This window comes from Trichomycterus rosablanca, chromosome 27 (assembly GCF_030014385.1).
Source record: "Trichomycterus rosablanca isolate fTriRos1 chromosome 27, fTriRos1.hap1, whole genome shotgun sequence".
Lineage (NCBI taxonomy): Eukaryota > Metazoa > Chordata > Actinopteri > Siluriformes > Trichomycteridae > Trichomycterus > Trichomycterus rosablanca.
Window position 1 is genome coordinate 7470690 of NC_086014.1, and position 144179 is coordinate 7614868.

The 144179-nt window shown below is 39.2% G+C and overlaps 4 long non-coding RNA genes across 5 annotated transcripts in view; 3 read left to right on the forward strand and 1 right to left on the reverse strand.

Moving 5' to 3' along the window:
- Positions 1–29943: 29943 nt before the first annotated feature.
- Positions 29944–34727, forward strand: LOC134304203 (uncharacterized). Its single transcript, XR_010007782.1, has 2 exons — positions 29944–30063; positions 32436–34727. It is a non-coding gene; the product is annotated as an uncharacterized LOC134304203 (long non-coding RNA).
- Positions 34728–54646: 19919 nt separating this feature from the next.
- On the forward strand, positions 54647–55498 carry LOC134304226 (uncharacterized). The gene is made up of 3 exons (XR_010007787.1): positions 54647–54841; positions 54962–55123; positions 55240–55498. It is a non-coding gene; the product is annotated as an uncharacterized LOC134304226 (long non-coding RNA).
- A 5259-nt stretch (positions 55499–60757) lies between these two features.
- Positions 60758–96703, forward strand: LOC134304323 (uncharacterized). Of its 2 annotated transcripts, XR_010007816.1 has the most exons (4): positions 60758–61001; positions 95292–95427; positions 95683–95797; positions 95895–96703. It is a non-coding gene; the product is annotated as an uncharacterized LOC134304323 (long non-coding RNA). The 2 variants fall into 2 exon arrangements; XR_010007815.1 differs by lacking the exon at positions 60758–61001 and having other exon boundaries at positions 93143–95427.
- A 46690-nt stretch (positions 96704–143393) lies between these two features.
- The window catches only part of LOC134304253 (uncharacterized), a 3229-nt gene continuing 2443 nt past the window's right edge, over positions 143394–144179 (reverse strand). Inside the window, exon 2 of the long non-coding RNA XR_010007792.1 lies at positions 143394–143868. This is a non-coding gene — a long non-coding RNA (uncharacterized LOC134304253). The remainder of the gene's footprint in view (positions 143869–144179) is intronic.

Genomic DNA, 144179 nt, shown 5'->3' on the forward strand with positions numbered 1-144179 from the left:
TTGCTTATTTTGTTTACTATTATATATACACTACTCACAAAAAGTGTTTTGGCTTTTGAGTGAAGTTTCAGGAAAAGCCTAAAATGTACTCTGACCTTTACAGGTGAACTTAATGTGACCTTCTTTAAACTTTTGAATGCACATGTCCAACTGTTCAATGTTTCAGTACTTTTTGCACAACTTGCTGTTCTCTAACAAGGAGCTTAACGGCAAAATTCACAACAGGTGTTTGATCCATGAATTGACCAATAAATTTCCTGGTTTAATTAGAATTGGTATTTAAACAGTCCCCCTTATCATGCTGTTCACATTTTGACATCATGAGACCAAGACGACACCTAACAATTGATCAACAGTACCTCGCCATTGCGAGGCTTCAAACAGGATGTTCTCAGACGGAAGTGGCCACTGAGCTTAGAGTGTCATCAGCAGCAGAGTTGCAACAGAGATACAGAGAGACTGGAAGAGTCACAAAAAGGCATAAAAGTAGATGTCCTTTTGGCCACATCCCACACTGATGACTGCTTCATTGTGAACAGTGCCCTGCAGAACCGGAGGATGAATACCACACTCCAGGCACATTTAAGGGAGGTAAGAGGCACCCAAGTGTCACGTCAGACCATTCAAAACCGTTTACATCAACGTGGTCTGCATGCTAGATGACCTGCAAGGGTACCTGACCACACCACCAGTCACAGGCGTCATTTACGGGAGCATTTACGCTGGACGAGGGACCAGTGGGCCTCAGTGCTGTTCACTGATGAAAGTCAATTTAAGCTGAGCAGATGTTGGAGATGTCAAGGAGAGCACTATGCATCAGTCACTGTTATCACCAGACAAGCCTTTGGTGGTGGCGGTGTTACAGTGTGGGCAGGTGTGTCTAGTCAATACAGAACTGCCCTACACTTTGTGACAAGCTCATACTACTTGAATAACATCATTAATCCAGTCATTGTGCCTCTGCATGAACAACACAGGCCTAATTTCATCTTCATGGACGACAATGCTCCAGCTCATTGAGGTCGCATCATTAGGGAATGGCTGCTGGAGACTCTGTACCCCAGAACCTCAATGACCTGAGGGCCGCTTTAAGAAGAGTGGGATGCCATGCCTCAGCAGACAATAAGTCGACTTGTGAACAGCATGAGACATTGTTGTCAGCCTGTAATTGAATTGAAGTTTTTGAGACTTTGACATTTTTTCTTGGGGTTTACCCACCACTGTTGTTGGCTTTTGTTTCAATGAACTGTTTGAGATGAGGAAATCACCATTGCATGCTTCTACTTAAATGCCCTACTTTCATGATATAATATCACTGTAGCGTGAACTTTTTACGTTTTCCATAAATTTTACTCGAAAGCCAAATATCCCTAACTTTTTGTTAGTGTATATATTTGTTTACCATTCTTTGTACCATATATGTTTAGATAAAAGCCATCAAAAAGTATTTTCTGCCATTAAGGGGTTATCTTTTCCCAGGGTTTCCATTGTTATTTCAACAACACAACGCAAGGGCTCTTTTTTTTTTTTTGCACTAGTCTGGCTTTGTGGCACAGAGTGCATGTGCTTGACTGGGCTGCCGGCAGTCCAGATCTGTCGTCTATAGAAATGTATGGACCAAAATAACAAAAGAAATTAGACAATGGTGAACACAGCTGGTTGAGCAGCTGAGGTCTTGTAGTTTTTCAAGTGGATTTTTTGCCTTTTCTTGCTTGAACAATTTGTATCCTCAGTAACCAAAAAATTCAAAGGATTACTAAGAATGGTGATGTAACAGTGTTAAACATGCCTCTAAAATTCTATATATAAAATAATATAATAGTCAAACTATTTTTTATAAACATATATTAATGTCCCTAGCATCCTACAAACATTGTTTTATACAGTAGATACTGCTTTTATATTAATTTTAATTCAATTTATAGTTAAGATCAACACATCCATAATAAGTGTATATAAAAGATAAATCTACTAAACTCTTATATGATTTTATATAATAAAATCAAACTTTTTATAAACACATATTAATGTCTCTTACTTCCTACAACAATTGTTTGAAAAGTCATACATTTTTTACAACCCCAAATCAGAAAAACAGTATTACAGTATGAAAACAGGGACATTGTGAAAAATGCAAAAAATAAAATAAAAATGCAGTGTCCCTTACATGTACTTTGACTTTTATTTGATATCAGACAGGGTTAACCTGAGATATTTAATGTTTTATCTGCTCAAATTCATTTTATTTATTAATAAACATCCATTCCTGCATTTCAGGCCTGCAACACATTTAAAAAAAAAAAGTTGTGACAGGGGCAATTTTGGGATGGTAAGGAGGTAAAACAAATGCCCACAAATGTGTGAGAAAATTATTGAAATGTTTAACAACAATGAATTTCAAAGAAAGATTGGAAGGAATTTGCATATTTCTTATTAGGGTTCCTGCAGTGGCTGGTGAACTTACCTCCGGTTCCCGGCGTCGCAGGAATTACAGAATGCCACAAACAAAGGCCTCTAATAGGAGGCCTGTTAATTAGGGCTGACAACCTGCAGCTGCTCCTCGTCTATTTAAGCAGGCATTGCGCAGATGCAGGTTGTCGACCTTTTGTTTGTTTTGCTGTGTGTGTTGTGTGAGTGCTCACCTTTTTCAGAGAAAGAAGGTACCCCGGGCATCAATAGGATGGTCAGGCTCGTAGGCTGAAAGGCCAAGGTAGAAAGGGACCTTTTTATTTCCCCTCATTTTTAGTGCATAAAGGCCAAGGGCACAAGCTTAAACTGAATGCCTGTGATCTTTGATCCCATAGACAACACTATCAAGAACTGCCACTCAACAATATCTGATGTAACCACATGGGTGAGGGATTTCTTTGGCAAACCTTTGTCAAGTTGTACAATAAGGAAGTTACTGCACAAATGATACCTAAAATTTTACTGTGCAAAAAAGAAGCCTTTATGTTAACCATGTCCAGAAGCGGCGTTGACTTCTCTGGGCTTGGAGGCAGAAAAATACGAAAAAGGACCATCCAGACTGTTATCAGCAACAAGTCCAAAAGCCAGGGTCTGTCATGTACATTGAGATCATAGAGCAACATGTGCTGCCTTTAAGATGTCATCTTTTCCAGGGAGGTCCAGCATTTTTCAACAAGACATTTACATTTTACATTTTCAGCATTTAGCAGACGCTTTTATCCAAAGCGACTTACACAATGAGCAATTGAGGGTTAAGGGCCTTGCTCAGGGACCCAACAGTGGCAACTTGGTGGTGGCGAGGCTTGAACCGGCAACCTTCTGTTTACTAGTCCAGTACCTTAACCACTGAGCTATCACTGGCCGATGCAAAACCACATGCTGCACACATTACAAAGGCATAGCTGCAAAAGAAAACTGTTGCACATTTAAGACGTGTTTGCAAGAAGAATGAGACAAAAAAAAGCTGAAACACTAAATCACTTGGTATCCTCAGTGCCAAAACCTCTTAAGTGATGAAACAAAATGGCAACATTACAAAGTGGTAAATGCTTTACAGTCCCAACTTTTTTTTTAAATGTGTTGCAGGCCTGAAATGAGGGAATGGATGTTTATTAATAAATGAAATGAAGTTGAGCAGATAAAACAGGAAATAATACTAAAAGTATCGTTAGTAAGTAAATGTAAGACACACTGTGTTTTTATTTTATTTGCATTTTCCATGCTGTCACTTATCATACTGTCATACTATTTTTTTGATTTGGGGTTGTAAAAAATATATGATCTTTTTTAAACAAGAGTTTAATAAATTAATAAATGTATCCCCAATATTATTAAATTTATCCCCAATATAAAACTATGATGCATTTACTGATCTTACCTATAAATTACAATAAAAAAATTATTAAAGCAGTATCTATAAAACAAGGTTTGTAGGATGTGAAGGACAAAGTATGTGTATATAGAAATAGTTTGACTTTATTATATTAAATCATATCAGAGTTTAATAGCATTATCTCCAATATAAAATTGGAGATATGCATTTATTAATTTTAACTATAAATTACAACCCCAATTCCAATGAAGTTGGGACGTTGTGTAAAACATAAATAAAAACAGAATACGATGATTTGCAACTCCTTTTTAACCCATATTCAATTGAATACACTACAAAGACAAGATATTTAATGTTCAAACGGATAAACTTTGTTGGGACGTTGGGAAGTTGGGACAGGGGCATGATTACCACTGTGTTACATCACCTTTCCTTTTAACAACACTCAATAAGCGTTTGGGAACTAAGGACACTAATTGTTGAAGCTTTGTAGGTGGAATTCCTTCCCATTCTTGCTTGATGTACAACTTCAGCTGCTCAACAGTCCGGGGCCACACATTTTCAATGAGAGACAGGTCTGGACTGCAGGCAGGCCAGTCTAGTACCCGCACTCTTTTACTACGAAGCCACACTGTTGTAACACGTGCAGAATGTGGCTTGGCATGGTCTTGCTGAAATAAGCAGGGACGTCCCTGAAAAAGACGTTGCTTGGATGGCAGCATATGTTGCTCCAAAACCTGTATGTACCTTTCAGCATTAATGGTGCCTTTACAGATGTGCAAGTTACCCATGCCATGGGCACTAACACACCCCCATACCATCAGTGGTGAACCTTGCTTGTGAACGACTGAGCCTTTCGGGGATGCTCCCTTTATACCCAATCATGACATTTACCTGTTTCCAATTAACCTTGTTACCTGTGGAATGTTCCAAACAGGTGTTTTTTTAGCATTCCTCAACTTTCCCAGTCTTTTGTTGCCCCTGTCCCAACTTCTTTGGAACGTGTTGCAGGCAAGTTTATCCGTTTGAACATTAAATATTTTGTCTTTGTAGTGTATTCAATTAAATATGGGTTGAAAAGGATTTGCAAATCATCGTATTCTGTTTTTATTCATGTTTTACACAAAGTCCCAACTTCACTGGAATTGGGGTTGTAAAATAAAATAATTATAAAAGCAGTATCTGTAAAACAAGGGTTGTAGGAAGTGAAGGACAATAATATGTGAACATAAAAATAGTTTTACTTTATTATATTAAATCATATCAGAGTTTAATAGATTTATTCACCTCCAAATTAAAGTTAAATAAAAACAAAAGCCATTTCCAAAAAAACAAAATTTGTAGGATTTAATGTGTTTATAAAAAATTGTTTGACTTTATTATATTAAATAATATCAGAGTCTAATAGATTTATTCATCTCCAATATAAAACTATTATGCATTGACTGATCTTAAATTAAAATAAAATAAATATTAAAGCAGTATCTATAAAACAAGGTTTGTAGGATATGAGGGACATTGAAGTTGCCATGGTGATGGTGGACGCTGGCGCATTTGGCTGCCACTATCGTTACCGTATTTTATCATATTTTATTGTATTTTATTGTATTTTTCTTTTCATTTTTCTCTTTTTACACACTCCTGTTATCACTATTGCTCCTGTTGCTCTATTTCTTTTTCATCTGATAATCTCAGCGCCTGTTGTATATTAAATGACTATGGAGTGTGTTGGATCATTTTAAAAGATGCGGACGCTGGGACGTTTTCTTCACATCCTGAAATGGTGATGTTTGGATTACAATTTACAGCTATGTGGCGAACGCTGGGTGAGTTTTCCTGGGATCAGCACAATGTTGAACAGCTATTCCTATTGACTATTCCGTTGACCAGCTGATGAAGTGCAACAATTACACTACTCCATCGTGTATTCTAGTCATCAAACAGCTTGGACTCCTTTGCCGGCCTCGTTATATTCACCGGGGCTCCCGGAGAAACTTGTCCTAGTGAGATGAAGTAAAGAGTGGAACGGAAATGGAAAAAGGACAGACTGCAAGTAAGTTTGGATATTTTTAAAGGTTGCCTGGAAGACTATCAGCTAGCTGTTAAGTCTGCTAGATAGGCATACTTTTCAAGCATCATTGCCAAAAAATTACATTTACATTTTCAGCAGACACTTTTATCCAAAGCGACTTACACAGTGAGCGGAACACAATGAGCAATTGAGGGTTAAGGGCCTTGCTCAGGGACCCAACAGTGGCAACTTGGTAGTGGCGGGGCTTGAACCAGCAACCTTCTGTTTACTAGTCCAGTGCCTTAACCACTGAGCTATCACTGGCCCCCAGATTACAACAGACAAAAAGTACTGTTCAGTACAATAAATTATTTACTTAAATCATGACCTGAAGTTGGAAATGTTCCTTCTCCTAGAGTATGTGAAGAGTTTTTAAATTTTGTGACATTACTTACTTGGGTATAGATTCTCCACTTCCACTGCAGTGCCCAGGTGTGTTTAAAGAGTTTGAAGCTGTTTCAATCTTTGAATTAACAGATTTGGTGCTGAAAATAAAGCCAACAACCTCCCCACTTGATGTGATGCCACCACAGATATTTAGGGAGACATTTGATATGTTAGGACCTTTTGTCCTGGATATCATTAATACTTCCCTAGTCACTGGTACTGTTCCAGGATGCTTTAAACATGCTGTAGTTACACCTCTGCTCAAAAAGCATAATCTTGGTGCAACAGTGGTTAGGAACTATAGGCCGATTTCTAAATTACCATTCTTGGCTAAATTGCTGGAAAAGGTTGTATATTCTCACCTTTTACCATTTTTAAGTAATAATGGCTTTTTTGAGATTTTTCAATCTGGTTTTAAGTCTATGGACAGCACTGAATCTGCTCTTCTGAAGGTGACAAATGACTTACTACTTACTGTTGATAAGGGAAATTGTGCCATCCTCTTTTTATTGGACCTTAGTTCTGCTTTTGAACCTTTTCAGTGAATATTAGCAGCTATTTCTCTTCTTCTGCCGATGTCTCTTGTGGTGTTCCACAAGGGTCCATACTAGGGCCCCTCCTTTATTCTCTATATATGCTGCCATTAGGTCAAATAATTAGGAAGCACAATCTCAGCTTTCACCTGTATGCTGATGACATATCGCTTTATCTTCCCATTAGACCGAATGGCAATGACTCGTTAACGTCTCTTACCAGTTGTCTTGAGGCTATGGAACACTCTACCTCCTAACTACTCGACAAGCACCTTCAGCTGCTGTTTTTAAATCACTCCTAAAAACACATCTTTATAAGCTGGCATTTGAACAGTGAGGAGCCGTGGTAATTATAATTGTTTAGTCTATTTTTATCTGTTTTATTTTCTCTCTTACTCTGTTTTTATTTGGTTTTACTTTTTAACATGATGTTGTCTTATGTATACTTGTTTGATGTACAGCACTTTGGTCAACGTTAGTTGTTTTAAGAGTGCTTTAGAAATAAAGTTTACTTACTTACTTATTAATATGTGTTCATAAAAATAGTGTGAATTTATTATATTAAATCATTTCAGATTTTAATTGATTTAACCCCAATTTAAAACTATGATGCATTTACTGATCTTAACTATAAATTAATATAAAATAAATATAAAAGCAGTATATTAAAAACAAGGGATGTAGGATATGAGGGACATTAAAATGTGTTTATAAAAATAGTTTGATTTTATTATATTAAATCATATCAGAGTTTAATAGATTTATTCATCTCCAACATAAAACTATGATGCATTTATTGATCTTAACTATAAATTAAAATAAATATAAAAGGAGTATCTATTGAATTAGATTAGATTAGATTCAACTATAGTTTAATTTATTGTCATTGTGCATAGTACAAGTGCAAAGCCAACGAAATGCAGGAGCATCTAACCAGAAGTGCAAAATAGAGATTATTTACATATAATACAGTAAAAAGTGCAGTAGTGACCAGATAAGTAAAAAATGAAGGTGCATATATTGAAAACAGTAAACAGGTAATGGTTGTGTAGTGTATAGACTACTATATAATTACAAGGTGACTACAGTGACTACAGTGGCTAAATCAATTAACTACAGAGGCTAAATAAATGATAATAAATAGAAGAGAGTATATAAGTATAATGGATAATATACAATATATACATACTATTGTTGTTGTACTGGTGTGATTTGTGCAGTAGTGCCACAAAACAAGGTTTGTAGGATGTGAGGGACATTAATATGCAATCTTGGTGTTCTGTTTGACCCTCTGCTTTCATTCGGTCCTCATGTGAAATCACTATCCAAATCAGCCTTTCTTCAGCTTCGCAATATTACTCGTCTCCGTCCCTATCTTTCATTTGAGGTGGCGGAAACACTGATACACGCTTTTGTCACCAGCCGTTTGGACTACTGCAATTCCTTATTGCACGGACTTCCCGCCAAAACCCTCCATCCCCTGCAAACTATACAAAATGCAGCTGCTCGGGTCCTGACATTTACCCGAAAGTTTGACCACATCACCCCTGTTTTGGAAGAACTACATTGGCTGCCAATTTCCATGCGCATTAAATATAAAATTCTGGTCTTGACTTTTAAAGCACTTCATGGTCTTGCTCCCGCCTATCTTACTAAACTCCTCACACATCACACACCATCACGCAAACTAAGGTCGTCAGACACGAATCAACTATCTGTTCCTAGATTTAGGATGTCCACTATGGGCGGCAGATCCTTCAGCGTTGCCGCCCCAACACTCTGGAACTCTCTGCCCTCGACTCTTCGCTCTATTTCTTCTCTTTCTGCTTTCAAGGTGTCTCTAAAAACCCATCTCTTCTCACAACATTTTCATTCTACTTCTTGAACTTATATCTCTAACCTATCCTTACTCACTGTCGGTTTGTTTTTGTTTTGTTTTTGTTTTGTTTTGCCTTGTCTTGTTTTGCGTGTTGTCGTTTGTTTTCACTTTTTATTACTGTACAGCGACCTTGAGCTTGGTGAAAGGCGCTATATAAGTTGAACTTATTATTATTATTATTATAATGAAATAGTTTAACTTAATTATAAGAAATCATATCAAAGTTTAATAGATGTATCTCCAATATAAAACTATGCATTGATTGATCTTAAATTTAAAGTAAACTAAAATAATTATAAAAGCAGTATCTATAAAACATGTTTTGTAGGATGTAAAGGACATTAATATGTGTATATAAAAATTGTTTGACTTTATTATATGAAATCATACCAGAGTTTAATATATTTATCCCCAATATAAAACTATTATGCATTTATTGATCTTAACTATAAATTAAAATAAAATAATTATAAAAGCAGTATCTAGAAAACAAGGGTTGAAGGAGGTAAAGGACAATAATTTGTGTATATAAAAATAGTTTTACTTCAATATATTAAATCATATTGGAGTTTAATAGATGTATTCATATCCAATATAAAACTATGATGCATTTATTGATCTTAACTATAAATTAAAATAAAATAATTTTAAAAGCAGTTTGATTTTATTATATAGTTTGACTTTATTATATTAAATCATATCAGATATATATATAGTACGTACATTTTATTTATAAAGCACTCTTAAAACAACTAACGTTGACGTTCACTGTGTTTGGTATTTGCTTAGTATAAGCGATTTTGCACATCAAACGTCAAAGAATGCTTTAAAAACAACATTGCGTGACTATAAAGCTGATTTGTCGGTTAGCTGTGTAGTTCTTAGTAAGACTAATGATAAAAAAACTTACTCACCACCGTGACAAATTTAAGTTTACTGTCTCCAGTAGAACATTTAAAAGCACATAGCAGAATAAAGAACAAATACGCAGTCATTCTTGAGTACAAACAAACACAACTTAAACACGAATAACAGCAAAAATTTTAACAAAAATTTAAAATGTGCAATTTAATTATAAGTTAACCAAAATGCAACAGTTAGGTCACACTGCAAAGCCTGCTCTTCATCACTGTGGACAAGTTTTTATAGACTGGTGCTTTATTTCTCCACCAATCTGTAGGGTCAGCCATACAGGGTACAAGCAGCTCTGCCAAACACCCTTTCGTTTCCAACATAGCCTCAGTGTGAGGGGTTTTGAATCCCTGGTCGATTGAATTAAACAGGTAAATAGCTAAACAGTTGTAAAACAGTGAGAATCCTGCTTATTTCTTCCTGCAATGTCTCGACTTTGCTTCTGTCTACATTAAGTAAATAATTTGTCAAATTGGCAGCACTTCAGCAGCAAACTATGGTCAGAGTTTAATCAGAAAGTGGTACTTCATGGCTGCTGCTCAGTTCATTTGACAATGAAACCTACAAAACTACTGTAAGCTCTGTAAGAGCAGAAAACCTTGATTTGGTAACCAGGTATCAACTGACACAAGACACACACAGACTGAGGTGGTATAAGTGGTATTAGAAATGTTTTTTAGTTTAAAAGTTTGAATATGGTTGTCATTTGGAGACATAAAATTAAAAACAATCCAAAAGAGTTCATCAAACTTTGTTTCATTAATCTAATTTCTTCCTCGATGTCTCGACTTTGCTTCTGTCTACATCAGGTAAATAATTTGTCAAATTCGCAGCACTTCGGCAGCAAACTATGGTCAGAGTTCAATCAGAAAGTGGTAAGAATCAATCGTCAAAGTGGTAAATGTGCATGGTGCTCAAGGTAACACAGCAGGCAAGTACTGTAAGTGTCTCACACATGGCTAATCCCATCCTTAGCGTGAAACATGGTAGTGGTAGCTTTATGTTATGGGGAGCTTCTCAGTAGAAAGGACAGGAAGACTGTTAAAAAAAAGGGGAACAAATGTAGCAATATACATGAATGTCCTTGAACCTCTGAGGTGCAAGCAATTACAGACGTGGCTTCCAAAAACAGATGGACAAAGATTTTAGAAATGCATCTAAGAAGACCGTCAGCTGTAATTGGAGCTTTAACAGAAACTAAATAAAGTGGTTTGCAAAATAAAGTTATACATTTTTGATTTGTAGTAAATATTTAAAACGGTCGAAATAATGATATTTAATATATATTTAATATGATATTTAATTATATTTAAAAATCAAATCCACAACATCATATATTAGGATTTCTTTTACAGTAGTTGCTTCTCCATGTAAAGACCCAAGTACAAAGTACACCTGTACACACACATCAATCTTCTGAAGTTGGTTGTGCTAATTGTGATAATTTAAAGCTTAATTATTAATAAAGTGGATAAATAATTAATAATACAATGACATAAAACTGTGTAAGTCCCTAAAATGAGGTACAGTAAAAGTCCTGATTTGTACAATTAGCAGCACTGGAAAAGTCTAACCTGAGGTAACTTGATATGCAAAACAGATTGAAACACCATAGAAAATTTGTACTGAAATTGGACTGAATGATATTTGTTATTTGTAATATGTGTATATGTATTACTATTTACATATCCTGACATTTATCCTGACTGACGTAGATAATAGGCATCCGTCAGTCTCAGGAGACTATGGAGTTGTGCACTGTTAAATTTTTGGAGCATCGGTTGTGGCTTGTCAGGCCTATACGGGATCTCTTCCACATCTTGCGCAGATGAAGCTTGATGCTGGTCTCTCAGCTGCACTTAGCGCTTTACTCTTCTGCCGTTTTACCTTTGTCTGTTGAGCTAGTTTCTCTTCAAACTTGAAGAGACCCTTCTGCACTGTATACTTCCAGGATGATCGCTCGGTGGCCAGGGCTTCCCACGTGAAGGTCTGTTTTACAGACATCCTTATAGCGTAGCTGAGGCCTGCCTGTGGGACGCTTTCCTTCGGTCAGCTCTCCGTGCAAGAAGTCTCTAGGAATGCGCCCCTCATCCATCCTGACAACATGTCCAAGCCAGCGCAGCCGCCATTGCTTCAGTAAAGGAAAAAAGGAAGTCACGCAGGCATTTCAATTGCACCTTAGGCAACACCTTCAGTCTGGAGAGCTTGAACAGCTTTCCATCTGCTCTGGTGCGAAGGTAGATGCCTTCAGTGGAGGACCTGAAGGCGTGTTTTAGCAGGATGGAAAAGAAGATTCCGAATAGGGAGGGGGCGAGGACACACCCCTGCTTCAATCCACTTCGGATGTCAAATGCTCTTTAGGTGGAACCGTTATAGACCACTGTGCCCTTCATGTTTTTGTGGAAGGACCTTATGATGCTGTGGAGCCTTGGAGGACATCCAATCTTTGGGAGGATTTTGAAGAGATCGTGTCTGCTGACATGGTCGAAAGCCTTTGTGAGGTCAATGAAAGCTATGTAGAGGGGCTGTCTTTGTTCCCTGCATTTCTTCTGTAGCTGTCTCAAGGAGAAGACCATATCAGTGGTGGACCTGTTCTCACGGAACCCGCACTGCGATTCTGGATAGATTCTCTCTGCGAGGACTTGTAGTCTTTTAAGTGCAACTCTGGCAAAAAGCTTCCCGACAGTGCTGAGGAGTGAGATACCGCGGTAGTTATTGCGGTCACTTCTGTCTCCTTTGTTCTTGTACAAGGTGACAGTAGTTCAGTTTTAGTTATTAATGAGTTTGATGGCATTTGGAAAAAAACTGTTAGAGTGTCTGTTTGATTTTGTGTGCAGGACTCTGTAGCGCCTGCCAGAGGGTAGTAGGGTAAAAAGTTCGTGACCAGGGTGGGAGAAGTCTGTGATAATTTTTTCTGCCCGGTTTCTGATCCTTGTTTTGTATAAGTCCTGGAGGGTGGGCAAAGGAGCACCGATGATTTTTGCTGCTCTATCCACCACTCTTTGCAATCTGCATCTTTCCTGTTTTGTGGCTGAACCAAACCACTCTGTGATGGATGTTCACAGGACAGATTCAATGACTGCAGTGTAGAACTGTTTCAACAGCTCCTGTGGCAGACCGTGTTTTTTCAGTTGACGCAGAAAGTACATCCTTTGCTGGGCCTTTTTGAGGATGGAGTTGGTGTTGGCCTCCCACTTTAGGTTATTGGAAATAGTAGTTTCCCAAGAACCTGAGGGTCTCCATGGTAGACACAGTGCTGTTAAATATGGTGATGGGGAGCAGTGTCGAAAGTTTTCTTTTAAAATCCACTGTCATCTCTACAGTCTTTAGTGTGTTCAGCTCTAGGTTGTTCTGACTGCACCAGAGCACCAGCCGATCAATCTCCTGCCGATATGCAGACTCATCTCCATCCTGGATTAGTCCAATGATCGTAGTGTCATCTGCAAACTTTAGAAGTTTCACTGTTGGGTCTGTAGAGGTACAGTCATTAAAGTAGAGAGAGAATAGCAGTGGAGAGAGGACACAGCCCTGTGGTGCACCAGTGCTGACTTTTTTTGTGGTAGATATGATATCTCCCAGCCTCACCTGTTGTGTTCGGTCTGTCAGAAAGCTGGTGATCCACTGACAGATGGCGGGGGACACACTGAGCTGAGACAGTTTGAGGTGGATGAGTTCTGGTATGATGGTGTTAAACGCTGAGGTAAAATCCACAAAAAGGATTCTTACATAAGTCCGTGGGCTGTCCAGATGTTCTAAGATGTAGTGCAATCCCATGTTGACTGCATCGTCCACCGACCTGTTTGCCCGGTAGGCAAACTGCAGAGGGTCCAGCAGGGGGCCAGTGATGTTCTTCAGATGTGTCATAACCAGTCGTTCGAAGGATTTCATGACCACAAATGTTAAAGCAACGGGTCTGTAGTCATTAAGTCCTGTGATGGAGGGTTTCTTGAGGATTGGGATGATGGTGGAGCGTTTGAAGCAGGATGGGACTTCACATATCTCCAGTGACTCGTTGAAGATCTTTGTAAAAATAGGAGCCAGTTGGTCCGCACAGGCTTTGAGACATGACGGTGAGACTCCATCTAGGCCTGGTGCCTTCCTGGTTTTTTGTCTTTGGAAGAGTTGTCTCACGTCCATCTCACCTATTTGTAATGCAGATTGTGTATCCATGGGGGAATGTGTGGTGATAGCTGATGGTGTGATATGGTCTGTTGATGTGCAGGGGTGGAGGGTGGGTCTGTGAATGTGTCCTTCTCAAACCTACAATAGAAAACATTAAGGTCGTCAGCCAGGTCTTTGTTTGCCTCAATGGAGTTGGGTGATCTCCTCTAGTTGGTTATCTCTTGCAGGACTCTCCATACTGATGTAGAGTCGTTGGCTGAAAACCTGTTTTTCAGCTTTTGAGTGTAGCTGTTTTTGGCGACTCTGATCTTTTTGTTCAGCATGTTTCTGGCCTGTGTGTACAGCAGTGATGGCATAGTTACCTTGAAAAAGTAATCTGATTACTGATTACTCCTTTAAAAAGTAACTTAGTTACTTTATGGATTACTTGATTTTAAAAGTAACTAAGTTAGATTACAAGTTACTTTATTAGTTATATAATGCGGAATATTTCAAAGATATTCCTTTGCAATACTTTATCATTTGGCTGCCAACTTGTGTGTACTGATGAGACTCAATTGAATCCCAGAACATGCCAGTGTGAATGCATGGAAAACAAATTTTAATTTTCTTTCAAGAATATGATACAGACTGACCAACACTATTACGCTAAATCAGCATTGAAAATTGACTTTACTTTTAATAGGCTTCTACAATTATGTACCTTCTATTAAATTGTTTTCCAACAAAATCCGCCCAATTTGGCGGATAATCGCCCAATCTGGCAACACTGGAATGCGCAGAGCCAGCTGGCGCTTTTACTCGTAGCGCGCCACGAATACTACTAAATAGTACTACTTCTGTAATGGTGTTGGTGGTTGACATTTATGTTGAGTGTATTACTGCACTGTTTTGGTGAAGAACTACTCATCTGAGGTGCGCTGCTCCTGCGTGCAGAAATGCTTCCGCAAAAAAATTGCCGGCAAAGCGGTGGTGGGGGGGCCAGAGGGGTGGCCGGAGATTACTTTATGGTGGCCATGGCAACCACTGGCCACCCCCTGGCTCCGCCCCTGCCAAGAAGAAAGCAAAAATATCTTTTCACTAAGGAAAATGACAAAAATAGTAACGCACAGTAACTTGGATAAGTAACTTTAATCTGATTACTGGATTGGAAATAGTAACGCGTTAGATTACTCGTTACTGAAAAATTTGGGCAGATTAGAGTAACGCGTTACTAAGTAACGTGTTACAGACCATCAGTGGTGTACAGGGATCTGTCCCCACTTCTGTAGGCATCCTCCTTTGCTTGATGAAGTTTTCTTAATTTGGCTGTAAACCATGGTTTGTCGTTGTTGTATTTGCAGAAGGTTTTGGTGGGCACACAAACGTCCTCGCAAAAGCTAATGTACGATGTCACAGTGTCAGTGAGTTCATCCAAACTGTCGGTTGCAGTCTCAAAAACACTTCAATCAGTACAGTCAAAACAGTTCTGTAGTTCCTGCTTTGCCTGCTGGTCCACTTCTTCACAGTTTTAACCACAGGCTTAGCTGATTTTAGTTTCTGTCTGTATGTCGGAACAAGATAAACCAAGCAGTGATCAGAATGTCCCAGAGCTGCACGGGGCACAGAGCAGTACGCATCTTTAATTACAGTATAGCAGTGGTCCAATGTATTATTGGCCATGGTGGGACAATTGATGTGTTGTCTGTATTTTGGAAGTTCGTGGTTCAGTTTTGCCCTGTTAAAGTCCCCAAGTATGATAAAAAGTGAATCCACATATTTCTGCTCCAGACAGATTATCTGGTCAGCCAGGCTCTTCTGTGCAGCATCCACATTAGCCTGAGGTGGGATGTAAACACCGACCAAGATAAAGGAGGAGAACTCCCACGGTGAATAAAACGACTTGCAGTTAATAAACAATGTTTCTAAATCCAGGCTGCAGTGTTTGTTTAATACTGTGACATCTGTGCACCAGTTTTCATTGATGTAAAAGCATATTCCACCGCCTTTAGTTTTACCTGAGAGTCCCGTTACGTGATCCGCTCGGTGTTGACGAAAGCCCGGCAGAAGTATTCCACTGTCAGGAACTGATTCGCTGAGCCAAGTTTCAGTAAAACAAAGTGCAGCGGAATGTACAAAGTTTTGTACATTCTTTTAATTTTGTTCAGGAGAAGCAGCTCATCCATTTTGTTGTTTAGAGAGCGGAGGTTCGCCAAGTGAATCGATGGAAGCGCAGTTCGAAATCCTCGTTGTCTAAGTTTTACTAGCGCACCCTAGCAAGCTGTTTCTGACAGCAAACCCTACTCCATGTTCTCTGGACATTTCCAGCGATTTTCCTTTCCAGAAAAATGAGAAATCTCTTTTCCTCACAGATCCTGATCCTGGAAGTGTGGTCTCTTGAAGAGCAACTATGTCCATCTGTTCAGTTCCTTGTCTATGACCGCTGTCCTACGAGCATCGTTAACTGCTTCCAAGTCATCAGAGTAGCCTGGTGTCATTGTTCTAATGTTCCATGTGCCCAGCTTTAAAGCTGAGGATTTGTGCTGTTTCTTTTTCCTGTCAAAAGGTGCAAAGCTGTCAAACCGCTTGTCGGATTTTGCCCTACACCCCACGCACCCTGTGAGGTAAGCGGACCGTGGCAGGGCAGCAACTTATTGACTGGGGGCTGCCCAGCTTGAGGCGGGCGGTAGCTGCCCAATGAGATGCGATGATCTCTCCCACCGTCGAAAGTAGCCCGCCATGGGCTAAAGGGCAAAATCCGACAAGCGGTTTGACAGCTTTGCACTCAGGTTACACTCAATCTGTCAAAAGTGTTTGTAGACACAACACGGAAGGAAGCAGTTATAAGTCAAGTGCTTGATTGGCGTAGAGCTGGACGCCATGTGGGTGGGTAGGTAGGTAGGTAGGTAGGTAGGTAGGTAGGTAGGTAGGTAGGTAGGTACTTTATTGATCCCGAAGGAAATTAGAGTCCCAGTGGCATTGTCCATCAAATCAAATACACACTATAAAGAAAAAAATTACAACAATATAAATTCGAGAAAGTACAAACACTTTTGACAGATTGAGTGTAACCTGAGTTGTATATATATTGCATAGCTACAGAGCAGTTATTAATGATGAGGATGGATTGAGTGTAAATAAACAAAATAACCAAATGAAATGGAATTAAAAGTGCAGGAAGGTGCAGTTCCAAGTATACAGTACACGGTCCAGATTAAATATAGATTAAATATTAAATATAAAGTGATAAGTGACAAGTATTGCTTATTGGATTGGGCCAATATAGCCATAACTATATATACATTAGCATACATATGCATTTGTATGAATATACTTAGGTACACATATATACATGTATATACGTTCAGTCCTTAGTGATCACCGTTGTCCACGAATGCTGGAGTTATAGAGCCTTATGGCTCTGGGGACGAATGACCTTTTTAATCTGTCCGTGGAGCAGCTCAGTGACAGCAGTCTGTCACTGAACATACTCCTCTGTTTTACAACAACAGTGTGCAGGGGGTGGTTCACATTGTCCATGATGGAGTGAAGTTTGCTTAGTGTCCTTCTTTCAGCCACAGTCACCAGAGATTCCAGTTCAATGCCGACCACTGATCAGTTTGTCCAGCCGTGCTTCGTCCTTCTTCTTAATACTGCCACCACAGCACAGCATAGAAAAGGATACTGGCAACCACAGATTGATAAAACATGTGGCAGTGTGGGGCAGTGATAGCTCAGTGGTTAAGGTACTGGACTAGTAAACAGAAGGTTGCCGCCACTGTTGGGTCCCTGAGCAAGGCCCTTAACCCTCAACTGCTCATCGTGTTCAGATCATTGTGTAAGTCGCTTTGGATAAAAGCGTCTGCTAAATGCTGAAAATGTAAATGAAAATGTAAATGTGGAGAAGTTTCCTGCAAATGTTAAAGGACCTCAGCCTTCTTAGGAAGTAGAGCCGGCTCTGTCCTTTCCTGTACAAGATTTTCCTGTACAAGGGTATTAAGAAATGAGAGACAAACTGTTACCCATGCAGTAGGTCCCCCCTCTCCACGGCACTGAAATGGTCCACTGGAAAGGCAGTGCCAGTACACGTGGTTCCAGATCCATCGCAGGAGTTGCCAGAATGTTGTTGTAACAACCTCGAACTGCCTTAGGGACTCCAGCTCTGGATTTTTCCTCAAGGTTTACTCCTGAAGCCTTTCCTGAAGATAGGTATAGCCACAAGGCAGCGGAGGTTTAAGTTTTCCTTCTTTCTTTTTACGGGGTAAGGTTACTGGCCAGACACCCAACCCTCCTCCTTTTACATCCGGGCTTGGGGCCGGCATTGGCGGAGTATATTATAATAAAACAACTCTAAATAAACATTTTAAACCCTGGTATACACTACTATAAAACCCTACATAAACATTTTAAACCCTAGTATACACTACTATAAAACTCTAAATAAACATTTAAACCCTGGTATACACTACATTACTATAACAACCCTAAATAAACATTTAAACCCTGATCTACACTACATTACTATAACAACCCTAAATAAACATTTTAATCCCTGATCTGCACTACATTACTGTAGTGCAGGGGTGCCCAAATAATTCCTCAAAGGTTATGTTATTTTAATTAGAATGGGCGATATTGCAAAAAAAAAAAATGTTTTGCATTTTAATTTAAAAGACTACAGAAGTGTAAAATAGTAACAGCACCACCTATAATTATCTTTTCAAGGGACTCAAACTTTATAACAATAACAATATAACAACAATTAACAATAATTAAAACAAAACTTAATTAGCTATAGCCTTTTTAGGAACAGGTCACAAACAACTCACTTTAAATAATGTGCAGCAGAACCTCCTTACATTAGAAAAAGTGCAAAACCACAAAAAGTTCTTTACAGGTTTCTTAAAAGGAACACGAGCCTGTTTGCTGTTTCCACCAATAAAGTGAGTCTGTATCAGTATCTACACTGGGGGGACATGAAGTAAACACTCTGCCTCGTGACATGTTGGTATTTTAATTAAAATATAAAGTATGTAAACAATCGCGATTGTCACATTTCTACTTTATATTTTAATTAAAATACCAACATGTCACGAGGCAGAGTGTCAAAACGTTCATTCGAATTAACCTAATTAATCGTGAAAATCGCCCAGCCCTAATTTTAATATTGCATTAAAATAAAATATAACGTTTTTTATTGTTAAATAAAAAACTACTGTCTATTCTAATTAACAGTGATTTTATCCCAATTAACAGTGCTTTTATTGATTTTTAACGGATGGTAGAGAATGTTTCTTTTTAGGGGCAAAAACATTTAAACAAATGTAAATTAATGAAGAAAAACATGCAGAGGAAAATATTTGTTGGGATATTCGCCATCCCTGCACAGCAGCACTCGCGTTTTACTTAGAGTACACAGTAAACAACTTTATCGACTAGTTAAGATAAAACACTCGACAACCTTCTTCACTTTGGCTGGCGCAACTTCAACTGCACGAGTCAGCCGTTTATTATCCAGAAGAAAACAAAACATGGTGATAGTGCGGATATATATCTGGGCACTGACGTCATCACGTCATACATACTTGATTGGATGCTGATCAACATGGCTTTATCCTGCTAACAGATATGCTTAACACTCCCACTCAAAGACATGTTTACAGCTCTCTCGTTCTACTGTATGGCGGAAAACAAAACAAACAAAAAAAGATACATAACTCATTTTGTACTGTACTCAATTTACAGTATAACTCAAAACAAAAACATTTTACATACTGGCAGTTATAAACAAAACAAAAAAAATTAAATAAAAGTAAAATACCTTCTTTACTTCAATTCTTCATTACATTTAATTTTACCTGCCAGCTTTCATTACTCTCCAAACAAATAACCTATGAATTTCTCAAATTTGACCTTTGACACTGGTTTGGTAAGTACATCAGCTACCATGTCTGCAGTAGGACAGTAAACAACATTAATTTTCCCTTCTGTGTGTGCAGACCGTACAAAGTGATATTTTATATCCACATGCTTGCTTCTCTGCCTACATACTGGGTTTTTGGATAACAATATCGCCCCCTGGTTGTCCTCATAGATTTTGACCGGTAAATACTGATTACTACCATCCATCCCTTTCAGTAGTTGAACAAGGTACATGCTCTCCTGAGTTGCGGCTGCTAGAGCCATGTACTCTGCTTCACAGCTAGATAGCGCCACTGTTGGCTGCTTCCTGCTCTTCCATGATATTACTGCACCAGTCTCAGTTAAACTGAAACAATATCCAGTGGTGCTTCTCCTGTCATTTTTGTCAGCTGCCCAATCAGCGTCACTATATCCCTCAAGCTGTAAGCTTTTCACACATTTCTGGTAACTTAGTTCCTGATCCATAGTACCTTTTAAGTACCTCAGTAAGTGTTTCGCAGCCGTCCAATGCTGTTGCTTTGGTTCTGCCAAGTGTTGTGATAGCTTACTAACTATCCAACTCAAATCGGGTCTAGTACATGTCATGATGTATATCAAGCTACCCACTATCTCTCTGTAACCTGTCGGATCAATTACATCACCATCATTATCAAAATGTAATTTCTGCTCAGATGGGGTGGATCTCGGTTTGCATTCAGACATTCCAAATCTGGCTAACATTTTCTCCATATGTCTCTTTTGTGTAATTTTTATTTCTCCATCACTGTAGTTAAAATCAATACCTAGGAAGTGTTTAAGTGGACCCATATCTTTCATCTTAAACCTTCTCTTCAACATTTCTTTCACACCCCTTAGTATGGTGTTGTCACTAGCCGCTATGATTAAATCATCAACCCACACTAATAGTATGACTTTCTCGTTCCCAGATTCTCTGGTGTAAACACAGTGGTCAGCATCATTTTGCACAAAACCATTCCCTGTAAGGTGATCATGCAATAACATATTCCAGTTGCGACCGGACTGTTTTAACCCATACAATGACTTGTTGAGTTTACACACAAGATGTTCACCTGTTTTTGACATAACTTCAAAACCTTCCGGTTGCTCCATATATACCTCACAGTCCATGGGAGCATGCAAGTAAGCAGTCTTTACATCCATTTGGTGAAGGATAAGATCCTCTTGCACAGCTACCTGCATCAATGTTCGGACAGAGGTCATGTTGGCAGTGGGTGAAAATGTCTCTTTATAGTCAATCCCTTCCACCTGACCGTACCCCTTTGCCACATATCTGGCTTTACAAGTCTCAGATCCATCTGGGCTTTCTTTCACTGCATATACCCAGCGACCTCCCACTGCTTGTTTGCCCCGTGGCAGTGGTGTCAGAGTGAAAGTTTCATTCTCAGTTAAGGATTGCATCTCTTCTTTCATCGCATTATACCATAATTTGGATTTCTCTGAATTCTTTGCCTCACTAAACGTTTTAGGTACACCATAGGTCACTCTGTAGAAATAATCCACATTTTCTGTTTCATCATCACAATCTACTTTGCATTGGTACTCTTTCAGGTATTCTGGGGCCTTTCTCTCCCTCACAGGATATCTCTGTTCTACCTGCTCTTTCCCTGTACCATCTACCTGGGTTGGACCTGCCTCAGTCGTCTCCACACTAGGCTCTCTAGTCTCTTCAGACTGTCCCTGACCCTTGCTCACTACCTTTGGTGTTGCATCTCCATAGCTCTCTGCGTCATCCTCCATGTCATAACTGGTCTGCGTCTGGCTATCTGCGCTGCCTTTAGTAGTTGTTTTCACAAGCCTATGTTTTAAGACTTTCCCTGTCTCTGGGTAGTAGATGTTGTAAGCTGGGCTATACTTATCATAGCCGACAAAGATCCCTTTGTCACACCTAGCATCCAGCTTCTTTTTGTCCTGCTTATATGCATAACATTCAGATCCGAATACCTTCATGTTAGACAGGTTGGGTGTTTTCCCTGTGAAAACACAGTAAGGTGTCTGCTCTAGACGTTTACTATAACACCTGTTGCGAATCTGAGCTGCTGTTTGCACTGCATATGTCCACAACTGCTTTGGGAGGTTACTTCCCAACAGCATGCATCGTGCCATCTCAAATAATGTTCTCCATCCCCTTTCGGCAGTTCCGTTCTGATGAGGTGAGTAGGGTGCACTTGTCTCGTGCCTTATCCCATTACTCCTAAGTAAGGATTGGAACTCCTGTCCGGTAAATTCTGTACCGTTGTCAGACCTTATACACTTAATTTTCCCATAGGGAGCTACATCTGCTATAAATTTTTCTGTAGCTTGTGCTGCATAGCTTTTTGCCTTAAGAAAGTATGGAAAAATCATCCCGCTGTAATCATCAGTAAATGCTATTGCATACTTGTACCCATCTTTATCTGGTGGTTCTATGGGGCCGCATAAGTCTGTGTGCACTAGCTCAAGTATGGATATAGCTTTTACATCTGCCTGTCTGTTCCTGCTTTGTGTGAATTTTCCCTGAGTGCATATTTCACAGTTTTGGTTTAACTTATCATTTTTGCCCTTAATAGACATCCCTTCAACAACATTCTCCAGCTTTGCAATGTCATCAAAGTTACAATGGCCTAGTATTCTGTGCCACGTTTGCATATCATGACAACCATACACTTCATCAATATTTTCACTCTCAACTGTGCTAAGGTAATACAGCTTACCATACACACCCATTTTGAATTTTGTACCGTCTCTGTTGACTAACCAGTCGTCACCGTCTTTGAAAAGGACCTCTGCACCGTTACCTGTTGCTGCCTTGACAGAAAAGATGTTCTGTGGGAACGATGGGATGTAGAGCGCCTGCTTGAGTCTTGTTCTCACTCGTCGTCCCTCACTGTCCAGTAAGTGGACTTCGGCGTCTCCTCTCATCTTCGCCATTCCGCTCACCTTGGTTCCGTCGGCCAGCTCGATCATGTGGTCCTCGGGTCTGAAGCTCTTGTCTACCGTTTTGAACTTGGTGGCATCATTGATCATGTGCGATGTGGCGCCGCAGTCAACCATGAGCCCTTTCTTGTTTTCTTGTTTCCACGGCCGCGCCCTCTTCCTCGCTGTGGCGTGTCCCATGCTCGATCATCTCTCCTCTGTTGCACGTTGTTGTGGCATGATCGGGCCATGTGTCCTCTTCTCCCGCACGCGTAGCACTCTATATCAGCCAAGTCCACTTTCTTTCCTCGGCCTCTCCCGCGCGCTTTCGTCGCCCCGCTTGTTCTCATCACGTTGTCCTCGGTCACGTCTCTTCTCCCATATTTCTCTGTACTCTCATAGCTGCGCAGTTTACTTTTAAACTCGCCAAACGTCACGACTTCATTTGTCTGTGTAACGTGCACAACGAACGGTTTGTAGGACTCGGGTAGCCCTTTCACTACCATTGCAATCATAAGTCCATCACTGATTTGTTCGTCCGCTCTCCTTAATGACGTGAAAATAGTCTCTGCTCGAATTATGTACTCAGTAATTGTCTCATCGCTAGTTTTACAGAGTGAGGACAGTTCACAGTACAGACTCACGACTCGTGGCTTGTCCTTTCCGACGTAATGTTTTCGAAGAATCGCCAATGCCTTTCTTCCGTTTCGTTCCGCTTCTCTCATTATTAACGATAAACTTTTGTTGTCCAAAACTTGCACAAGTTCCGCATACGCCTCACCATTTTTTGCTTCCTCTTCGGCGAAAGCTCCTTCATCCTCCTCGTCGATATCTGGCGTCTCCGTGATGGTCTCCCTTAGACTACGGAGTTCCATGTGAGCGAGGAACCTTGTTTCCCAAAGTTCATAATTTTTCTCTTCGCCGTCGAATAAAAGCCTGCTCCACCTGTGGCCTAAGTGACTGGGCCCATAACCTGTTGGGATATTCGCCATCCCTGCACAGCAGCACTCGCGTTTTACTTAGGGTACACAGTAAACAACTTTATCGACTAGTTAAGATAAAACACTCGACAACCTTCTTCACTTTGGCTGGCGCAACTTCAACTGCACGAGTCAGCCGTTTATTATCCAGAAGAAAACAAAACATGGTGATAGTGCGGATATACAGTGTATCACAAAAGTGAGTACACCCCTCACATTTCTGCAAATATTTCATTATATCTTTTCATGGGACAACACTATAGACATGAAACTTGGATATAACTTAGAGTAGTCAGTGTACAGCTTGTATAGCAGTGTAGATTTACTGTCTTCTGAAAATAACTCAACACACAGCCATTAATGTCTAAATAGCTGGCAACATAAGTGAGTACACCCCACAGTGAACATGTCCAAATTGTGCCCAAATGTGTCGTTGTCCCTCCCTGGTGTCATGTGTCAAGGTCCCAGGTGTAAATGGGGAGCAGGGCTGTTAAATTTGGTGTTTTGGGTACAATTCTCTCATACTGGCCACTGGATATTCAACATGGCACCTCATGGCAAAGAACTCTCTGAGGATGTGAGAAATAGAATTGTTGCTCTCCACAAAGATGGCCTGGGCTATAAGAAGATTGCTAACACCCTGAAACTGAGCTACAGCATGGTGGCCAAGGTCATACAGCGGTTTTCCAGGACAGGTTCCACTCGGAACAGGCTTCGCCAGGGTCGACCAAAGAAGTTGAGTCCACGTGTTCGGCGTCATATCCAGAGGTTGGCTTTAAAAAATAGACACATGTGTGCTGCCAGCATTGCTGCAGAGGTTGAAGACGTGGGAGGTCAGCCTGTCAGTGCTCAGACCATACGCCACACACTGCATCAACTCGGTCTGCATGGTCGTCATCCCAGAAGGAAGCTGACGCACAAGAAAGCCAGCAAACAGTTTGCTGAAGACAAGCAGTCCAAGAACATGGATTACTGGAATGCCCTGTGGTCTGACGAGACCAAGATGAACTTGTTTGGCTCAGATGGTGTCCAGCATGTGTGGCGGCGCCCTGCGGAGAAGTACCAAGACAACTGTATCTTGCCTACAGTCAAGCATGGTGGTGGTAGCATCATGGTCTTGGGCTGCATGAGTGTTGCTGGCACTCAGGAACTGCAGTTCATTGAGGGAAACATGAATTCCAACATGTACTGTGACATTCTGAAACAGAGCATGATCCCCTCCCTTCGAAAACTGGGCCTCATGGCAGTTTTCCAACAGGATAACGACCCCAAACACAACCTCCAAGATGACAACTGCCTTGCTGAGGAAGCTGAAGGTAAAGGTGATGGACTAAACCCAATTGAGCACCTGTGGCGCATCCTCAATTGGAAGGTGGAGGAATTCAAGGTGTCTAACATCCACCAGCTCCGTGATGTCATCATGGAGGAGTGGAAGATGATTCCAGTAGCAACCTGTGCAGCTCTGGTGAATTCCATGCCCAGGAGGGTTAAGGCAGTGCTGGATAATAATAGTGGTCACACAAAATATTGACACTTTGGGCACAATTTGGACATGTTCACTGTGGGGTGTACTCACTTATGTTGCCAGCCATTTAGACATTAATGGCTGTGTGTTGAGTTATTTTCAGAAGACAGTAAATCTACACTGCTAAACAAGTTGTACACTGACTACTCTAAGTTATATCCAAGTTTCATGTCTATAGTGTTGTCCCATGAAAAGATATAATGAAATATTTGCAGAAATGTGAGGGGTGTACTCACTTTTGTGATACACTGTATATCTGGGCACTGACGTCATCACGTCATACATACTTGATTGGATGCTGATCAACATGGCTTTATCCTGCTAACAGATATGCTTAACAATATTATTCTTCACCTTTCTCTCCTCGCCACTGTACTTTGAGAACAGGTGTGCATGTTTGTTTCGTAATGCTGACGGATGTTGTACTCCTTTAGTACAGCCACTCTCTATCTGCAGATGAGGCAAACTGCAGTTGAATCTATTTCGGTGAAAAAATATTCATGCTGCTAACTGTTTTTAAATTTTCGTTTATCCATATGCCACTGCCTCATACGCTCCATGATTAACAGCCTCACTCGTGTCATCATAGATTACTTGATGTCTGCCCCAAATTGGGCAGCCCGGCTGTAGTGTATACCAGGGTTTAAAATGTTTATTTAGCGTTGTTTTATTATAATACTGTATACTCCGCCAATGCCGGTCCCAACCCTAAATAAACATTTAAACCCTGATCAACACTACATTACTATAACAGCCCTAAAAGAGAGTAAGATAAGAGTTACAGAAAAAAAACATAATGTAAGCACTTAACCTGTTATTGTTTGACTTGTTTGTAAATCTTGTCCTGTAACTCAGGCAAAAATAGTATACTGTAGTTCAAGTTTGTACCAGTGTCATTGCTTTAAAAAATCAGACAGTTATATAATTTGTAATTGAATTTCGTCTATAGGCACTGTAAAAAAAATAACATAACAAATATGCCTGGGAATATAAATTCTGAATCTGAAGTATAACAAATGCTTAAAGACATCAATTTATACAGGCATGCTCTCCTAATACAAGTGGCTAAGCCTGTGTCATCAAACTGCTGCTCATTGGGTTCAACAGATCTTTAAGTAAATTATTTACAAAATTATAATGGGCTAGGCAATAACAAAAAAACGAATACAAAAAATTTCACATATACTGACATAACTTAAACAATTTTGTGGCTAATTATGTGGAGTTTAATTCACTACATTCATGTGCAAGTAAAAATGGAAAACTATGAACCATTATCAGAGGTGGATATCTTGGACAGGAGTATTAACATAGTTATATAGTTAACATAGTAAAAACAATAAAATAAACAAAAATAGTAGGGCTGTAACGCGATTAAAATTTTAATTAACTGCAATTAATCGCAAACTAATAACTAAGCAAAATTTGAACAGTTATGCACATTTTTTATTGCAAGAACATGTTTACCAATAAAAACATTCATAAGAGTATGATAAAATTATTCAATCTAAATTATTTTTAGAAAGCCAGCCAATGCCTATATAGAGTTGTTAACAGCTACCCATCTTTCAGCCAGATATTTTTTTAAAAGTCTGTTCACATTATCTGACAAAAGTGAGGATCTTTTTCATAACCCTGCCACTCAAATACAAGAAAAGGGGTCGTTTTTCGTTTCAAAAACCAATATTGAAAAACAGGAAAACTGGGCATTATTTGTTTTTCATTTCAAAATCAAATAACAAACAAGCAGAAATTGAAAAACGGCTCATATTTTAATTTTTTTAAATCAACATTTTTTATCAGTTCAACCGGAAATAAACACAAGCGTGTGCACGTGCTAACGTGTATATTATTTGCTTCATATGCTTCATGTAAATCATTGACAAGTGTTGAGAAGACAAAGCAAAAAGTAATAATGACTTTTGTGTCTGCTGTAGTTTTTCATGCCCTTGTAATTCACACAAGAAATATTTTGCTTCAAAAAAAGACTATTCTAAAAAAAGAATGTTGTTTTATAATGTCTCACCTCGCCATGTAATGTGAATTACAAATATATTGTCTGGCCCTTTAAGAATGTTAAGTGTGATTTGCTAGAGCATAGGGAGCAAGTGTGTAGGGAAGATACCAGAAATGACTGTCTCCGGCTGTGCTTATTTTGTTCTGTTAATCAGCGTTCTGCTTTATGCAATTTTAAGGAACGCAAATTACCACAGAGACACATATTAACATGGCACAAACATAGCCCAATAAAAATAGTTTGATTCAAATTTTGATTCAAAAGACAAAAATGTTAATGCATTAATCGCGTTAATTAACGCAATTAACGACAGCTCTAATAAAAAGTAAAAATCAATAAATAAAATTCAAATGGCATGCACCACTTGCCTATGTGACCTAGTAAAATTTGAATTCGCCTTTACTTAAATACATATAATAAAATCTAACCTGTGCCTATTAAGAGCAGTACAACGCACACTAACACACCACCACCATGTCATTGTCACTGCAGTGCTAAAATAATACATGCTCTGTGGTGGTCCTGTGGGGGTCCTGATCGATGAAGAACAGGGTGAAAACAGGTTTAAAAAAGTATGTGTACACATGCGCGCGCGTGCACACACACACACACACACACACACACACACACACATAAATAGGTGATTTGAGTTGGTAGAGCGGAAGGATCGGAATGAGGTTTGAGTGGTGAGCAGTTCTTTCAAATAGATCGGAGCATATCCATAAATACATTGGTGAGTGAGGAGGGAGACCTTGTATACAATCCTAACAGATATGAGAAGCCAGTGAAGAGAACGTAGAATCAGGGTGATATGCTTATATTTTCGCACTCTCCTCAGGATCCTAGCGGCGCTGTTCTGAATGCTCTGTAATCTATGAATACTTTTGCTAGAAATCCCAATGAGAAGTGCATTGCAATAATGCAGTCTGGAGGAGACAAAAGTGTGCATCAGTTTTTCAGCATCTGATAGAATGATAGTGGGACGAAGTTTAGCAATATTACTCAGATGATAAAAAGAGATCTTGCAGAGGTGTTTAATATGGGTATCGAAAGTGAGATGTGAGTATATATATATATATAATAATAATATATAATAATATAGATATACACACTGTATATGGGTGAAAGACGAATAGGGTGTTCCAAGTACCAAAAAAATAAAATGGTTAAATTGTATAATTTTTTCATTTAATATTGTGCACAAATGTGTCACCTATGTAAATATGTATTTTTTTTTCTCAGCATTTTGCTTATTTAATAATTTTAGTGTTGTTGACACACAACAAGGGCACAAAAATGTCATTCAGTGCAACGACTAATTTATGACAAAATACACACACAAGGAACAAACTTAGCCATTTCAAATTTATAAGTTTAGTATATCTCTTACAAAAGATTTAAAACCTCAGAAGAAACTGTACTTACTCTGTTTTGAATTTTCTGTGCATTGTTTGTACTCTAATGCGTCTTGGGATTTTGTTTATTTGTATACAAGATGTTTTTGCTACACATTCTATTCTATTTGAAACCCAATCAAACTCTGTTTTCTATGAAGCAGGCCTGGATTCTCTTGCATTCACATGAAAAAAATATATAACAATTACTTATTACAGTTATTTTAAGCAAATGTTTTTGTTGCACTGTTTGATGATTTTATGTTGCACTGAATGACATACTCCAAATTATCCTGTTACATCAGAATATTCATGACTTAATTTGTTTTTAAGTTCTTTATTGATTAAAGTAGCAGTAGTAGAATGAAAATATGCCACACCAGTGGCAAGTATGTGTTATAATATTACTACATCATGAAAAAAGTAAGGCAATGAAAAACATAGCTAATGAAGCCATCATAACAACTTGTAAGGCACCAGAACAGTGTGGAAGTGTGGAATTTGTGTCATAACACGTGAAAAAGTTGCTGCAGTAAATCTAAATTCATTCAGCCGTGAAAACCATTTGAAGTCGCATTTTATTTCATGAACTGAACAAATGTTTTCCAGTCTTTTGTTGTTAACCTTGAGGTTCTTGCTGTACATGGCTTTGGTTCTGCGATTATGATTTTGACATCAGACTTAAGGTAGTAAATTTCATCAGGTGGATTTGGCCACACAAAGGAATTTCTGTTTCAATTTTGTAGCATGCAGCTAACTTGCACCTCATCTCCTACAGACAGCAGTACCTGCCCAACGAATGGCAGGTCATCGTACTTGACAATAACAAAATCTCAGGGACCGCTGCATCATACTTCATCAAAAACATAATTATTAATATTCATTGTAATTACTGCTCTTATTAAGGAAGACTAGAATGGAAAAAAGTGGTTTTAATATTTAAAAATAATTTTAAAACATTATAAAGTCAATATAACAATATCATTGTCAATTTAGTGCAACAGTGAAATTCTGTTGCACTGAATGACTGTTGTTGTACTGAATGACAGAAATTTTACTTTAGCACATTTTACAGTTATCCCAGTGGTTAGCAAAAGCTAACATTGACCTTAGCTCAAAGACATTTCTACACATATTCACATTTAAATGTTAATAACCTTGTTTGTTTACAAGATTAACCATAATATTACGTTTTCTGTGTTGTACTGAATGACACTCAGTTTTGTTCTTTAATGTACTGTGTCAGTAAAAAGACATTTTTATCAAATAATGTTAAAATGCATTGACCTCGTGTGTGTGCTGAAGGGTCCCCAGGAGTCTTCTTTTGTTGTTACAATTGGTCACATGACTGCAGTAGCTTGATTGCATATTAAAATAAGGCTTTTTATTAACGTTGTACTGAATGACAACTGAAGATTGGGAAAATGGGGACTGAAAGTATCCTGAATATTATTAATATTAAAAAACACATCCGATTTAATATTATTTAATATGTCACACAAGACAAAAGCGTGCATCAGTTTTTCAGCATCTGATAGAATGAGAGTGGGACGAAGATTAGCAATATTACTCAGATGATAAAAAGAGATCTTGCAGAGGTGTTTAATATGGGTATCGAAAGTGAGATGTGAGTATATATATATATATAATAATAATATATAATAATATAGATATACACACTGTATATGGGTGAAAGACGAATAGGGTGTTCCAAGTACCAAAAAAATAAAATGGTTAAATTGTATAATTTTTTCATTTAATATTGTGCACAAATGTGTCACCTATGTAAATATGTATTTTTTTTCTCAGCATTTTGCTTATTTGATAATTTTAGTGTTGTTGACACACAACAAGGGCACAAAAATGTCATTTAGTGCAACGACTAATTTATGACAAAATACACACACAAGGAACAATCTTAGCCATTTCAAATTTATAAGTTTAGTATATCTCTTACAAAAGATTTAAAACCTCAGAAGAAACTGTACTTACTCTGTTTTGAATTTTCTGTGCATTGTTTGTACTCTAATGCGTCTTGGGATTTTGTTTATTTGTATACAAGATGTTTTTGCTACACATTCTATTCTATTTGAAACCTAATCAAACTCTGTTTTCTATGAAGCAGGCCTGGATTCTCTTGCATTCACATGAAAAAAATATATAACAATTACTTATTACAGTTATTTTAAGCAAATGTTTTTGTTGCACTGTATGATGATTTTATGTTGCACTGAATGACATACTCCAAATTATCCTGTTACATCAGAATATTCATGACTTAATTTGTTTTTAAGTTCTTTATTGATTAAAGTAGCAGTAGTAGAATGAAAATATGCCACACCAGTGGCAAGTATGTGTTATAATATTACTTCATCATGAAAAAAGTAAGGCAATGAAAAACATAGCTAATGAAGCCATCATAACAACTTGTAAGGCACCAGAACAGTGTGGAAGTGTGGAATTTGTGTCATAACACGTGAAAAAGTTGCTGCAGTAAATCTAAATTCATTCAGCCATGAAAACCATTTGAAGTCGCATTTTATTTCATGAACTGAACAAATGTTTTCCAGTCTTTTGTTGTTAACCTTGAGGTTCTTGCTGTACATGGCTTTGGTTCTGCGATTATGATTTTGACATCAGACTTAAGGTAGTAAATTTCATCAGGTGGATTTGGCCACACAAAGGAATTTCTGTTTCAATTTTGTAGCATGCAGCTAACTTGCACCTCATCTCCTACAGACAGCAGTACTTGCCCAATGAATGGCAGGTCATCGTACTTGACAATAACAAAATCTCAGGGACCACTTCATCAAAAACATAATTATTAATATTCATTGTAATTACTGCTCTTATTAAGGAAGACTAGAATGGAAAAAAGTGGTTTTAATATTTAAAAATAATTTTAAAACATTATAAAGTCAGTATAACAATGTCATTGTCAATTTAGTGCAACAGTGAAATTCTGTTGCACTGAATGACTGTTGTTGTACTGAATGACAGAAATTTTACTTTAGCACATTTTACAGTTATCCCAGTGGTTAGCAAAAGCTAACATTGACCTTAGCTCAAAGACATTTCTACACATATTCACATTTAAATGTTAATAACCTTGTTTGTTTACAAGATTAACCATAATATTACGTTTTCTGTGTTGTACTGAATGACACTCAGTTTTGTTCTTTAATGTACTGTGTCAGTAAAAAGACATTTTTATCAAATAATGTTAAAATGCATTGACCTCGTGTATGTGCTGAAGGGTCCCCAGGAGTCTTCTTTTGTTGTTATAATTGGTCACATGACTGCAGTAACTTGATCGCATATTAAAATAAGGCTTTTTATTAACGTTGTACTGAATGACAACTGAAGATTGGGAAAATGGGGACTGAAAGTATCCTGAATATTAGTAATATTAAAAAACACATCAAATTTAATATTATTTAATATGTCACACATGACATTTGTACAATTATGCCAAAGCAGTAAATTTTAAGTTTTACTTAAGATTATTTAGTTTTTTCTTAATGTTATTTTACTTAAAGAGGTAGGGGGACCGTTGCACTGAATGACATTTTGGTTTTTTTTTTCAAAAATCATACATTTTCCGTAAAAATTACTTTAGGTTTCAGTAAAGATGTACAAATGGAGTAGATTGAAGGTATATCCACTTATATTAATATAATTGTATATTATTTATCAAGTGGGGACACTAAAAAGTTATGTCTCGTCTTTGACCCATATACACGTTAGGTATTAACATCTGTTACGAGTTTCTCAAAGTAAAAGTATTAATGCCTTAGTTTATTGAAAGAAAAAAGAGTTTATATAAAGACCAGAAAAGTGTGTGTGTGAGAGAGTGTGTGTAAATGTGTGTGTGTGTGAAAAAGTAAAAACCAATCCAAAAAAGTTCATCAAACTTTGTTTCATTAATCTAAGGATGAATTCAATCATATATATATATTTTTTTCTTCATGCATTTTCTCCCTTTTTCTCCTTTTTTAGCACGTCCAACTGCCCCATTGCATCATGCTTTTTCTCCACCAATGCCTGACCTCTGCTCTGATTAAGGTTGGTTACCCACGCCCCCCTCCGACACGTGGACAGCAGCCGTATGCATTATATCACTTGCACTTTGACGAGTGCAGTGCAGCCCAGCTGCGTGTATGGAGAGACACACCCTAAGAGCACTCTTTTCCCATCTCTGTGCAGGCGCCATCAGTCTAAGCTCAGTCTAAGCCAGCAAGGCAGAGCTGCTGTTCCAGCTCTGTTTCCAGCATGTATTTTTACCACTACGCCACCTGAGTGGCAAATTCAATTATACTGAACAGCTACAATGCCAAAACTAGCTATTCCAGAATTAGGAACAGTTAAACAGCTAAACAGTTGTAAAACAGTGAGAATCCTGCTTATTTCTTCCTGCAATGTCTCGACTTTGCTTCTGTCTACATCAGATTTATTATCTAAATAATTTGTCAAATTGGCAGCACTTCAGCAGCAAACTATGGTCAGAGTTTAATCAGAAAGTGGTACTTCATGGCTGCTGCTCGTTTCATATGACAATGAAACCTGCAAAACTTCTGTAAGTTCTGTAAGAGTCCAGTCAAGTCAACTTTATTTATATAGCGCTTTTTACAATAGACATTGTCTCAAAGCAACTTTACAAAATCCAGGACCAACCTTGGAAGAAACCTTGAGAGGAACCAGTTGTAGTGATTAATAAGTTCATTTAGATACTGTGGAGCATCCAGTTAGAAGAGCATTACAATAATCTAACCGAGAAGTTATAAACGCATGGATCAGTTTTTCGGCATCATTAACAGATAGTATTATTTCTTATTTTAGAAATATTACACAGATGATAGAAAGCAACTCTAGTAATATTATTGACGTGTGTATCAAAGGAGAAATCTGAATCTAGTGTGACACCCAAGTTTTTTACATCTGAGCTGGGAGTAACAGAGAAAGTGTTTAGGTTTAGTACCATGTTAGACAACTTGTCTCTTGCAGCTTTAGAACCAACAAGCAAAACCTCTGTTTTATCTGAATTAAGTAAAAGAAAATGACATGACATCCAGTTTTTTATGTCGTTTACACAATCTTCTATCTTACTGATTGTGTCAGTATCATTTGGTTTGTGTCGTTGGCTGTGTGTCATCTGCATAGCAGTAAAATTTAAGCCATGTTTATGAATAATTTCTCCTAGTGGAAGCATATAGAGGTGGCTTTCCCTTCCAAAAACCTGTTTGACACGTGCAACTGAGATGGCTGGTGCTTTGCCCTATGACTATGCCACCTAGTCGCCCCGCTGTGAGGGCTCTAATGCCGGAGTCTGGGGTTCTACACCTGAGCTACTGGCATTCGGGACTGCTACAGCTAAATCTAAGCACTCACTAGTAGTAGTCTGTTCTAAAGCCCAAATGCGCCCCTCTAACACTGAAATCTTCTCCGTCAGACTAACAACTAATCTACACTTATCACATATAAAGTTATCAGTAACGACAGAGAAAGAATAACTGAACGTTGCACACTCAGCACAAGGATAAAGAGCTCCTGCTGGGGCCATTATAGTAGAGAAATGTACTTAGCTTTAGAAGAAGTGTTTAAGTGCTGTTTAAGTTGGATTCACGAGCGCTTCTGCTGGTAGTCACAGAAAAACTTTAAAAGCTTTAATTCTGGATGAAACAGGCATTGATAAGCTGGAATACAAAAACAAACAAACTTTTAGTTTAAAAGTTTGGATATGGTTGTCATTTGGAGACATAAAAAAAATAAAAAATAAAGAAAAATAAAAACCAAAAATTCAAAATCCAAAAGAGTTCATCAAACTTTGTTTCATTAATCTCATTTCTTCCTGCAATGTCTCGACTTTGCTTCTGTCTACATCAGGTAAATAATTTGTCAAATTGGCAGCACTTCAGCAGCAAACTATGGTCAGAGTTCAATCAAAAAGTGGTAAGAACCAATCGTCAAAGTGGTAAATGTGCATGGTGCTTAAGGTAAAACGGCGGCAAGTAAGTGTCTCACACACGGCTAATCCCATCCTTAGCGTGAAACATGGTAGTGGTAGCTTTACGTTATTGGAAGCTTCTCAGTAGAAAGCGCAGGAAGACTGTTGAAAATTAGGGGAACAAATGCAGCAATATACATGAATGTCCTTGAACCTCTGAGGTGCAAGCAAATACAGATGTGGCTTCCAAAAACAGATGGACAAAGATTTTAGAAATGCATCTAAGAAGACCGTCAGCTGTAATTGGAGCTTTAACAGAAACTAAATAAAGTGGTTTGTGAAATAAAGTTATACATTTTTGATTTGTAGTCAATATTTAAAACGGTTGAAATAATGATATTTAATTATAGTTAATTATATTTAAAAATCTACAACATCAAATAGTAGGATTTATTTTACAGTAGTTGCTTCTCCATGTAAAGACCCAAGTAAAAAGTACACCTGTACGCACACATCAATCTTCTGAAGTTGGTTGTGCTAATTGTGATAATTAAGAGCTCAATTATTAATAAAGTGGATAAATAATTAATAATACAATTACATAAAACTGTGTAAGTCCCTAAAATGAGGTACAGTAAAAGTCCTGATTTGCACAATTAGCAGCACTGGACAAGTCTAACCTGAGGTAACTTGATATGCAATGCAGATTGAAACACCATAGAAAATTGTACTAAATGATATTTGTTATTTGTAATATGTATATATGTATTACTATTTACATATCCTGACATTTAGTAGTTAAGAGTTACAGAAAAAACATAAGTTAAGCACTTAACCTGTTATTGTTTGACTTGTTTGTAAATCTTGTCCTGTAACTCAGGCAAAAATAGTATTGTTCAAGTTTGTACCAGTAAAGAAAGAAAGAAAAAAACCCTTATGTGTCTTTGCTTTAAAAAGTCAGACAGTTATATAATTTGTAACTGTCTATAATTACCTATAGGGTAATTTATAAACATACTCTCCTAGTACAAGTAGCTAAGCCTGTGTCATCAAATACTGCTGCTCATTGGATTCAGCAGATCTTTAAGTACATTATTTATAAAATGATAAAGGGCTAGGCAATAACAAAAAAAAAAACTAATACAAAAAATGTGACATACTGACATAACTTAAACAATATCGTGGCTAGTTATGTGGAGTTAAATGACGTTTACAATATAAATCAGTTTTGACATTTTATTCATGAATGTTCAGCTGTACACCAATGGAATTGGTTTGGTTTTCTGATGTACAGTGCCTACAGAGAATTATTATACCCTATCGAAATTCTCGCCTTTTGCCACAACATACCATGAAAATAAAACTATTTTTTCAAGTTGTATTTAGACATTATAGCCCTCATCATCAAAGTTAATACACACTATGATAAACGACAGCAATTTAAATAGTGAAACACCACTAGATTGTATTAGTGGATTAGTAACCACTTATGTTTGGATAAGAACGACTGCCCCACACCTGAAATCAATTGTGATTTTGATTACTTCAAAATAAAGATGTTTCTTTAGGATTCCACTACTAGTAGTACATGGCTACACAAAAATTCACTGTGGTTGGGAAAAAAAACATTCAGAGGCTTAAACTATCCCTCAGAGTACCAAAAGCTACAGGGAAACTACCAAGAGACCAAAGGCAACTTTGTTGTACATTTACAGACCAATCAATTTCACTCATACAGACGTGTCGGTCCGTTCTGGCCTGTAAAGCAAGAAAGAAGCTAATCTTCCTGAAAAGGTGCTATGCTGACTCCCATTTGTGATTTGCCAACTGAAATAGTGTAATGCTATGTGGCAAAAGAAGAGCCCAAGACTGAACTTTTTGGACTGAACTCCAACTGGTATGTTTGGTAAAAACTACCATAAAGCACAGGTGGTGGCAACATTAGGTTATGGGAATGTTTCTCTTCAGCCGACACTGGGCAATTGGTCAGGACTGAAAGGAAATGGATGCTGATAAGTGCATCCAAATTCTTAAAAAAACATGTGGCCCTCTGCTAGACAGCTAAACACACCACCACAAAAAAGCAATGGCTTAAAGATAGAAAGGTGAATAGCCCTGACCTAAATGTAATGAAACAGTGAATTGCCATGCAAAACAAAAATTTAAAAGGGATATAAATATTTTCTATTGGCACTGTACCTACACAGTATGTTGATTTATCAGCCTTTATTTTTTTTTTTTTTACACATCCTGCATTTAACAGATAGTTAATTTAATTGAATCCAGAATAATAGTACAAAAAAGAAAATGGATGGTAAATAAAGAATAATGTTTAAATGTTTAAATTCAGCTTATTTTTAAGAATGTATATAAGATGCAATATGTTGCTGTTGATAGACGTATTTGTAGTTTGGTTTTTAACTGTTTTAACATCAAAGTGCTATTCTCAGTGGTTTCAATCAAAATCTCAGTTTCAGTGTTTTATTATCTATACATAATACATTCATATACAGTGGTGTTTAAAAAAATAGCAGTCCTACATCATTAACCTGATAAATCTCTGTTTTTAGTAGAAATGCTATTTCTACATAGCAAAACATTCTGAGTAATCGAAGCATTGATTGAAATGGGGTTGTTCAAAATAATAGCAGTGAGGAGTTCAGTTGGTGAAGTCATTCATTCTGCAGAAGAACGTGTGTCAATTTTGGCCCTTATATAAGGTATGAGGGTGGCAAATGTTGCACAGTTTGGTAATTTCCTTCTGAAATACTGGGTAAAATAGGTTGTTCCAGACATTGTTCTGATAAACAGCGTACTTTGATTAAAAAGTTGATTGTAGAGGGAAAAACATACAGAGAAGTGCAGCAAATTAAAGGCTGCTCAGCTAAAATGATCTCAAATGCCTTGAAGTGACAACCAAAACCTGAAAGACGCGTCTTTCAGGTTTTGGTTGTCACTTCAAGGCATTTGAGATCATGCCTACTGTTCGATTGGATTGAAGAGTAGCCAGAATGGCAAAGGCTCAGCCAATAATCACCTTCAGAAAGATCAAGGAACATCTGAAGTTAGCAGTGAGTACAGAAGATGATTAAGTGAAGCGAATTTACCAGCAAGAACTCCTTGTAAAGTCCTGTTGTTAAGAAAAATACTTAAATTTTAACCCATTCAGGACATGTCTTTTTCTTAACAACGAGACTTTACAAGGAGTAGCCATTTGGTCAATACTGGTCCAAAGAGAAATGGCTTGGTGAAAGCAAAATTGTTCATTGAGCACTGAATTCAAGCCAAAGTTCACTGTGAAGACAGTAAAGCATGGTGGTACAAAATGATGATATGGGGATGTTTTTCATACCATGGTGTTATGCCTATTTATGGCATACGAGGGAATTAGTTTAAATTAGGGCTTGTGCCACATACATGTGTGTCTCTGTGGTAATTAACTGTATTTCAGATGAATTAGGATGTAAAGCGCATGAACTGTCCGATGATAAACTACTTTTAGCGGCCAGTGATAGCTCAGTGGTTAAGGTACTGGACTAGTAAACAGAAGGTTGCCGGTTCAAGCCCCGCCACCACCAAGTTGCCACTGTTGGGTCCCTGAGTAAGGCCATTAACCCTCAATTGCTCATCGTGTTCAGCTCATTGTGTAAGTCGCTTTGGATAAAAGCGTCTGCTAAATGCTGTAAATGTAAATGTTTTCACTTTTTTTACGTGTTGATGAAAAGATGAATGAAATCACGCAAGCGTAACGAGTATCTCCATTGGCTGCTAGAGCTGTCCATCCGTGTAGCTCCGCCTCCTCCCCCTCCGGTAAAAAGTGAAACTCTGTGTGATGTTTCATCTCTACAGTTTATTTAGGTTATTCTATCACATGGTTATATACATAATTTATATTTGTGATGTTTGTAGTTTTCTAAAAACACATTCGTATCTGATATTTATATGGACTAAGCGTTTACATGGACTGTTTTAATTAACACTTTTTTTATATTGCTACAGTCAATTACTTATAGATAATGTCTGCTAACTTGACTGTTTCAGGTATTTATAGATGTTTAAATGGTAATTTAGAACAGTATTTCCCAGTATTCTTTCTGCACAAACACAGTATTAAAGGGTTTTCTTAATAGATCTATGAAATAATCATATCTGTGTTTTGATGCTTTGTTGATGCCTTATATTAGATCAAAACATTATGGTTGGTGCACCTGTTTTCAGTGTCAGGGTCATGAACAGGAAAAGATCCTCACTTTTGTCAGATAATGTGCTTTCTACAATGAATTTAGATTTAATAATTTTATCATATTTTATGAATGTTTTATTGGTAAACACGTTCTTGCAATAACAATGTGCATAACTGTTCAAATTTTGCTTACTTATTAGTTTGCGATTAATTGAGATGAATACATATATATTAGGGCTGTCACACGATTAAAGATTTTAATCGAGATTAATCGAGATTAATTTTGTTCTTTAATCGCGATTAATCTTGATTAAAATTTTTAATCGTGTGACAGCCCTAGTTTAAATATATCAGAATACTTGACGAGATCATGTTGCCCTATGTCAAAGAAGAAATGTCCTTAAAATGGGTGTTTCAACATGACAATGACCCAAAACATCTTGGTTACAGACAAACAAGATCAAGGTAATAGAGTGGCCAGCCCAATCCCCTGACCTCAATCCCATAGAGAACTTGTGGACTGATATCTGAAACACTTTTTTTGAACACTACTGTAATTAATGGCTCAGCTAAACATCAACTATAACCAAGATCAAACAGCTTAAATACAATATATGACCAGAAGTATCTGGGCACCTGACCATGAGCTTGTTGGACATCCAATTTATCCAATTAAATAAATTACAAATAATATTAAAATACAGTGACCTGTATGTGATCTTTTCAACTAAAACATTTTTTGAGAAGACTTCTCTAAAGTATGTCTGTGGGAATTTGTGCCCATTCAGTCGAAATGGCACTTGGATAGCTGTGCACTGATTTTGGCCAAAAAGCCTCAATTGATGGTCCAGTTTATCCCAAAGCTGTTCAGTGAGGTCAGAGCCCTTTGCATACCAGTTTTCAGTTTCTTTAAAGTTTCAATTTTTTTAAGTTTATTTGTACAGTTTATTTTGTGCACAGTGCAAAGTTGGAAGCATATAATTTCCTTTTTATAATTAATTTATTGCACCTGTTAGCAATTGTTGTGGCTAAAACAATTAAAAGTGGTGTCCCAATACTTTTGTTCATATAGTGCACATTACCTCCCAGCTTATATACTGTATAAGGAATTGGTACATGCATCTATCATCTCTTTCTGATGACAGATGCATGTACCTTGACATCAACAGTGGCAAATCCTAGCTGTAGGTCCCTTGATGACATTGTAAAATTATTGGAGACTTCTTGGGCTCTTGGGCTGAAGTTGCTAGGATGACCATGTTGACAGTTGCTTTAAATGTTCTCCACTTGTAAATTATTTTCCAAACAGTGGAATGGCTGATTTCTAATTGTTTGGAGATCTTTTTAAATCCTTCCCAAACTCATAAGGTTTTCTTTCTGAAGGCCTCAGAGAGCTCTTTAGATCTCAACATGGTGATAACACTCACTTCAACAATCAAGAACAAACCAAACTAATGTTTGAGGTTTAAATAAAACTCCAATGTCCTCCAACAATGGTATAATCATTGCAGCTGATGTGGTGCACCTGATTCTAATTTTAGACCTTTTAAGTAGTAATAAATGTGGGGGTGTCCTAACTTTTTCCTCACAATAAATTTCAATTTTTGTACATTAAATTTGTGTTTAAAAGAATATTTCTTTTTTTTTCTGTTTAGTTATATAAGCTTTATCTCTCAGCGCTGTTCAAATGAAGCTCAAATGTTCATAGGTTTAAATATGTTAACAAAGGTTTTCACGGGATGTCCTAACTTTTTCACATGACTGTATATATACACAGATCCACTCATACCAGCACAACGCACACTAACACACCACCACCGTGTCATTGTCACTGCAGTGCTGAACAATACATGCTCTGTGGGGGTCCTGATATATATATAAAGTATTAACATCTGTTAGGAGTTTCTCAAAGTCACTCAAAGTCCTGTCCCTTAAACTAGACTACAACTTAACCAGGAGAAAGATCTCGTGCACGAGGAAAGCACCCAGAACAGACATCAAGTCAAAGTATGAATGCCTTAGTTTGTTGAAAGAAAACAGAGACCAGAAAAGTGTGTGTGTGTGTGTGTGTGTGTGTGTGTGTGAGAGAGAGAGAGAGAGAGAGAGAGAGAGGGAGAGAGAGAGGGAGAGAGAGATTCCAGTTCGAATCTGGCTTAAAATTTTTGAATCAATAATTGAACCGATTGCTATATGGCAGTGAAGTTTGGGGTTCACTTACACACCATCAATTCCGTAATTGGGACAAACATCCATTAGAGACCCTGCACACAGAGTTCTGTAAAAGCATCCTAAAGGTGCACAGACACACCACGAACAATGCGTGCAGGGCAGAATTAGGCCGATTTCCTCTAATTATCAAGAGAAGAGCAATCAACTTCTGGAACCATCTAAATGAGAGCGACCCCCAATCTTATCATTATAAAGCCCTGAAACACCAAGAGCTGAGCAAACATACCAGTCCCCTCATCCAACTGGTCCTGAGTCACTGCACCCATACACCACTAACACACACCGACACACTAATAACACACACAGACACTCTAACACACACAGATACACCACTAACACACACAGACACCCTAATAACACACACAAACACATTACTAACACACGCCGACACACCACTAACACACACTAACACAATAAAGACTCAAGAACAGGAGAAATCTGCAAACCCAATTAGAATAAACCAAATTACACAAAAACTCAGAACTAAATATCTGAATTATTGGGAAACTGAAACCAAAACTCAAAGTAAAATGCAGTGTTATTTGGCCCTAAACAGACACTACAGTGCAGCAGATTATCTGAGCACAGTATCCGACCCTAAATTAAGAAACACCCTGACGAGGTACAGACTGAGCGCACACGACCTGGCCGTGGAGACGGGGCGACACACCTGGTCCTGGCTGCCCCGGGAGGAGAGGTTGTGTCAGCACTGCACTCTCAGTACAGTAGAGACGGAGCTGCACTTCCTCACCCGGTGTACCAAGTACCACCACATCCGCTCCCAATTCTTCCCTAAATTTAATAACATCATCCCCAACTTTACCTCCCTCCCAGACCCCGACAAACTGCCCCACCTACTGGGGGAGCACAGAGAGAGCTGCACACTGGCAGCACTCTATACACACACCTGTCACCAGGTGAGGGACAGTGGGTGACCATGTCTCATACACACACACACACACGCACAAACTGATTGTTTTTCTACCTCATTAATGTAAATATTATACTTTTTATTGTTATTATTTTGCACTGTTTTTATTAATATTTTATTCTATTCTATATTTTTTGCACATGTAACTGTTCTGTATATTTTTGTTCTTTCTTATTTTTATTGTTAATATTTCTCTGTAACTTGCTTTGGCAATACGAATGTCCTTATTTGTCATGCCAATAAAGCTTCTTTTGAGTTTGAGAGTGTGTAAATGTGTGTGTGTTTGCAAAGCTGTTAATCTGGGGACATGGACCAGTTTACACACCAATAAAGTGTGGCTGTGTTCAAATGGTTTAAATATACCAATCATGTTCATGTTAAATAGTAGTTTCTGAGACATTTGACACATTGAAGTAATTTAATTTACTAATTAAGACTAAGATGTTTGTATGTACACTCATCTCAACAATCTGATGAAAATCTCTGTTTACACGTAGCTACAAGTAATCCGATTCAAACGCATGTGTAAAATACCAACTGCTATGAAAACAAGCATCACATGAGTCCAGTTAGAATAAGAAAAGCAGCAGTATGTTGCCCTAGTTTTCAGTTGGTGGTGTTTATTCTTAAAAATGATAGAATCAGGAAAATGTACTTCACGGGTGTGTTCGAAAACCTAGGGAGCTGCCTTGCTGTCTTACTGTCTACATAGGCAGCTGCCTTAGTAGAGAGGATTCTAATAAGTCAGTGACTTATAAGGCAGGTTATACAAACGCACTACTTAGATAGCGATTCCATCGGGTTTCGCATTTCGCGTTTAGCATCTTGCCATTAAAACCAATAAACTGAGGTAGCACAGCACGCTAACGTCAATATAACATCTTCCTTCATGTACCGATAACAGTTAAATTTCCTGACAAGCCCAAACTTGCAAATAAAAACACTCGGTACAAGTTTATACAAGTTAAAAATCAGTAATATTTTATTTACGTTTGAAAATAACTTAAAAGCCATGTTTATTTTTCTATGAGAGAAGAGCACCCGACTCGCAATGAATTCTGGGATTGCCTTGATCACGAAGGCAGCGTCGGATGCTCACTCGTTCTTGAGCCAAAATAACATTGAAATATTAAGATGCCTCAGAAGTGAAAATTTTAAGGCATCTAGGATTTCGAACAGCCGCATTCTCGGGAGCGTGCACAGGATGACGTAAAATGCTGTCTATGTAGACAGCTCCCTTGCTTTTCGAACACACCCCACATTTTGTAAGCTTTCACTATTACGCAAATGTGCAGAACGTACTGGCAAGTAAAACAACCAAGACCAACTACATTTCAGCAAAAACCTACATCAAGTCTGCCAAAGGCATGTGGTCACAACACATTTTCCCACATGCCTTTGGCAGACTTGATGTAGGTCTAATGAGACCAAGGTTGAATTTTTTGGACATAATTCCAAAATCAACAAAAAATGGCTTTATCGGAGGAAGATCAAAGTTTTGAAATGGCCAAAGCCCAGACCTGAATCCAATTGAAAATCTGCAGGGTGACTTCAAAGGTGATGTGTACATGAGATGCCTAGTCAAAAAGACAATGTTGTCATAAAATCAAAAGGTGCTTCAACAAAGTATTAGTTTAAGGATGTGCATATTTATCAAATAATTGTATGGGTTTTTTTTATCCCCTCTTCCATTTCAATTAAACTGTGTGGATTATATGTCACATTAAAAGTGGAAAGAGTTTTAAAATGATTAATCTTGGTTTCATTCTTAATTTTTTTTAAACATGGGTGTGTAGACTTTATATCCACAGTATGCATGTATATATGTATATTTTTATAAAGTGTGTATTTTCAGATTTCCTTGCTTTTGGTAAAACTGAAAAATGTAATAAGGAATCCTGTCAAAAAGACAAAATGTGCTACAATACCAAAAGTTGTCATCTTAATTTCAAAAATATTTATATATTTACTTACATAAGACATTTACAATAATGCTAAAAACCTAAATTAAACAACCACTACAAGCATCTGCAAGATACCCCACCACCATTATATGCCACTTTGAATATTCAGTGATCAGTGTGTGAATATTAATGGGACAGTGATGTCAATAAGCTTTAAAAATCATTACATGCTACATGGTCTTTGGAATCAATGACAAAAAAGACCTACAGATAAAGCTTAGAAAGACAGCAAAGAGGTGATAGGAGTTCCACTTGCATGTGGAGGTTGTCAAGATTTACAAGGATGTTGAGGTATTTTATGTTGTTAGAATATTTAAACTTAAGATAATTACACTAAAACATAACACACAGACATGGAAACAAAATACTGAGTCGTTTTTATCGGACCAAAATTTAAACTGCTTTGGAATTAAGACATTTTTGCTCCCCAGCAGCTGGTACTTTATTTTACAATCTTTGCTGTATATAAAGCACTGAAAGAAGTCAACTTTATTTATATAGCGCTTTTTACAATAGACATTGTCTTAAAGCAACTTTACAAAATCCAGGACCAACAGATACAAAAACCCCTGTTGAGCAAGCCGAGGGCGACTGTGGCAATGAAAAACTCCCTGAAAATTACAGGAAGAAACCTTGAGAGGAACCAGACTCAGCAGGGCCCATCCTTCTTGGGTGGCCTGGAGGAAACTTTAAATAAATAGGATTTACACAAATCATACAAACAGAATAAAATGAACTAAAAGTTATAACTGGCAATAAATAAATAAATAATAATAATAGAGTTATTATTCGGTCTAGTCTTCAATAAAGTCTGTAGTCAGTTCTTGTCATACTTGGTGCAATTACTCCAGACCCGTGACATCCTGCAGGAGCAGCATCGTTGGCACTGCAGTCTCGACTTCAATCCTTAACCTTGGCGGGTAAACAGGTTTCCATCAGAATGCCCTCGGGGAAAAACAACAGAGAATGTAGTTAATAATGTACAATGCTAGTTGAGTAAAACAGTTTCACAGAGAGTTTTAGACTTCGGCAGCCCTAATTATTACAGCATAAGTAAAAGGGAGAGCGAGCAGGTAACAAGGTCATGAAGGCTTTCATAGGACATCAGCGCCCACCTCCTCTACCCAAACCTAAGTGATTGGACAAGAAAGGCAGAACGACAGCAACCCAACATCCCTGATCACCACAAGTTTCTATGACCAAGAACCCCCAAGCTCTGCGCCTTTGTCTATATTAATCAAAAGCCTGAGAAAATAAATATGTTTTCAGTCTAGACTTAAACATTGAGACTGTGTCCGAATCCCTAACAAAGGCAGGAAGATTATTCCAAAGTTGTGGAGCTTTGTAAGAAAATGCTCTTCCATCAGCCGTGATCTTTTTAATTCTAGGAACTATAAGTAACCCTGCATCTTGTGAGCGAAGTGGACACGCTGGGTTGTAGTGATTAATAAGTTTACTCAGATACTGTGGAGCCAGACCGTGTAGCGCTTTATAGGTTAGTAAAAGTATTTTGTAATCAATGCGGAATTTAACTGACAGCCAGTGAAGTGATGATAGAACAGGACTGATATGATCAAACTTTCTAGTTCTAGTTAGCACTCGAGCTGCTGCATTTTTAACTAACTGAAGTTTGTGTATAGATCTACCAGAGCATCCAGTTAGAAGAGCATTACAATAATCTAACCGAGAAGTTATAAATGCATGGATTAGTTTTTCTGCATCATTAACAGATAGAATATTTCTTATTTTAGAAATATTACGCAAATGATAGAAAGCAACTCTAGTAATATTATTGACGTGTGTATCAAAGGAAAGATCTGAATCTATTGTGACACCTAAGTTTTTTACATCTGGGCTGGGAGTAACAGAGAAAGTGTTTAGGTTTAGCACCAGGTTAGACAACTCGTCTCTTGCAGCTTTAGAGCCAACAAGTAAAACCTCTGTTTTATCTGAATTAAGTAAAAGAAAATTACACGACATCCAGTTTTTTATGTCGTTTACACAATCTTCTATCTTACTGATTGTGTCAGTATCATTTGGTTTGGCTGATATATAAAGCTGTGTGTCATCTGCATAGCAGTGAAAATGTATGCCATGTTTATGAATAAATTCTCCTAGTGGAAGCATATAGAGTGTAAATAATAGCGGTCCCAGTACCAACCCCTGTGGAACACCACACTTTACTTTTGTAGTTTCCGAGCATTTATTATTTACATAAACAAATTGAGAGCGGTCAGTCAAATATGATTTGAACCAAGAGAGACACATCCATTATCAGAAGACATTAACAACTCGTTAATTACTCTAATTAATGCGGTTTCAGTACTATGGATGGGTCCAAATCCAGATTGAAATTTTTCATGAATACAATTTTCATTCAAATAAGAACATAACTGTTTGGAAACTACTTTTTCTAATATCTTAGAGACAAAAGAAAGGTTTGGCCTATAATTAGATAGAATAGATATGTGGATCAAGATTAGGTTTTTTAATCAGGGGTTTAATAACAGCACTTTTAAACAATTTAGGTACGTACCCACGGCTAAGGGATGCATTGATTAATTTAAGCAGGGGCTCTACAATAGCTGGGAGTATATCTTTAAGTAAACGAGTTGGAACAGGATCGAGTATACACAATGATGACTTTGATGATTTAATCAACGCAGTTAGTTAACTTTGGGAGATTAGATTAAAGGAATTTAGTTGAATTACCTTGTTACTATTATAATCACAATTATCACCAATGCTGCTCAGAGTGAGTTCATACTTAACATTGGCAAGTGACGTACTCTGACTCTGAAGTTGTATTTTTTCTATCTTATCATTAAAGAATTTTAAAAAATCATTGCTGGTACAGTCGGGTGGTATATTAGATTCAGTTTCATTGACGTTTTTAGTTAATTTGGATACTGTCTCGAAAAGGAAACTAGGATTGTCCTTATTTTTCTCTATTAGGGACAAATAATATAAAGATTTAGCTTTTAAAGCTAAAGAAGTGTATTTGGTGGTTTTGTTTGTAATCCACTAAAGTCTTATTAAATTATGATGTATTTAATTATGTCTATCTGGGAGCATCAGGTGTCTTTGGTGAATAATATTTGAAATAGTACAACCCCAATTCCAATGAAGTTGGGACGTTGTGTAAAACATAAATAAAAACAGAATACGATGATTTGCAAATCGTTTTCAACCCATATTCAATTGAATACACTACAAAGACAAAATATTTAATGTTCAAACGGATAAACTTTATTGTTTTTTTGCAAATATTCACTCATTTTGAATTTGATGCCTGCAACACGTTCCAAAGAAGTTGGGACAGGGGCAACAAAAGACTGGGAAAGTTGAGGAATGCTCAAAAAACACCTGTTTGGAACATTCCACAGGTGAACAGGTTAATTTGAAACAGGTAAATGTCATGATTGGGTATAAAGGGAGCATCCCCAAAAGGCTCAGTCGTTCACAAGCAAGGTTCACCACTTTGTGAACAACTGCATGAGCAAATAGTCCAACAGTTTAAGAACAACGTTTCTCAATGTGCAATTGCAAGGAATTTAGGGATTTCATCATCTACAGTCCATAATATCATCAAAAGATTCAGAGAATCTGGAAAAGCCACATTCTGCACGTGTTACAACAGCGTGGCTTCGTAGTAAAAGAGTGCGGGTACTAGACTGGCCTGCCTGCAGTCCATACCTGTCTCCCATTGAAAATGTGTGGCGCATTATGAAGCGCAAAATTGTTGATCAACTGAAGTTGTACATCAAGCAAGAATGGGAAAGAATTCCACCTACAAAGCTTCAACAATTAGTGTCCTCAGTTCCCAAACGCTTATTGAGTGTTGTTAAAAGGAAAGGTGATATAACACAATGGTAAACATGCCCTTGTCCCAACTTCTTTGGAACATGTTGCAGGCATCAAATTCAAAATGAGTGAATATTTGCAAAACACAATAAAGTTTATCCGTTTGAACATTAAATATCTTGTCTTTGTAGTGTATTCAATTGAATATGGGTTTAAAAGGATTTGCAAATCATCGTATTCTGTTTTTATTTATGTTTTACACAACGTCCCAACTTGGAATTGGGGTTGTACAAAAATGGTACATGTATTTTTGAGCAGACAGCTAATACATCTAGATAACCATGTAAACTTAATATGAAATCAAACATTACAGTAAAATTATAAATACAGTTAATCTAAACATACCACAGTTTACAAGTCGCTATGCTTTATTTTTTTCATAGTAGATTTAGGATTGAATTAAACAGTTAAACAGCTAAACAGTTGTAACACAGTGAGAATCCTGTTTATTTCTTTCTGCAATGTCTCGACTTTGCTTCTGTCTACATCAAGTAAATAATCTGTCAAATTGGCAGCACTTCAGCAGCAAACTATGGTCAGAGTTCAATCAGAAAGAACCAATCGTGCATGATGCTCAAGGTAACACAGCGGCAAGTAAGTGGCAATGCCTCACACATTACTAATCCCATCCTTAGCGTAAAACATGGTAGTGGTAGCTTTACGTTATGGGGGAGCTTCTCAGTGGAAAGCACAGAAAGACTGTTAAAAATAAAGGGGTATGAATGCAGCAATATACATGAATGTCCTTGAACCTCTGAGGTGCAAGCAAATACAGACATGGCTTCAAGGCAAGACTTGAATGTCGTTGAGTAGCTCAGCCAAAGCTCAGACTTATAAACCACTTTTTAACATTTGTGGTGAAACATGAAAGAATATCTGACAAAACTTGAGGGGATCTGACTTGAAGAATTGAATAAACTGCCCAAAGACAGATGGACAAAGATTTTAGAAATACATCCAAAAAGACTGTCAGCTGTAATTGGAGCTTTAACAGAAACTAAATAAATTTGTAAAATAAAGTTATACATTTGTGATTTTTAGTCAATATTTAAAAAGGTCAAAATAATTATATTTAATTATAGTTAATTATATTTAAAATCAAATCCACAACTCAAAAAAGAGTGTAAAAAGTCGAGTTGACTGAACACTTTATAAATAAACAATAAACAACTGAATAAATTACTTTATTTAAACATAATAAATGACAGAACTCTTTTCCTGCCAATAATTATGTTGTTTAATCTGAATTCATTTCAGTAGATAAATACTTTGTAAATCATCTTGGTTTCCTTTATGTATAGTTTTTATGGTTTATAAAAACAGCTAATAAACAAAAAAGGCTTGGTTCTTATTAACTCGTTTCTATTGTATTCCAGAGGTGCATATAATTATAAGTAATTATAAGTGTTATTATAAATAATACATACTTTGTTAAAAAAAACTGAAACTAAAATATTAACCTAAGTGCATAGATCAAGCATGTCACCCAATTTAAAACTACTGCAACTAGGATCTGAGCTTCATTTACTTCATCTAAAAATAGCTAAATCATCCAATATTAGGATTTCTTTTACAGTAGTTGCTTCATGTAAAGACCCAAGTACAAAGTACACCTGTACACACACATCAATCTTCTGAAGTTGGTTGTGCTAATTGTGATCATTAAAAGCTCAATTATTAATAAAGTGGATAAATAATTAATAATACAATGACATAATACTGTGTAATTCCTTAAAATGAGGTACAGTAAAAGTCCTGATTTGTACAATTAGCAGCACTGGAAAAGTCTAACCTGAGGTAACTTGATATGCAATGCAGAGTGAAACACCATTTTTACTGAAATTGGACTGAATTATATTTGTTATTTGTAATATGTATATATGTATTACTATTTACTATTTACTATTACTGTAATAGAATAATTTGTAATAGAATTTCATCTTCAGGCACTGTAAAAAAAAAAAAAAAAAAAAAAATATGCATGGTAATATAAATTCTGAATCTGAAGTACAGCAAATGCTTAAAGACAGCAAATTATTTAGACATACTCTCCTAGTACAAGTAGCTAAGCCTGTGTCATCAAATACTGCTGCTCACTGGGTTCAACAGATCTTTAAGCACATTTTATGAAATTATAAACAAAAAAACAATACAAAAAATTCCACATACACTGACATAACTTGAACAATTTCATGGCTAATTATGTGGAGTTTAATCCACTACATTCATGTGCAAGTAAAGATGGAACCGAGGTGGATATCAGAGGTGGATATCTTGGACAGGAGTATTTAACATAGTAATATAGTTAACAACAATAAAATAAACAAATAAATAAAAATTAAAAATCAACAAATAAAATACAAATGGCATGCACCACATGCTTATATGACTAGTACATTTTGAATTCACCTTTACTTAAATACATATAATAAAATCTAACCTTTATAGTAAGCTTTCTGTTTATTTGTTTAACACAATTTCCACTCATGAACACCTTATCTTATCAAGTGCCGTTTACAATATGAATCAGTTTTGACATTTTATCCATGAATATTGAGCTGTACACCAATGGAATTGGTTTGGTTTTCCGATATACAGTGCCTACAGAGAATTATTATACCCTATCGAAATCCTCACCTTTTGCCACATACCATGAAAATAAAACTAAATTAAGTCTATTTTTCAAGTTGTATTTACACATTATAGCCCTCATCATCAAAGTTAGCACCCTGTGATAAATGACAGCAATTTAAATAGTGAAACACCACTAGATTGGATTAGTGGATTAGTAACCACTTATGTTTGGATAAGAACAACTGCCCCACACCTGAAATCAATTGTAGTGGTTTTGATTACTTCAGAATAAAGATGTTCCTTTAGGATTCCACTACTAGTAGTGCATGGCTACACAAAAAAATCACTGTGGTTGGGGAAAAAACATTCAGAGGCTTAACCTATCCCTCAGAGTACCAAAAAGCTGCTAAATGACTGGTGCCAAAAGCTACAGGGAAACTAACAAGAGGCCAATGGCAACTTTGTTGTACATTTACAGACCAATCAATTTCACTCATACAGACTTGTAAGTCCGTTCTGGCCTGTAAAGCAAGAAAGAAGCTAATCTTCCTGAAAATGTGCTATGCTGACTCCCATTTGTGATTTGCCAACTGAAATAGTGTAATGCTATGTGACAAAATGTGGCAAAAGAAGAGAACAAGACTGAACTTTTTGGACTGAACTCCAACTGGTATGTTTGGTAAAAACTACCATAAAGCACAGGTGGTGGCAACATTAGGTTATGGGAATGTTTCTCTTTAGCAGACACTGGGCAACTGGTCAGGACATTCCCATAACCAATTGGTCAGGACTGAATGGAAATGGATGCTGACAAGTGCATCCAAATTCTTGAAAAAACATGTGGCCCTCTGCTAGACAGCTAAACACACCACCACAAAAAAGCAATGGCTTAAAGATAGGAAGGTGAATGGCCCTGACCTAAATGTAATGAAACAGTGAATTGCCATGTAAAACAAAAATTTTAAAGGGATATAAGTAAATGGAAATGGAAGTTAAATAAAGAATAATGTTTAAATGTTTAAATTCAGCTTATTTTTAAAAATGCATATAAGCTACAATATGTTGCTGTTGATAGACTAACTTTTTAGGTTGGTTTTTAACTGTTTTAACATCAAAGTGCTATTTTCAGTGGTTTCAGTCAAAATCTTTAAGTAATCTGGGGTTTCAGTGTTTTATTATCTATACTGTGTATTATTATCTGGCATTCATATAATTAATGGCTCAGCTAAACATCAACTATAATCAAGATCAAACAGCTTAAATACAATATATGACCAGAAGTATTAGGGCACATGACAATGAGCTTGTTGGACATCCAATTTATCCAATTAAATAAAACAAAAATAATATTAAAATATAGTGACCTGTATGTGAACTTTTCAACTAAAACAACTTTCTGCCACTTTTCTGAGAAGACTTCTCTAAAGTATGTCTGTGGGAATTTGTTGAATAAAAAATGCATTTGACTTGAACATATGTATTATTTAACCTGCTGTAAAGGATAAAAGTGAATTAAGGTCATATGAACATCACACCTGACTGAATGGTCTATTCCAGCTTATTATGTAAAATAAATAAATTAAATATTAATCCAATTCATTTGCATGAATAATTTTTTTTATAATAATAATAATAATAATAATAAAGACATTCACATGTTTATGTAACCTTTATGATTTAACCTGCTGTAAAGGACAAAAGTGAATAAACAAATTCCTTATGAACATCACACCTGAATGAACAGTCGATTCCAGCCTATTATGCGTGATTTTTCATTTGCTAAACAGTCCATTCCAGCATATTGCGCTCATCTGATCACTTGTAAATTGCTGGCACATACTCATCTATAGATATTAGCATACATATGGATGGCTGCCTTAAGCTCTTCACTGTAACGGGGATTATGTTTCTTGTGGGGCATTTAATTTCCACAAAGCTTTATTATATTGTAGTCTGACTTTTGAAGTAAAACAACCATCTCTTAGGCAAACCAGATATCCCTGCCAAGTCTCGAACTTGGAGCTTTCACTCAGAGAGGGAATGTGTTCACCAATTACACCACAGGGATTTGGTTTTCGTTTGCCATTGAGCAGTTGCTTTATTTTGGGAAAAAAAAACATTTTATAGATAGTTGTTTAAAACCTTAAAACAGTTATTGCAAATGCATAAAATTTGGGGACAAACCTTAACATTTAGAAAAATGACAATTTCAAAAACACTATAATTCCAATTTAAATATTATAAATAATATATATTTATAAAAAATGTATACATAAAATAAGTAATTCAAATAGAAAAAACAAACATTTCAGTTTGTTTAAAATGACTGTGTATGTGTACAAAATTCTTACCATATAATACTTACTGTATATGAATGTGTTGTGTTTAGATGTATAATGAATAAAATGAAATAAAACAATCAGTAAATAAAACCTACAACAGAAAAAATATGTAATTGTGTGTGTAAGTTCCAAAGACTAGTGAAGTCAGCTTGACGCTTTACGTACCCTTATCAAAGTTCTAATACCATGTCCAAAAATTAATAAATCCATGAAGAGCGATGACTTGCATTTAAAACTCTTTTACTGAGTACTTCAGAGCACAAAACAAAGGGTACAAAAGGTATCACAGGTAAATACTTGAGAGCACGGCAAGGTGAAAAAACTGTGCGACTCCACTCCAGTTGCACACTCCCATGGTGCACCACACCTGACTGTTATATACCGTAGCGCACTTTGACCTTTCCTCTGTTACACAAAAAAATAACATAAATAACCAAAGAATATAAATCAAAGATCATCATATAATGCTAAATTTAGAAATAAACAATTAATATGAAAGTACGCTTAGGCTCCTACATTACCGGCCCCTAATTGTTATCGAATTTATTGAAACTATTATTCAAAAGGATTAATTAAAGGGAGCCTACACATTTTCAACATAGTGCAGGTTACAATTTACAGGAGTGTATACATGAAACTCTTACCTCAAATCTTCAAGTTTCTTCCTCAGCTTTCTGAAGAAGACACAGCTTTGTCACTGGCCAACAAAGTACTGTAGTTTTGGTCTTGACCTTTACTTGCTGGACAAGTCCTCTTTTGTCAGGAAAAGTCTCTACCACTTTTCTATGTGGCCAGGAATTTCTAGGGGATGTCTCATCCACTATCAACACCACATCACCAACACTGAAGTTTCTTCCATCTGTGGACCACCTCTGGCGTTCTTGTAGCTGTGTGAGGTATTCTTTACACCAACGCTTCCATAAGATGTCTGCCAGGTACTGGACTTGCTTCCATCTTCTCTTGGCATACTGGTCCTCTTTGTTAAACACACCAGAAGGTAATGCTGATTTAACTTTAAGCAGAAGCAGGTGATTGGGTGTTAACGCCTCCAAGTCATTCAGGTCTGATGATGCTCTTGTGATGGGAATGCTGTTAATGACATAGCAGCATGTGCAGGCCTTCTTCATCCAAAACCTGCTCTCGTAAGGTCACACTGAATATTTTTTTCACAGAGCGGATCAGCCTCTTCCAGCTTCCACCATGATGCGAGCCTGCTGGAGGATTAAAATGCCATGCAATGCCTCTTTGCTGGAGATGTTTTGCAATGTTTTCCACTGCTGGATAGATTGTTTCAACTCTGTGTCAGCTGCTTTAAGGTTGGTGCCATTATCAGAATATTTCTCTTTTACCTGTCCTCTTCTTGCCATAAATCTTCTTATTGCATTGAGGCATGCATCTGTATCCAGAGAAGATGCAACTTCAAGATGGATGGCTCTTACAGCGAGGCAAGTAAAAATGACTCCATATCTTTTTACTTCTCCTCTTCCTCTTCTTACTAGAAAAGGACCGAAGTAATCCATGCCAATTCTGGTTAAAGGTGGATCAACAGGGAGGACTCTGCATGCAGGTAAGTCAGCCATTAGTTGTTTCCCAGCCACTCCATGTAGCCTTCTGCAGGTTATGCACTTTGACAGCAGCCTTCTGATGGCACCACTGGCTCCAGGGATCCAAAACCTTTCTCTTAGTTTAGACAGCATGTGGTTTCTGCCTGCATGAGCCGTGACTTCATGTATGTTTCTCAGTACAAGAGTGGTGATGTGAGACTGTTTAGGCAGTATAACTTGCTGCTTGGATTCAACTGGCATGGCTGATTGACTTAACCTTCCACCCACTCTCATCACACCATCGTGAAGCACTGGGTTTAGTTTGTGTAGTGGGCTACTCCTCTTAACTCTGTGCTGCTCCTTTAACATCATCATGTCCTCTTTGAGACTTTGGTGTTGGCTGTACTTCACAAGCTGTGTCTCTGCATCAGCCAAATCAGCACAGGTTAAGTCTGCTCCTTTTATTGTCCTTTTGAAATTCTCCATATTAATTTCATCACCTGATATCCGCATTTCCTCTCTTTTTGTTTTCAGCTCCATCAGCAGCCTTTTCAGCTTGAGAAACCAAGCAATAGCTCGCTTCAATTTAGTCCAGGATGAGAAATGATACATTAACTGGTCTGTTGCATTGTGGAGCCTCTGTGACTGGATAACGTGTGTTTGAGCAACTCCTTTTACTTCCAAGTCTTCACAACTCAAAACTGTGTGGTCCGGATTTGCAGGCCACTGCTCTGGAGACTGGAGGATGAAGTCTGGTCCTGACAGCCAACTTTCACATCTCAGGAAAGCCTCTGCAGTTAGTCCTCTTGAGACATAATTAGCATATGGATGTGAGTGTTGCAGGATAGTTGTCACTTGGTTTGCCACAAAAGTTTTGAATCTTGTTGTTTCACTGTTTTTAAATACTTAATAACTGCTGTACTGTCTGTCCCCAAAACTGAATCTTGCAGGTCCAGCTCCAGCTCCTTTCGCAGTAACTTGTCCATTTTGACAGCAACTGTAGCAGCAGTTAACTCCAGCCGTGGGATAGTTGGAGTTTTCAATGGTGCAACTCTGGCTCTAGCCATCATTAGAGTGGATTCTATATCACCTCTGGAGTTGTGTAGCACCAGGTAGCTTGCTGTCTCATACGCATCTTCACTCGCATCAGCAAAAGGTGAAGCTGTGCAAAGACTGGTGAGCCAAAGTGCTTGGTTTTAATGCATCTGTCCACTCTAAAATTTTTCAGATGTTTGAGTCCTGACATCCATTTTTCCAGCCTTTGATGATGTTGTCGGGCAACTCTTCATCCCAGGCATACTTCAGGCGACATAACTCTTGGAGAAGTCTTTTAGCTTGCAAAATTACTGGAACAAGGAATCCCAAAGGGTCAAAGATAGAGCTCACAAGAGACAGCAGTCCTTTTCTGGTGTGTGGGCGCTCTTTGAGACTAATTTTGAACTTAAACTGATCACTTTAAGCACACCACTGGATTCCCAGGGCTCTCTCCATCGGTAAGTAATCTTGGTCCAAATCCAAATCTTGGAATCCTTGTGCTCATTCACTTTCTGGAATCAGGTTGAGCAATCTCCGGCTGTTACTTGACCACTTTGTCAGCCTGAAGCCTCCTTTAGCCAGCTTTCGTGTTAAGGCAGCTGCCAGTGAAATAGCACTGTCCTCATCCACTGTTGACTTGATGCAGTCATCCACATAAAAATGTCTTTTGACAGTTTTAGCTGCTTCCTGGCCGAACTCTTCTCCAAAGTCTGAAGCACATTTCTGCATGGCAAATGTTGCTACACTGGGTGATGAAGTAGCTCCAAAAATGTGGACTAGCATTTTATGCTCCACCAGCTCTTGATTGTAGTCACCTTGAGGCCACCAGAGGAATCTGAGTAGGTCTGTGGGTGTGTTCGAAAACCTAGGAAGCTCTCTACATAGGCAGCATTTTACGTCATCTTGTGCGCGCTCCCGAGAATGAGGCTGTTCGAAATCCTAGATGCCTTAAAATGCGCACTGAGGAAGAACCAGGGCCATCTTCTGCTGTGACTTCCCAGCTGTCTGAGGAGAGAGGAAGGAAGAGGCAGGGAAGTTTGTTAGAACTCCTTAGAGAGGACATGGAGAGGGAGAGGGAGAGAGAGAGAGAAGACAGGCTAGAACAGGCAGAACAGGAGCGGTCTGAATGCTTGTTCAGTCTTCTTGAAAGACTTGTTAATAAAATAAATTAGATTTGTTATTTAAATAAAGGTTTTTTAAAAGTAAAACTGTACTCTGGTTTTGTTTACAGAAAATGCTTGTTATCTTAAATTCAATCTATGCAATAGTTCAGTTTTCTAGTTTTAAATAGCTATATGACATTTTCTTTGATAAAAGTCACTGTTGTCTTTAAAATAATTTTATTAAGTTTTGGAATATCACAACGACAGAACAAAACTTAAATAATTTTAATAGCAGAACTACACAACTGCATTAGTATATACAACATATTCAATATATACAATTTGTTTTATATTTACAATTTATTTAGGTTCCTGGACCATCAGCAATGGTGGCACAAAGTTGCTCCCTTAACTGACGACCACTTGTTGCTTCTGTGCTGTCTTCATCCTGAGCATCCTCTTCCTCTTCAGCATCTCCTTCCCCATCAGGCTGAACAATATCCCCTGCTCCCATACAGATGTTGTGCAGAGTAACGCAGGCAGCAATCACCTCTGGCACAAAACTTGGGTGGACTTCGAGAGCATGTAGAAAGATGGACCTCCACCTGGTCTTCAGCATCCCAAAAGCACGTTCAATTACAGAGCGTGCTTTTGCATGATGCCTGTTGAAGGCTACATGCTCCTTAATTCTTACAGGCTTTTTAAAGGGTGTTATAAGGGCAATGGGGTGTGTGATACAGGGGTATCCACCATCACCAAGGATCATGTAGCCTCTTGGTGGGAATATGGCCTGCTGGTAAAGAGTGCTTTGTCGAATCATGCACTGACCCAGGAAAACCAATAAAAACATCTAAAAACTTGCCTTGGTGGTCACACACAGATTGCAGGTGTATTGATGTATAGAGCTTCCGGTTCCTGCAGCACTGTGCATATGGTTCTCCTGGAGCTTTGATTCTAATGTGGCACCCATCTATGGCACCAACTACAGATCGAAAAGCTACATGATTTGCCAGTTTTACAAATCCCTCGGCGATTCTCTGCAAGTCCTCTTGTTTTGGGTGGCAAACGATTTGGGGAAGAATTCGCCTTATTTCTCTGGCCACCCGGTGAATCACATCATGGACTGTAGTACGGGGCATGGAAAATGCACGGGAAACAACACGATATGATGTGCCACATGCCAGCCAAAATAAAAAAACCAAAACTTCAATGGTTTTCCCCCAGCCATGAGTGCTCTCATTATGGACCAGCTGGAAAAGCACTTTCAGGGAGGCAAGTTTACAGCCAGAGGGCAGTATTTAGTTGGCCTTTCTAAAGCAGTATAAATTAATTACATGTATGTAAATAATTGTATATAAGTAAATGTAAATAAATGTATAATAGTTTACTGGATGCCATTTGTAATTATTTAAATTATTTGTCAATACTTATAGTGTGAATGTTATAACTCTATAACTCTATAAACTCTATAGTGTTTAGAGTTTGTTGAGGAATAAATCTTATTTGAATTGACTGTGGTTGTTTTATTAAGGTTATCTTTAAGTGTGTATGGGTTTTATAATACTGAATCATTTGTATGAATAGTTTGTGTAACATCTTTCATTCATAAATCTGTAAAATAAAATTACTAAGAAATTATTATTAATTACTTCTCAAACTTTAAACTATTTGAAGTTATGTAGAAAGTGTTTACGGTTTGTAACTTTTAAATTTTTTCCCCTCAGAGGGTTTAGGGGGAAGTTTCCCCTCAGAAAATCTGTGTGGAAATCTTACCCGTTCAAGATCAGCAATCAGAGCCCATCTTCTTAAATTTCTTCGTCTGACAGCAGCACGTCGGAAAATTCGTTTTCTACGCTGTTCTTTCAAAGCTAGTATTATTAAAACAGCTACAAAAGCGGTAAGTGCAGCATCCATGGTAAAATAACAGTATAAGCGTTCAAGAAACTAAAGCCGAGGACTCGCTGAGATAAAGCTACACCGGTGGGCGGGGACGGTCGATGACGTAATCGCTGTCTAAGTAGCGCGTTCGAATAACCTGACTTATAAGTCATTGACTTATTACAGGGGTGTCCAAACTTTGATAATGTGAAAGTGCCCGAGGGCCAATAGTCCCTGATGACATTATTTTAAACAATAAAATATGCAGGCCGCTCAGGTGGCGCAGCGGTAAAGTACGCAAGCTTACCCAGGGCTCTAGAGTGCGACCAATTTGGTCGCACATGCGACCTAATTTCTCAATGGTGCGACTAAAAAAAATCTCAGGTCGCACCGGTGTGACCAGGCGTCCGAGGGAAAAAAAAAACGACACACATTAGGCCAATATCATGGTCTAAACCAATCAGAGATAGTGAAGGGCGGGACAATATTGTAGCGGTGATGTGAGCGACATTCAGCTCAGCCAATCAGAATGCAGCACCACGTGCGTTCGGACGTTCTGCCGTAAGTTTAGTTTTGTATATGAGACTCGCCGGATGTCCCCAGAATGAAAGTTCGGGTTCTGGAGCTCGGCGGTGTAAAGTGCTGTAACGCTCACTTAAGTCCTGACTAAACAGTTAAAGTGACTCTACCCTGTCGTGTGCCTTTATTCCCACACCTCCACCACCGCACAGCAAAAGACCCGCAGCATCCCCACCGGACAGCGGCTAGGTGAGCCGACCCTCTACGGTAGCAAGGGGCTAATGCTAGCGGTAAAGTGCCGCGATAGTGAAAGTAAAAACACGACAATATTTTCGTTAAGTAAAATATAAAAATAACTAAAAGACCAAAATATATTACAATACATGTAGTCAAAATACGCAGTGAGTGCACCGCAAGCGATTTTGGGAATCTGTGTAAAAGATTCAGTAAAGCCGATAATATAATGCACTGCATTTAAGATTACACTAACACACACACAAACATATACATATAATTTTAAATATACACACACATATAAATAGATATACACACATACATACACATTTACTCTATTATTTTTATAATTTTTATAAGTGTGCTATAATTAGTCTGTAATACTATAATTAACTGTAAAGAAGACAGTGGCCGGCAATAGTATATTTGTGACTGGTTCTAATACATTTCGAATTGAAAGGCTGAAAAAGCCCAATGCATCTATAAAACACATTACATGCCGCGATAAATGCACTGCCCAAGTGTCCCCTCTCCCCACTGCCCTTCATTGTCAGGCAGCAGCAAACAGATCATCAGACGAGGCCATGTTGACCAGATTGTTAGTTATTTCCAAGTCAATATTGCCTGTATGGACAGTGATTAAAAAAAAAAAAAAAAAAAAAAAAAAAAAAGTGAACCTGTAAAACTGCGGTGTTAAATGCGATGCGGTCGAAAATTTGGGTGCACCTAACTTTTGTGCTGGTGCACCTAAGAAAAAAAGTTAGGTGCACCAGTGCAACCAGTGCAAAACGTTAGTCTAGAGCCCTGTTACCAGAGTTGGGGCTTCAAATACATCATATCGAATCTCAGCTCTGCCTTTCCAACTTGGCTGGGTGGCAGTATGAACAACAATTGGCCGTTGTTCAGGGTTAGAAGGTAAGAAAGTCGGATCATAGGTCCTCATAACTGCCTAGCTGACTGATGGCACCTGCACAGGGCTGAGGAATAATGCTGATGGGGGTGTGGCCCTCCATACACAGTGCCCGTCAAGTATATGAACTCGACTTGTGCAGGTGCACTATCTGTACTGACTGTATGTGCCGGAGGCCCCCTGTGTAAGTCAGTTGAGAGGCGTCCCTAGTCAGCGGTGAAGGGTCGTCAGGGTAATTGGACACAACTAGACTGGGGGATAAAAATGGGGGGAAAAGAGGGGAAAACATTAAAATAATAAAATATGCATATAATGCGCTGTTATTTAATCATTTTATTTTCACACCGCGAACAACAACCAAATGTAAGCATTCAGGTGCCAAACATGGTTTGGGTTTAAACTATAACAATGCATGGCTACCCTTGGAGTATTTCCTGGCATACATAACCATAAGACAAAAGAGAAAAAAAGATGTTCATATTGAACAATCCTTGACAATGTGCTTAAGTTATCTGGCTAACTCAGAAATCATGCTTTTCAGAATATTGTGCATCAATAAAGCATAAAAACACACGATTATTTTATAGATCTATTAAGAAAACCTTTTAATACTGTAATGTGCAGAAACAAGACTGGGAAATACTGCTCTAAATTACCATTTAAAAACCTATAAATACCTGAAACAATCAAGTTACCAGACAATAAATGTACTTTATAAATCATGTTATTTACTGCTATAAAAAAGTTCAATTGTGTTAAAAAAAAATACAGTCCGTGTAAACACTTAGTCCATATAAATATTAGATACAAATGTGTTTTTAAAACACTACAAACATCACAAATATAAATCATGTTTACAACCATGTGATTGAATAACCTGAATAAACTGCAGAGATAAACACTGCAAACGAGTTTCGCTTCTTTCTCAAACAGTACCGAGGGGAAGGAGGCGGGGATAAGCGGTTTTGATAGACAGGTCTAGCAGCCAATGGAGATACTCGTTAAAGAGATGTGTGATTTCATTCATCTTTTTATTGGTCATTTTGATATTCGCTGCTATGGACAGACGGAGATTTATACCCACAATCAACACATGTAAAAAAGTAAACACCGCTAAAAGTCTTTTTAATCAGACAGCGACGATAATTTATTTTTTCTGTTCGACTGTGCTGGTAATTTAAGACAGAAGACGATTGGCCCGCGGGCCGGACTTTGGACATGCCTGCTCTTGGTGGTGGCATTACTGGTGGTATTTGAAGATTGTCCCTGTGGCTGTGTGCAAGCGAAACATGCTGTGATGATGACTGAAAGGTAGGTGGCACTGCAATATTAATCTCAGGTACAGCAGGTTTGGGTATTTGTTCAGCCATTGGATTAAACGTTTCAAGTTATTCCTCTTCATCACTGAAGTCCATATGTCCATATTGTGAGCTGGCATATTTCTGCAAAGCTTCTATTTTAGCATCCGATTCAGCCAAAGCATGTCCGCCTTCATTCATAATGAGGATGGTGATACTATGCTTCCATATTGTGATCCAGATCTGCGTGAATGTCTGCTGGTTTTAGAACAGGTAGATTTCACCTCCACCTGTGCTGTGTGCCCTGCGTCCTCCGCGCACACATGCACTGGTTCCACTGCCACCTCTCAGCCTTGCTCAGCCTTTGCCAAAACATTTTTCATCCAGTCCTCACATTTCCAAAAGAAGTCGTTAATGCATTTATTGTTAGGCTCAAACCATGTTTTTTGATCCTCCACATACTCCGACATAAACTTCCTCATTCCCTTTTGCAGGTCAATGAATTCTTGTTGCAAATTATTAAAATCCACACACAGTTTATTTCTAACAACATCCACATTAGAATCATTTTCATTAATTCTTTAAGTTGTTTTATCATACCTGATATTTGAGACTACTTGTATTTGCGTGCGTTGATTTGTTTTTTGTTTCAGTTCCTCCATAGCCTTTTCTGTCACTTTTACAATCCGTTTTTCGGAATTTTTTTTTTTTTACAATATTTTTCCAAAATATTAATCCACATTAACGAAAATATCCACAGGATCCAGTGAAATGTACCAAAAAACTGTGCGACTCCACTCCAGTTCCACACTCCCATGGTGCACCACTGCACCACACCTGACTGTTAAATACCACAGCACACTTTGACCTTTCCTCTGTTACACAAAAAATAACACAAATAACCAAAGAATATAAATCAAAGATCATCAACAAAATCATATAATGCTAAATTTAGAAATAAACAGTTAATATGAAAGTACACTATGAAAAGTAAGTACACTATGAAAAGTAAACAGTTAATATGAAAGAGTGTCTTTCTTCTTACCATAGCCATGTGCAGACAATGTGGCCTTCCATTCAGCCAGTGACACCGTGGCTGTTTCCTCACAGTACCAGTTCCCATAGTACTGGTGATGTGTAGGTGGTTTCCTCTCTTTCTGGCATTTTTTGCACCTGATAATGTCAGTGTGGCGAACATACTTATGGGTGTGTATGCCAGTCTTCTCCCTCTGCAGCTTCCTTTTGCGGTACCACTGTGTATTGTAAGGAACATCTGGCACCGGTGTTGCTGATGACATGACCTGAGAGGGTCCAGCTGTAGCAGCAGGCAGAATATGCTGCAGGCAGAATATGCTGTAGTCTAGATAGAGCAGCTGGTCCATGGCTGTCCGGACATGGTCTAGGTAAAAGATAAACCTGGCCTTGAGGTGGCAACAGTGGAAGAGAACGATGTTTGTGGAGACTGGTGAGCCCTGGAGAGTTGGAGGAAAGAGTTTCTGAGGAGGGGTAGACGATGGTACACTCTAAAAAATAATATACTGGATCTACTTAAAAAAATTATGGTAACAATTTGCATGCATTTTTCTATGTAATCTCAACTCGAATGTTTTAAGTAAATGCAACAAGCCTCTCGCTGTTAAACTGACTTAACTAAATTAGGTAATATCAACATGAAAATCTTTAAAACCATCACGCAAAATTAATCTGAACCTACTTAATTTTAATTTCATTGTTTTGTTCCACAGACCCAAATAAATTAGGTTCCGCTGATATGAATATGCTGAATATTATTGTAATGTTGACACGATAGGAATCAGCTCTTTTACTGAATCATTGGACAGACACTTGTTCATACACATATACATTCATACCACAAATTCACATGCTGATGCATTTCTCATCTTATCATCAAAGTTTAATCAGTTTATCTGGACACAAGGTTGTTGTAGAGAACAACACACTCTACAACATACTTGTATCCAGATAAACTAACTCAACTTTGTGAATTTGTGTACCCAAATTATTGAGCATGCATCAAAGCATTATTCAGCATAGCCACACTGTTCCCAACGCTGGGCTGCACGGTCACGGTAGGTCTGGATACCACTGCCGCAAGTCCTTCTGGGTAAAGCTCCGCCCCTTCCCAGTATTTAAACATAATACATTCAGGCAACTCAGATATTTTAGTTGGCTCAACTCAAAATTGGTATGATGTTGTACTAAAGCAAAATAATGCGTTGAAAAAGGTTAAAATTTTGAGTTTGTCTAAAATAATGTCTTTTTAAATTGCCCGAACTTAAAATTTTTAACAAATGTAACAAACTTATTTTTTTATGTTGAACTGACTTGTTATATTACGTTTAATTTACTAATGTGCTGAATAATTTTTTAGAGTGTAGGCTGGAGTCAAAGTTTAATCGCTTTTTGGTCTTTGCCATCCCAGCAGTGTCTGGAGGGAGAACAAAGACATGAGGGTTACTCGTTGACTCTGAGGTGGTGAGACTCTCCTGGAGCATGGCGTGCTGAGTCACAGGACCAGACACTGATGCTCCTGAGAGCGGCTGCGCCGACAGTACCTGCAAAGTCATGCAAACACATCAGTTAGAATTTAAATAAAGTAGTTCCAACAATTCATTACAGTTGATAATCGCTTGACTCACCACTCTGACAATGTGGCCGTATTAACTTCAGGCAGCTGGATGGTGGTCTCCTGCATCACATGCGCATTACTAACAATGCACTCTCTCTAATGTGCTTGTAAGCACGAGTGATGAGGGTCCATCTTCCAAGCCTCACCCCCTCGACACGCTTCGGGTGTGGAAAATCCATGCAAAGCTTTACAAAAATGGCTTCCACAACCCTGTTGCAGTCTGGCCACTGTGCTGGACTGTTTGATCTGAGAAAACACCTACAGAGAGAGAAAAAAAAAAAAATATATATATATATATATATATATATATATATATACAGTGTATCACAAAAGTGAGTACACCCCTCACATTTCTGCAGATATTTAAGTATATCTTTTCATGGGACAACACCGACAAAATGACACTTTGACACAATGAAAAGTAGTCTGTGTGCAGCTTATATAACAGTGTAAATTTATTCTTCCCTCAAAATAACTCAATATACAGCCATTAATGTCTAAACCACCGGCAACAAAAGTGAGTACACCCCTTAGTGAAAGTTCCTGAAGTGTCAATATTTTGTGTGGCCACCATTATTTCCCAGAACTGCCTTAACTCTCCTGGGCATGGAGTTTACCAGAGCTTCACAGGTTGCCACTGGAATGCTTTTCCACTCCTCCATGACGTCATCACGGAGCTGGCGGATATTCGAGACTTTGCGCTCCTCCACCTTCCGCTTGAGGATGCCATAAAGATGTTCTATTGGGTTTAGGTCTGGAGACATGCTTGGCCAGTCCATCACCTTTACCCTCAGCCTCTTCAATGAAGCAGTGGTCGTCTTAGAGGTGTGTTTGGGGTCATTATCATGCTGGAACACTGCCCTGCGACCCAGTTTCCGGAGGGAGGAGATCATGCTCTGCTTCAGTATTTCACAGTACATATTGGAGTTCATGTGTCCCTCAATGAAATGTAACTCCCCAACACCTGCTGCACTCATGCAGCCCCAGACCATGGCATTCCCACCACCATGCTTGACTGTAGGCATGACACACTTATCTTTGTACTCCTCACCTGATTGCCGCCACACATGCTTGAGACCATCTGAACCAAACAAATTAATCTTGGTCTCATCAGACCATAGGACATGGTTCCAGTAATCCATGTCCTTTGTTGACATGTCTTCAGCAAACTGTTTGTGGGCTTTCTTGTGTAGAGACTTCAGAAGAGGCTTCCTTCTGGGGTGACAGCCATGCAGACCAATTTGATGTAGTGTGCGGCGTATGGTCTGAGCACTGACAGGCTGACCCCCCACCTTTTCAATCTCTGCAGCAATGCTGACAGCACTCCTGCGCCTATCTTTCAAAGACAGCAGTTGGATGTGACGCTGAGCACGTGCACTCAGCTTCTTTGGACGACCAACGCGAGGTCTGTTCTGAGTGGACCCTACTCTTTAAAAACGCTGGATGATCTTGGCCACTGTGCTGCAGCTCAGTTTCAGGGTGTTGGCAATCATTTTGTAGCCTTGGCCATTTTCATGTAGCGCAACAATTCGTCTTTTAAGATCCTCAGAGAGTTCTTTGCCATGAGGTGCCATGTTGGAACTTTCAGTGACCAGTATGAGAGAGTGTGAGAGCTGTACTACTAAATTGAACACACCTGCTCCCTATGCACACCTGAGACCTAGTAACACTAACAAATCACATGACATTTTGGAGGGAAAATGACAAGCAGTGCTCAATTTGGACATTTAGGGGTGTAGTCTCTTAGGGGTGTACTCACTTTTGTTGCCGGTGGTTTAGACATTAATGGCTGTATTTTGAGTTATTTTGAGGGAAGAATAAATTTACACTGTTATATAAGCTGCACACAGACTACTTTTCATTGTGTCAAAGTGTCATTTTGTCGGTGTTGTCCCATGAACAGATATACTTAAATATCTGCAGAAATGTGAGGGGTGTACTCACTTTTGTGATACACTGTATATATATACTGTATATATACAGTGTATCACAAAAGTGAGTACACCCCTCACATTTCTGCAGATATTTAAGTATATCTTTTCATGGGACAACACTGACAAAATGACACTTTGACAATGAAAAGTAGTCTGTGTGCAGCTTATATAACAGTGTAAATTTATTCTTCCCTCAAAATAACTCAATATACAGCCATTAATGTCTAAACCACCGGCAACAAAAGTGAGTACACCCCTTAGTGAAAGTTCCTGAAGTGTCAATATTTTGTGTGGCCACCATTATTTCCCAGAACTGCCTTAACTCTCCTGGGCATGGAGTTTACCAGAGCTTCACAGGTTGCCACTGGAATGCTTTTCCACTCCTCCATGACATCACGGAGCTGGCGGATATTCGAGACTTTGCGCTCCTCCACCTTCCGCTTGAGGATGCCCCAAAGATGTTCTATTGGGTTTAGGTCTGGAGACATGCTTGGCCAGTCCATCACCTTTACCCTCAGCCTCTTCAATAAAGCAGTGGTCGTCTTAGAGGTGTGTTTGGGGTCATTATCATGCTGGAACACTGCCCTGCGACCCAGTTTCCGGAGGGAGGGGATCATGCTCTGCTTCAGTATTTCACAGTACATATTGGAGTTCATGTGTCCCTCAATGAAATGTAACTCCCCAACACCTGCTGCACTCATGCAGCCCCAGACCATGGCATTCCCATCACCATGCTTGACTGTAGGCATGACACACTTATCTTTGTACTCCTCACCTGATTGCCCCAAAGATGTTCTATTGGGTCTGATCTTGTCTGGAGACATGCTTGGCCAGTCCATCACCTTTACCCTCAGCCTCTTCAATAAAGCAGTGGTCGTCTTAGAGGTGTGTTTGGGGTCATTATCATGCTGGAACACTGCCCTGCGACCCAGTTTCCGGAGGGAGGGGATCATGCTCTGCTTCAGTATTTCACAGTACATATTGGAGTTCATGTGTCCCTCAATGAAATGTAACTCCCCAACACCTGCTTGAGACCATCTGAACCAAACAAATTAATCTTGGTCTCATCAGACCATAGGACATGGTTCCAGTAATCCATGTCCTTTGTTGACATGTCTTCAGCAAACTGTTTGCGGGCTTTCTTGTGTAGAGACTTCAGAAGAGGCTTCCTTCTGGGGTGACAGCCATGCAGACCAATTTGATGTAGTGTGCGGCGTAAGGTCTGAGCACTGACAGGCTGACCCCCCATCTTTTCAATCTCTGCAGCAATGCTGACAGCACTCTTGCGCCTATCTTTCAAAGACAACAGTTGGATGTGACGCTGAGCACGTGCACTCAGCTTCTTTGGACGACCAACGCGAGGTCTGTTCTGAGTGGACCCTGCTCTTTTAAAACGCTGGATGATCTTGGCCACTGTGCTGCAGCTCAGTTTCAGGGTGTTGGCAATCTTCTTGTAGCCTTTGCCATCTTCATGTAGCGCAACAATTCGTCTTTTAAGATCCTCAGAGAGTTATTTGCCATGAGGTGCCATGTTGGAACTTTCAGTGACCAGTATGAGAGAGTGTGAGAGCTGTACTACTAAATTGAACACACCTGCTCCCTATGCACACCTGAGACCTAGTAACACTAACGAGTCACATGACATTTTGGAGGGAAAATGACAAGCAGTGCTCAATTTGGACATTTAGGGGTGTAGTCTCTTAGGGGTGTACTCACTTTTGTTGCCGGTGGTTTAGACATTAATGGCTGTATATTGAGTTATTTTGAGGGAAGAATAAATTTACACTGTTATATAAGCTGCACACAGACTACTTTTCATTGTGTCAAAGTGTCATTTTGTCAGTGTTGTCCCATGAAAAGATATACTTAAATATCTGCAGAAATGTGAGGGGTGTACTCACTTTTGTGATACACTGTATATATATATTAGGGCTGTCAAACGATTAAAATTTTTAATCGCGATTAATCTCAGAATTTCATATAGTTAATCGCGATTAATCGCATTAAAAAAAAATCTGTGTAAATGTTATAGAAAACAAGGATTTTTAAGTGAAATGTTACAATTAAAATGGTGAACACATTTTATGCTAAATGTACTTATGTTAAAAACTGCTGGGACAAGAGAAAACTGTAAGGGAGTTTATTCACTCACATACTAGGCAGTAAATGTCAGATTGTAGGTTAGAATTTCTCCATCAGCAAACATTGTAGATCAGCGGTGCTTTAGGTGGGATAAGGCGTAGTTATTGTATCAGACTTGTCTGTGGTTGTATCGTGACGATGGTTTGATGGACGTTTCTACACGAAGTGAGTGTGTTTTGACCCTTTGGGGCTTCCATAGTTCATGAACTAACGTGCTCGACTCAGCTTTCCGGTATTCGGTACAGAAGAAGAAGTTAATTAAGTGTAATAAAGTGTTCTGCTCCCGACAACTTGTGAATATAGCGTGTATTTATTTCTTTATTATGCAAGTGCATCACTACCACGATCGGTTACATTATGTTAACAAACCGCAAATGAAAAACGGTGGCAAGTCCGACATTAAAACGTTTGTTCTACCAGTCAAGTGTCAACATGAACTAGAATTTGCGTTAATGGCACTAATTTTTTTAATCGCGTTAAATTGAGGTCGCGTTAATGCGTTATTATCGCGTTAACTTCGACAGCCCTAATATATATATATATATATATATATATAGATATATATATATATATATATATATATATATATATATATATATATAGATATAGATATAGATATATACAAATATATACACAGTATATAAATATAAATATATACAGTTGTGCATATAAACTTACCGTCTTGTTGACTCTACACCTGAAGCTACAATTTTCTTGGTCGCTCTGAAATGCCCCTTGTTCAATGTGACATGATGACGTGGAGAATACACTGTGCGACCCTTGTCATAGTCACCCAGAGCCTGCCAAAGGGTGATGAGATGGTCTGACTTCCCGTGACAATGCAAGGCTGTGGTCTTTCAAGTTGACTAAATAGTCTGCCAGCTCTTGAACTGCCACATACCCCACAACGTGATCTGGCCCAACAGAGTCCTGAATGAATAAACACAAGTAGTTAGACAATAACAGAAGAATTGCTACAAAGTGCACCTTTTTGAAGCTTGAGATCATTGACAAGCTCCTCCCGTGTAATTCTGGGCTGACCTCACCTTTCTCAGAATCATTCTTACCCCACGAGGTGAGATCTTGCATGGAGCTCCAGAGCGAGGGTGATTGACTGTGATCTTGTATTTCTTCCATTTTCTAATTATCGTGCCAACAGTGTCTTGCTGATGGTCTTGTAGCCCATTCCAGCCTTGTGCAGGTCTACAATCTTGTCCCTGACGTCCTTTGATAGCTCTTTGGTCTTGCCCATGGTGGTCGAGAGATTTGAACAGAAGAAACTGATTCTGTGACAGGAGTCTTTTATACAGGGACAGGACTAATTTGTGTGCGTCATGGGCACATAACCGGTCTGTGGGGGTCAGAATTCTTGCTGGTTGGTAGGGGATCAAATACTTATTTCCCTTAATTAAATACAAATTAATTTATAACTTTTATTTAATGTTTTTATTCTGGATTTTTTGTTGATATTCTGTCTCTCTCTGTTCAAATAAACCTTCCATAAAACTTATAGACTGTTCAAGTCTTTGTAAAGGGGTAAACTTACAAAATCAGCAGGGGATCAAATACTTATTCTCCCCACTGTACATCTATAAGTTCTTAACAGGTGTCAAACCTAAAAGATCTTGTATTCACATGAATATATTTAATCCAGGCCAACCAGTATATTTCTTTGGCACTGTATAATCTACCAGGTTCCTCCCCAGCACCTCCTGAGCCAATTGGTTAGCTGCATGTCGAACAAGACCACTGTAGGAGTGTAGCCCCCCACTTTCTGCTGCTGCCATGCTCCTGTCTTCATTCCACCGGGCGAGGCCATCCAACAGATACGCCTGGAAAAAGGTGTCACTTGCCAGGGTTACCGAAACATATAACGCATACTAATTGTGATTCTGGTATTAATTGTTTAAGAAAACCGAAGACCTGTCTCAAACAAATTATGCATGAATTTATAAATTCATACTTACCAGGAATGAACCTGTTCATGTGCAGATGAAAGGACTCCAGTGAAGTAGATCCTCTCACACACCTGTAGGTTGGCAGCCTGTGCCCACCCTTCACTATGGTTCCGGTCTGCATGTACAGCTGTACACCTGGAGGGTCCTGGATGCAGGCGATGTGCTTTCCCTGTGACTTCCAGATCTCAGCCATTCTTGCAGTGTTGATGAGAGGCACGCCAAGGGTGTTGTGTCCCTTCTCACCATCATAGGCCTGAATCAACTCCGTTATGAGTGCCTCAACCTCCCTGCAACTCCGGGTGGCCCTCTTGCAGTGCAGTGCCATTTCAGCCTTGGTGACGCATGACGTCCAGTACCTTAACCACTAGGCTATTGCTTGCCCTTGAGTTCAGAGCGCTTGGCTTCTTTGAGAGCTTGCAGATCACTCTCATCCCACACAAAAATGCAGTGGCTCAGACGGCTCATGAAGCCAGCATAGAGGGTATGCGAATCGGTGGTGCAGCCAACAGCAATTCTCCTCATAAAGTGCCAGACGTCAAGACGGATCTCCATGTCCCGCCATGCCCAAAACATGTTCCGGAGATGACTTGACCCACAGCAGTCTTGGTTGACGTACAAAACCTCAGGGGGCGACACGCCAGCATCCTGGTAGCGCTTGACGATGCCTTCAATCATCCTGCTCTAGCCATAGCCCTCGGATGCTGTGAGCACAGACATAATGATCTGACCATGCTCATTTCCGACATTAGTGGCCCAGGATGCTGTGGAGCGACTCTGTCCTGCCATCTTCCTCACAATCTTTTTGGTGGAGTCCATTTTCAGAACTCTGCCAAAGTGGGAGGTGATGGAGGCCTTTATTTCCTTCAATCTTCTCAGGACATCTTGAGCGTAGACCTGCATCAGCCAGCGATGCTTTGGGACTGAAAGCAAGCCTGGTAGCTCTCCCACAGCAACAGGCGTGATCAGTCCAGATGATGCAGCCCTCGTGAATGCTCTGCAGTCAGTGAGAAACTGGATCTGTTTCTGCAGCCAGGCCTCCGAGTGCTGCTCCTCCAGCTGCTCCTGGATCTGACTGCTGCTGTTCCCCAAACCCCTCTGCCGCATCTGGCGCACTACCTGGATGTCGCATCCCAGTCTGGAGGTAAGGAGACAGGGAAACTGGACGCGATGACCAATGTCTAGCAGAGAGACGATGTTGTGGCTCCAGCTGATGACCTTCCTCTTGCAGCTCTTGCAGGCAAGATATTCTGCTGCCATAAAATATGAGCTGCAGACACCAACCACCTGCCTGATGTGAGCTCCTCCTTGCCACAGTCTGGATGAGGACAAAACAGCTGCAAATGCCAAAGCTTCCTCGGCATCCAGCAGCGAACGCAAGGAGGAAACAGGAGAAGGCCTGGAAGTTGTGGAGGGCTGGGCGGTGGCTTGAGAGCTGATGGAGAGCTGGGCGGTAGCTTGGTAGCTGGTGGAGGGCTGGGCAGCGGGTTCTCCAGCTTGATTCGAACAGCATATCGGCCCTCAAGAAAAGTGCTCTATATAGGTCCGGAAAGCCCTTTTGTTTTCGGTATGGTTTCTGGAATCATGATTTCCACCAGAAGATTCCTTCGTCATGACAGCAACAAGGTATCCAGCATAGCCAAGAGCATTTTCCGCCACCCACTTGAAGGTCTGTCCACGGAAAACCAAACTGTAGCTCATGCTGACCCAAAACATGGATATCGTTCCCTGTATCTCCACCTGACCGCAAGACTGCCTCTTTAGCAGAGTCCCGGACACTCTGAGGTGAAATGGCCCTTTTTAAAAAAGCCCCAAGCAGCACAATAAGATCAATTGTAACATCTTAAACTGCAGTAATAAAGCCCTGAAACAAGCTAACAAACCTGAAAATTAACTATGGTATTTTATCATACAATAACAGAAATGCGTCTTTAAAAATAATTTTTTTAACTTGATGTGAAGGAGCTTTTAGAGGAATTACATTACAGAATGTGGACAATACTGTAATTTCCTCTAGAACAAGGCATTAAACCACTCGAAATAACTTTTCTACGGCCTTGTTTTGTTCACATATCTTCAGTTAATTGTGCACCTAGCAAGCAAGCTTATTTCATTCATTCTCCTATAAAACATCGAGAAGCAAAAGAAAATTCAAAAACAGTAATTAGTAAATATTGTTAGAAAGTAAGTTTAGGCTGACACGGGGTTACATTTTAAGGAATACACATAAACTGACCTAGCAAATAAACGTTAGCATCACCTTATTAACTCGAATGAACTTTAAAATATGAAATAAATATAAACTTACCGAAGAAGATCATATCCTTGCAAGGAAAAGTGTGAGGAAAAGTGTTTTATTCTCGTAATATTGCACAAGAAAAGCGTTAGATATCGCACCAAAAGACACAAATCTAATACTACAGCTGCAGCAATGCGCGTCGCTATTTATCATGGAAACCGTGACGTCAGCAAAATCTGTGATAGGCGCAGAAAACAAACGTCACGACGTCACGCCTCCTTCGATTGTTGGGGGAGAAGATGAGATGTGATTGGCCGGTTGTTGGCATTCTTGGGGGAACGCTGAAACGCGATTGGACCAAGAATAGCGAGACTCACAGCCGGCACTGAGCGCCAGCTACCTAGTAGCGAGTTCAAAACAGAGCCCTCGCTCTTAAACCAGCACTGAGGCAAAAGATCACCGGAGTCCAAGCCGAGAAAGCGACCCCGAAACCGCTAGCGGTCTCTGGAAAAACCGGATCGGCGTTGTCACCAGCTTTGCACTCCAGCCGCTGAGAAAAATACAGAACAGTGTTAGTTCAGTGTGCAGAATCGAACCGGCGTTGTGGGTGTGCAAAGCGGATGCTTAACCCACTAAACCAAGCTGGCGATCTGCCTACTATAGCCTATAAGCGCCCGCCGATTTGGCTGCTATGCTATCGCTAGCCTTCTGAAACAAAAGACAAAGGTGCGACGCCTGCAGCCAGGCGACGCCCGCTTAAATAAGCAGAGCACAGCTGCAGGTCATACGCACTAATCAGCTGGCCTCCTATTAGAAGCCATGCTGTTTGGCGTTCTGTAACGCCTGCAATGCTGGGAACTGGTGGTACGTTCACCAGACGCCGCAGGCACCCTAACATTTCGAACTGTTGCTGCAAAGTTGGAAGCCTTTATATAATTAATTTATTACACCTGTTAGCAATTGTTGTGGCTAAAACAATTAAAAATGGTGTCCCAATACTTTTGTTCATATAGTGCACATTACCTTCCAGCTTATATACTGTATAAGTAGTTGGGGCCCACAGTCTGACACCACTATTAAACAAACTTAATACAGTGTTTTTTTATTGCAAATCATATAACATTCATAAAAATGAATGAAATAAATCTTTGAAAATATATACATTTCAGAATTTCTTAGTATTTGGTAAGAGTAAACAGCAAATAAGCACACTTGTGTAATTAACCATATCAATTTTTCCACTCAAAAGTCTTATTTTCTTAAATCATATCCTTTCCAATGAACACATGTTCAGACAAATAAGCACATGTTTTTGACCTACCTACACTATGCTTGTTAAGGTTTGATACATTTTTAACACTACATTTGATCAGTGCTGTACAATGACTGACCCAGTGTTCTGCTTTTAAATAAGCTGGGATATGTGATATAAAGCATTTCACTGAACTGTACATTTGTATATATTTATATGACAAATAAAGGCATTCCATCTACCCTAAATTATTATTAAATTTATAATTACTATTAATCATTATTAGTAGCAGTAGTGGCAGCAGCAGTAGTACTAGTATTGGCCATACCAAATACAGAGAAAGTCTGAAATACATGTACTTTTTTAATTAGTTTTTGACTCAGAGTTTTATGCTGATTAATTAATTTGAAGTAAACAACGTTAAAAAAACAAGAAAAATTCAATAGTGGTCTTACACTGTGTGTATGTGTGTATTCAAGCTCTCTACAACTTAAAACAAGATGATCTTATTGAAAACAATATGTCCTGAACTATTAAGTGTGTAATGCAAAAACAACTGAGGTAATAAGTTCAAATTACTATAGTTAGGGTCTGGAAAGCACCAGACTAAAAAATAGTGCAAAAAGGTTATTTAAAAAATTAATAAATAAAAATTTAAAAATTACCTTTTTAGTCCCTAAAATCATTAATCCCTGAATTATTATTTATTATTCTGAATGAACAAAAAGATAGATATAGATATATAGAAAGACAGACCAGATCAATACACTGCAAAAATAAAGCATGTCAAAAAAAAAAAAAATTAAATACAGCCAAATCTATTACTATTTCTTATAATGAGAGTTATACAAAATTTTATTATTAATACAAAATAGTTTAAGGTAATTCCACCTGTAAGAACATTTTAATTTTGTATGTTTAACTAATTAAAAGTAATCAAATTTTACTGACAGATATTGACAGAAATAAACTTTCAAAAAACTGAATTATCTGACAGTACAGTATGTTTTTTTTGCAGTGTAGCCAGCCAAATATATGGATAACAGTTAGTATGATGTCCACTGTTAAAAATGTTTTTTTTTTTACCAAATTATATTTAAAACTCTGCCACATGAGAGAGGGGGTCATGATTATTAGGAAATGATTTACATTGATTTCTAATCTCATTTCTTCTCTTCTATTTATCTAATGCAACTTATTTTTATCCCAAATATGTATTTTAAGAAAAACAATTCTATGTTAAGGAAGCATGCTTTTCTTTTTAAAGTAGATTGTATAGTTTTCACTCATTTATGGCTTTAATATATTTAGTTAATAAGATAAAGATTAATAAGATACTTAAAATTTAAGATAAGCCAACATTTTGATGTCTTAGATCAGGGTTTTTCAAACTTTTTTTTCAAGTGACCCACATTTTGTCCATGATTTTTTACACGACCCAGGAAACATAATGCTCTCTCTATACAAGATGCAACATGCACCCACAAGGGGGCGTTCGCGTACAAATGTATTTAATTATTATTTTGTTCTTTGCAAACAATTTTTTTTGTCTCACAACTTTTTGAAACTATAGTTATGCTCACCCAAATAATGCAAAGTAAACTGGCACACCTAAAGCCCTGTCCCTTTCCAAAATACTTTAGTTTTGTTCATTTAGTTATACATTGTGCTGGGTTTATGTGGGATTCTTTAATGTCCCCCAACTCTTGCGAAATATCTACTTGCACTGTGCTTGATGCGGCAGCTGGTGTTAATGTAGATTCTGGTTTTTTTTCATCATCTCAGATTTTTGTTCTCCTCTTTTTACGTGGCTGCTTGGAGACTGCCGGATCTGCTTCTGGATCTGAAGTGTGATACTGAGGCACAGATTTTGACTGATCAACATCCAAGCCCCAATACTCCCCCATGACACTTTTACCATGAAGGCTTGCTAAGCCAGCCCTTCGAGTCTGTTTGGGCAAGATTGCTCTAAGCCTCCTGCTTAGCAAATTTTCTGAGTGCACACTGCCCACATTCAGAGAGCTATAATTATAAAGGTCAGAGGTGTTGTTAATAGAGTTCCAGGAGAGATCCATTCCCTTTACTTGAGGAATCTTTAAGTCCACTGGTGGAGAGTTACCCGCTTCCTTCTTTACTGTGATGGCAGAGATATTAAGGGACTGGTTATGGGAGGCATTTGTATCCTGGTGAACATATGATTCTCCAGGAGAACTGGAAGCTTCTTCAAATTACCAAGATAACTGCTCACCTGTTTACTTGTTATTAAATTATCTAGATGGGGTTTTTCCCATGAGGCATTGCGAGACAGAAAGTAGTCAAATTTATGAGGTTTAAGAAGTCTTACTTTATCTAGGCTAAAGGAAAGAGGTTGGGCAAGAAGGTAGTGCTTTTGACTTACAAGTTCTTCCTTTATAAGAAGTGAGCTGGCAAGTGGTAGTTTGACAGGGGAAGTGCCAGTATAGTTCTCTTGAATTCCATCTTGCAAACCATGTAATGGGAGGCCGTCGTCATCATCATTAACATCATCATCATCGTCGTCGTCATCGTCGTCGTCTTTGTAGTTCTGGTTGGTTATAATGGAATTCCTAAGATAGACAGAGATAGACAGATACTTTATTGATCCCGAAGGAAATAAAGATACATGAACAATCCTACTACTATGGTTGTTAGAAGGTTTGAAGGTATTGTGTATTGATAGCAAATATTAATTTAGTCTTAGAAATTAATTAATTCATTGTCTGTTCTACCACTGCTTAATCATTTTCAGAGGGGTTGCAATGGGTACAATTCAACCAGCAAAAGGAAGGAAACACCCTGTACAGGCCCAGTCCATCACAGGGCACAACACACACAGGCACACAAACACACTTACACAGAGTGGTAGACTTGTGGGTTTGGGCTATCAAATTGTGGCATCAAATCCAGATTATGCCATGCAACCAATGTTGGGCCCTTGAGCATCTGCTCCAGCAGCGCCGTACAATGGCTAATTCTTCACTCTGACCCCAACTTCCAAACAAGTTGGATGTGCACTGTACTGTAAATGTATATATGACAAATAAAGGCATTTTATTCTATCTATTCTACCCACACATTCACACCTAGGGCAATTTTAGGAGCTCCAATAAACTTGACTGCATGTCTTTGGACTGTGGGCGGAAACCAGAGCTCCCGGAGGAAACCCATGCAGACATGAGGAGAACATGCAAACTCTAGACAGAAAGGACCAGACCACTCCACCTAGAACCTTCTTGCTGTAAGGCGACAGTGCTACCCACCAAGCCAACATGTCGCTATATATTAATTAGCATTATTTTTTTTCCACTTGCCTGCCAGTGCAACACCTGTTTTTGTAATAGTCAATATTGTACCACAGTTAAGTGTTAAGTGTAAGTTGTTGTTTTTGAAGACACCCAGCTGTAATTAAACCCAAACATTTTCAGGTTCAATAAGATAATGAATACAGAAATAGACACACAATCTTTTACAATTTCATGTTTTTCAAATTAGTGAGGTATATTTACATCTGTTATTCATTTAATTGTGCCCCTTTCTTGCGTTTCCTCTGTATTTCTAAGAAATGAGGGGCCGTGTTCTCCTTTCAATGTATTCAATTAAAAAAAATAGAGTAAATAAGAGGAAAAGTGAAGAGATATAAAAAAAATAAAGAGAAATGAGAAAAAGTGGAGAAATAGGAAATAAGGAAATGAAGGGAAATGAGAAATAGAGAAATAGCAATAAAGGAAAAAAGAGAAGAGTTAAAAAGATTAAATAAGAGTAATGGAAGAAGCATGCTATAGGAAAATAGAAAAATAAGTCGACATAGCATTTAAGATTGAGTGTGTGAGAGAGAGTAACAGTGTGTGTGTCTGTGTCGGTGTGTGAGAGCGAGAGAGAGCTGTCTCCCATGAGAAAAGCTCCCCTTTACATGAGAGAAAAACACAGAGGTGTGTGTGCGGCGCCTATCTGTGTGTGTAATTATTGTAATAGATTGCAGTGGTGGACAATAGGAGATATAGTAAGATTTTATATGTTTTTTCTGACAATGAGCCTCTGAAGAAGACTTTTTGAATTAATGACAAATGAGCTTCTTCAGGAGGACAGCTTTATAGAGTTTTAAACTTAAATTTTCATCGTCTCTTTAATTTTTTTAATATATGTTCAGCTTAATATAAATCTAATTATTTTCGACCTCGTTTGTTTCACCGAGAACTCGAAATGCCACCTAAAACCTCGAAACAACCGAAAGACTCTCAACAGTTAGCCTTAGCTTCGAATAACTCCGCTAGCGACGGGGCTAACCAAGAAAGGAGTGATGAGGAGATACCGCTAATGTGGGAGAAGATCTCTAACAGAATACTGCAAACGATCAATGAGAGGTTTGACAAATTTGAACAGTCATTTCAACATCTGCAAACAACATTACAGTCGGTCATGGAAAGGATGGAGGCAGCAGAGGGACAGATTACTGATCACGAGGCTCGTATCGGCTCGGTAGATTCAGCTTTAGCTGATATACAGAAAGTGAATAAAGCTCTTAAGTGGAAGGTGGACAATTTGGAGGGCCGGTTACATCGTAACAACATTAAAATAGTCGGCATTCCGGAGGGAGAGGAGAAGGGAAAGCCTACTGAATTTGTAGCTGCTCTATTGCCCAACTTGTTGGGCGCTGCTCAGTTCAAGGAGCCACTGTTTGTTGATCGTGCTCATCGCACCCTTCAGCCCAAGCCTCTGGATGGAGCGAGACCCCGAGCAATCATCGCACAAATTCACTTCTATAATGAGAAAGAACTGATCCTTCGACTCCAAAACAGTCGCAATCTGGATTATAACGGACACAAAGTATTCATTTTTCCGGATTACACAGCTGAGGTGATGGATCAAAGAAGGAAGTTCAGCGATGCTATGCGTGCACTGAGGGAGCTACAGGTGACCCACACACTCCGATTCCCTGCTTAACTTTGTTTTCGACGCGGTGGTCAACTGAGGAGCTTCACTTCTCCTGCTGAAGCTGCAAAATTCATAAACACTGAACTGAGGCCAGCCTGAATCTTTGGTCATTACAATTTCCAAGGTTTCTCTTATTTTCATTAACATTTATAAGTAATAACTTTTTATACATAGTGGACATATAATAATTCTAATTTGCTGTTCAGATTGAGACAATGATACTTTAACATATTGTTGTGGGAATTCAAAATAAACCTTAAGGATTGACACAGACAATCGGGATAATGATAAAAGCAAATAATCAATTTATTACTCAGCTGAGGGCCAATCTCAATGCAAACGCACACATGCTTTTACAGGAGAGAAAGGGCCACTCCGTCTGCCCTATCACAGTATTTATACCCCGCTTACTGCCCCTTCAGACTAACTCTGCTCAGCAACCCAGCTCAAGGTCAACTTCCCACACCAAACTTGTTTATCATCCTACAAGAATAGTCAGTTTGTTAGAAACATGGCGTACCTGCACAAGAATGCACCTGTATCAAAACCCTGTCCTGACACCCATACACTCCCACGGAAGCAAGAAGCCCATGCCAAGGTCAACATATCTCTGCCCCTAAGAACCCTTCCAAAAGTCTCTTCTACCTCTGCTAATTGAACTTAGAAAGCAGAAACTTATAAGTTGAATGCAAATAACTAATAAAATATAAAATTTCCATTCACAATCCCTCCTCTTGTCCTTCCTGGACAACACTAACAAAATTGTATATACTAAACAAACTTTAAATTTACAATTAACATCAGATACATACCCTTCCCATGTCAGAGTTTTAAGGTATTGTTATCATACAGTAAACACACCTAAAAATTAATGAAATTAATATACTGTTTTTTGCTAGGAATATTTCTGAGAATATTGCTAAGAATAGATTCCCCTCTTTTTGTGACTTTATGTCACAAACTCATAAGTGATTAATAAAGTCTTAATGTAAGAATGATTAATATAATTGCTTAATATAAATGTTACACACTATCTGCTTGTTCATCCTGCCATCCCCCAGGGGTGGGCAAAAAACCCTCAGGCTCGTTAGAAAATCCTCACGAGCTAATTATCAACCAATTTCCAATTTAGGGAAAATTCCACACCCTACCCATCTTACCAACCAACCTACCTGATGCGATAGTGTACTCGACACCACAGGTTCAGCACAGGATGACTTACATAAGAAATGATTACATATAAAATAAATTATATGATTAAGCCTATCAGACAACCATTCTACCTTGATTAAATGCTTCAAAATTTTTCATAAAGGAAAGAAAAAAGAAAAGAAAAGAAAACATTTAAAAATCACCAGTAAATATCATTATACGAGTAAGATAAATGTGAGTAAATATTTGTGTAAATGATTAAATATAAAAATAAGTAAATATAAAAAATATTTTTTAAAAAAACCCAACTGCTGAAAAGACATTAAATCATCAAAAACTTCTATCAACTTCAGTGATAAGATAATCAAAACAAAAACTCTCAGTCAAAAGGAACTCAATAGGTAAATAATAACTATTTACATCAATTTAACACTTTAGTTCTTTTCATAAACAGTAATACTGATACCTAATTCTCGAACACCTGTTTAAGAATTGAGCTATCTTTTCCCTAATTTAACCTATCTAAACCACATCAAATGTTAGGCATGCTAACATGCAATACACCATGTGTCAATAATGGGCTTTCATTTTCATCAGACTTTAAAATTGCTAGGTTAGGTGAGTCTTTGCCATTTTTGACGTATGTTGGTGCTCGGAGTGCGGGCACGCCCGATCAGCACTCGTCCCACCTCACCGAGGCTTAGAAACACCCTTCCTCTATAGATTATCTAATCTACATCAATTTTCTGCAACACAGGTGTGTTGTCCTCAGGTCCCACTCTCAGTCTCTGGATCTTGTACAGGTTCCAAATGTCACTTTGGTGATCCTGTTTAATCAGAAAAAAATCACACACAAGCTCACAGTTGACTCTTTCACTAGTTACTGAGGTGAAAATCTGTTTCATTAAATGTTCTGGATTTTGATTCAAGATGTATTCTATTACACAGTGTTCAAAGGTTTTTTCAGTTTGACCAATCAGCCATTTCACACGCTGCAACGACAGCTGCTCGATGGCGTCCTCTTCTTTTATCAGGTACCCCTCTCCTTTGGCTCAACATGTTTAGCTGACTTTTGTGCAAGTCGACATTGCCCCTTTAATCTTGCTCTGTGTGTGTGTCAGGGCTGGTTTCAGTTGATTCCTCCTCTGTCTGGTTCTCAGTTGGTTTAGGTACTCTTCTGCAATGGCTATCGTGGATCCACGTGGCTCTTTCAGCAACGATGGTTTGTGTCGTTAGGAGCACTTGGAATGGATCTAGCCACCTCTTGGCTTTACAGCTTTTTCTCCTGAAGTCTTTCACCATCACTCAGTAACCTGGATTTCAGATCATGTAGATAGGTACCCGTTGGTCTTTCACCTGCCTGTGAACTTCACACAACACAGAGGACAGGTTTCGCAATAACTTAACATTTTACTCACACTCATCCGTGAGTGGCTTGGAGTTTCTCTGGGCCCAATTCCTGTTTTTGGAGGTCTGCCAAATAGTATCTCAAAAGGGCTTAGGTTTGTTTTTCCCTTATTCTGGTTCTCATATACATTATTATCACTGGCTGGGCCTTAACCCATGTCAGACCAGTATCTGAACGACATTTTGTCAATTTGTGTGTGCCATTTTTTGCTCCACGGCCCCACAGGCTGGGTGATGGGCAAACTGTTGTTTTAAATCAATAAATCACATACTCACGACCTGCTGTAATGCTTTGTTGACAAATGGAGTACATTGCCAATTCTTTCACGGATCCCCCACTTTTGGATTATGTCAGTGCTTTTGCTACCGCACTTACATGCTGTTTTTAATGTCCCAACCTTAGTTGGGAATGCTTCAATCCATTTGGAGAACATATCAATGAAATCAATCTGGAAATGCTGAAATGGTCAATCAGGTGGTTGGGCACTTTAAGGAGTTTTAATACCCCTACTAACCTTATTTATTTTGCAAATCATGCAGCATTCACAAAATTTTTGGGAGTAATTCGTTAAGCTAGTTAAGCCCTTGGTGTACCAATGTCTTCAGATACTACCTGCATCCCTCCTTTTTGACACATGGTCTCGACCATGTGTCAAATTATCATAATCTAGAAACAATTTTTTTGGGAAGACGTGGCTTACCAGTTGGACCATACCAAACCTCGTCCTTTTTGTTACACCCAGCTCACTTCCACTCAGCCTTTTCTTCCGCCTTGGCAAAGGACTGGATGGCTGTCAGGTCAGCTGAAACAAAAATCATTTTTGCACAACACAAAATATGTATCTACTGGACGTTTCACTGCTGTTTTTTTTTTCTGGCCATGTCTGCTCCGTTGTTGCCCTGTGAAATGGGATCAGAACGTGAGGTGTGAACTTCACATTTACATACATCAATAGCTTTTGGAAATAGGATTCCATCCAGAAGTGCAGAAATCAGGTCGTGATCTGTGATAGGTTTACCTAAATAGGTCAAAAGGCCTTATTTACTACTTCAAATTTACATCTACAGTCAGTGAAAATGCTAATAGTTTTTTCCTTTAGCCAATTTACAATGCTACTAATTCATCAGCTTGAGCTGATAGATGAGATGGTAGTGATTTCGATTTAATGGTTTCATTTTTTGTCATTACATCATACCCCACACAGCTTCTTCCTGTTTCTTTCCTTCTGTATGAAGATTAATCAACAAACAAATTCATATCTGGATTTTGTAGTTTTTGGAGTTTCCTGTAAATCTGATCCTGTAAATCTAGGACAGCAAACTTCATTAACAACATTAATACAATCATTTGGTTCACCTTCATTTTCTTTAGGAAGAACAGTATCAGGATTAAATACATTATATATTTCAGTGTGATGTTAGTCATTTCAGGTCATACATTGTTATACCTCAGCCATCTGGCTGCCGTCATGTTATGCCAAGTTCACACTACATGACTTTCCAAGTCGTCAGGTCGCTGTACAGTTCACACTACACGACTGAATCTCTTGCACTCGGGAATCTTTCAGTCAGTGTATATTTCACACTACACGACTGATCGGCGATAGGGGGTTTCACACTACACGATCTATCACCAACTGGAATCACTGGCGAGCTTCTCTGGTCTCGCTTTTTTTTTCTTTACAAAAACACACGTGAGAAGTGACGAGAAGTTTAACGATACCACGTCCAAAAATGCACGTCAACAAGTAGCGAGAGATCAAAGTGTTTGTGGTCTGATGAAAAATAAATGAATCTGAGTGGATTTGGCAACACGAACAGTATATGGCTTGTTCTGTAGTAAGTTTGAGGTTAATTAATAATTTTGTAATGCAGCGTGGGTATTATGTTTTGTAGAGGACGATCAAATCAGAAATACTACGTGTGTGTGCCGGTGTATCCTGATATAAACTATATCCTCTCCTGCGTTTCCCTTCACGCTGTATCCTGCGTTTTCATTGGCTGTTCGACATGTCACTCATTTCCAGTCGCACATCTGAGATCAGATATCTGACCTGCTAGAAAACTCAATCCAGTCGCCGAGCGGTCGGCGAGCCGGTCGGGTCGAGTTGTTGGGTAGTTCACACTTAGCGACTGAGAGCCGAGTTTTGATCGCCGAGTGAACGCTGAGTTGCTTCCGACCCGGAAAATCAATCGCCGACCAGTCGCCGAGCGAAAATCAGGGCAAAAATCGTGTAGTGTGAACTAGGCATTATCAGTTGTTTGTTTCTTTGTTCAGCAATTGAGAAACATAGTTTGGTACCAACAAGGTCAAATTTTATTAACTTACTAAGTTTATTAAATCAGTATTCAGCTGGCACAGCTCTCAAACACATTGGAGACCTGCTATTATAAGGTCTAATTTAGCTAAAAAAAATTATTTATTGGTCTTAGTTTACCTCCATGACCCTGGAGTAATACTGACATCATACACACTCCTTTTTCATTCACTGTCTTATTGAATGGTCTGTTTGGATCCTGAATTCGCAGTGTTGGTGTTCAAAGGCCTTGTCCGCTTCGATGTTCCAACTAAGTGCACTGTGGGCCTGTAGGCCCTTCCTATCAGCAATTTTGCTTAAGGGAGCCTCGAGGACTTCATACTTAGAGATGATAGTTCTGCAATAAGATCACATACCTAAGAAAAACATTAGTTGCTTTTTTGTGATTGGCATGGGTATTTTTCCGAATGGCTTCTTATTCTGCCATTTCCTAATCTTTTACCTTCGACAGAGATCATTTAACCTAGGAATCTAACTAAATGTTTTACTAATTGTAATTTTTAAAGGCTGTCTTTATCTTTGCTAGGTGGCATAATAGTTTCAACGTGTCATTTTTACATTGTTTCTTCGTTGGAGCTGCCAACAAACAATCATTCACTGTTGACCTTTTGGACACAACCAACCATGTTGACCTTTTGGACACAACCAACCATGTCCTACACATTTGTACACAACTCAGCTGTCCTCTCCTCATGAGAGACATAGATCAACTTAATACAGAAATCAGACATTTCGCTTATTCTCAATCACCAAAATATCCACAATGTCTGTTCAACCATCACACGACAACAGTTCCAACCCTCAAAAACCCAAATCACTGTGATCATTACAACCTTTACACATTGACACAATTGGGACACAGCCTTTTACTTTTTTTTTTGTCAATCAGGTGTGGTTAGCCTTCCCTTTCATCAATTCTAAGCAAGTCAACTTCAACTTCGCTCCTACTTGTACTCCAAAACAACCTCAGTCTTATCTAAGTTTCTCAAACACTCCTTTTCATACCGTTCATCTGACTCCCCATCTTGGATCTCTTAAGTGCAATGCAAATCTTCATTTTTCACTTGGTTAGTAAGCAAGTAAGCGTGTTCTGTGAGCTTCAGATTCACTTAATTCATGCTGTGGTTGCAGAGTTGCCACAAATAAACATAAAGTAAGGGTTTAATGTTTATCATTACACCCTGAAAGGAGTTATGTTGGGTAATTTGGATTTTTAGCCCGTCAGTTTCACTGATCAGGGTAATACCTAATTTTTCACATCAGATCTCGCCCCAGTAAATTCACTGGACAATGATCTGACAGTAGAAAGGAAAATTTGAAAGGCTCAAAGCCTTGCAAATGGCATTTTGACAGCACTGAATAATATTCAGTAACCGTGACTCCTGTTGCCCCAACTGAATGCATGAATCTTCTACTTTCTTTGGAATGACCTCAAACTCATCAGTTCTAATGGCTGAACTCCCTTCTCCTGAGTCTACCAAAAACTGTATCTCACTACCATTCACAAAAATTTAAATCATAGGCATTTTAAGGTTCAGAATATCTAGCATATGTTCCTTCAGGAAAATACCTTTGTTCTATATGTTTTATAGCTACTTGGATTTTATCATTTATATTTAACAGGTATAGGTGTTAGCTTAAGCAATTCTTCTTTGCAAAGCATAGAAAATTCTGACTCACCAGATCCTTTTGGTTTGTCCTCAGTCCGGTCCTCCTCCATCATTCAGTCTTCTCCATAGTTCTCAACTCTTTAATCATTTGTTGGGCCAGTGTCCTTCTTTTTTGCAAATGAAGCATTTGTTGTTGTCCTTATGACTCCAGGTCACATTTCACTGTGTGACATTGTCTGTTGTCCAGTCTATTCTGACATGTGAAATGTCCACTCCCAGCTTCCGACCCATTAGACGTTTTAGTTCATTTGTGGTAGGTCTCAGCTCCACTGAGAACTTTTCTCCTCCAACTTCACGAGGATGTGTCAGTTGTTGGGACACCTCATTGATGTCATTCTCCATCCTTGGACTATGAACCACCATTACATGTCCATCAGGTCCTGCTACTTCAATCATGAGAAATGTAGCATGTCTTTATTGTCCATCTTTATTCTCCTTCAAACGATATTCACCAGTCTAGCAAGTGTGAAGGGACGAAAACATGTTGGATTAGAACAGGTCCTCTCTATCCTCACTGGGCGGGTCATAGGTTGTACTTAGCACAGCTGAGCTTCCTGCTTCAGGTTTGGAAGGCAGGTCTAGTAGATTATTATGTGGAGATCTTGGGCGGTGCTGTTCAGAAGGTGGAATGGCACCCTCATGGCTTCTTGCCTCAGCTTCCTGTTGAACTTGAGGACACGGACCGGGACACCAGCCTAGGTCTGGGTCTGAAACAGATTTAACACACTAGACATCTGCTTTGTTAGTTTTACATACTGCTTGCGACTTCTGTGCACGTTTCTTAGACTCAATAACCTACATACCAAAACATCCCTTGTCTCTCTTTTTTTTTCTAACTACTTTTCAACATTTCTAATTGTCTTTCACTCAACCTACCTTTGGAAGAAGAACCACGCTATTTTATCCGAATTCAAATTTAGTCAATGCTGCTTTACCATAATTAACATCCATAAATATGGAGTTAAATCAGTGTCACCAGAACTTGAACCAGAAATCATGTTTTTGGAAAAAAAGTGTGTGAAATTTGGTGTTATTGAAAATTTTACCTGCTAAATTTTTGGTATTTGAAATTCAGGTCTTGGAATTTCGGGTAAAAAAAAATCAGATGACCAAAATTTCAGGTAAAAAAATAATTCAGGTGATAAAAATTCAGGTCATGGAAATTCAGGTCGTGAAATTTCAGGTAGTGAAAATTCAAGGAAACATCCGGGGTACTCGGGAAGAGCAAACGAGCGCAGATGTAATCGAACGTGCACCTGGCCAATAACAAAACACCTCTAAGGTCATAGGGAGGGGCGTCTTTGATCACGGAGTGTATATATGCTGATGGAGGAGCACATGGAGAGCTATGGCTGAGGAGCAGACCAACCGAGCCTTTCCAGTAAGTAGTTTATTCTTTCTCATCCTTATTAAACCTCACATTAAGTACTAGGGTTTATTTTTTTCAGTGGTCGTTTGTACTTGGCTAATTTGATGTTAGAATTCGTGTTCATAACGAACACAGGACGAAGCATCGTTTAGCGCGTTAGGTTTTTCGGAACATAAAAACGTACATTTAATATGGGAAGTTTTACGGCATTTTCCAAGCTTTACGACATGCATGCCGCATGGCCGCCGCATGGTCTATTGTTCAAAATGGCGGCCATGATCTCTTGGCAGAGGGCGGAGCCTGGGCCTCTTTAGCACATTTCATTGGCTTCAACAGCAGTAAAGGAGGAGGAGCCTAGACTAGTTTAAAAAAGGACGGCGCGGACAGAAGGGCTCTCTTTCTTACGTGGTTGTGTGTCTAGACTGCAGGAGTAAGGAGCGCCGGTCGGCTTAGCTCTGATATATATTCACAGATTATTTTTACACTTAATAAAGTGAACTTTTAAAGAGTACTTTCTGGACTTCCTTCGACTGCTTTCTTCAGGACCTTTTGAACTAAAAGATTTATCCTAACAAATGGTAGCCAGAGGATGGTTCAAGAGGTCTGAGAATTGCATCAGAATTAATTCAGCTGACTGAGGTAAGACCAGGAATTCTGAAAAATCTTTTGTACTCAGTACAAGGCGCGCGCCTACTTAAGGTAAACAGACGTTCTCTGTATATACAGTGTATCACAAAAGTGAGTACACCCCTCACATTTCTGCAGATATTTAAGTATATCTTTTCATGGGACAACACTGACAAAATGACACTTTGACACAATGAAAAGTAGTCTGTGTGCAGCTTATATAACAGTGTAAATTTATTCTTCCCTCAAAATAACTCAATATACAGCCATTAATGTCTAAACCACCGGCAACAAAAGTGAGTACACCCCTAAGAGACTACACCCCTAAATGTCCAAATTGAGCACTGCTTGTCATTTTTCCTCCAAAATGTCATGTGATTTGTTAGTGTTACTAGGTCTCAGGTGTGCATAGGGAGCAGGTGTGTTCAATTTAGTAGTACAGCTCTCACACTCTCTCATACTGGTCACTGAAAGTTCCAACATGGCACCTCATGGCAAAGAACTCTCTGAGGATCTTAAAAGACGAATTGTTGCGCTACATGACGATGGCCAAGGCTACAAGAAGATTGCCAACACCCTGAAACTGAGCTGCAGCACAGTGGCCAAGATCATCCAGCGTTTTAAAAGAGCAGGGTCCACTCAGAACAGACCTCGTGTTGGTCGTCCAAAGAAGCTGAGTGCACGTGCTCAGCGTCACATCCAACTGCTGTCTTTGAAAGATAGGCGCAGGAGTGCTGTCAGCATTGCTGCAGAGATTGAAAAGGTGGGGGGTCAGCCTGTCAGTGCTCAGACCATACGCCACACACTACATCAAATTGGTCTGCATGGCTGTCACCCCAGAAGGAAGCCTTTTCCGAAGTCTCTACACAAGAAAGCCTGCAAACAGTTTGCTGAAGTCATGTCAACAAAGGACATGGATTACTGTAACCATGTCCTATGGTCTAATGAGACCAAGATTAATTTGTTTGGTTCAGATGGTCTCAAGCATGTGTGGCGGCAATCAGGTGAGGAGTACAAAGATAAGTGTGTCATGCCTACAGTCAAGCATGGTGGTGGGAATGCCATGGTCTGGGGCTGCATGAGTGCAGCAGGTGTTGGGGAGTTACATTTCATTGAGGGACACATGAACTCCAATATGTACTGTGAAATACTGAAGCAGAGCATGATCCCCTCCCTCCGGAAACTGGGTCGCAGGGCAGTGTTCCAGCATGATAATGACCCCAAACACACCTCTAAGACGACCACTGCTTCATTGAAGAGGCTGAAGGTAAAGGTGATGGACTGGCCAAGCATGTCTCCAGACCTAAACCCAATAGAACATCTTTGGGGCATCCTCAAGCGGAAGGTGGAGGAGCGCAAAGTCTCGAATATCCGCCAGCTCCGTGATGTCGTCATGGAGGAGTGGAAAAGCATTCCAGTGGCAACCTGTGAAGCTCTGGTAAACTCCATGCCCAGGAGAGTTAAGGCAGTTCTGGGAAATAATGGTGGCCACACAAAATATTGACACTTCAGGAACTTTCACTAAGGGGTGTACTCACTTTTGTTGCTGGTGGTTTAGACATTAATGGCTGTATATTGAGTTATTTTGAGGGAAGAATACATTTACACTGTTATATAAGCTGCACACAGACTACTTTTCATTGTGTCAAAGTGTCATTTTGTCAGTGTTGTCCCATGAAAAGATATACTTAAATATCTGCAGAAATGTGAGGGGTGTACTCACTTTTGTGATACACTGTATATTAGCTGCATTTATTATTTAGCGTACTGAGTGTGAAAGTGAATCTCGGAATCCGTAAGTGTCTGATTAAATTACTAAAGTATCATTAGATAGTTTAAAACTGTGAATATATGTTGGAGCTAAAAAATGTATGTTTCCTGATTGCTGAGTTCGAACCAGACCGGTTAAAATAAATGGTAAAGGCGCCATGTGTTCGGCAGCGGCTGGGCCCGGGACACAATTGAAGGGAAAGGACGCTTGTCTGTTTTGGTAACGAAGCGAACCTAATTCGAGTGTAATAAATTCTAACGAATTCGTCTGTTTCGGTAACGGAATTCGGGTAATTTGATTATTAATCTCAAAGGAGTCTGGCTGTTATTGAAACGAGACTAGGCTAGTTCGTCTGTTTCGGTAACGAAATTAGCCTAATTCGGTCGTTCTAAAATTCTAACTAGCCTGTCTGTTTCGGGAACGGGGCTGGAGTAATTTGTTTATTCTAAATTCTAAATTCGGTTCGATAAATAGTACATCAGGAGTTTTGTTTGTCAGTAAGTCTCTGTGTATGTTTGTCTGTGAAACCGTGTGCTGGATGCGCAACGTGGTTTCTTTTGTTTGTCGGCGCCATTTTGTTTCTTGAGAACGCAGCGTGGCTTTCTGTCTGTCCGCCATTTTGGCTCTGTCTGTCCGCCATTTTGGCTCTGGGTTGCGCAGCGTGGTTTCTTTTGTTCGGCGGCCATTTTGGACCAAAGAGCGCAGCGGTGTTTTCTGTCTATCCGCCATTTTTTTCTTGAGAACGCAGCGTGGTTTTCTGTCTGTCCACCATTTTGGCTCTGGGAGAGCTGAGCGTGGTTCTCTGTCTGTCCACCATTTTGGCTCTGGGAGAGCTGAGCCTGGTTTTCTGTCTGTCCACCATTTTGGCTCTGGGAGAGCTGAGCGTGGTTTTCTGTCTATCCGCCATTTTGGCTCTATGTGAGCAGCTTGCCGTATCTCTTGTCCATCGGCTATCTTTGTCTTTGTACGCCTGGATTGGGTAAGTGCTGCAGTTAATTTTATAATTTAATCTGATTTTATAATCTTAAGATAACTGAGTTAAGATGAAGTATTTATGGTACCTTATTAAGTGTGTTTTAAGGTAGATAGCGTTCTTAAACTTTAAGGTTCTTAAACCAGGAAAGGGGGTACTTAGAGTGGAATTCATCCATGTGTGACATAGGACATTTTCACACATAATTAAGGAAAATCTCCTTAATCAGAGTTGTTATAGTGAATAAGATTAAAATTATGTGAGTAACACAGCGCTTGTTAGTCGTGATAGGAGATTTGCTGGGTGTATTGGTGCATGTATTATTGAGAGATTGCTATATTGTTTCTTTGTTTAATGTATGGGGTAGTGCTGGACAATAATTCGACATCAATATGTCGCAAGTGGGGAATGTTTCAATAGCGGGGATATGATTTTAAACAAATTCGATCAATACACATACATACACGAAGCCAGTGCTTAGTGTTACCGCTCTGATCACACTGGTTACTGTAACACAGTAGTTTTTAAAGCACATTTCACAGACTGTAATTTTGCTTTTGCTTAAGTATGTTTTGTATTAGTAATTGTTACATTTTGAATAGCATCTGTTACCGAGAAGAAGAAAAAAACGCTAAAGAAATCGCGACTGGAAAACTAATTCAGTGAGTTTTGCGACAGAGAATCGAGTCTTTTGTCTCGGTTCCTTTTGAAGAGCCGCGTATTTACATGGCGACTCCCGGAAGAGTCGGTTCCTTTGTTTCGGTTAGAAGAGCCGATTCATGGATTCGATTCATTTTGCGACACATCGCTAGTGATTGTAATATTTTATTTTCAAGATTTGATTGTAAAATTTGAAAAAAGGGGGGAGTATTATGGCAGGAATAAGAATTTATGTTTAATATGCCGCTTTGTGTATTAAATCCTGTGATACACTGTGCTGGGGCAGCTGGACTGGCAGACCTACGGATATGCATGCAGATTCAGGTATGTATATGCATGCAGATTCAGGGACGCCTGGTGAAGGTAATCTTCAGTCTTACCTCACATATGAGGACATTAAATTTTGGTTTTGTTATGCCTTATTCCTTGACCTGCTAAACTTCGATCGATTGTCCCCATTAGTGGACACTTTTGTCTGCCAGCTAGTGGTAGCAAAAGTACTAGAACACTAATAAAGTTTGTTTGCTTCTTTATTGGGATTTTGACGTTATGTTTTGCACTTTGGTTACATTTATGACAGGAGCGGTGGTTGCTCATTGCACGGGATTCAGGTTATATCGGGCACAGACATGGACAGTTCAGTGTCTCTGGTTCGCCTCGCTGGCATGTTTGGACTGTGGGAGGAAGCCGGAGCACCCGAAGGAGGCCCACACGACAACATGCGGACTCCGTGGAGGGGGAACCTTCTTGCTGTGACAGTGTGCGACAGTGCTACCCACTGAGCCACCGTGTCGCCCAACTAATAAGGTTAAAACAAAAGGAATAGGGAAAATGCATTGAAAAAATCAAAGCTCGGGTCTCAGGAGATTAAATATAATTGCTTACATGGACTCCGGTAAGATTCAATTTAAATTAATATTTTTTGGAAATTGTTAATTGGCAATTGTTAATATTTGATGCTTGTGTTGTATCCGATGAATCTTTTCTAGCTAATTGATCAGGTCAACTCACTCATTTTATATTATATAGTTTATTGAAGAAGTTAGATTGGTTCAATGTGGTGCAGTAAACCTTGTGGCAATACTATGCATGATCATAGATGAGTGCAGTTTAAAGATTGAGGGAACAGTGAAGAAAATAACTTGGTAAGTGAGAAGTACCGAATAGTCTAGTAGACAGTTAACTAAGTGGAACTATTTAAGTAGTTTAATGTGATTCAAGAAAGCCAAACTGGATCAAAGCGCTGGTGATGATGAGCATGAGGGATTGGCTGACTAGGAGCAGGAGATGATCATGTGAGAGTCTGTTGGATTGTGGGAAATGGAGTCTGTATTGTTAGAAGCAGGAGGTGTGTTAGTACCAGTGACCAAAAGTTGGGGTAAAAAATCTGAATGAATAAATAATATAAGTCAGGGGTTTGTAGGACTGATGGAAGTTGATATAGCAGAGCGGTTGTTATTTTAAGTATGGCAGAGTAAATAATAAATAGTGGATTGGTGATTTGTATTGGGAAAAATGTGATTTAGAAAATTTGAAGGCTTTCTAGCATGCGACGATGATGAAGTAGAATAAGTGTAGAAAATGTTATATGTAATGTGTATGCACCTTCTGCTCTGATCAGTTTGAACTATTTGAAGTTAAATTTTATATAGCAGGAAGGGTTAATGCAGTATGAGAGACAAGTAATGAAGTATATGTTTGTTTCCATAGGACCATTGTCGGTCGCTGTGATGTAATTGTTTGTTTCCAGGGGATCACTGTCGATTGCCCTGAAGTATATGTTTGTTTCCATAGGACCACTGTCGGTCACGGTGAAGTGATTGTTTGTTTCCAGGGGATCACTGTCGATTGCCCTGAAGTATATGTTTGTTTCCATAGGACCATTGTCGGTCGCGGTGAAGTAATTGTTTGTTTCCAGGGGATCACTGTCGATTGCCCTGAAGTATATGTTTGTTTCCATAGGGCCATTGTCGGTCGCGGTGAAGTGATTGTTTGTTTCCAGGGGATCACTGTCGATTGCCCTGAAGTATATGTTTGTTTCCATAGGACCATTGTCGGTCGCGGTGAAGTAATTGTTTGTTTCCAGGGGATCACTGTCGATTGCCCTGAAGTATATGTTTGTTTCCATAGGACCATTGTCGGTCGCGGTGAAGTAACTGTTTGTTTCCAGGGGATCACTGTCGATTGCCCTGAAGTATATGTTTGTTTCCATAGGACCATTGTCGGTCGCGGTGAAGTAATTGTTTGTTTCCAGGGGATCACTGTCGATTGCCCTGAAGTATATGTTTGTTTCCATAGGACCACTGTCGGTCGCGGTGAAGTGATTGTTTGTTTCCAGGGGATCACTGTCGATTGCCCTGAAGTATATGTTTGTTTCCATAGGACCATTGTCGGTCGCGGTGAAGTAATTGTTTGTTTCCAGGGGATCACTGTCGATTGCCCTGAAGTATATGTTTGTTTCCATAGGGCCATTGTCGGTCGCGGTGAAGTAATTGTTTGTTTCCAGTAGACACTGTTGTTGTACTGAGGTTTACGTTCTTTTGTCTGAGTTGTGTTTGGACAACCGAGTGAGTTGTGCCAGTGAATGTTAAAAGAATACTCGTATTCTTCGACTAGGCAGGAATCTTCTGTTCTAGGGTGTATCAGTTTATCTTTGTCTTAATACGTGTTACAGATTTTGCTCGAAAGGTTGTTTAAAGCGGTCTAAAATGTCTAATTTAACACATAGAGAATTTATCCATGTCTCACCCACTAACTCAGGAACCAACCCCAACCAACATCAAAGCTTATAAAGACAATTACACCTGTTTCAGGAGCAACAAACCAGAACCGATAAACAGGGGACATTTTTCAGAAGGGATGTGTATATGAATGGGTGTCTGTCGCTAAAACACTGAATGAACTGCCAAAGGCAGCTCACTTGCGGCCCTGACGCTAACCTTCCTTACTCGCCGGCGCCACATTGGTGTCAGAAGTGGGATCGTGGTGTTTGGGTGGCTCTGATGGTTTGGTGAGCCAATATGCCCGGTCTGTCCGAGTGTGCTAGCCCAGGTGGCTGTAGGGGCAGGGTGCCCGGTCCAGCAGTGGGTGGAAGAGCGACTCGGCAGTGTAATGGGGTGCGGTCCGGACATGGAGCCACCCAGTGGACGCTGGTGAGTGGGTCACCGGGACGGTTGACCCTTAGGGAGGGGGCAGTGTAGCGTCGCCACTGGGTCTGGCACGGGCTTTACCCAGAAAGCCTTGCGGCAGTGGTGTCTAAGCTCACCGTGGCCGTGTATCCCGATGTTGAGAGTGGGGTGGCTGCGGTGAGGGCTGGGTAAGTAGCTTATATGTTTGTCTGTTGTATGATTGTATGTGTGTATGAATGGGTTAAGTGGCTAGAAGGGATGGTTGGGCCATGGAAGGGAGTTATTGCGAGTTTGGTGATGTCAGCATGCGTGGGATTGGTAATTTTAGTGATATGTTGTTGTTGTGGTATCCCGTGCATCAGGGTATTAATAGAAAATTTTTTAATAGATATAGTGAGTAGAGGAAGCAGAGGGGGGCAGGATCCACCAGTTATCCAGATGGTGTTGGCTGATTTGTCGAGATATCATGTAGATGAAGATGAGGAGGATGCCCTTGAAGATGGGCCGGAAGACCCACTTCGAGCAGTATAAGTGCTACTAACTCTGCTTAATTAAAGGTAAAACCGACCAGACAAGATGAGGAGAGAGGACCAGCACTACTAATCACACACCGTGATGAAGGAAGGAGACTGGGAAGGACTGGCAGAGGCAGACACTGAGGGGACTGGAAGACCCACTCCAAGGGACAGAAGTGCCACTAACTGGACCTGCCTACAGGGAACTAAACACAGCAGAAAGCCCGACAAAACCAACCATGTGGAAGAAGAGTCCAGCGGAATCAACGGAGCGGAACAAGACGAGGGGGGAGAATTTAGTTAGACTAGGAGACAAAAACATAAACATATAGTTCGCAGACACATAGACCATCTTTGAAAACACTAGTTAAGTGCAACACACATAGTTTAGCTACAAAACGCAAGGGGTTAGTTCAGGATTGTTTACAATGTATATATGTTTGGTACTCTGCTATTTTTAGGAAATGTTTGTGCTGCTGTGGAAACAGGTAAGGCCGACAGGGGAGAATCCATAAGACATTAGGAGTCATGCAGAGACACAGGAGCTATGGGCCCCTTCTGAATATCTGCAGCTCCGTCTGGTGGAGGACAACCTGAACGGACTTCCTGTAGAAGCCACGCACCCATTGTTTTTATTTTATTTTTCTCGTGTTTGATTTCCTATTTTTTAAATTACTTTATTTTTGATTTCCTGTTTTTATTATTTTTTGTTTGTTTGTTTGTTTTAGGGTTAGGAGCTGTTGCGATAGGTACGGTTCCTTTAGTTTAACTGGTAGCCTTTTTATTTTTAGAAACGTTTTATTGTAAAAAATTCAGCCCAGTGGCCATGTAGTCAGAAGGGGTTAAATTGGGGGTTGCTGACGGCTATCCTTATCTCCTGGAATCTAGAAAACACCTAACCTATAGTTAAAAGTTAATGTGAAAGCATTAAGATGCTTTCAAGGGGGAATTGTTAGGTTTTTCGGAACATAAAAACGTACATTTAATATGGGAAGTTTTACGGCATTTTCCAAGCTTTACCACATGCATGCCGCATGGCCGCCGCATGGTCTATTGTTCAAAATGGCGGCCATGATCTCTTGGCAGAGGGCGGAGCCTGGGCCTCTTTAGCACATTTCATTGGCTTCAACAGCAGTAAAGGAGAAGGAGCCTAGACTAGTTTAAAAAAGGACGGCGCGGACAGAAGGGCTCTCTTTCTTACGTGGTTGTGTGTGTAGACTGCAGGAGTAAGGAGCGCCGGTCGGCTTAGCTCTGATATATATTCACAGATTATTTTTACACTTAATAAAGTGAACTTTTAAAGAGTACTTTCTGGACTTCCTTCGACTGCTTTCTTCAGGACCTTTTGAACTAAAAGATTTATCCTAACACGCGTTAGCCTGTTAGCATCATCGGTACGGTCGCATGTTAACGTAAAGTATAAAATGACACGTGACACCATATCAGACATTTGAATATTATCATTTTGTGTGTGTGTGTGTGTGTGTGTGTGTGTGTGTGTGTGTGTGTGAGAGAGAGAGAGAGAGAGAGACTTGGTGTTGCATATTATTGCCATTTTTATATAAAATGCCCTGTATAATTTTGCTAATAGGTAATTGGACGGATCTCACGGCAGATCAAACAAATGAGACGTGGCCTCAAGGAAACCCCGATGTGGCCAGTTTTGTCCCAGCGCCCAGACACGGTGCCTCTGCTTTTCCCAAGAGTCATTCGTGTGTACCCCAGAGGTTGGTCCAAAACTTTCTCCTCCTCATATAAAATAAATGGAAAAAAAGGTTTGCTGTGATCATCTTTTGTATTAATGCCATTATTTAATAATCTTCCTTATGAAATAAGATTCATGTATATTCTAGAAACCTACATTTAATTGCTTAATTTTTCTTGCAAATGTTTTTTAAAGTATGTGAATTGGCAAAAATATCCTTAAGCTATCTAGAAAAAAGGTTATTCATTCATTCTTGTGTATTTTTGTTTTTGTGTAGTTAATTCTTCAGGCAGTTTGCTGGCCTGAACAAGAGGAAGATGATTCTGATTCTGAATACCCACTAGCTACCAAGTTCTGCATTTCTGGATTCCTCAGACAATTTATTGAAACTGGTAATCTCTGAAAAAAAATCCTACTTCTGTAGTGTGTATGTATATATAAATTTTTAAATTATACCTTAAGGTAATTTAAATGTATTTCCATTCCCAGCATCTCCTGATGAAGTCAAAAGCCTGCTAAAGTTCTGGACAGGGTGGGAGGTTATACCTAGAGCGCTCACCTTTGAAATTGTTAAAGGTAGCCTTCCAACAGCATCTACCTGCTTTGAGGTGCTCAAGATCCCTGGCCATTATGAAGATTTTGAATCTTTCAAAAATGATTTGCTGTCATGCATTGATACACATCACACAGGGTTTGGGCTCATTTAGAGTTAGTGTGGTGGTTGCCCCCCTTCTATTTTTTTTGTGAACAATGCTTCCATTATTTATTTTTTGTTTAAAAGGACCTGAAGTGCAAGTTCATTTTTAATATTTTTCACAGGTTATCACTTTTCAGATGGCAGTTTTGCTTCTCATAGTTTGCAGTGCCTTTCCTGTCAGTTTGAAAAAGTTAGTTAATTCTTCACTTGACAGTCTTAACTCCTCCTAGTTCAAAGGAATTTTTTTATTGAAAGAGCACAATGTCTTTACTGTGAGGTTGATTTGCAAAAATGCAAGGTCAGTTTTAATGTTTTAAATAAATTCACACTTCAGATATCAATTTTTAGTTAATCTACAGTTGTCAGTGGGCTTCGTTATGTTCAGGCTATATACTAAAGCAGTAATAAATGCCCTTTAATGTAGTATGAGTTTTCTATTAAACCTGAATAAATCTCTTACCAGTGTCAATGTTCCATATCCTTCTACCTGCTATATTTGCCATTGCATGTAATGGTAAAAAAGAATGTATTATGGCTGATAAATCAGAAGAAATGGTAGCTCTGAACTGTTTATTAAACTACATATCTGTTGTGGTGCAATTCTGTGACTGTCTTCATTGTAAATTTACATTGAAATCCATCCATACCAAGCTGCCACAGAGAGAACAAAAGTAATATTTATTTTACTTCACTGTGGACAATGTAGGACATGAATTTTTTTTGTTTACAAAGAAATTAACATGAGATTCTTAAATTTCCATTCATCAGAAATGATGACAAAGCAGCATGGTCCTTTAAAAAAAAAAAAAAAAAAAAAAAAAGTTCAGCAGAAAGAGCTCATTCACAAGCCCGTAAATATGCCAGACCCTGTACATCAGTTTTCTGGTTGAAAGTTGAAATGTGCAGCGCTATAGGTCCAGAAGCAGGATTGGGATGCCTTAATTCTAGACTGTAAGAGAAAGGAATTATAGTATGTAAGTGTAACACACACACACTTTATGACACACAGGACAAACACATTAGCTTCTATGACCTAAAAATACTTTTTAGGACACATACCCTGACGGGTCTCCAACAGATAAGAAGCGTGACGTATACACATCAGATAGATATCACGGCCAAAGCTATCCGATAAGGCAGATGGTTGTACAGCTAACCTAAGCAGCTCAAAGCTCTCAGGATCCAGTGGACAGTCTAAGTCTGGCAGGACGATGCCTTGGTTTGGTTCTTGTACAGTCAATCCGGAATCTTCCCAGTCAATGGCATCAATCTGAATTCCCTAAATATGCACAGCCAGGTAATACGTGTTACTTGCATACATTAATAAAATCCCAAAGGCACTCAAACAATTGTTTTTTTCTATTACCTCTGACATTTCTGGTTCTCTGACTGGATTCTGCATGAGGCCAAGGTGCCACAGCTGTTTTGTTCAGTTCGGATTGGATGGTTATCCCAGCCGTGTGTAAACCTGGACAGATCATCTTTCAGTCGTGGCAGAAATGTGTAGTGAACACAGTAGAGGTGCAAGCTGTTGGTGATGTCAAGAAGGCCATCTTCTTCCAGATTGTGAAGAACACCATAGTACAGTTGCGTGACAGCTAACCACACATCACGCCACAGGCGTTCTACAGGGTGGGCCATTTATATGGATACACCTAAATAAAATGGGAATGGTTGGTGATATTAACTTCCTGTTTGTGGCACATTAGTATATGGGAGGGGTCATGTGACACATCAAACTTATTGAGAATTTCACAAGAAAAACAATGGTGTTTTATACTTTATTCTTTCATGAGTTATTTACAAGTTTCTGACCACTTATAAAATGTGTTCAAAGTGCTGCCCATTGTGTTGGATTGTCAATGCAACCCTCTTCTCCCACTCTTCACACACTGATAGCAACACCGCAGAAGAAATGCTAGCACAGGCTTCCAGTATCCGTAGTTTCAGGTGCTGCACATCTCGTATCTTCACAGCATAGACAATTGCCTTCAGATGACCCCAAAGATAAAAGTCTAAGGGGGTCAGATCGGGAGACCTTGGGGGCCATTCAACTGGCCCACGACGACCAATCCACTTTCCAGGAAACTGTTCATCTAGGAATGCTCGGACCTGACACCCATAATGTGGTGGTGCACCATCTTGCTGGAAAAACTCAGGGAACGTGCCAGCTTCAGTGCATAAAGAGGGAAACACATCATCATGTAGCAATTTCAAATATCCAGTGGCCTTGAGGTTTCCATTGATGAAGAATGGCCCCACTATCTTTGTACCCCATATACCACACCATACCATAAATTTTTGTGTTCCAACAGTCTTGGAGGGATCTATCCAATGTGGGTTAGTGTCAGACCAATAGCGGTGGTTTTGTTTGTTAACTTCACCATTCACATAAAAGTTTGCCTCATCACTGAACAAAATGTTCTGTGTAAACTGAGGGTCCTGTTCCAATTTTTGTTTTGCCCATTCTGCAAATTCAGTGCGCCGATCTGGGTCATCCTCGTTGAGATGCTGCAGCAGCTGGAGTTTGTAAGGGTGCCATTTGTGAGTAGCTAATATCCGCCGAAGGGATGTTCGACTGATGCCACTCTCCAGTGACATGCGGCGAGTGCTACGCTGTGGGCTCTTGCTGAATGAAACTAGGACAGCCACTGATGTTTCTTCATTAGTGACAGTTTTCATGCTTCCACATTTTGGCAAATCCAACACTGAACCAGTTTCACGAAACTTGGCAAGCAGTTTGCTAACTGTAGCATGGGAGATGGGTGGTCTCGTAGGGTGTCTTGCATTGAAATCTGCTGCAATGACCCGGGTACTGCGTTCACCAGACATCAACACAATTTCTATCCGCTCCTCACGTGTTAACCTCTGCGACATGTCAATGGCTGTAAACAAAGAGAAGCTTGTAAATAACTCATGAAAGAATAAAGTTACGTTAAAACCAAGCACACCATTGTTTTTCTTTTGAAATTCTCAATAAGTTTGATGTGTCACATGATCCTCTTCCCATTGAAAAAACTAAAGTTGGATCAAAAATGGCCGACTTCAAAATGGCCGCCATGGTCACCACCCATCTTGAAAAGTTTTCCCCCTCCCATATACTAATGTGCCACAAACAGGAAGTTAATATCACCAACCATTCCCATTTTATTTAGGTGTATCCATATAAATGGCCCACCCTGTATTCTGCAGAAAAGAAGTTAAAACTGATTAAATTTACCAATGACCAGCACATTATAAACCATGTAATTCAGCATAATACAACAGGAATACGTTTGATTTTCTTTATAATTTAATTACATTATTTCCAACTAGTGCTAGGTGATATGACCTCAAATCAAACCGATTCTGATTAATGAATGCCATTTTTGTTGGGTACAATCTGCTTGCATGAAAGATGCAGAATGGAAACCATTTTTTTTTTTTTTTTGATGTATTAAAATGGCTGATTATCAATTCCCCTTTCTCTCCTAATAGTGGTTAATATGGAGAAGAAATTACAATCACATAATATTTAAAAATAACAAAAAGACTAATTAATTGACTGTTTAATAAAACAAATTTGTGCAAAAACAACAATATATAGACAAATCTGTCATTACTGCAGTCTCTAAAACTGATATTTTAAAATGCAGTTTTATCTCAGAAAGTCTTTAGTTTCTTCACTTTATTCTAACAAACCCATCCAGGTGTGTTTAGGAGGGTGAGGGAGAGAGAGCACAAGAGCGAAGCTCCATTTGTATGTGTATGAGAGCTCGCCTCTCCAGGTCGCAATCACAAGTTAGTTTATAATAGCAGTGATTTAATCTCTGTAACAGTCAATAACATGACCCGGTGTAATGTGATGTTAAGTTCATACCTCTGATTGTGGACACTTTTGCCAGATATAAAGCTTCGACACCCGGTTCCTCGTACAGTAAACATCGCCTGAGCAATGTCCACGTTCTCCACGCCCTGATCTGATCTCACTCTGGAGGAGAATATTGAGTATTTACTGATGACACTGACTAAACATTTTCCAGATTCAATCATTCTGAGCTACAAGTGTTCATTAAAATGACAAAGTTTTACTGACTTGTAAGGCCATCCGAACTTCCTCACACCATCTAAGAAGAATGCATATGCTGTAGAAACCCTGTTTGCAGCGGCATCGAGAACAAGAATGTTATGAGACAAGCAGGAACAAAAAGTAGTGGCATACTTAGAAATTACCATAAATAAAAGACTTGAGTTAAATGTTTTGTACACAGTATGTCACAACATAAACAGCAATAAACGCAATGAAAAAGGTCTAATTACACACTTTGTAATTAAACATGCAATTGAGTTTTTTTTATGTATTGACTACACTGATGATATACATATAAAGACATTGTGTCTACATACATCACAAGCTGGATAAACACAGTCCTAACTCTACTCTCAGCCAGCAGCACTTCAACTAATTCACCTGCTGCAGACAACCCTCCTTCTATTTCTCACCTCCTAAATTAACTCCTCCAAATTTTGGGCACTATCCATGTTAAAATGATAATATTCAAATGTCTGATATGGTGTCACGTGTCATTTTATACTTTACGTTAACATGCGACCGTACCGATGATGCTAACAGGCTAACGCGCTAAACGATGCTTCGTCCTGTGTTCGTTATGAACACGAATTCTAACATCAAATTAGCCAAGTACAAACGACCACTGAAAAAAATAAACCCTAGTACTTAATGTGAGGTTTAATAAGGATGAGAAAGAATAAACTACTTACTGGAAAGGCTCGGTTGGTCTGCTCCTCAGCCATAGCTCTCCATGTGCTCCTCCATCAGCATATATACACTCCGTGATCAAAGACGCCCCTCCCTATGACCTTAGAGGTGTTTTGTTATTGGCCAGGTGCACGTTCGATTACATCTGCGCTCGTTTGCTCTTCCCGAGTACCCCGGATGTTTCCTTGAATTTTCACTACCTGAAATTTCACGACCTGAATTTCCATGACCTGAATTTTTATCACCTGAATTATTTTTTACCTGAAATTTTGGTCATCTGATTTTTTTTTCCAAGACCTGAATTTCAAATACCAAAAATTTAGCAGGTAAAATTTTCAATAACACCAAATTTCACACACTTTTTTTCCAAAAACATGATTTCTGGTTCAAGTTCTGGTGACACTGATTTAACTCCATACATAAACCACACATTTGGTTCATCATACACATCTAAGAAAAATGTCTGTTTGCTTTTGCCACTCCCCATTATGCCTTTTGTGTCAATCCACCCAATTTAAATTGTCCGTTGTGAATCACCCGAACACATAAATACACCCCGTATTTCGTTAAATATATCCCATATTTAACTTCTATGTTTGTTGTACACCACCTAAACACATGAATACACCCCGTATTTCGTTAAATATATCCCATATTTAACTTCTGTGTTTAGGACTGACTTGTTTTTTCTCCCATGAGACATATTGCACTAGGTTCGTCAACCTATGGCAGATTTTCTATCTAAGAAATACTGCTAAACCGAGCCGATATCCCATCGACCCTTGCTGGCCATCCCGACCATCAACAAAATCCAAGTCTAAATTTTGTTGCTTTTGTGATTTACCACGTACAATTATATTAAATATTTAATTTACTTACTTTCTATAAAGTGATAGTAACCCCAGTACCAAGGCGGCAGACGAAGTCTGGTCCTGCAACGCAGAATGCCAATTGGGCGTTTCAGATGAAGTAAAGTCCTTCAGGATACCGACGTCTGTGTCCCCCAGAACTTCTCAGCCGTCCAAGGAACGGGGTCCCATCTGGTTGGTGCCATGTTGTTGTGGGAATTCAAAATAACCCTTAAGGATTGACACAGACAACCGGGATAATGATAAAAGCAAATAATCAATTTATTACTCAGCTGAGGGCCAATCTCAATGCAAACGCACACATGCCTTTACAGGAGAGAAAGGGCCACTCCGTCTGCCCTATCACAGTATTTATACCCCGCTTACTGCCCCTTCAGACTAACTCTGCTCAGCAACCCAGCTCAAGGTCAACTTCCCACACCAAACTTGTTTATCTTCCTACAAGAATAGTCAGTTTGTTAGAAACATGGCGTACCTCCACAAGAATGCACCTGTATCAAAACCCTGCTTGCACCCCCGCACACACAGTCCTGACACCCATACACTCCCACGGAAGCAAGAAGCCCATGCCAAGGTCAACATATCTCTGCCCCTAAGAAACCTTCCAAAAGTCTCTTCTACCTCTGCTAATTGAACTAAGAAAGCAGAAACTTATAAGTTGAATGCAAATAACTAATAAAATATAAAATTTCCATTCACAATATATGTTTGTATCTCTGGTTGCGGGGAAGTTAACCAACTGGTGTAGGGTAGCTTTAGCCTCGTTAGGTGGTTTTTTCACTTTACCTGCTATTGTGTGCTTAGTGTTCCTGTCTATATGGTTTAATTCAGTGCTTCGAGGAAGCTAACTGGGGTGGGTTAGGGGTGTTAATTACTGTTCAAGTTCTTGCTTGATAACATCTTATCTTTTTTTTTTTTTGGTGTATGCTGTCACAGAATATCTTTTCTCCAGGCTAGACTCCTTTAACTAATAATGATGGGGGTGGTATCACATTTGTCTCTTGGAATATAAATCCAAGTCATCAGCGTAGATTGAGTGTTGGCAGGGTGTCTCAAGTTTTTCAGGCACCCTTTACGTCCAAAGCTAGAGGTGTCGCTATACTTTTTCGTAAAAATATTCCATTTCATTCTGATTCTGTTATTTCTGACCCACAGGGAAGGTACATTATTGTTTCAGGACATATAAACTATTTTCCTTTGACACTGATCAATGTATATGGTCCCAATTTTGATGATCCCAATTTTTTACATAAAGTTGTCAATGCCAAATATAACAACATTCTAATTTCCGATCATTGCCCAGTTACTCTTCAAAATCTACTCTCCCTAATCAAAATTATAAGTGGCGTTTTAATCCTTGTTTGCTTAAAAAATCATCATTCATGGAATTTATCACTTTAAAGCTTAATGAATTCATTAAGACTAATGACAATGGAGAAGTTTCATCACTGATCCGAAACAGATAACCAATCGCTTTAGGGAATTTTATACATAATTATATGCTACAAATATCCGGGTAAGTGATACAGAATTTAGTAAATGTTTTGACAGTTTGGACAACCCACAGCTACCAGAGGCCTGTAAAAATGATTTGGACTCCCCATTTTCTGAAACTGAAATTTTAACAACTATTCTAACTTTTCCAGCAGATAAAGCCGCTGGTCCGGATGGAGTTGGATCTGAATTTTATAGAACCTTTCGTTATAAACTTGCCCCAATTATGCTAAGAATGATAAATGATTCTATCAAAAACAAGAAATTCCCTAATTCTTTATATGAAGCAAACATTTCTCTGTTATTGAAAAAGGGTAAGGACGATTCAGACCCTGTCTCCTATAGGCCGATTGCTCTTTTAAATTTTGATCAAAAAGTGTTGACGAAAATGCTGTCTCTTAGATTGGGAAAACATATTTCAAAGATAATTCACCCAGATCAGACAGGGTTTATCCCAGGTAGATTTTCATTTGGCAATGTACGTCTCCTTGGATGCACAAAAAGCATTTGATCAGATAGAATGGCCATACATGTTTGAGGTACTCAAAAGATTTGGGTTTGGTGACCCTTTCATTACATTGATTAGGATGCTTTATCTCTGCCCAACATCGTCTGTTATATCCAATGTGGACCTTTCCAGCCCTTTTGAATTACATTGTGCGGTCTGACAAGCGATCTACCGTCGCCACTTTTTTTCGATTTAGCATTGGAACTAGCAATAGGGATTAGAAATCATCCGCATATTCACGGTATTAAAGCTGGAAGCATTGAAAGTTTGGTGAATCTATATGCAGATGATTTACTTTTGTTAATTTCAGATCCGGCTGTTTCTGTGCCTAATTTATTAAATTATATAGATTCTTTCAGCAACCTCTCAGGATATACAATAAATTGGCGTAAAAGCGAATTTATGTGCATTACTAAGAACCTCAGCTCCAGCTTTCTGGACTCTTTACCGTTTAAAATAGTTGACCACTTTACATATCTTGGTATCAAAGTACCGAAAGATCCTAAGCGTTTGTTTAAATTAAACTTCCTTCATATGATTGACAAATTAAAAGCAAATATTGAAAGCTGGAGGTTACTTCCCTTATCAATGATTGGACGTATCAATGCTATAAAAATGGTTATTTTACCAAGATTTTTATATCTTTTTCAAAATATCCCTATTTATCTCCCAGTGGCCTTTTTTAAACAACTAGACACAATTTTGTTATCTTTTGTCTGGGCTTATAAAATACCACGTATTTCTAGAAGGCACCTACAAAAGCCTACCTCAGTAGGTGGTTTAGGATTACCTGTGTTTAAACACTATTATTGGGCAGCTAACGCTAGAGCACTCACCTACTGGCAGGGGGGGGGGGGTTCCAGGAGAACTACTGCTTGAGACTTCTCCATTGTGGTTAAAAATTGAAACCCTGTCTGTACCAAATTCTTCACTTCGCACCTTTTTGTTTTCAAAGACTAAACTCGAGACTGAAACGATTGGCAAGAATTTTGTGGTAAGAACCTCTCTGAAGATTTTAAATCAAATGAAAAGCTTTCTCTCTTCACCACTGATTTCCACACACATTTCAATTGCTTATAATCACCATTTTGTTCCATCACAACTCGATAATACAATTTCTACATGGAGAGAGAATGGTCTTAAGTGCATTAAGGACCTATATATAGACAACAGTTTTGCATCTTTTACTCAACTTAAAGAAAAATTTTGTCTTTCCCCTTTAATTTTGTCCAAAAAAATATGACAGAACCCTCCTCTTACCCTCCACACAGCAGAAGGCTTTGATGGCTGGCATGGTTGCAGCCAAAAAGGTCATACTTCTGTCATGGAGGTCTCCGACTGCTCCATGTTTTGAGATGGTTGAATGAGATGCTGTTTATCATACAAATGGATAAATTACATTGTAGTGACCTAAGAGCACAAAAACGTTTCTGGAGCACTTAGGGATCCTTCCTTCATAATTTAAATTAAGCCTGAGACTGATGCCAGACCCAGTTGAAATAATTATCTATTTGAAACCTAGTCCAGAGCACTCGTGTCCGACAGCACTACTTATTTATTTTATGTACAGTGTATCACAAAAGTGAGTACACCCCTCACATTTCTGCAGATATTTAAGTATATCTTTTCATGGGACAACACTGACAAAATGACACTTTGACACAATGAAAAGTAGTCTGTGTGCAGCTTATATAACAGTGTAAATTTATTCTTCCCTCAAAATAACTCAATATACAGCCATTAATGTCTAAACCACCGGCAACAAAAGTGAGTACACCCCTTAGTGAAAGTTCCTGAAGTGTCAATATTTTGTGTGGCCACCATTATTTCCCAGAACTGCCTTAACTCTCCTGGGCATGGAGTTTACCAGAGCTTCACAGGTTGCCACTGGAATGCTTTTCCACTCCTCCATGACGACATCACGGAGCTGGCGGATATTCGAGACTTTGCGCTCCTCCACCTTCCGCTTGAGGATGCCCCAAAGATGTTCTATTGGGTTTAGGTCTGGAGACATGCTTGGCCAGTCCATCACCTTTACCCTCAGCCTCTTCAATAAAGCAGTGGTCATCTTAGAGGTGTGTTTGGGGTCATTATCATGCTGGAACACTGCCCTGCGACCCAGTTTCCGGAGGGAGGGGATCATGCTCTGCTTAGTATTTCACAGTACATATTGGAGTTCATGTGTCCCTCAATGAAATGTAACTCCCCAACACCTGCCGCACTCATGCAGCCCCAGACCATGGCATTCCCACCACCATGCTTGACTGTAGGCATGACACACTTATCTTTGTACTCCTCACCTGATTGCCGCCACACATGCTTGAGACCATCTGAACCAAACAAATTAATCTTGGTCTCATCAGACCATAGGACATGGTTCCAGTAATCCATGTCCTTTGTTGACATGTCTTCAGCAAACTGTTTGCGGGCTTTCTTGTGTAGAGACTTCAGAAGAGGCTTCCTTCTGGGGTGACAGCCATGCAGACCAATTTGATGTAGTGTGCGGCGTATGGTCTGAGCACTGACAGGCTGACCCCCCACCTTTTCAATCTCTGCAGCAATGCTGACAGCACTCCTGCGCCTATCTTTCAAAGACAGCAGTTGGATGTGACGCTGAGCACGTGCACTCAGCTTCTTTGGACGACCAACGCGAGGTCTGTTCTGAGTGGACCCTGCTCTTTTAAAATGCTGGATGATCTTAGCCACTGTGCTGCAGCTCAGTTTCAGGGTGTTGGCAATCTTCTTGTAGCCTTGGCCATCTTCATGTAGCGCAACAATTCGTCTTTTAAGATCCTCAGAGAGTTCTTTGCCATGAGGTGCCATGTTGGAACTTTCAGTGACCAGTATGAGAGAGTGTGAGAGCTGTACTACTAAATTAAACACACCTGCTCCCTATGCACACCTGAGACCTAGTAACACTAACAAATCACATGACATTTTGGAGGGAAAATGACAAGCAGTGCTCAATTTGGACATTTAGGGGTGTAGTCTCTTAGGGGTGTACTCACTTTTGTTGCCGGTGGTTTAGACATTAATGGCTGTATATTGAGTTATTTTGAGGGAAGAATAAATTTACACTGTTATATAAGCTGCACACAGACTACTTTTCATTGTGTCAAAGTGTCATTTTGTCAGTGTTGTCCCATGAAAAGATATACTTAAATATCTGCAGAAATGTGAGGGGTGTACTCACTTTTGTGATACACTGTATTTATTTATTTATTTATTTTTTAATGTACGTTGTATTGTTATGTATGTTATTGATGTTATCTTTGTGATATATTTTAAAAATTGTAAATAATTTTTTTTTTTTTTTTAAGTACACAAAAAAAATGTTAAAATAATAAAATGAGCTTTTTGTGGGGACTTTTAGATTGTGTTAAATAAATCATGAGCCTCAGAAATAATGAGGACAATTTGTAGTTATGAGCTCCCAAGAAAGACATTGATAATTTTAAAAATGGAGAGATAGTTTATTAGAGTAAAATAAACTAGATATTTCTTTAAGATGGATAGTATGAAATCATAACTTAGTGTTGTGTATGTGTGAGAGAGACAGTTCCACACAGTTAGCTAGTCATTTTAGAAATAGGAGTTTTTTTGGCTTAAGGAATATTGAAACCGATTGGTATAGGGGACCTGTCAATCATTGTGAGAAGGGGGACGCATCTAGCACTGTGGTTGTTTTCAACATGATTAATAATGGAAACCAGATGTTGCGAAGTGTGGTAAAGAGAGGTTTACATTACAACCAAGATGATTGGAGAAGTAGCAGAAAAATAAAATGCATGTAATCTGGATTTGTAGAAGTCCAAGAAAGTACAAATTAATTAAAAAGGAGTTTGAGATAAAGACAATATAAAGGAGTTTAAAACAAACCCAACTAAAAAGGAGTTTAATTTAAAAAGGAAAAAAAGAGAAAAATTTAAGGACTTACTGGAAAAAGGAACTGAAGGAACTAAACTATGTGGCCCATGTAAATTAATGTATGTATATGCGTGTAACTGAAGTGCCTAGGCCATTGTATGTGTAAAGTTTACCCTGAATGCAAATGCTTGCATGTGTGTAAAAGTTTAACAAAGTGAATTTGGAAAAAACCTAAGCAAAGTTGTGAATTAATAGAGTGCTGTTTGGTTAAAAATCATGTAAATGTTGTATGCAAAACCAAAAATTCTAATTCAAAACTTTGTGAAATTTGTTTGGACATAATTACATTTGGATAGTGCATTTTAAATAGCTTGAAATTTGTTAACTGATAAAACACAAGTTATTACTAAACACAAAGTTATTAAATTATAGTATAGACCATTTCAATGAGATAAACAATAACAACGCTACTGCGCATGTCTGTTCCTTCAGCCTTTCCGGTAGCGCCATTTTGAAATATCCATCCAGCTGTCAACATGACGAGCTCGTACTTTACGAGTCTCCCGAACGCGGAACAAACGCGATATAAGCAGAAATTAATGATAGATCATCAAGTATCTTTACCAGACTCTTTTGATGAGAATTTAAGAAGACAGTGTTTTTCCGCTGATTTAAAACGTTTGTCTGAGGTAACATACCCAGACGTGTATAAGTACCTTGTGTTTACACCAGAGAGGCAGTGAAAGCATACCGGAGTTTGGACGCAGACAATTAATTATTAAAAGAATTATGAAAATGATTATTGTGTCATCTCCCCTTTTACATTCTGTAAAGTCTGTTGAGCTAAGAGCCATTATAATATAATAATAATCTGACAAACCACAGTGAATTACTTCTTATCTGAATTAGAACATATTAGCTAATACTGAAACAATTTTTTATAGCCCAACTGGAAATACATGAAATATTTCACAGTAAGCACAATATATTCATAAATAGTTTATTTACTTTTTGTATTACAAAAGTAGAACAATGTTTCTTTACAGGTCTGCATGTCATTTAATAATTGAGCTAAGAGCTGTTAATATAATTACATATAGTGATATTTCCCCAAAATATAGTCCTATGAAGTTATAGGCCGGCTTTTACACAGTATTATAAGGGGAATGTAAACCTTTAAGGCTTATGTTAGGTTTATGTTTATTCTGTTCTTTTAATACAAATATTAAGTGCCTGCATATTTTAATACACTTAAGCTAAACGTCAGGGACAAGACACCACGAGAACAGCGTTCAAGTGAGTACATTTGTTCACAATATTTTATTATGGAAACATTGCTATATATTACATTTATTATAAGAGTTGATAGTGGGTATCCAACCGTCTCTCTTTACAGCAGCAATCCAAGCATTTCGCTGTGCGAAAGCAAGTTTGTACCTGGCCTGAGGGAACATCCGACAACCGAACAACATGGTCCTAACTTTAATTTAGACATACTGTCAATAAATCAGACCTGAACTAACACAAAAGAATTGAAGCAGTTGTGGTCAATCGCTATTGTTCTGAGCGCTGTTTGCCGCCAAGCGGAAGCATCTTAGGAACAAATACGTCACTTCCTGGACTCATGAATATTCATTTGAAACGGTCTATAAGAGCGTAAATTGCAGCACAGAGTGCTGAGTGCTGTGTTGACGCACACACATAAGAACAGTGTGTGAGAGAAAATTTTGCCTGAATAGGGGACTGGTGGAGAGCAGGACAAAAATGATAAATCAAAATTTTTTGAAAAAGTGAAGAATTAAACCAGTAGACTTGGCCTGTTAAAATGGTTTAAAAGGTTCAGGATCTGAGAAGGATTGTAAGGAAAAGGTCATGGGTGGAAAAGAAGCAAAGAATTGTGGTGGAATTTTACACTAGTTGAAAGGCACAATGGTTTACACCTGGACTTGATGACTGGAGATAACAACAGGATTCAGCCATGGGGGGGTCTGGAATTTACAACTGGGCTCATTTCAAAAGTTTTACATCTGTTTCACCCTGGGGGTCCCGTGATTCCTGTGAACAATGCATATTCATTGTATGGACATTTGTGATTAGCCAATGAAATTACACCATGAACCATGCATTTCATGTTGAAAGTATAAAAGACACAAGTGTTAACATTTCAGGGAAGGTCTGGTCAGATTCTGAAGCCTTCCCACTGGCGTTACATTCTTAAGAATAAAGGGTATTCTTAATTCCTAAGGCAAACTGGTCTGGTCTGGTTAATATTGCAGAAAAGCATTTTTTGCCACTACATTTGGAGGTTCCACCGAGACACCTTTATCCTTTGTTTCCAGAGATCTCGGACTGCAGGACTAAATTATCAACAGGCGGCCGCCGTTATTCAGTGTGAGTGATTCTGTGTCGATTCAGACGCTCTACTGTAAACTCCGAGACCTCTGGATACAAGGTGCCGGTAAGAAAATTTAAAGAACAGTTGCCTTACGAATTCAGAATAAAAAGGAAGATACAGAACGCTGTATCTTAAGGTAGGATACAGGACGCCAGATCAAAGGGTTTCCGAGTCACGTTAACTCAAAGGTCTTAGAATAATTGATTCTCAGTTTTGTTTAAGATTTTTCAGGTACCGAATTCGTTACGAATTTGAAGATTCTAAGACAAGGTTTTAGAATATTTTATTTTTTTTAGGTACCGAATTCACTACGAATTTGAAGATTCTAAGACAAGGTTTTACAATTTTTTTTTTTTTTGGGGGTACCGAATTCTCTACGAATTCGAAGATTTTAAGACAAGGTTTTGGAATAATTTATTCTCTGGGCTGTGCAAACTAGAATTTGTGAAGGGTTCCGAATTCACTTAAGAATTCGAAGATTCTAAGACGAGGTTCCCGGGTTCATAGGAACCTGAAGATTCCGGAATATTTAAGCAATAGAACACGAGAGGGAGTGTGTTATCACGAATAACATCACGGCTGTGATTCGGTCGTAGATCATCACAGCCGTGATGTTATTCGTGATAACACACGACCTCGAGTGTTCTATTGCTTTTATACAACAGTTTTCACAAAATAAAGAAAGAAAATAAATCAAAGAAGCCCTAAATTTAATCATAAATATGCTTCAATATTGACAATATCTTCCGCCAAAAAGTAGTTCCACAACAAATATAAAGTTTAACACTACAAAGCAGACATCCCAAGTTGCAAAAACTCATTTTAGGGAGGTAAGAACAACAACAAGAAAAAGGTAACAACCTCCGAAGGGAAAAAAAGAAATAAAAAAACCTCTTGCACACACCAGAGGATATACGGGTGATAACAGAACTTTTAGGAGCTGCTAACTGGGCTATTATGCTAACTGTTCGCGTTACAAACACATTAAAGTTCCCTACATAGTGCACTAGAATGTGTATCAAATCACGGATTTATGTTCGCTACACAGTGCACTAGATAGTGAATTAGACAATTGGTTATGTTCCCTATACAGTGCGATAGATTGTATATCAGATCACGGATTTAAAACGTGATCGGGAGCTGTGTCGCCTGCGTGCGCGTTTGTGTGTGAAGTATTATTGGAAAGAAATACAGGAGATAAACTGTTCAGTAGAGCTTTGTTTTATTGCATCCTTAAACTGAACCCACGCATGCGTATACGGCATCAAGCATAACTCCGTATTCTGTGTTAACCCTTTAACGTCTTAAAGGCATATTACAACAGTGTGCATGCAGCTTGTCGTTACTGGCAACGCGTCAGCGGAGTAATACAGTTGTGGTGTGAAAAGCCCGTGCTGTTGTCACGAATATCAGCACGGTTAGAACGCTTCTCAACCAATCAGATTGTACGGTCGGAACTAACTGTTGTATAAATAAGCACACAAACGCGCACGCAGGCAACACAGCCTTTTTTTCCCGGTCGCGTTTTAAATCCGTTATCTGATATACAATCTAGCGCACTGTGTAGGGAACATAACCAATTGTCTAATTCACTATCTAGTGCACTATGTAGGGAACATATATCCATGATCTGATACACAATCTAGTGCACTATGTAGGGAACATTAATGTGTTTGTAACGCCAACAGTTAGTTAAGCCAGTTAGCAGCTCCTAGTAGTTCTGTTTTCATCCATAGCCTTTGGTGTGTGCGAGAGGTTTTTTTTATTTCTTTTTTTCCCTTCGGAGGTTCTTGCTTTCTTCTTCTTCTTGTTCTTACCTCCCTGAAATGAGTTTTTGCAACTTTGTAGTGTTAAACTTTATATTCGTTGTGGAACTACTTTTTGGCGGAAGGTATTGTCAATATTAAAGCATATTTAATATAATAATAATAATAATAATAAGTTAAACTTATATAGCGCCTTTCTCAATGCTCAAGGACGCTTTACAACATTTTACAATACAATACAATACAATACTTTTACAATACAATACAAAAACTATGAAAAATGCTCAGTAAAGAGAAGTGTTTTAAGCAAAGATTTGAAAATAGTGAGGGAAGACGCAGAGCGGAGAGCCAGAGGAAGGGAATTCCAGAGGCGAGGGGCAGCACAGGTGAATGAACGGCCACCCATAGAAGCCCGCTTGAACCTGGGTACAGCCAATAAGTCAGAGTCAGAGGACCTAAGACTGCGACAGGAAGAGTGATACGTTAGTAAGTCAGCTAAATATACCGGGGCCAGGCCATGTAGCGCTTTAAATGTAAGTATAAGTAATTTATATTTAATTCTCAAAGAGATAGGTAACCAGTGCAGCTTAGCCAGTACAGGTGTAATATGGTCATATTTTTGGGAAAATGTAAGGATCCGAGCAGCAGTATTTTGGATACGTCGGAGAGGGCGGAGGGTTTTGGCAGGAAGCCCATATAAAATTGAATTGCAGTAGTCAAGCCGGGAGGTGACTAGAGCATGGACCAGAGTCTCAGCAGAGTCTTGTGAAAGCAAAGGACGAAGGCGAGAGATATTGCGCAAGTGAAAATAGGCAGATTTGGAGACCGATGCTAAGTGGGAGTCAAAGGAAAGGTGAGAATCGAAAAGGACACCAAGATTACGAGCACAATTTGAGGGACAGATGGCAGTGGAACCAATATTAAAAGTCACATCAGAGAGAGTAGAGACAGCAGATTTCGGACCAATAAAAAGAAACTCAGTTTTCAGAGCATTAAGCATTAAGTAATTATTATGAAGCCAGGAATGTAACTTTTGTATGCAACTGGTAAGCGAGGGGGGAGGCACAGGGTCAGAGGGTTGGAAGCTAATATATAGTTGAGTATCGTCAGCATAGCAATGAAAGCTCAGACCAAACTGGCGTACAAGGGGGCCAAGAGGGAGCATGTAGATGGTGAAGAGGAGGGGTCCAAGGACCGATCCTTGAGGAACACCTTGTGGAACCGGAACGGTAGTGTTAGTTTCTGTGGCGTCAGGGGAATGTGCCATCTCTCCCTGACGCCACAGGCCTTACAGAGCAGAAACGAGCTGTGCCTGTAATTACCTGGCCAGCTCGTTAGGGCGAACGGGCTGCACCTGTGCCTTCCCTTATTTAAGGGTTAGGTGCAGAGCTGCAGCCGTCGCATCTTCTGCTTTTGTTGGCCTTTTTTTCTTTTCTTTCTTTCAGTTTGTTTGGCACTGCGGTGCCCTTTTATGTTTGTTTATTTTTATCTCTAGGTGGTGCCGCCGCACTGTGCCGCCGCCGCCGTGCCGCCGCCGCCGGGCCACCGGTATTGGGGCGCCACCAGGCCGCCGCCGCCGCCAAGCTGCCGCCATTGTGCCGCCGCTGTCGAGCCGCCGCCACCACCTGGTCGCCGCCTTCAGGTCGCCGTCAGGCCGCTGCCGTCGAGCCACCGTGCCGCCGCCACCGTGAGATCCTGTTATCGCGCCCAGAGGAACGCGACCCCCTCCCAGCGTAAACCGCTGGTGACAGCGTCGCGTTCCGCTTTCTGGAGCGCTGTTACAACGGCCACTTCCCAGCCAATCTGGCTGGTGACAGCGCCGCTGTGTTTTTGCATAATGACGCGGTTTCGTTCCAGCAATCCTTGCTGCCGACCGTGACACCCGGGCTTTTAAAAGCCCGTGTTTTTTCCCCCCTGTGGCAGGCTGCGTAAGCTCCCAGCCAGGAGGTGAGCGACCAGGGTTCGCGCCTCGCGCTTCCCCTTTTTGTTATTTGTATTTTTCTGTTTATTTTCAGCTCTGACGTCATTGGCTGCCTTCGGGATTCCCCGAAGTGTTTTTTGTTCTTGTTATTTCTTTATTTTGTTGTATATTATGTTTATTATTTATTAAATAAATCCCTTTTATTAACACCCTCTGCATTCTTGGGTCCTTCCTCCCCACCTCATGACAGGTAGCAGATGAGTGGTGACCAATACGAACAAATTGACACCTGCCGGTGAGATATGATTTAAACCAGGAGAGAGCCGTGTCCATGAGACCAATCTCAGACAGGCGTGCCAAGAGAATGTTATGATTAATTGTGTCGAATGCTGATGAGAGATCAAGTAGGAGGAGGATAGAGACAAGACCGTTGTCAGAGGCAAGAAGAAGATCATTTATAACACGAATTAGGGCAGTTTCAGTACTATGTTTAGAGCGGAAACCTGACTGAAAGATTTCAGATAAATTATTAGCATCAAGGTAGTCGAGCAGCTGGGAGGCTACAACTCTTTCTAGAATTTTAGCGAGGAATGGAAGGTTGGAAATGGGTCTAAAATTGCTGAGAATGGACTGGTCTAAACCGGGTTTCTTAATGACAGGGGTGACAGCAGCAAGTTTCAAGCCATCAGGAACCAATCCAGAGCTAAGTGAAAGATTGACAATGTGGGAGATGGGAACAGATAAAGTAGCACAGCAGAGTTTGAGAAGGGCAGTAGGAGCAGGGTCAAGGAAAGAGGTGGCAGATTTCGATGTAGATATAATTCTCTCAATGGTACCAGCGTCAACAGTGGAGAAGCACGGAAATGAGCAAGAGGATAGAGAAATGTAAGAACCAGATATAGTGGAGATAGATTCCGAAGTGGAAAGTTCACTATATATGCCCGACACTTTATCTTGAAAGAAAGTGAGAAAAGAGTTACAGAGATCCGACGACGCAGTGACAGAGTTAGATGGGGGACACAGAATCTTATTAACACTAGAAAAAAGTCTAGACGAGTTATTGCCAGCTTTTTTGAACTCAGAAGTAAGGTAGCTAGATCGAGCAGCATTTAAAGCTGCTTTATAATTGGCCAAGTGGTCCGCGAGCGCCAAGGCATGAACCTGCAGCGACGTTTTTTTAAACAGACGTTCAAGCCGTCGGCCCTGGGTATATGAAATTCAGGGCTTCTTTGATTTATTTTCTTTCTTTATTTTGTAAAAACTGTTGTATAAAAGCAATAGAACACTTGAGGTCGTGTGTTATCGCGAATAACATCACGGCTGTGATGATCTACGGCACTCACCTTCGGTTCGTGCCTGCGAACAAATCACAGCCGTGATGTTATTCGTGATAACACACTCCCTCTCGTGTTCTATTGCTTAAATATATTATACAACAGTTAGTTCTGACCTTACAATCTGATTGGTTGAGAAGCGTTCTCACCGTGCTAATATTCGTGATAACAGCACGGCCTTTTCACACCACAACTGTATTACTCCGCTGACGCGTTGCCAGTAACGACAAGCTTCATGCACACAAACTCGCACGCAGGCGACACAGACTTTATTCCCGATCACGTTTTAAATCCGTTATCTGATATACAATCTAGCGCACTGTGTAGGGAATATAAATCCGCGATCTGATACACAATCTAGTGCACTATGTAGGGAACATAAATCCGCGATCTGATACACAATCTAGTGCACTATGTAGGGAACTTTAATGTGTTTGTAACGCGACCAGTTAGCTTAATAGCCCAGTTAGCAGCTCCTAAGAGTTCTGTTATCACCCATATCCTTTGGTGTGTGTGAGAGGTTTTTTATTTCTTTTTTTCCCTTCGGAGGTTCTTGCCTTCTTCTTCTTCTTGTTCTTACCTCCCTAAAATGAGTTTTTGCAACTTGGGATGTCTGCTTTGTAGTGTTAAACTTTATATTCGTTGTGGAACTACTTTTTGGCGGAAGGTATTGTCAATATTAAAGCATATTTAATATGAAATTCAGGGCTTCTTTGATTTATTTTCTTTCTTTATTTTGTAAAAACTGTTGTATAAAAGCAATAGAACACTTGAGGTCGTGTGTTATCGCGAATATAACACACTCCCTCTTGTGTTCTATTGCTTAATTAAAGCAATAAGCCACGAGAGACCATGCATGATGTTTTTGGCACAACGTGAAGCGGAGTGCTTAAAACTTCTTTTCTCGTGATAAAATCATAGCAGTAACGCACGGTCTCGAGTGGCTTATTGCTTTTATAAAACGGCGGTCAACATAAAATATAATAAATACAACAATGTTTAATTCATAAATGTATTTATTATGTATAAACTTACAATAATGCATTCTTCCGCCACAGAAAGTAGTCCGTTAACGGCGTGCCATGTTGCTAGGCAACATGAGGGCAAACATAACATTAACAGTAAACATTACTACACAAACACTATTTCTTGGACGAAACTCCCGCTTCATGATTAGCATTATTGCTTATATTAATCTGGACATTTCCATTTATAGTACATGAACTAAAATAGTGTTCAACCAAGTTTGTACTTTTCTTCGCTGGTGGGCTGGAATGGTTTGGCTCTGATAGTGGGCGTTTCGGTAGCTCGGTGCGAGCAAGAATGTTGCTCCAGCATCTCCGCTCTCTGAAATTAGGGTGCCAGTATGACTGCAGCGAATATTCACTTCGGTGGCCAGTTACAGCTATAATTTCCCTTGCCTCCAACCCTGCATCAGTTTCTGCACTGTTGTACTTCGCAGACAGTGGTTGGAGTATATAGTTTCAATGCCAGCTGCCTTGCAAACTCTGGGCATCATAGAGCCAAGAAAATTTACCCCCATGGGCTCTCTGGTGTACCTAAAGAGCAAAATAAAATTGACATAATTAAAAGATTCTAGCTTACATATTAACTGCCATGTTTTTACCACCAAACACCAGTAAAAAAAGTTACAATGTGACCAAATTGGTCTGTCAAAGAAAGTGTTACAGAATTAGCTTACAATAATTACCATATTTCTTTGGTAAGGGCTGTCTTCTTTGGATGGAGATAAAAGGCTGGTGGGTTCGAAGGAAGAAGGGAGAGATATTTCTCCAAAGAGGAAACAGGGCATAACACGTTGCCCGGCTGCTCATACATAAATCCACGTTGGCTCTCTTTCGCTCTTTCGTTCGGGTCTTTGTGGTTTTTTGTCATCTCATTAAATGTCAAGGTGGCATACTTTAAACCATTCTCGTCCTTACGAACAACAAATGATTCTGGCATCAGTTGCCGGTTCCCATCTTTGGCTCGCCATCCTAGATGCAACTACAGTGGGGCCAAAAAGTATTTAGTCAGCCACTGATTGTGCAGGTTCTCCTACTTAGAAAGATGAGAGAGGTCTGTAATTTTCATCATAGGTACACTTCAACTATGAGAGACAAAATGAGAAAAAAAAATCCAGGAAATCACATTGTAGGATTTTTAAAGAATTGATTCATAAATTATGGTGGAAAATAAGTATTTGGTCAATAACAAACAAGCAAGATTTCTGGCTCTCACAGACCTGTAACTTCTTCTTTAAGAAGCTCTTCTGTCCTCCACTCGTTACCTGTATTAATGGCACCTGTTTGACCTCGTTATCTGTATAAAAGACACTTGTCCACAGCCTCAAACAGTCAGACTCCAAACTCAACCATGGCCAAGACCAAAGAGCTGTCGAAGGACACCAGGAAGAAAATTGTAGACCTGCACCAGGCTGGGAAGAGTGTATCTACAGTAGGCAAGCAGGTTGGTGTGAATAAATCAACTGTGGGAGCAATTGTAAGAAATGGAAGACATACAAGACCATTGATAATCTCCCTTGGGGTCAAGATCTCATCCCGTGGGGTCAAAATGATCATGAGAACAGTGAGCAAAAATCCCAGAACTACACGGAGGGACCTGATGAATGACCTGCAGAGAGCTGGGACCAAAGTAACAAAGGCTACCATCAGTAAACACACTACGCCGAGAGGGACTCAAAACCTGCAGTGCCAGGCGTGTCCCCCTGCTTAAGCCAGTACATGTCCAGGCCCATCTGATGTTTGCCAGAGAGCATATGGATGATCCAGTAGAGGATTGGGAGAATATCATGTGGTCAGATGAAACCAAAATGGTAAAAACTCAACTCGTCGTGTTTGGAGGAAGAAGAAGAACCCAAGAACACCATACCTACTGTGAAGCATGGGGGTGGAAACATCATGCTTTGGGGCTGTTTTTCTGCAAAGGGGACAGGACGACTGATCCGTGTTAAGGGAAGAATGAACGGGGCCATGTATCGTGAGATTTTAAGCCAAAATCTCCTTCCATCAGTGAGAGCATTGAAGATGGAACATGGCTGGGTCTTCCAGCATGACAATGATCCCAAACACACCGCTCGGGCAACGAAGGAGTGGCTCCGTAAAAAGCATTTTAAGGTCCTGGAGTGGCCTAGCCAGTCTCCAGACCTCAACCCCATAGAAAATTTGTGGAGTCCGTGTTGCCCAGCGACAGCCCCAAAACATCACTGCTCTAGAGGAGGAATGGGCCAAAATACCAGCTACAGTGTGTGCAAACCTGGTGAAGACTTACAGGAAACGTTTGACCTCTGTCATTGCCAACAAAGGTTATGTTACAAAGTATTGAGTTGAACTTTTGTTATTGACCAAATACTTATTTTTCACCATAATTTACAAATAAATTCTTAAAAAATCCTACAATGTGATTTCCTGGATTTTTTTTTTCTCATTTTGTCTCTCATAGTTGAAGTGTACCTATGATGAAAATTACAGACCTCTCTCATCATTCTAAGTAGGAGAACCTGCACAATCAGTGGCTGACTAAATACTTTTTGACCCCACTGTATATGTCAAACCAGCCCCACTGGCGTGTTTGGATTGAGCACCTCAGAGTACTTGATTTTAATGAAATCTTCGTCCGTTGTAGCCTGATGGTGTGTTGAATTGTCTTGACCTTCTCGGCGAAGTTTTTTCACAACTCCAGTGAAAACGTTGTTACTAGTGATAAAGGTGGAGTCATTAAGGATACACCAAGACAGACTAAGAGGTGGGTCATTGAAATATCTGTTCAGTCCTGCGCGCAAGCCAACATAGCTGCTGAAACCATATGATTCACCTTTTCCATTCCTCACTGTAGCATAAAACTGACGAAGAATTTGGTTCAGCTCTGCTTTGGTGACTTTTTCAAAATCAACAGTGACGTTTTTCTCAGTACACCAGTTCTGAAAACAGCGAATGGCCCACTGTGTCTGTTTCACTGTGCCTTTTTCATTTCGGAATTTTTCTAAGACTGCTATGTCCCTGTCGTTAATTTCCGCATGTCTTCTTTTTTCATTCTCTTCAGTTCCAATGAGTCAAAATTTACCCTAAATGTTTCCATTTTTAATGTGCTGCAAACTAGGTATGAACTGAAAGTGGCGTATTAATACGGAATGTGAGGTGGTCATAGGTGTGAGTATATCGGGGATTTTACAACGGCTTCGAATGCGGCCCAGCCAATCAGATTTTAGGACCGGAACTATCCGTTTTATAAATATACGTATATAGGTATTGGCTTAATGCATAGATAATTACAGTACTGTCCAGATACTAATTATAAAGGTGTGATATTAATATTATTTATAATAGCGCTAAATGATTACTCTATTATTAATATTATATAATTAATATTATTAATTACTACAACCCCAATTCCAATAAAGTTGGGACTTTGTGTAAAACATAAATAAAAACAGAATACGATGATTTCCAAATCCTTTTCAACCCATATTCAATTGAATACACTACAAAGACAAGATATTTAATGTTCAAACGGATAAACTTCTTTTTTCAAATATTCACTCATTTTGAATTTGATGCCTGCAACACGTTCCAAAGAAGTTGGGACAGGGGCATGTTTACCACTGTGTTACATCACCTTTCCTTTTAACAACACTCAATAAGCTTTTGGGAACTGAGGACACTAATTGTTGAAGCTTTGTAGGTGGAATTCTTTCCCATTCTTGCTTGATGTACAACTTCAGTTGCTCAACAGTCCGGGGTCTCCGTTGTGGTATTTTGTGCTTCATAATGCGCCACACATTTTCAATGGGAGACAGGTCTGGACTGCAGGCAGGCCAGTCTAGTACCCGCACTCTTTTACTACGAAGCCACGCTGTTGTAACACGTGCAGAATGTGGCTTGGCATTGTCTTGCTGAAATAAGCAGGGACGTCCCTGAAAAATACGTTGCTTGGATGGCAGCATATGTTGCTCCAAAACCTGTATGTACCTTTCAGCATTAATGGTGCCTTCACAGATGTGCAAGTTACCCATGCCATGAGCTTTTGAACTTTGCGCTGATAACAATCTGGACAGTCCTTTTCCTCTTTGGCCTGGAGGACACGACGTCCATGATTTCCAAAAACAATTTAAAATGTGGACTCGTCAGACCACAGGACACTTTCCCACTTTGTGTCAGTCCATCTCAGATGAGCTCGGGCCCAGAGAAGCCGACGGCGTTTCTGGGTGTTGTTGATATATGGCTTTCACTTTGCATGGTAGAGTTTTAACTTGCACTTGTAGATGGAGCGACAAACTGTGTTCACTGACAATGGTTTTCTGAAGTGTTCCTGAGCCCATGTGGTAATATCCGTTACAGAATGATGTCGGTTTTTAATGCAGTGCCGCCTGAGGGATCGAAGGTCACGGGCATTCAATGTTGGTTTTCGGCCTTGCTGCTTACTTGCACAGATTTCTCCAGATTCTCTGAATCTTTTGATGATATTATGGACTGTAGATGATGAAATCCCTAAATTCCTTGCAACTGCACGCTGAGAAACGTTGTTCTTAAACTGTTGGACTATTTGCTCACGCAGATGTTCACAAAGTGGTGAACCTTGCTTGTGAATGACTGAGCCTTTCGGGGATGCTCCCTTTATACCCAATCATGAAATTTACCTGTTTCCAATTAACCTGTTCACCTGTGGAATGTTCCAAACAGGTGTTTTTTGAGCATTCCTCAACTTTCCCAGTCTTTTGTTGCTCTGTCCCAACTTCTTTTGAACGTGTTGCAGGCATCAAATTCAAAATGAGTGAATATTTGCAAAAAAAAACAATAAAGTTTATCCGTTTGAACATTAAATATTTTGTCTTTGTAGTGTATTCAATTGAATATGGGTTGAAAAGGATTTGCAAATCATCGTATTCTGTTTTTATTTATGTTTTACACAACGTCCCAACTTCATTGGAATTGGGGTTGTATTACTATTAATCAAAATATAAAAGAGAAGGGGATTGGTGACTTGATTGAAAAATTTATTGAACTGGTGTGTTTGTGTGTCTGTGTTGTATGTGGCAACATATGTTTGATGAAGTAAGATGTAGGGGGAGTTAGATACTAGTTGTGTTGTCTTTGTTGTTTGTGTTGAACTTAAGCAGTACAATGGGTAAAAGTAAAAGGAAGGTGAAAGTTTGTGGAAAAACAATTACATATTAAAATTGAGATTATGTGTACACACAGTGTTATATTTATGTTGAAAACTATGACAAAAATGCTGTTTCACATTTTGCAATGTGGGTAGAGAAAAGTGGGTTTTAAGAAAAAAGGTGGTTTTAGTAAAAGACAACTAAAAGAGTTAAAAGTAAGTTAGAATATAAGGAAAGTGCAAGTAAGTAAGTAAGTAAGTAAGTAAAATTTATTTATATAGCACTTTTCACAGATAAGAATCACAAAGTGCTTTACAAAAACATTGCATGACAAAATATACACACACATCTACATAATAAAACACAAGATAAAATAAATTTAACAATAATAATAATAAAAATAATAAATAAATAATAAATAAAATAGATAAATGAATAAATAAATAAATAATTCGTTCAACATTATACAAATGCCTGCTTGAAAAGATAAGTCTTTAGTTGTGATTTGAAGGTGGAGAGGAAATCAATAGTTGATTTAAACGAAGAGTAAGCAGGAACAGATGCTGTGGAATCCTACATTTCTCTCTAAAGAGAATCGCGGAACCGCCTCCTCATCCTGTGACACGCGCTTCGCAGATGTAAACAATCTCAGGTGAAGTGCACTGATTCAGCTGGGAGAAATCAGCAGGTTGTTGCGATGTCTCAGTCAGGCAAAGGAAGTCCATGATCTTTCAGGATATCATAAACCAGAGGACCCTTGCCGAATAGCAAACGGATGTTAAGTAATCCAAAGCGGAGTTTCATGATAGCCAACCCAGCCAGGCCAGCCAGCACATCACCAGTGCCATCAAACCCGAAACTTCCACGAGATCCCACGAGGGAGGAACGCGACATCCCGATGCAAGCACAAAGCCGAAGGTGGCCCGGGGAGGGAAGCCGGAATCGGAGTCCAAGCAATTCCATTGCTGCACACAGCATCGGCATCCGCATCTTTCAAAATTATCCAGCACACGCCAGCCATCCAGTACCCAACAGACGCTGAGACCATCCGACAAAAAAGAAAACCGAGCAACAGGAGCGGCGACGACCACAAAAAGACGAAAGCAAAAGAAAAACATGACAAAAATACAACAAAACACAGCAAAACATGACAAAAATACAACAAAACACAGCAAAACATGACAAAAATACAGCAACGGCAGCGGCAGCCAAATGCGCCAGCGTTCACCATCACCATGACTAAGTAGGTACAATAGTGTTCAAAAAAATAGCAGTGATTTAAAAAAAGCGAATAAAGCACAAAATCATTATAATAACTTTTATTTCCATAAATGCAAATGCACTGAAAATACTACTTTCAATTCTAAATCAAAACATTAACAAAATGTAGCCAGTTTGTGTTTATCCTTTACAGAAAGTTAAGAAAAATTTATATTAGGCTGTTCAAAATAATAGCAGTGCCAGCATTTTTCTTTAAAAACTTAAAAAAATGTATGTATAAACTAAAAAAAATGTTTGAGGTTCCACTTTACTTTAAATTACTGAACTAATATTTAGTGGCATAACAATTGTTTCTGAGATCTGTGTTGCTGAGTCGACCAACTTCTGGCACGTCTGACCAGGTATTCCAGCCCAGGATGATTAGACTACATTTCACAGTTCTTCTGCAATTTTGGTTTTGCCTCAAAAAAGCAGCCCACAAGTTCTCTATGGGATTGAAGTCAGGAGATTGGGCTGGCCACTCTATTACCTCAATCTTGTTTGTCTGTAACCAAGATCTTTTGGGTCACTGTCATGTTGAAACACCCGTTTTAAGGACATTTCTTCTTCGACATAGGGCAACATGATCTCCTCAAGTATTCTGATATATTTAAACTGATCCATGATCCCTCGTATGTGATAAATAAACGTAACACCATGGTATGAAAAACATCCCCATATCATCATTTTGTACCACCATGCTTTACTGTCTTCACAGTGTACTCTGGCTTGAATTCAGTGCTTGGGGGTCGTCTGTCATACTGTCTATGGCCACTAGACCCAAAAAGAAAAATTTTGCTTTCACCAGTCCACAAAATGTTGAGCCATTTCTCTTTGGACCAGTCAATGTGTTCTTTGGCAAATTGTAACCCATTCAGGACACGTCATTTTCTTAACAACGGGACTTTGCAAGGAGTTCCTGCTGGTAAATTGGCTTCACTTAATCATCTTCTGTACTCACTGGTAACTTCAGATGTTCCTTGAACTTTCTGGAGGTGATCATTGGCTGAGCCTTTGCCATTTTGGCTTTTCTTCGATCCTTTCGAACAGTAGTTCCACGCTTCCTTCCGCGTCTTTCAGGTTTTGGTTTTCACTTCAAAGCATCTGAGATCATTTTAGCTGAGCAGCCTATAATTTGCTGCACTTCTCTGTATGTTTTTCCCTCTACAATCAACTTTTTAATCAAAGTATGCTGTTCATCAGAACAATGTCTGGAACAACCCATTTTACCTAGTATTTCAGAAGGAAATGTGCTTTGACCAACCTGTGCAACATTTGCCACCCTCCTACCTTAAATAAGGGCCAAAATTGACACCCGTTCCTCTGCAGAATGAATGACTTCACCAATTGAACTCCTCACTGCTATTATTTTGAACAACCCCCTTTCAATTAATGCTTCGATTACTCAGAATGAGTGGCATGCATGTCCTAATTGTTGGGTTTGTTTTGTTTTCATTACTCTACTACACTTTCAAGTAAATTTTTTGCTATGTAGAAACAGCATTTCTACTAAAAACAGTGATTTATCAGGTGAATGGTGTTGTACTGCTATTTTTTGAACACCACTGTAAGAGAGAAGATTGTATAAAGAGAAGTGAAAATGAGAAGAAGGAACAGAGAAAGTGTAGGGATAAACTTAACCAAGTTGTGTGTTAAGTAAAAGTTACAGGTTAAACCTCATCTGGACTCCTGCCCTGCCAGAAGGAGAACAACTAAGAACCAGGAAAAAGAACCAACAGCAGAGGAAGGAGATACAGGAGAAGCCATGGTGTCAGCACCCCCAGCATTCTATCCTGAGGTGCCACAGAAGAAATTACTGCCCAAACTTTACCTCCCCTTTACCACTCAGAGATCAAAGGGGCTGTTATCATCACAAGCAACACAATCTGGCCTGCAATACTGCAAGCAGATGATGGACTCACCAGTGGGGGCAGACAAAACGGTGCATGTGATTCTTCAATTGCTGGAGATGGTGTTTTCTGGTCCAGCGAATGTGATTTTGATCAACAGACTATGGACTATTGCTGATATCAAGGATAACCAGCCTGAGGAAAGGTATCCCCAGAATAATCAAGAAGATGAGTGACGTACACTGGAGTACGACGATGATGGAGCATACAGAGATGTGGTCAGAGGACTACTGGAAAAAATAAGAACTGTGTTTCCAGTAAAGATAGCAGCTTGCACACAGGAGGACAAAGAGACTGTGCAGAATTATCCTGAACGACTGGAAAAGGTCCATAGTACTGATAGTGGACTGCAGGCATTTAATGTTAAGATACAAGCTGAGAAATAACTTCCTGAATAAACTGAACCAAGCAACAGGGGCAGAAGAAGAGGCCGTGGTCAAGGAAAATCATCATTCGCAAGTGATGTGTGTTACACCTGTGGAAGAACAGGTCACATTGCAAAACAATACAGGATGGACTTACAAAAGTTTATTGACAACAAGGCCTGTTTTCAAATGTGGATAAACTGGACATTTTGCCAAAGACTGTGCACAAACTATATCTGGTTACAACAACTGAGGGCTGGAATACAGAGAGAGAGGCAACCTGACCAACAACAGATGAGTAGCCATACACCCACCCAATTTTTTTTATTGTGAGTATACAAATATGATACATACACCTAGGTATCTACTGTATAGCTAAAAGTGCAGTATAAGGATTTCAGATTTTTAGTGGACTTAGGAGCTACCCACTAAGGTATTCAGAAAACATAGCTTGATGTTTGACTATTGGTGGTACAAGACATACTTCTACTGAATGTTTTTCTATTCATATGTGTGTATAATAATAGAGAGTCTAAGCATCAGTTCCTAATTTCCTCAATTTGCCCTATAAATCTTACGAGGTGTGATCTTATGTATGACCCTGGAATTAAATTGGAAGCAATGCCTGGAGGTATCACTATTTCTGTAAGAGACAATTACTCTGATCCCTCATAGAGCTGTGTAAAAAAAAATGGCCAAAATTGTCCACTCTATTGTTATGAATAAAAGTTGGTAGCTGATGTTTTGACATAAACATATAATCACTTAGTTGTTTTGGCTAGGGAAAGATTTTAGCTGGTCTGATTAGACTTAAACAAGTTGCATTGTACTGCTTATTTACATCGAGGACTAGATAAAGTTTTTTGAGCACTCCTGGTCTATTGACCAGTATACATCAAATTTTTTGATGCTGGATTTTTTTGTTTACTATTTGGAATTCAGTACTGCCTCTTCAGTAAAAAAAAATAATAATTGAAGCGATACGTGGAAAATTGTTTTTGACGGCTTTTGTTGGCCTTTTTTTCTTTTCTTTCTTTCAGTTTGTTTGGCACTGCGGTGCCCTTTTATGTTTGTTTATTTTTATCTCTAGGTGGTGCCGCCGCCGCCGTGCCGCCGCCGCCGGGCCACCGGTATTGGGGCGCCACCAGGCCGCCGCCGCCGCCAAGCTGCCGCCATTGTGCCGCCGCTGTCGAGCCGCCGCCGCCGCCTGGTCGCCGCCTTCAGGTCGCCGTCAGGCCGCTGCCGCCGAGCCGTCGAGCCGCCGTGCCGCCGCCACCGTGAGATCCTGTTATCGCGCCCAGAGGAACGCGACCCCCTCCCAGCGTAAACCGCTGGTGACAGCGTCGCGTTCCGCTTTCTGGAGCGCTGTTACAACGGCCACTTCCCAGCCAATCTGGCTGGTGACAGCGCCGCTGTGTTTTTGCATAATGACGCGGTTTCGTTCCAGCAATCCTTGCTGCCGACCGTGACACCCGGGCTTTTAAAAGCCCGTGTTTTTTCCCCCCTGTGGCAGGCTGCGTAAGCTCCCAGCCAGGAGGTGAGCGACCAGGGTTCGCGCCTCGCGCTTCCCCTTTTTGTTATTTGTATTTTTCTGTTTATTTTCAGCTCTGACGTCATTGGCTGCCTTCGGGATTCCCCGAAGTGTTTTTTGTTCTTGTTATTTCTTTATTTTGTTGTATATTATGTTTATTATTTATTAAATAAATCCCTTTTATTAACACCCTCTGCATTCTTGGGTCCTTCCTCCCCACCTCATGACAGGTAGCAGATGAGTGGTGACCAATACGAACAAATTGACACCTGCCGGTGAGATATGATTTAAACCAGGAGAGAGCCGTGTCCATGAGACCAATCTCAGACAGGCGTGCCAAGAGAATGTTATGATTAATTGTGTCGAATGCTGATGAGAGATCAAGTAGGAGGAGGATAGAGACAAGACCGTTGTCAGAGGCAAGAAGAAGATCATTTATAACACGAATTAGGGCAGTTTCAGTACTATGTTTAGAGCGGAAACCTGACTGAAAGATTTCAGATAAATTATTAGCATCAAGGTAGTCGAGCAGCTGGGAGGCTACAACTCTTTCTAGAATTTTAGCGAGGAATGGAAGGTTGGAAATGGGTCTAAAATTGCTGAGAATGGACTGGTCTAAACCGGGTTTCTTAATGACAGGGGTGACAGCAGCAAGTTTCAAGCCATCAGGAACCAATCCAGAGCTAAGTGAAAGATTGACAATGTGGGAGATGGGAACAGATAAAGTAGCACAGCAGAGTTTGAGAAGGGCAGTAGGAGCAGGGTCAAGGAAAGAGGTGGCAGATTTCGATGTAGATATAATTCTCTCAATGGTACCAGCGTCAACAGTGGAGAAGCACGGAAATGAGCAAGAGGATAGAGAAATGTAAGAACCAGATATAGTGGAGATAGATTCCGAAGTGGAAAGTTCACTATATATGCCCGACACTTTATCTTGAAAGAAAGTGAGAAAAGAGTTACAGAGATCCGACGACGCAGTGACAGAGTTAGATGGGGGACACAGAATCTTATTAACACTAGAAAAAAGTCTAGACGAGTTATTGCCAGCTTTTTTGAACTCAGAAGTAAGGTAGCTAGATCGAGCAGCATTTAAAGCTGCTTTATAATTGGCCAAGTGGTCCGCGAGCGCCAAGGCATGAACCTGCAGCGACGTTTTTTTAAACAGACGTTCAAGCCGTCGGCCCTGGGTATATGAAATTCAGGGCTTCTTTGATTTATTTTCTTTCTTTATTTTGTAAAAACTGTTGTATAAAAGCAATAGAACACTTGAGGTCGTGTGTTATCGCGAATAACATCACGGCTGTGATGATCTACGGCACTCACCTTCGGTTCGTGCCTGCGAACAAATCACAGCCGTGATGTTATTCGTGATAACACACTCCCTCTCGTGTTCTATTGCTTAAATATATTATACAACAGTTAGTTCTGACCTTACAATCTGATTGGTTGAGAAGCGTTCTCACCGTGCTAATATTCGTGATAACAGCACGGCCTTTTCACACCACAACTGTATTACTCCGCTGACGCGTTGCCAGTAACGACAAGCTTCATGCACACAAACTCGCACGCAGGCGACACAGACTTTATTCCCGATCACGTTTTAAATCCGTTATCTGATATACAATCTAGCGCACTGTGTAGGGAATATAAATCCGCGATCTGATACACAATCTAGTGCACTATGTAGGGAACATAAATCCGCGATCTGATACACAATCTAGTGCACTATGTAGGGAACTTTAATGTGTTTGTAACGCGACCAGTTAGCTTAATAGCCCAGTTAGCAGCTCCTAAGAGTTCTGTTATCACCCATATCCTTTGGTGTGTGTGAGAGGTTTTTTATTTCTTTTTTTCCCTTCGGAGGTTCTTGCCTTCTTCTTCTTCTTGTTCTTACCTCCCTAAAATGAGTTTTTGCAACTTGGGATGTCTGCTTTGTAGTGTTAAACTTTATATTCGTTGTGGAACTACTTTTTGGCGGAAGGTATTGTCAATATTAAAGCATATTTAATATGAAATTCAGGGCTTCTTTGATTTATTTTCTTTCTTTATTTTGTAAAAACTGTTGTATAAAAGCAATAGAACACTTGAGGTCGTGTGTTATCGCGAATATAACACACTCCCTCTTGTGTTCTATTGCTTAATTAAAGCAATAAGCCACGAGAGACCATGCATGATGTTTTTGGCACAACGTGAAGCGGAGTGCTTAAAACTTCTTTTCTCGTGATAAAATCATAGCAGTAACGCACGGTCTCGAGTGGCTTATTGCTTTTATAAAACGGCGGTCAACATAAAATATAATAAATACAACAATGTTTAATTCATAAATGTATTTATTATGTATAAACTTACAATAATGCATTCTTCCGCCACAGAAAGTAGTCCGTTAACGGCGTGCCATGTTGCTAGGCAACATGAGGGCAAACATAACATTAACAGTAAACATTACTACACAAACACTATTTCTTGGACGAAACTCCCGCTTCATGATTAGCATTATTGCTTATATTAATCTGGACATTTCCATTTATAGTACATGAACTAAAATAGTGTTCAACCAAGTTTGTACTTTTCTTCGCTGGTGGGCTGGAATGGTTTGGCTCTGATAGTGGGCGTTTCGGTAGCTCGGTGCGAGCAAGAATGTTGCTCCAGCATCTCCGCTCTCTGAAATTAGGGTGCCAGTATGACTGCAGCGAATATTCACTTCGGTGGCCAGTTACAGCTATAATTTCCCTTGCCTCCAACCCTGCATCAGTTTCTGCACTGTTGTACTTCGCAGACAGTGGTTGGAGTATATAGTTTCAATGCCAGCTGCCTTGCAAACTCTGGGCATCATAGAGCCAAGAAAATTTACCCCCATGGGCTCTCTGGTGTACCTAAAGAGCAAAATAAAATTGACATAATTAAAAGATTCTAGCTTACATATTAACTGCCATGTTTTTACCACCAAACACCAGTAAAAAAAGTTACAATGTGACCAAATTGGTCTGTCAAAGAAAGTGTTACAGAATTAGCTTACAATAATTACCATATTTCTTTGGTAAGGGCTGTCTTCTTTGGATGGAGATAAAAGGCTGGTGGGTTCGAAGGAAGAAGGGAGAGATATTTCTCCAAAGAGGAAACAGGGCATAACACGTTGCCCGGCTGCTCATACATAAATCCACGTTGGCTCTCTTTCGCTCTTTCGTTCGGGTCTTTGTGGTTTTTTGTCATCTCATTAAATGTCAAGGTGGCATACTTTAAACCATTCTCGTCCTTACGAACAACAAATGATTCTGGCATCAGTTGCCGGTTCCCATCTTTGGCTCGCCATCCTAGATGCAACTACAGTGGGGCCAAAAAGTATTTAGTCAGCCACTGATTGTGCAGGTTCTCCTACTTAGAAAGATGAGAGAGGTCTGTAATTTTCATCATAGGTACACTTCAACTATGAGAGACAAAATGAGAAAAAAAAATCCAGGAAATCACATTGTAGGATTTTTAAAGAATTGATTCATAAATTATGGTGGAAAATAAGTATTTGGTCAATAACAAACAAGCAAGATTTCTGGCTCTCACAGACCTGTAACTTCTTCTTTAAGAAGCTCTTCTGTCCTCCACTCGTTACCTGTATTAATGGCACCTGTTTGACCTCGTTATCTGTATAAAAGACACTTGTCCACAGCCTCAAACAGTCAGACTCCAAACTCAACCATGGCCAAGACCAAAGAGCTGTTGAAGGACACCAGGAAGAAAATTGTAGACCTGCACCAGGCTGGGAAGAGTGTATCTACAGTAGGCAAGCAGGTTGGTGTGAATAAATCAACTGTGGGAGCAATTGTAAGAAATGGAAGACATACAAGACCATTGATAATCTCCCTTGGGGTCAAGATCTCATCCCGTGGGGTCAAAATGATCATGAGAACAGTGAGCAAAAATCCCAGAACTACACGGAGGGACCTGATGAATGACCTGCAGAGAGCTGGGACCAAAGTAACAAAGGCTACCATCAGTAAACACACTACGCCGAGAGGGACTCAAAACCTGCAGTGCCAGGCGTGTCCCCCTGCTTAAGCCAGTACATGTCCAGGCCCATCTGATGTTTGCCAGAGAGCATATGGATGATCCAGTAGAGGATTGGGAGAATATCATGTGGTCAGATGAAACCAAAATGGTAAAAACTCAACTCGTCGTGTTTGGAGGAAGAAGAAGAACCCAAGAACACCATACCTACTGTGAAGCATGGGGGTGGAAACATCATGCTTTGGGGCTGTTTTTCTGCAAAGGGGACAGGACGACTGATCCGTGTTAAGGGAAGAATGAACGGGGCCATGTATCGTGAGATTTTAAGCCAAAATCTCCTTCCATCAGTGAGAGCATTGAAGATGGAACATGGCTGGGTCTTCCAGCATGACAATGATCCCAAACACACCGCTCGGGCAACGAAGGAGTGGCTCCGTAAAAAGCATTTTAAGGTCCTGGAGTGGCCTAGCCAGTCTCCAGACCTCAACCCCATAGAAAATTTGTGGAGTCCGTGTTGCCCAGCGACAGCCCCAAAACATCACTGCTCTAGAGGAGGAATGGGCCAAAATACCAGCTACAGTGTGTGCAAACCTGGTGAAGACTTACAGGAAACGTTTGACCTCTGTCATTGCCAACAAAGGTTATGTTACAAAGTATTGAGTTGAACTTTTGTTATTGACCAAATACTTATTTTTCACCATAATTTACAAATAAATTCTTAAAAAATCCTACAATGTGATTTCCTGGATTTTTTTTTTCTCATTTTGTCTCTCATAGTTGAAGTGTACCTATGATGAAAATTACAGACCTCTCTCATCATTCTAAGTAGGAGAACCTGCACAATCAGTGGCTGACTAAATACTTTTTGACCCCACTGTATATGTCAAACCAGCCCCACTGGCGTGTTTGGATTGAGCACCTCAGAGTACTTGATTTTAATGAAATCTTCGTCCGTTGTAGCCTGATGGTGTGTTGAATTGTCTTGACCTTCTCTGCGAAGTTTTTTCACAACTCCAGTGAAAACGTTGTTACTAGTGATAAAGGTGGAGTCATTAAGGATACACCAAGACAGACTAAGAGGTGGGTCATTGAAATATCTGTTCAGTCCTGCGCGCAAGCCAACATAGCTGCTGAAACCATATGATTCACCTTTTCCATTCCTCACTGTAGCATAAAACTGACGAAGAATTTGGTTCAGCTCTGCTTTGGTGACTTTTTCAAAATCAACAGTGACGTTTTTCTCAGTACACCAGTTCTGAAAACAGCGAATGGCCCACTGTGTCTGTTTCACTGTGCCTTTTTCATTTCGGAATTTTTCTAAGACTGCTATGTCCCTGTCGTTAATTTCCGCATGTCTTCTTTTTTCATTCTCTTCAGTTCCAATGAGTCAAAATTTACCCTAAATGTTTCCATTTTTAATGTGCTGCAAACTAGGTATGAACTGAAAGTGGCGTATTAATACGGAATGTGAGGTGGTCATAGGTGTGAGTATATCGGGGATTTTACAACGGCTTCGAATGCGGCCCAGCCAATCAGATTTTAGGACCGGAACTATCCGTTTTATAAATATACGTATATAGGTATTGGCTTAATGCATAGATAATTACAGTACTGTCCAGATACTAATTATAAAGGTGTGATATTAATATTATTTATAATAGCGCTAAATGATTACTCTATTATTAATATTATATAATTAATATTATTAATTACTACAACCCCAATTCCAATAAAGTTGGGACTTTGTGTAAAACATAAATAAAAACAGAATACGATGATTTCCAAATCCTTTTCAACCCATATTCAATTGAATACACTACAAAGACAAGATATTTAATGTTCAAACGGATAAACTTCTTTTTTCAAATATTCACTCATTTTGAATTTGATGCCTGCAACACGTTCCAAAGAAGTTGGGACAGGGGCATGTTTACCACTGTGTTACATCACCTTTCCTTTTAACAACACTCAATAAGCTTTTGGGAACTGAGGACACTAATTGTTGAAGCTTTGTAGGTGGAATTCTTTCCCATTCTTGCTTGATGTACAACTTCAGTTGCTCAACAGTCCGGGGTCTCCGTTGTGGTATTTTGTGCTTCATAATGCGCCACACATTTTCAATGGGAGACAGGTCTGGACTGCAGGCAGGCCAGTCTAGTACCCGCACTCTTTTACTACGAAGCCACGCTGTTGTAACACGTGCAGAATGTGGCTTGGCATTGTCTTGCTGAAATAAGCAGGGACGTCCCTGAAAAATACGTTGCTTGGATGGCAGCATATGTTGCTCCAAAACCTGTATGTACCTTTCAGCATTAATGGTGCCTTCACAGATGTGCAAGTTACCCATGCCATGAGCTTTTGAACTTTGCGCTGATAACAATCTGGACAGTCCTTTTCCTCTTTGGCCTGGAGGACACGACGTCCATGATTTCCAAAAACAATTTAAAATGTGGACTCGTCAGACCACAGGACACTTTCCCACTTTGTGTCAGTCCATCTCAGATGAGCTCGGGCCCAGAGAAGCCGACGGCGTTTCTGGGTGTTGTTGATATATGGCTTTCACTTTGCATGGTAGAGTTTTAACTTGCACTTGTAGATGGAGCGACAAACTGTGTTCACTGACAATGGTTTTCTGAAGTGTTCCTGAGCCCATGTGGTAATATCCGTTACAGAATGATGTCGGTTTTTAATGCAGTGCCGCCTGAGGGATCGAAGGTCACGGGCATTCAATGTTGGTTTTCGGCCTTGCTGCTTACTTGCACAGATTTCTCCAGATTCTCTGAATCTTTTGATGATATTATGGACTGTAGATGATGAAATCCCTAAATTCCTTGCAACTGCACGCTGAGAAACGTTGTTCTTAAACTGTTGGACTATTTGCTCACGCAGATGTTCACAAAGTGGTGAACCTTGCTTGTGAATGACTGAGCCTTTCGGGGATGCTCCCTTTATACCCAATCATGAAATTTACCTGTTTCCAATTAACCTGTTCACCTGTGGAATGTTCCAAACAGGTGTTTTTTGAGCATTCCTCAACTTTCCCAGTCTTTTGTTGCTCTGTCCCAACTTCTTTTGAACGTGTTGCAGGCATCAAATTCAAAATGAGTGAATATTTGCAAAAAAAAACAATAAAGTTTATCCGTTTGAACATTAAATATTTTGTCTTTGTAGTGTATTCAATTGAATATGGGTTGAAAAGGATTTGCAAATCATCGTATTCTGTTTTTATTTATGTTTTACACAACGTCCCAACTTCATTGGAATTGGGGTTGTATTACTATTAATCAAAATATAAAAGAGAAGGGGATTGGTGACTTGATTGAAAAATTTATTGAACTGGTGTGTTTGTGTGTCTGTGTTGTATGTGGCAACATATGTTTGATGAAGTAAGATGTAGGGGGAGTTAGATACTAGTTGTGTTGTCTTTGTTGTTTGTGTTGAACTTAAGCAGTACAATGGGTAAAAGTAAAAGGAAGGTGAAAGTTTGTGGAAAAACAATTACATATTAAAATTGAGATTATGTGTACACACAGTGTTATATTTATGTTGAAAACTATGACAAAAATGCTGTTTCACATTTTGCAATGTGGGTAGAGAAAAGTGGGTTTTAAGAAAAAAGGTGGTTTTAGTAAAAGACAACTAAAAGAGTTAAAAGTAAGTTAGAATATAAGGAAAGTGCAAGTAAGTAAGTAAGTAAGTAAGTAAAATTTATTTATATAGCACTTTTCACAGATAAGAATCACAAAGTGCTTTACAAAAACATTGCATGACAAAATATACACACACATCTACATAATAAAACACAAGATAAAATAAATTTAACAATAATAATAATAAAAATAATAAATAAATAATAAATAAAATAGATAAATGAATAAATAAATAAATAATTCGTTCAACATTATACAAATGCCTGCTTGAAAAGATAAGTCTTTAGTTGTGATTTGAAGGTGGAGAGGAAATCAATAGTTGATTTAAACGAAGATTAAGCAGGAACAGATGCTGTGGAATCCTACATTTCTCTCTAAAGAGAATCGCGGAACCGCCTCCTCATCCTGTGACACGCGCTTCGCAGATGTAAACAATCTCAGGTGAAGTGCACTGATTCAGCTGGGAGAAATCAGCAGGTTGTTGCGATGTCTCAGTCAGGCAAAGGAAGTCCATGATCTTTCAGGATATCATAAACCAGAGGACCCTTGCCGAATAGCAAACGGATGTTAAGTAATCCAAAGCGGAGTTTCATGATAGCCAACCCAGCCAGGCCAGCCAGCACATCACCAGTGCCATCAAACCCGAAACTTCCACGAGATCCCACGAGGGAGGAACGCGACATCCCGATGCAAGCACAAAGCCGAAGGTGGCCCGGGGAGGGAAGCCGGAATCGGAGTCCAAGCAATTCCATTGCTGCACACAGCATCGGCATCCGCATCTTTCAAAATTATCCAGCACACGCCAGCCATCCAGTACCCAACAGACGCTGAGACCATCCGACAAAAAAGAAAACCGAGCAACAGGAGCGGCGACGACCACAAAAAGACGAAAGCAAAAGAAAAACATGACAAAAATACAACAAAACACAGCAAAACATGACAAAAATACAACAAAACACAGCAAAACATGACAAAAATACAGCAACGGCAGCGGCAGCCAAATGCGCCAGCGTTCACCATCACCATGACTAAGTAGGTACAATAGTGTTCAAAAAAATAGCAGTGATTTAAAAAAAGCGAATAAAGCACAAAATCATTATAATAACTTTTATTTCCATAAATGCAAATGCACTGAAAATACTACTTTCAATTCTAAATCAAAACATTAACAAAATGTAGCCAGTTTGTGTTTATCCTTTACAGAAAGTTAAGAAAAATTTATATTAGGCTGTTCAAAATAATAGCAGTGCCAGCATTTTTCTTTAAAAACTTAAAAAAATGTATGTATAAACTAAAAAAAATGTTTGAGGTTCCACTTTACTTTAAATTACTGAACTAATATTTAGTGGCATAACAATTGTTTCTGAGATCTGTGTTGCTGAGTCGACCAACTTCTGGCACGTCTGACCAGGTATTCCAGCCCAGGATGATTAGACTACATTTCACAGTTCTTCTGCAATTTTGGTTTTGCCTCAAAAAAGCAGCCCACAAGTTCTCTATGGGATTGAAGTCAGGAGATTGGGCTGGCCACTCTATTACCTCAATCTTGTTTGTCTGTAACCAAGATCTTTTGGGTCACTGTCATGTTGAAACACCCGTTTTAAGGACATTTCTTCTTCGACATAGGGCAACATGATCTCCTCAAGTATTCTGATATATTTAAACTGATCCATGATCCCTCGTATGTGATAAATAAACGTAACACCATGGTATGAAAAACATCCCCATATCATCATTTTGTACCACCATGCTTTACTGTCTTCACAGTGTACTCTGGCTTGAATTCAGTGCTTGGGGGTCGTCTGTCATACTGTCTATGGCCACTAGACCCAAAAAGAAAAATTTTGCTTTCACCAGTCCACAAAATGTTGAGCCATTTCTCTTTGGACCAGTCAATGTGTTCTTTGGCAAATTGTAACCCATTCAGGACACGTCATTTTCTTAACAACGGGACTTTGCAAGGAGTTCCTGCTGGTAAATTGGCTTCACTTAATCATCTTCTGTACTCACTGGTAACTTCAGATGTTCCTTGAACTTTCTGGAGGTGATCATTGGCTGAGCCTTTGCCATTTTGGCTTTTCTTCGATCCTTTCGAACAGTAGTTCCACGCTTCCTTCCGCGTCTTTCAGGTTTTGGTTTTCACTTCAAAGCATCTGAGATCATTTTAGCTGAGCAGCCTATAATTTGCTGCACTTCTCTGTATGTTTTTCCCTCTACAATCAACTTTTTAATCAAAGTATGCTGTTCATCAGAACAATGTCTGGAACAACCCATTTTACCTAGTATTTCAGAAGGAAATGTGCTTTGACCAACCTGTGCAACATTTGCCACCCTCCTACCTTAAATAAGGGCCAAAATTGACACCCGTTCCTCTGCAGAATGAATGACTTCACCAATTGAACTCCTCACTGCTATTATTTTGAACAACCCCCTTTCAATTAATGCTTCGATTACTCAGAATGAGTGGCATGCATGTCCTAATTGTTGGGTTTGTTTTGTTTTCATTACTCTACTACACTTTCAAGTAAATTTTTTGCTATGTAGAAACAGCATTTCTACTAAAAACAGTGATTTATCAGGTGAATGGTGTTGTACTGCTATTTTTTTAACACCACTGTAAGAGAGAAGATTGTATAAAGAGAAGTGAAAATGAGAAGAAGGAACAGAGAAAGTGTAGGGATAAACTTAACCAAGTTGTGTGTTAAGTAAAAGTTACAGGTTAAACCTCATCTGGACTCCTGCCCTGCCAGAAGGAGAACAACTAAGAACCAGGAAAAAGAACCAACAGCAGAGGAAGGAGATACAGGAGAAGCCATGGTGTCAGCACCCCCAGCATTCTATCCTGAGGTGCCACAGAAGAAATTACTGCCCAAACTTTACCTCCCCTTTACCACTCAGAGATCAAAGGGGCTGTTATCATCACAAGCAACACAATCTGGCCTGCAATACTGCAAGCAGATGATGGACTCACCAGTGGGGGCAGACAAAACGGTGCATGTGATTCTTCAATTGCTGGAGATGGTGTTTTCTGGTCCAGCGAATGTGATTTTGATCAACAGACTATTGACTATTGCTGATATCAAGGATAACCAGCCTGAGGAAAGGTATCCCCAGAATAATCAAGAAGATGAGTGACGTACACTGGAGTACGACGATGATGGAGCATACAGAGATGTGGTCAGAGGACTACTGGAAAAAATAAGAACTGTGTTTCCAGTAAAGATAGCAGCTTGCACACAGGAGGACAAAGAGACTGTGCAGAATTATCCTGAACGACTGGAAAAGGTCCATAGTACTGATAGTGGACTGCAGGCATTTAATGTTAAGATACAAGCTGAGAAATAACTTCCTGAATAAACTGAACCAAGCAACAGGGGCAGAAGAAGAGGCCGTGGTCAAGGAAAATCATCATTCGCAAGTGATGTGTGTTACACCTGTGGAAGAACAGGTCACATTGCAAAACAATACAGGATGGACTTACAAAAGTTTATTGACAACAAGGCCTGTTTTCAAATGTGGATAAACTGGACATTTTGCCAAAGACTGTGCACAAACTATATCTGGTTACAACAACTGAGGGCTGGAATACAGAGAGAGAGGCAACCTGACCAACAACAGATGAGTAGCCATACACCCACCCAATTTTTTTTATTGTGAGTATACAAATATGATACATACACCTAGGTATCTACTGTATAGCTAAAAGTGCAGTATAAGGATTTCAGATTTTTAGTGGACTTAGGAGCTACCCACTAAGGTATTCAGAAAACATAGCTTGATGTTTGACTATTGGTGGTACAAGACATACTTCTACTGAATGTTTTTCTATTCATATGTGTGTATAATAATAGAGAGTCTAAGCATCAGTTCCTAATTTCCTCAATTTGCCCTATAAATCTTACGAGGTGTGATCTTATGTATGACCCTGGAATTAAATTGGAAGCAATGCCTGGAGGTATCACTATTTCTGTAAGAGACAATTACTCTGATCCCTCATAGAGCTGTGTAAAAAAAAATGGCCAAAATTGTCCACTCTATTGTTATGAATAAAAGTTGGTAGCTGATGTTTTGACATAAACATATAATCACTTAGTTGTTTTGGCTAGGGAAAGATTTTAGCTGGTCTGATTAGACTTAAACAAGTTGCATTGTACTGCTTATTTACATCGAGGACTAGATAAAGTTTTTTGAGCACTCCTGGTCTATTGACCAGTATACATCAAATTTTTTGATGCTGGATTTTTTTGTTTACTATTTGGAATTCAGTACTGCCTCTTCAGTAAAAAAAAATAATAATTGAAGCGATACGTGGAAAATTGTTTTTGACGGTTTTTGTTGGGCCAGTTGTTGTGGGTTTGGTTTGAGTTAATGACCACATAATTCCACTAGCTACATTCTTTGGCTACACCAAAGATAGATGATTATTTGGATTTTAACTGTGGCTGATGGACATCTTTGGGAACCTACTAATAAGTAAGTAAGTAAGTAATTTATTTATAAAGCACATTTACAACCAAAGTGCTGTACATGTTGAAACATAAAACACACATATAAAAAGCAACACAAAGTATAAAACAGTAGAACAACAGAAACGCAGACCATGACACTCATCCAGGAAACGCTAGTTGGTAGAAGTGCGTTTTAGTCTAGAGTTAAAAACAGAAATGGAGGAAGCGTAACAATCGGCATAACAATGAAATTGAATACCATACTTCCTGATGATTTTCCCCGAAGGAAGCATATATAAAGCAAACAGTACCGGCCCCAGGATAGATCCTTGAGGAACCCCACAGCCAATGGTAGAAACAGAAGAAAAGAAATTACCGACATGTACTGAGAAGGTCCTATTGCAAAGATAAGACTTAAACCAACTCAGCGCTGCCCCCCTAAGGCCAACCACATGCTCAAGACGTTGAATGAGCAAATTGTGGTCAACAGTATCAAAAGCGGCGGTAAGGTCTAATAAGACTAAAATAGCACACTTTCCTGCATCTGCAGCAAGCAGCAGGTCGTTAGTCACCTTTAGGAGGGCTGATTCTGTACTATGAAAAGGTTTAAAACCAGACTGAAAAATTTCAAAGATGTCATTTTTTGTCAAATGAGCCCACAGCTGTGAAAGCACCACTTTCTCCAATACTTTAGAAAGGAAGGGTAGTTTTGATATTGGTCGATAATTATTAAGTATAGAGATATTAAGATTATGTTTTTTAAGTAAGGGCTGCACAGCAGCATGCTTAAAACACACAGGAACAGTATCAGAAGATAGACAGGCATTTATTATAGTCAACAGAGTAGGACCAATTGTATCAAATGTTTCCATAAGGAGGGAAGTGGGGATAATTTCACCAGGAGAGGTTGTGGGTTTCATGCAAAAAAACACATCTTTCAATGCAGAAAGAGAGATGGGCTCAAAAAGATAGAAGCTATCCACACCCCAAATTTGGATGGAGGTCATTATTAGAGGGTGTTATATTTAATTTGATTGTCTCAATTGTCCCCATGAAAAACTGCAAAAAATCCTCACAAATTTTAGAGGACTCGACAGGGTAACAAATTGGTGGATTTAGAACAGAGTTAATAGTAGTGAATAAAACTCTGGGTTTGTTACTGTGCCTAGATATAATATTTGAAAAATAGCTTTCTCTAGCCAGCCTAGTAGCTTCTTGAAAAGCAAACAGGCAGCTCTTTAAAATCTCAAAAGATACCTGAAGCTTGTCTTTCTTCCATTTCCGCTCTGCTTTCCGACACTCTTTTCTAAGGATGCGGATATTATCATTTACCCATGGCTGATTGGGTTTACCCTTAGCCCGCCTGGTTGTGAAGGGAGCCACAGAGTCAAGGATTGATGAGCAGGTGGAGTTAAACATGGTGACCAATTCATCAGCAGTTGAATTAGATAAAGGAGGCACATTGCACTCTTGAGGGGACATCTTAAGAAAAGATTCTGAAAAAATGCTTGCTGTAGCAGAGTTTATAGGCCGATAACGACAGCTTGTAGCTCTGGTGCCGGTGGCTTGCATTGGCAATGTGATATTAAAAAATACTGATTTATGATCAGAAAACCCAACATCCTCGATTACAGTATTATTAATAGGAAAACCATAAGATAAAACAAGATCAAGAGTATGACCGAGACTATGAGTGGGACCACTAATTGACTGTACAAGGTTAAAAGATTCTATTAGGTGCATAAATTCACTGACCATAGGTTTGTTTGGGCAACAGACATGAATATTAAAATCCCCCAGAATTAAAAATCTGTCTGCAGTAGGTATAATCCAAGCCAAGAAGTTCCAAGAAAATTCATTGATAAAATTACCAACCACTTTAGGTGGTCTATATATAAGAGCACAAATCAGAGGATTACTACAATCCAGTTGTATAAGCTGCACTTCAAAACTAGTAAAATGTTCGACTGAAAGAGCTTCACATTTAAATCGGTTATTAAAAACCACAGCCACACCCCCTCCTGTACCAGTGGCTCTTGGACAGCTTAAAAAGGAACAGTCCGGAGGGCACAGTTCCAGTAGAGGGCTAAATTCGTCAACACTGAGCCAACACCATGTTTCAGTTAAAAATATAAAATCTAACTGATGATTTAAGAAGAAATCTTTCAGGATAAAAGTTTTGTTCGTGAGCGATTTTAAGAATGAAATGATCTTACTGTGTGTTAAATACAAGTTGGTAGATCCCAAGATGCCCGCCCCCCCACAAAATATGTATAGCACTGTCACCAGGTGACATTCACCTTAAATTAATAAAAATACCATTAAATATGGATACAAGAGAAATATTATGTAAATTTGGAAAAAGGGGACTGCACCGGTGCAAATCAAACCAAAATTTGATTACAGATCATTCTCCATTCATTGCTAAATGCTAGCATTGTTCAAAAAAGTATGCTGCCCCAGGGGAACCTGATACTTATCCCTAAGTGCAATAAACAGGCAGTAAATTTTGTTGTTATCTCTGGAGCATCTGCGATCCCAAATCTGTGAACCATTCTCAGACGGGTGTCAAATGATAGCAAATGGTTTTTGTAGCTAAGGCCTTCTTTAACATTCCTGTGCACAAGGATAATGAATTTTGAGTTGCATTTAGTTTTAATGGGAAATTCAGACACCTTTAAAAACTCTTTTTGGATTTTTTCTCAGAGTAAAATTATATTGTCTTTTCTGTGTATGTGCTCTTTTTGGTGCCATACTTTTATTTTTATGTTCTTGAGGCTCTGTTATGTGACATTACTCACAGGCAGAACCTAAAGGCCCATAGTCATATTCGAAGGACACCTGAAGCTAAAACGTCCTTTGTTGAGATTTACAAAATACATCTGCCTTGGATTTTTTATTCAAATGGTTATACCTTTATTCAAATGGTTGTTCAAGAAAGGTGGACCATGGTATTTGTCCTTGTACAATTTCATGGTGATCATTTAATAGCTTGATTTTTGTGTAAGCTTTATCCTTTTTTTGCAGGATTTTCTTTTGTCTTTGTCTGCTACAGAAAAGGCTGTAGTTTTACCGTGATCTTGAGGGTTACGCTTGTCTAACCCTGTGCCAAATAATGTTTTTGTTTTATAACTGAAAGGAAAACTTCTCACTTATCAGCTTAACAGTGATGGAATAAATAATACAGTGTACTCCTTAAGATAAATATTATTATCAAATGCGGTAATGTGCTTAATCCCACCACTCTTTTCACTAATTGCAGGAAATGGAGAACCTTATGACTGTATTATTCTAATCTTATTGTTTTTCTAGGCCTGATTAAAATACTGATTTGGAGCTGTTTGTGAATAGATTTGCTTCCATGGATGCTGCAACAGACAGGAAACAAGTGGGCTTAGCTGAAATTTTAACACGTGATACTTTTGTATCATTGTCCCTCCTATTCAATTTATTGGCTCAAGCTGCTGAACTACATGCTTTAATGACAGCTTGTAGACTAGCGAAAGCAAAACTGCTTACATGTTTTTGACTAGTTTTGAAAATTGCCCACCATTACCTTGTTGCACAACTTGTGGATGCAGTTCTATGGCCCAAACAAATGACTGTTTGAAAACGTTAATGTCTTGTTCCAATTTCACAGGACAACGCCAGAGTTGACAGTGCTGACATAGCAGCTGCACACCGTCCACTGCTTACTAACGATACTATTTGTTTACAGATCCAGATCACACCAGATTTTGATTTAACTAACGTAAAATTTTGTGCTTTCCAACAGGAGAAATACATACAGAGGGCAAACATGCTTTCCTAAATTCTTTTACTATACTATACCAAATTGACCCATGTGTGTAGGACCATGTGTAAAAAAGGGGGGAAACACTAATTAAACAATCTATGCAAAAAAAAAAAATTTGCCAAATGCAACAAAGGTGCCTAGGGCAGGACATCCTGTCTCTGAACAATTGGACACAGGCAAAAAAAAAAAAGGAAAATTTAATGCTTGGTTACTGTCACTTTGTCTTCTATTCTGAATTTTGTTCACAGGAAGGTGAAGGATGCTTTACCCAAACTAGCTGAGGGACCTCTACATAGCCTGAAACCGACGACCGGGTAGTGGTGAATTGTGAATTATCTCAAATGAACCGGGTGGAACATGGAAAGATGGAGAGGACTATTTCAAGTGTTGCTAACTGCTCAGACTGCGGTTCGAGTAGCTGAGAGAGATTCTTGGATTCACTGTTCACACTGCAGGAAGGTTCACACACCTGAACTGAAGTGGCTGAGGATGATATGTTGGTGTAAATCTGTCTATGGGTGGTCCTAGATAACATCATTCATGCAATGGAGAAAACGAAGACTGAGCAACATATTATTTTCCCGAGCAAATTTAGTAACATAAAAAAAAAAAAGAGGACGGAATTGTGGTGGAACTTTATGTAAATAATAATTTGTGTATATATATATGTTTGTCTTAACTTGTGTTATTTTAGATTGTTGTAATTTTTGTGATGTGTATGAGGTCATTTAGGAACTAACAAATGGTTTACAACTGAAGTTTACGACTGGAAGATAACACCAGGAACAGGATTCACTCATGGGGGGTCTGGAATTTACAACTGGGCTCGTCTCTAAAGTTTACATCTGTTTTACCATGGGGGTCTCTTGATTCTTTTGAACAATGCATGGGGAATTGGCCAATGGGATACGAACTGTATGGATTTTCATGTTGAAAGGTGTTTCCTGATTTTTTTTAGCACAGTTTTAAATGCAAAAAAATTAAATATTTTTCTACTGTGACCACAGTAAAACAGTGCAAGAAAAACAAGCTTTCCATTCATCAAAGACCTCAGAATCACAAACAATGCATTTTAACGGTCATACTGTTGTGATAAATATAGCCACATGGGTGCAGGACTTCAGAAAATTGTTGTCCCTTAACACAGTCAAAGTAACTAATCTCAAATGGAGACTTTTGTTATTGCCATAAATCTTAAAACTTTATTCATAAGTAAATGGGGCCCTTTTTATAAATTTGCTTACTTGCTTTATGGTTATCCCAAATAATTAAATATTATACATGAGACTCATCAGTTGTTTCCACAACAAACTTTATTAAAAGAATAGTGGATTTAAAATCAATGTTGTAGCTTTCTGTTAATATTACTTTGCTCAAATATACATTTGACTTTTTTGCAAAATAAACAAATAAATAAAAGTCTAAGCAGAGAAACAATCAGTGGGACCCACAGTGGCACAAAAATGACAGAAACGTTGAATTAAATAAAATTACAATATCTTATTTTCCCATTAGCCAGGTTATATGAATTTGCATTGAAAAAAAACCTGAAGTGCAATTAAAGATGAATTACAAGCGTCTTTCTTCTAAAAAAAAAAAAAAAAAAACATAAATAAATAGCATAATAAATAATATCCAGTAAGAATTCATTAATTTACAAGAATAAAATTACATTACATTAAAACACTACCAGATTTTTTTTTTTTTACAAAACATGTAAACAGTATATTGCAATGAGGTCTTCCTGGTTATAGATTGCGTATCGAAGGGCTGAAATGACAAAATTACAAGCATACACACTGGTAATCATTCTCCAAGAAATCTATACTTTAACTACCAACAACCTATATGTTTTAAAAGGTAAAAAAAATAATAATAATGCATTTTATATTTTAAATCCAACTTCAAATCATCTGCCAGGGCTAGTCTCTAAAGAACCAGAATAAACTGACATAAGTAGGGGTTAATCCTTAAGGGGTTGGTGTTTATAGCAAAACAATCAACCAAGTGTAAATAGAAAACTGAATTAACCTTTTGTTGTGGTCTGAAAAACACAACTTAATGAATGTTATTCCTTTAAA